The 142,998-nt window shown below is 39.0% G+C and overlaps 1 protein-coding gene and 1 long non-coding RNA gene across 14 annotated transcripts; one reads left to right on the forward strand and one right to left on the reverse strand.

Annotated features, from left to right (window-relative positions):
• Positions 1–10,099: 10,099 nt before the first annotated feature.
• LOC309655035 lies at positions 10,100–22,972 on the reverse strand. The gene is made up of 2 exons (XR_014260567.1): positions 22,901–22,972; positions 10,100–20,656 (listed from the first exon to the last, which is right to left on the reverse strand). It is a non-coding gene; the product is annotated as an uncharacterized lncRNA (long non-coding RNA).
• Positions 22,936–115,966, forward strand: ARMC3 (armadillo repeat containing 3). 13 transcript variants are annotated; one of them, XM_082449692.1, is made up of 19 exons: positions 22,936–23,182; positions 26,163–26,212; positions 34,529–34,646; positions 41,415–41,540; positions 52,343–52,411; positions 52,657–52,832; positions 55,206–55,400; positions 57,634–57,817; positions 63,478–63,630; positions 63,732–63,837; positions 86,912–87,161; positions 91,195–91,331; positions 92,158–92,326; positions 94,732–94,832; positions 95,528–95,629; positions 96,033–96,149; positions 109,404–109,604; positions 111,432–111,594; positions 115,262–115,966. In XM_082449692.1, exons 2-19 carry the CDS (start codon positions 26,165–26,167, stop codon positions 115,469–115,471), a joined length of 2,625 nt encoding a protein of 874 aa, XP_082305818.1. In that variant the 5' UTR covers positions 22,936–23,182; positions 26,163–26,164; the 3' UTR covers positions 115,472–115,966. The 13 variants fall into 13 exon arrangements, with proteins under 13 accessions (XP_082305818.1, XP_082305820.1, XP_082305810.1 ...); XM_082449694.1 differs by having other exon boundaries at positions 96,042–96,149; XM_082449684.1 differs by having other exon boundaries at positions 22,937–23,182; positions 96,054–96,149.
• The last annotated feature ends 27,032 nt before the right edge of the window (positions 115,967–142,998 follow it).

A 142,998-nucleotide genomic window follows, 5' to 3' on the forward strand; every position in this document is an offset into this window, starting at 1 on the left:
TGCCATCTCTCACTGGGAAGAGAGGCCAAACTGTTTCTCCCAGCATCCAGGAGCCAGAGCCCCTTTTCCATTCTTTCAGAGCCAGGCCACAGCTGGGCAGAGGAAAACCCATCCACACCCAAGCAAGGTCTGGGTTGGCAGATTTCTGCAAGCCACCCAAAAGCGGCTGGAGATGACACTCCTTATCTAGCAGGATTACCAACCTTCCCCCCAAACAGGCGATGTAAAGGGATCGTAGGCAGTAAAATCCCGACCAGCAGTGTAGTGGTACTGTGCTGCTCAAGGATGCTTACAGGAACATTCAGTGATGACATTTTTATTTTAAATTTTTACACAGGCTGCTTTTACCTCCATCCCAGTTTAGTGTGGTTTAATCTGGGAAGTGAGGCATGGCAATGTTAGGAAGGGGCCGTTTCTGTTCCTGATCACCTGGTAGGTCACTGTCTGAGACAACCTTGGTTTCTCTTAATGATCCCTCCCTCCTGAGGGTCGCAAGGGACACCCCTGTGGAATGAGAAAGTATTCCATCATACTGGTGATATGATGATCGGTCTGGGTGTAGAATTTCCTGGGTGCAAACTGATCTATTTTAATTTTATGAACCTCCGTAGTTGTCTTTTTTTATAAAGTGGTTTCCCAAAATGTACAGGATAAAACTCAAAATGCTTTGCATAAACTCTTTGGGCATAAGGTCTCTTCCTATATCCCAGCATCGTCTCCTGTCCCTTCTCATGGGCTGTCAGCTCATGTCATGATAACTTTCTTGCAGTGGGCAAAAGATATTTTGTTCATGTTATTTCCTCTCTCTGAAATAATATCCACCCCATTGTCTATCTGGCTAAAATGTAACCAATTCTAGAAATTCAGCTCCTTGGAGCCTGCCTGCACCTTCTTCCTTCTCTCCTGGACCTGGCGGTGTCCTGCCCTATTGCTTTTCTCTGATCCTTTTTATATCTAATCACTGAGACTGAGAACTATGAGTTATTGATGGAGTTTATATAAAAGACTAAGATTTTGTGGCCACTAATGAACTCTTCTTGTAAATACGGTACACCTATTTCTAAACCTGTTCATATCATTCAGACGAATTGAAGTCGAAAACATCTGTGAAATAACAATACTTTTAAAATATAATAACTTACTAAAATAAATCACTAGTACAAATATCCCAATTGCTGTATTCTTTAGTACATATTCCTGAAAAAGGGGGCCTTATAGTTAGTTCATGAAATATATGATGGGCCAAAATCTCAACAGAGGAGTGAGGTAGAAATTTAAGTAATCAAATACAGTTTTTCAATAGATTCTTCTTAGCAATCTCAAAATTTTGCTTCTGAAACTAGTAGTCTAATTAAGAACTAACATTCTAGGGAACTCCCTGGCAGTCCAGTGGTTAGGACTTGGTGCTTTCACTGCCATGGCCCGGGTTCAATCCCTGGTTGGGGAACTAAGATCCCACAAGCCTCAAGGTGTGGCCAAAAAACCAAAAAAACAAAGAAAAAAAGAACAAAAATCCTAACATTCTAGTTCCACAGATGGAGTATGGGTAAAACACCAATAAGTTTCCCATCTCCTGAGACACAGCGGGGAAAAACAAGAATGGTCTTTGATAAGGTAGGGCATTCATTCAGCATTAGAGTTTCTTACCACTTCTGATGGTAAGAGGGTAAGTGTCCACTGTCACTTAAGAGGGGGGATAGATTTGTTTCTGAAATGCCTAAGTTTCTAAGCAGCTAGATTCTTCTCCACTGGTTAGAGCAGGAGAACACTGGCATTGGTAGTCTCAACAGTAGTGGAATGGGCTGGCTGCGCATCCTGTCACCTCAGATTGTTCCTATAGGTAGGGACCATGAACTCTGGATACACCCATGGTTCTGTCAAGCCTAACAGGGCATCCTGGATGTGGGTTGCTCAGACATGTTACCTGTTATTCTTTTCTTTCTTTCTTTTTGCTTTAATTTTCCACTTAAAAATTATCATTAAATGGGTAATATAATCACGTTACACAAAAGGTATCAAATGTTATACCATGAAGAATAAGTCTCCTTCCCACCCTTGCTTTCTAGCCATCCAGTTCTCCCCCCAGATTCGAAAACTGTTCTCCCCTGCTTGTGTGTCTTCTAGAGTATTTTCACCACAAATGGTAGCATAATATTCACACTGGAATGCACCCTGCTTTTTTACTTGATATCTTTTTGAGATTATTTCAAATCAATACATATATTTCATTCTTTTTAAAAACTGTATATTATTCCATCAGTAAATGAATTTCATTCCCTAGCAATTGCAAATGCTAGGATGAATATTCTCTCTTTCAGCTTTTATGAGGTATAATTGACAAATAAAATTATAATATAACATTAAAAGTGTACAATGTGATGATTTGATATATGTATGTATTACAAAAGGATTCCCACTGAGTTAACTAACACATCCATCACTTCTCATATTTACCTTTTTCTTTTTCTTTTGGTGAGAATGCTCAAGTTCTACTCTCTTAGCAGATTTCAATTGTACAATACAGTGTTATCAACTATAGTTGCCATGTTATACATTAGATCCTCAGACTTATTCATCTTATAGCTGTAAGTCTGTACTTTTTATCAACCTATCCCTATTTCCCCCACCTCCCAGCCCCTGGCAACCACTTTTCTACTGTCTATGAGTTTGACTTTTCAAAAATTATTCCACATATAAGTGACCATACAGTGTTTGTCTTTCTCTGTGTAGCTTATTTCACTTAGCATAATGCCCTCCAGGCTCATTCATGATGTGGCAAATGGAAGGATTTCCTTCTTTTTTTTTTTTTGGCCATGCCACAGGGCTTGTGGGAATCTTAGTTCCCCGACCAGGGATTGAACCTGGGCCCCAGCAGTGAAAGTGCTGACTCCTAACCACTGGACCGCCAGGGAATTCCCTCCTTTTTTTAAGGTTGAATAATTTTCCATTGTATAGATACCAAATCTTCTTTACCCATTTATCCATCGATGGATGCTTAGGTTGTTTCCATATATTGGCTATTATGAATAATGCTGCAATGAACATGGGAGTGCAGATAGCTCTTTGAGATAATGATTGCATTTCCTTTGCATATATACCCAGGAGTGGGATTGCTAGATTATACGTTAGTTCTATTTTAAATTTCTTGAGGAACCTCCATACTGTTTTCCACAGTAGCTGTACTGGTTTACATTCCCATCAAGTGTCCAAAGGCTCCCATTTCTCCACATCCTCACCGGCATTTGTTAGCTCTTACTTTATTGATAATAGGCATCCAAACAGGTGTGAGGTGATATCTCATTGTGGTTTAGATTTGCATTTCCCTGATTTTTAATGATTTTGAGCACCTTTTCATGTACGTACTAACCATTTGTATGTCTTCTTTGGAAAAATGTCTATTCAGGTATTTTGCTCATTTTTAAATTGAGGTGTTTTTTTTGCTATTGGGTTGTATGAACTCCTTAAATATTTTGAATATTAACCCCTTAATGTATATGTGGTTTACCAATATTTTCTCCCATTCCATAGGTTGTCTTTTCATTCGTTGATGGTTTCCTTTGTTGTACAGAAGCTTTCTGGTTTGATATAGTCTCACTTGTTTATTTTTGCTTTCGTTGCCTTTGCTTTTGGTGCCAAATCCAAAGAATTATTGCCAAGACCAACATCAAGGAGCTTATCACCTAGGTTTTCTTCTGGGAGTTTCAGGTCATACATTCAAGTCTTTAGTCCATTTTGACTCAATTTTTGTGTATGGTGTATGGTATATCCAGTTTTCCTAACACCATTTATTGAAGAGACTATTCTTTCCTCATTGTATATTTTGCCACCTTTGTCAGAAATTAATTGACCATATATGCATGTGTTTATTTTTGGACTCTCCATTCTGTTTCATTGACCTATTTCTCTGTTTTTATGCCAATACCATACTGGTTTGATTACTCTAACTTTGTAATATAGCTTGAAATCAGGAAGTGTGACACCTTTAGCTTTGTTCTTTTTTCTCAAGGTTGCTTTGGCTATTTGGGGCCTTTTGTGGTTCCATAAGAATTTTAGAATTACTTTTTTCTATTTATGTAGAAAACACCACTGGAATTTTGATTGGGTTTGCACTGAATCTGCTTTGAGCAGTGTGGACATTTTAACAATACTAATTTTTCCAATTCATGAAATGTCTTTCCATTTATTTGTGTCTTCTTCAATTTCTTTCATTTGTGGTTTATAGTTTTCAGGGTACAGAGCTTTCACCTCCTTGGTTAAATTTATTCCTAAGTATTTAATTCTTTTTGATGCTATAGTAAATGGAATTTTTCTTAATTTCTCTTTCTAATTGTTCATTGTTAGTGTGTAGAAACACAACTGATTTTTGTATATTGATTTTGTATCCTGCAACTTTACTGAATTTATTGTTCTAACAGTTTTTTTAGTGGAATCTTTAGAGTTTTCTACATATAATATCACATCATCTGCAAATAGAGACAGTTTTACTTTTTCCTTTCTGCTTTGGATATCTTTTATTTCTTTTTTCTTCTTTTTCTTTTATTTCTTTTTTAAAAAATTCCTAATTGCTCTGTCTACTAATGCACAACAATGCTCTATAAAGTAGCTTTGGCCATCAAATAGTTTTCTCAATAGTCATAATACTGGCAAATCCACATTCATAATTAAATATATACCTAAATATTTGCATCAGTTACATACCTTCCCCAAACACTAGAAGCTTTACTTGAGTCATAGGGCAAAACTGTCATCTAGTGTTTTTAAGGCCAAAGAAATATATGGCAGCTGATTATTTTAGCAGATATGCATCATTTCCTTGACTTTGGCCCTTAATATGAGTTTTATCTTGATTGACACCAACTGGAGAACCATCTTAGAACCTTCAAATCATAAACTGCAGTACTCAGAACTAGTGGATAATAGAACTTCCCATCTGAGCTGCTATTGTCCACTCTGGTGAATCAACTGAAAAAATTTTTTCTGTAGTTAGACGATAGAAATTGCAAATATTTCTAATAACCAAAACTGTAATATTCTTTAACAAAATTCTTTTGAATAAAGATATAGCATACTACCTTTCTATTTGAATTAGTTTTCAGGTGCTGTAATTAGTATTGCCAAGCTTAGATTGATAGTTTTTGACTTGGATTATGTTCATTAAGATGCTCAAAAATGTGATGAACATAATCCAAAATTGCAAGGTTCACGTGAAATATAATGTGTATGGTGAACATTAATAGGTTCAAAGAAAAAAGACACTAGTGTTTAATTACTGTTAGAATTTAATGCTAAATAGTAAGACCAGTAGAGTAACAATGGTTTATGCTTACTTTCTCAAGTAGTATCCTGCGACTGCAATGAAAACAAACTGCTTAGTAAGTGGAATATACATAGAACTACATTTTCTGCAGAGGTAGTAATGTGTTTATAAGAGATAGAGACTAAATTTGAAGTGAAGAACTCATCTTATTTTGAATAGAGGAAAACAAAATCTCTCTATTTTGGTATTGTTTTCTTTTTGGATTTTATTTGAATATATTGTCTAATTTAATATGAAAAATTAAATTAGATTAATGTGATAGAGAAAATTATTTGTATTTAAGAGTTTGTTTTGTTATTTAGTTTTTGTGTGAACTTGGTCTGTCTTCCATTAAATAAAGATTTCAGAATATTTTATCTCTCTTTAATTTTTCAATTCTTACGAAGGGGTCATATTTAAAATAAGCCCTACACCCTGAAATCAACTGCTCAGAGGATTATTATTATTATTGTTTTTAACATCTTTATTGGAATATAATTGCTTTACAATGGTGTGTTAGTTTCTGCTGTATCACAAAGCGAATCAGCTATATGAATACATATATCCCCATATCTCCTCCCTCTTGCATCTCCCTCCCACCCTCTCTATCCCACACCTCTAAGTGGTCACAAAGCACCGAGCTGATCTCCCTGTGCTGTGAGGCTGCTTCCCACTAGCTATCTATTTTACATTTGGTAGTGTATATATGCCCATGCCAGTCTCTCACTTCGTCCCAGCTTACCCTTCCCCCTCCCCATGTCCTCAAGTCCATTCTCTATGTCTGCATCTTTATTCCTGTCCTGCCCCTAGGTTCTCCAGAACCTTTTTTTAAAATTTAGATTCCATATATATGTGTTAGCATACAGTATTTGTTTTTCTCTTTGACTTACTTCATTCTGTATGACTGACTCTAGGTCCAACCACCTAAATACAAATAACTCAGTTTCATTTCTTTTTATGGCTGAGTAATGTTCCATTGTATATATGTGCCACGTCTTCTTTATCCATTCATCTGTCGATGGACACTTAGGTTGTTTCCATGTTCCGGCTATTGTAAACAGAGCTGCAATGAACATTGTGGTACATGACTCTTTTTGAATTATGGTTTTCTCAGGATATATGCCCAGTAGTGGGATTGCTGGGTCGTATGGTAGTTCTATCTTTAGTTTTTTAAGGAACCTCCATACTGTTCTCCATAGTGGCTGTATCAATTTACATTCCCACCAACAGTGCAAGAGGGTTCCCTTTTCTCCACACCCTCTCCAGCATTTATTGTTTGTAGATTTTTTGATGATGGCCATTCTGACCAGTGTGAGGTGATACCTCATTGTAGTTTTGATTTGCATTTCTCTAATGATTAATGATGTTGAGCATTCTTTCATGTGTTTGCTGGCAATCTGTATATTTTCTTTGGAGAAAAGTCTATTTAGGTCTTCTGTCCATTTTTAGATTGGATTGTGTTTTTTTTTGATATTGAGCTGCATGAGCTGCTTGTAAATTTTGGAGATTAATCCTTTGTCAGTTGCTTCATTTGAAAATATTTTCTCCCATTCTGAGGGTTGTCTTTTCGTCTTGTTTATGGTTTCCTTTGCTGTGCAAAAGCTTTGAAGTTTCATTAGGTCCCATTTGTTTATTTTTGTTTTTATTTCCATTTCTCTAGGAGGTGGATCAAAAAGGATCTTGCTGTGATTTATGTCATAGAGTGTTCTGCCTATGCTTTCCTCTAAGAGTTTTATAGTGTCTGGCCTTACATTTAGGTCTTTAATCCATTTTGAGTTTATTTGTGTGTATGGTGTTAGGGAGTGTTCTAATTTCATTCTTTTACATGTAGCTGTCCAGTTTTCCCAGGGCCAGTTTTTGAAGAGGCTGTCTTTTCTCTATTGTATATTCTTCCCTCCTTTATCAAAAAGAAGGTGACCATATGTGCCTGGGTTTATCTCTGGGCTTTCTATCCTGTTCCATTGATCTATATTTCAATTTTGGGGCCAGTACCATACTGTCTTGATTAATGTAGCTTTGTAGTATAGTTTGAAGGAGCGTGATTCCTCCAGCTCTGTTTTTCTTTCTCAAGATTGCTTTGGCTATTCGGGGTCTTTTCTGTTTCCATACAAATTGTGAAATTTTTTGTTCTAGTTCTGTGAAAAATGTCATTGGTAGTTTGATAGGGATTGCATTGAATCTGTAGATTGCTTTGGGTAGTACAGTCATTTTCACAGTGTTGATTCTTCCAATCCAGGAACATGGTATATCTCTCCATCTGTTTGTATCATCTTTAATTTCTTTCAGCAGTGTCTTATAGTTTTCTGCATACAGGTCTTTTGTCTCCTTAGGTGGGTTTATTCCTAGGTATTTTATTCTTTTTGTTGTAATGGTAAATGGGAGTGTTTTCTTAATTTCTCTTTCAGATTTTTCATCATTAGTGTATAGGAATGCAAGAGATTTCTATGCCTTAATTTTGTATCCTGCTACTTTACCAAATTCATTGATTAGCTCTAGTAGTTTTCTGGTAGCATCTTTAGGATTCTCTATGTATAGTATCATGTCATCTGCAAACAGTGACAGTTTTACTTCTTCTTTTCCGATTTGGATTCCTTTTATTTCGTTTTCTTCTCTGATTGCTGTGGCTGAAACTTCCAAAACTATGTTGAATAATAGTGGTGAGAGTGGGCAGCCTTGTCTTGTTCCTGATCTTACTGGAAATGGTTTCAGTTTTTCACCATTGAGAACGATGTTGATTGTGGGTTTGTAATATATTATGTTGAGGTAAGTTCCCTCTATGCCTACCTTCTGGAGGGTTTTTACCATAAATTGGTGTTGAATTTCGCCAAAAGCTTTTTCTGCATCTATTGAGATGATCATATGGTTTTTCTCCTTCAGTTTGTTAATATGGTGTATCACATTGGTTGATTTGCATATATTGAAGAATACTTGCATTCCTGGGATAAACCCCACTTGATCATGGTGTATGATCCTTTTAATGTGCTGTTGGATTCTGTTTGCTAGTATTTTGTTGAGGATTTTTGCATCTATGTTCATCAGTGATATTGGCCTGTAGTTTTCTTTCTTTGTGACATCTTTGTCTTGTTTTGGTATCAGGGTGATGGTGGCCTCATAGAATGAGTTTGGGAGTGTTCCTCCCTTTGCTATATTTTGGAAGAGTTTGAGAAGGATAGGTGTTAGCTCTTCTCTAAATGTTTGATAGAATTTGCCTGTGACGCCATCTGGTCCTGGGCTTTTGTTGGAAGATTTTTAATCACAGTTTCAATTTCAGTGCTTGTGATTGGTCTGTTTATATTTTCTATTTCTTCCTGGTTCAGTCTCAGAAGGTTGTGCTTTTCTAAGAATTTGTCCATTTCTTCCAGGTTGTCCATTTTATTGGCATATAATTGCTTGTAGTAATCTCTCCTGATCCTTTGTATTTCTGCAGTGTCAGTTGTTACTTCTTTTTCATTCTAATTTTATTGATATTAGTCCTCTCTCTCTTTTTCTTGATGAGTCTGGCTAATGGTTTATCAATTTTGTTTATCTTCTCAAAGAACCTGCTTTTAGTTTTATTGCTCTGTTATTGTTTTCTTTGTTTCTATTTCATTTATTTCTGCTCTGATCTTTATGATTTCTTTCCTTCTGCTAACTTTGGGTTTTGTTTGTTCGTCTTTCTGAGTTCCTTTAGGGGTAAGGTTAGATTGTTTATTTGAGATGTTTCTTGTTTCTTGAGGTAGGATTGTATTGCTATAAACTTCCCTCTTAGAACTGCTTTTGCTGCATCCCATAGGTTTTGGGTCATCATGTTTTCATTGTCATTTGTTTCTAGGTATTTTTTGATTTCCTCTTTGATTTCTTCAGTGATCTCTTGGTTATTTAGTAGTGTATTGTTTAGCCTCCATGTGTTTGTATTTTTTACAGATTTTTTTCCCATAATTGATATCTAGTCTCAGAGTGTTGTGGATGGAAAAGATACTTGATATGATTTCAATATTCTTAAATTTACCAAGGCTTGATTTGTGACCCAAGATATGATCTATCCTGGAGAACGTTCCATGAGCACTTGAGAAGAAAGTGTATTCTGTTGTTTCTGGATGGAATGTCCTATAAATATCAGTTAAGTCCATCTTGTTTAATGTGTCATTTAAAGCTTCTGTTTTCTTATTTATTTTCATTTTGTATGATCTGTCCATTGGTAAAAGTGGGGTGTTAAAGTCCCCTACTACTATTTTGTTATTGTTGATTTCCCCTTTTATGGCTGTTAGCATTTGCCTTATGTATTGAGGTGCTCCTATGTTGGGTGCATAAATATTTACAATTATTATATCTTCTTCTTGGATTGATCCCTTTATCATTATGTAATATCCTTCTTTGTCTCTTGTGATAGTCTTTATTTTAAAGTCTATTCTGTCTGATATGAGAATTGCTACTACAGCTTTCTTTTGATTTCCATTTGCATGGAATATCTTATTCCATCCCCTCACTTTCAGTCTGTATGTGTCCCTAGGTCTGAAGTGGGTCTCTTGTAGGCAGCATATATACGGGTCTTGTTTTTGTATCCATTCAGCCAGTCTATATCTTTTGGTTGAAGCATTTACTGCATTTACATTTAAGGTAATTATCGATATGTACATTCCTATTACCATTTTCTTAATTGTTTTGGGTTTGTTATTGTATGTCTTTTCCTTCTCTTGTGTTTTCTGCCTAGAGAAGTTCCTTTAGCATGTGTTATAAAGCTGGTTTGGTGGTGCTGAATTCTCTTAGCTTTTGCTTGTCTGTAAAGGTTTTAATTTATCTGTCGAATCTGAATGAGATCCTTGCTGAGTAGAGTAAACTTGGTTGTAGGTTTTCCCCTTTCATCATTTTAAATATGTCCTGCCACACTCTTCTGGCTTGCAGAGTTTCTGCTGAAAGATCAGCTGTTAACCTTATGGGGATACCCTTGTATATTATTTGTTGCTTTTCTCTTGCTGCTTTTAATATTTTTTCTTTGTATTTAATTTTTGATAGTTTGATTAATATGTGTCTTGGCATGTTTCTCCTTGGATTTATCCTTTATGGGACTCTCTGCACTTCCTGGACTTGATTGACTATTTCCTTTCCCATATTAGGGAAGTTTTCAACTATAATCTCTTCAAATATTTTCTCAGTCCCTTTCTTTTCCACTTCTTCTTCTGGGACCCCTATAATTTGAATGTTGGTGCGTTTAATGTTATCCCAGAGGTCTCTGAGACTGTCTTCAATTCTTTTCATTCTTTTTTCTTTATTCTGCTCTGCAGTAGTTATTTCCACTATTTTATCTTCCAGGTCACTTATCTTTTCTTCTGCCTCAGTTATTCTGCTACTGATTCCTTCTAGAGAATTTTTAATTTCATTTATCGTGTTGTTCATCATTTTTTGTTTGCTCTTTAGTTCTTCTAGGACCTTGTTAAAGGTTTCTTGTATTTTCTCCATTCTATTTCCAAGATTTTGGATCACCTTTACTATCATTACTCTGAATTCTTTTTCAGGTAGACTGCCTATTTCCTCTTCATTTGTTTGGTCTGGTGGGTTTTTACCTAGCTCCTTCATCTGCTATGTATTTCTCTGTCTTCTCATTTTGCTTAACTTACTGTGTGTGGGGTCTCCTTTTCACAGGCTGTGGGTTTGTAGTTCCCGTTGTTTTTGGTGTCTGCCCCCAGTGGCTAAGGTTGGTTCAGTGGGTTGTGTAGGCTTCCTGCTGGAGGGGACTGGTGTCTGTGTTCTGATGGATGAGGCTGGATCTTGTCTTTCTGGTGGGCAGGACCACATCCGGTGGTGTGTTTTGGGTTGCCTGTGAACTTATTATGATTTTAGGCAGCCTCTCTGCTAATGGGTGGGGTTGTGTTCCTTTCTTGCTACTTGTTTGGCAAGGGGTGTCTAGCACTGGAGGTTGCTGGTCGTTGAGTGGAGCTGGGTCTTAGTGTTGAGATGGGGATCTCTGGGAGAGCTCTCACCGATTGTTATTACAAGGGGCTGGGAGGTCTCTGGTGGACCAATGTCCTGAACTCAGCTCTCCCACCTCAGAGGCTCAGGCCTGACACGTGGCCAGAGCACCAAGACTCTGTCGGCCACGCGGCTCAGAAGAAAAGGGAGAAAGGAACAAAAAAAGAAAGAAAGAAAAGATAAATTAAAAAATTAAAGTTATTAAAATAAAATTTTTTTTTAATTATTAAAAAAAAAAAAGTAGAGAGCAACGAAACCAATAAAAAAATCCACCAATGATAACAGCTAAAAACTATACTAAAAAAAACGGACAGACGGAACCCTGGGACAAATGGTAAAAGCAAACCTATACAGACAAAGAAGCATACACATACACACTCACAAAAAGAGAAAAAGGAAAAATGAAATATATGTATATATATATTTAAAAAAAGGAAGAGAGAAACCAAATCAATAAAGAAATCTACCAATGATAATCAGCTCTAAATACTAAACTAAGGTAAACATATAAATCAGAATCTAGTCAGTCACATATAGCAAACCCCAAGTAAATCTACAGTTGCTCCCAAAGTCCACTGCCTCAATTTTGGGATGATTCGTTGTCTATTCAGGTATTCCACAGGTGCAGGGTACATCAGGTTGATTGTGGAGATTTAATCTGCTGCTCCTGAGGCTGGTTGGAGAGATTTCCCTTTCTCTTCTTTGTTCGCACACCTCCTGGGGTTCAGCTTTGGATTTGGCCCCGCCTCTGCGTGTAGGTCACCCTCTGGCATCTGTCCTTCACCCAGACGGGAGGGGGTTAAAGGAGCGGCTGAATAGGGAGCTCTGGCTCACTCAGGCCAGGGGGAGGGAGGGGCACGGAGTGCAGGGCGAGCCTGCAGCAGCAGAGGCCAGCGTGACATTGCAACAGCCTGAGGCGCACCGTGTGTTCTCCCGGGGAAGTTGTCTCTGGATCACGCGGGCTGCACAGGCTCCTAGGAGGGGAGGTGTGGATAGTGACCTGTGCTTGCACACAGGCTTCTTGGTGGCTGCAGCGGCAGCCTTAGTGTTTCACGTCTGTCTCTGGTGTCCGCACTGATAGCCGCAGCTCGCGCCCATCTCTGGAGCTGGTTTAGGCGTTGCTCTGAATCCCCTCTCCTCACGCACCCTGAAACAATGGTCTCTTGCCTGTTAGGCAGTTCCAGACTTTTTCCCGGATTCCCTCCCGGCTAGCTGTGGCGCACTAGCCCCTTCAGGCTGTGTTCACGCAGCCAACCCCAGTCCTCTCCCTGGGATCCAACCTCCAAAGCCGGAGCCTCAGCTCCCAGCCCCCGCCTGCCCCGGCGGGTGAGCAGACAAGCCTCTCGGGCTGGTGAGTGCTGGTCGGCACCGATCCTCTGTGTGGGAATCTCTCCGTTTTGCCCTCTGCACCCGTTGCTGTGCTCTCCTCCGTGGCTCCAAAGCTTCCCCCCCCCGCCCACCCCCCGTCCCCTCCAATGAAGGGGCTTCCTAGTGTGTGAAAACTTTTCCTCCTTCACAGCTCCCTCCCCAAGGTGCAGGTCCTGTCCCTATTCTTTTGTCTCTGTTTTTCCTTTTTTCTTTTGCCCTACCCAGGTACGTGGGGAGTTTCTTGCCTTTTGGGAAGTCTGAGGTCTTCTGCCAGCATTCAGTAGGTGTTCTGTAGGAGTTGTTCCACATGCAGAGGTATTTTTGATGTATTTGTGGAGAGGAAGGTGATCTCCATGTCTTACTCCTCTGCCATCTTGAAGGTCCTCCTCCAGAGGATTATTAACTCCTTCAAGGTGCCCTGAAGTTTGAGGTCTAGTCAAAATTAAAGATACACTTTAGGTGACTGACCTCTTGTGATTTAAAATTTTCATCAATTTACATAATTTCACGTATTAATATCATAGATTATACTCTACTTGAAGCTAAAAATTGTTTCTTTAAATATTTAATAATTAAGATTTTTTACTGGTAGATATATCTATCCATTATAAGTTTAAAAATACAAACAGTGGGGATCTTTCCCCTCTACTTATTCAAATAATAACTACAGTGGATTATTATGCACCTTCTTTTGCTTATTTTTTTCTGTTGTACAAGCACTTGGATCAAACTTTAATAATTTTAAGTATTTCCATTTATTTATTTATTTATTTATTTTATAAATTTATTTATTTTATTTTTGGCTGTGTTGGGTCTTCGTTCCTGCATGCGGGCCTTTTCTAGTTGCAGCGAGCGGGGCTACTCTTTGTTGTGGTGCACAGGCTTCTCATTGCGGTGGCTTCTCTTGTTGCGGAGCAAGGGCTCTAGAGCACAGGCTCAGTAGTTGTGGTGCATGGGCTTAGTTGCTCTGCAACCTGTGGGACCTTCCCGGAACAGGGATCAAACCCGTGTCCCCTGCATTGGCAGGTGGATTCTTAACCACCACGCCACCAGGGAAGTCCTCCATTTATTTTTTAAACTTGTTTTACTTGGCATTTCTTAAAATAAGTGATGGAAAATATAACAACTTTGAAATGAAAGTCTGATGATTCTGCCCAAAATTAAACACAAAACTCCAATAGTCTGTGGAAATTAAACTTACTATACCTGAAATGATGCTGCTTTGGAACCAGATCCATGCAGGGTGGCCCACCCTTTCGAATAAGGAGGGCCTTCCAAATTCAGGCTCAAGAACCCTCCTTGGGTCAAGGTTATAGTCACCAACTGTCATTGGAAAAGCATGAGCTCAGACCTCCTTTTCTAGCACTAATCATGTATCAGTCGTGATCCAGCTAAAATCTCTGGCCCAATTTGGTTAAGAAAGCCAAGGAGGGATCAGACCCAGCAGCCTGGCCTCAACAGTACCAGGTGCTATTGTATTACCTTACAACTCACCACAACAGGCCAAGACAAGAGCTCAGAGAACCCTCTCCTACTAATGCACTGGTTTTCTTGGGAAGTCCTCAAACCACATTATATTCAATATAGTTTATTCTGGTGAGTCTGATCTGGGTTGTATTTTAGATCAACCCACTTATTCTCAGTTCAAGGGATCCTTCCTTAAACAGACACAACTGTTCAACTTCTTTTTAAAAACAAGCTAAATGCCAGAAGCCAACTCGGGGAATGTCTTCATGTGCAGGGGTTACTCTGACAGCAGTTCCTACTCTGTATCCACAAGCATAGGTTACACATTCTGTGTAGAGGGCTGATCAGTGGTGGGGAAGTCATTCTGGGGCATCCTTCACAAAATGAGATGTTTATCTCAAATGGATAAGTTGTCTCAGACTTTCTGTAAGTGGGATGCATCCTATTTTTTCTCTTAAACCTCTAACCTGTAACAAACAGGAAGATTATCTCCATAGTGCAAATTATAGAAACTTGAGTTCAGAGTCCAAGAATGTAAAACCTAGACTAAGAACTAAATGACTACTACATATGGAACCAGTCCACTAAGTTAAGCTGATTTTAAAGGCCTGGAGTCAAGTACATGATGAGTAATGTTTACTTTGTAACTCTATCTTTCAGGCTTTTCAATGATCTTTTTTATGGTGTGGTTGTCTTTAGTGTGAGGGGATCTTATTTTTAGCAGTGGGAGCTTAGTCGTATTACCCTTTTGAATGGCCAGCAGGGCTCCCCACTGTTTCATGACCATTTGCAGAACAGTGTCAGTCTCTGGGGCCCTTCATTTTTTTCTCCCCTGGTACAACAAGACAAATGCACTGAAATTGTGCCAAGATTTCGCTTCAACCCTAGCATGAGATAAAGAGGATTTACAGGCAAAGAAATCCCTTGAACAGCAGCCAAAAAAGCAGATAACTTTTAAATAACACAATGTGGTGGAAGAAACTGCCTTGTGGCAGTCTACAGTAGAGGAAAATAGCAACTATTTACAGTACATGTTGGCAAACTATCTGTTTAAGCTCTAGAAAAGGTGAAGGGTTACCATACTGTTTATGGGTTTCCTTACATCGCTAACACTGAATTGAATGTTACAAACAGAAGTCTTACATTTTTATTGTTTATCTTTAACCAAGTTCAATTGATTTACAACAATCAACCATCTGACTAATTCAATTTGAATGGAAATGAATTCAAAGAATACATTAAAAGAAACATATTATGATAAATTACCTAATCTTATACAGAGGTACCCCCTTCACTTTAAGCGAATTTAGATTTATAAAGTAGATAAATAATATATAATTGCTTTCTTTTACTGAAGGGCTCTTTTCTTTTTTTACATAAAATGATTCACCCTCAGATTTCTCTAAATAGTGAACTCTCAATGTTCTTAAAGTATAATTAGATTGCAAAAATTCTTTTCAAAAACATATTTTCTGGAACATATCTATTGAATCAAATGAAGTTTGTTATGCTAAGACTCTCAAGTCGTTAACATGGGAGAGTTGATGGTGTTGTGAGGTTTAATTGTTTCCAAAACCACAGTACTTGTGGGTGGAGCATGACAGTGATAATACCTAAAGGCACTGATTTTTGTTGTTGTTGTTGTTTTTGTTTTTTTGTTTTGGCCATGCAGCTTAGTTTCCCCGACCAGGGATCAAACCTACCCTGGCAGTGAAAGCCCAAGTCCTAATTCTCAAGGCAGTATACATTATTATATTTCCTGTGATCTTTCCAATCTTGGACCATGTTCATTAACACACTCAAAATATTAGTTCATACTTTTTTTTTAATTAATTTATTTTTTATTTTTGGCTGTGTTGGGTCTTCGTTGCTCCACGCGGGCTTTCTCTAGTTGCGGTGAGTGGGGGCTTCTCTTGTTGTGGAGCACGGGCTCTAAGCACATGAGCTTCAGTAGTTGTGGCACTCGGGCTCAGTAGTTGTGGCTCACAGGCTCTAGAGTGCAGGCTCAGTAGTTGTGGCACAAGGGCTTAGTTGCTCCGCGGCACGTGGGATCTTCCCAGACCAGGGCTCGAACCCGTGTCCCCTGCATTGGCAGGCGGATTCTTAACCACTGTGCCACCAGGGAAGTCCTAGTTCATACATTTTTTTTTTAATTTTTATTTATTTATTTATTTATTTATGGCTGTGTTGGATCTTCGTTTCTGTGCGAGGGCTTTCTCTAATTGTGACAAGCGGGGGCCACTCTTCATTGCTTCATCACGGTGCGCGGGCCTCTCACCATCGCGGCCTCTCCTGTTGTGGAGCACAGGCTCCAGACGCGCAGGCTCAGCAATTGTGGCTCCCGGGACCATTTGCTCTGCGGCATGTGGGATCTTCCCAGACCAGGGCTCGAACCCATGTCCCCTGCATTGGCAGGCGGATTCTTAACCACTGCGCCACCAGGGAAGTCCTAGTTCATACATTTTTTAAGCCAACAAACCAACCTTCCGATTTTCAAAGTAAGAATTATCTATACCCACACTTACAGCCAAAATTTCAATTCTTCTTTTGGCTCAGAAACTCTTGAGAAAATTTTTCATTGGTCATCCTCTTTGGTATGAACTGGCAGAGTGTTTTTTTAATCTTAATTTTTGCATAAAGCTGTAAACAGGTATGACTACAGTGGCTTGGATTCACCATTTTGAGACTATCATTTAATGTAGAATATGGATCTGTGGAAAATCTTTACACTAACATTTCTCTGTAATTAAAACATTGAGTTCTTTCACTGATAGGATTTTGGGAACAAACTATAGATGTAAACCCTTTAACCTACAATTAAACCATCAATACATACATTTAAGCAGTATTCCTAATACATCTTATTTGTTTCAAAATATTCTTTAAATATCTTACCTTAAGGTCTTTGCTTTGGTGCCTCTTTGCAGAATAAATAATGTCTTTTTTGAAGCATTACTCTTCAGGTTATGTAACTAGATCTATTAACTTGTCACACTTCATAATGTCTGTGGATTCATCAATCATTTGATTTAATTATCTTCTAGATTAGTGTTATCTTTATGGCACCTCACATGCCATAAATGCATCTACTTATGGTGCTATTCAAAAATGACATGTTTTCCTTGCCTGTGCCTTGCTGGTCCCAAACATAGACAATTTTCACAGAGGCTGTTAAACTGAACAATTCTGCAATTGTGCGTGTGTGACTTGGCTTTAGCTATGAAATTGAGCTTAATTTCGTAAAGGTATAACTATTTTCATAAAAGAATTTCATTTTTTATTTTGAGCTTGCAGATGCTTTAAGAAGTTTAAATCTTTCTCTCTTCAAGGTCTAAGCTGTGTGGAGTGGAGCTGGCCTGATTAGTTAGGCACTATTGCTTCACTTGATAACTTTTCCATGACAGCAACAACCAAAAAACAGGCTGAGGAGGAAAAGAATTAATGAAGAATGTAAATGCTAACTGGAGAAAATCCTCATTATTCTGCATGAAAGAGACTTAAACTTCCTGATTCCTTGGCTTTCTTGTTTGGCCACTTCTGCAGTATTTTTCCCAAATTTTATTGAGATATAATTGACATAAGACATTGTATAAGTTTAAAGTGTACACTATGATGATTTGATACATGTAGGTATTATAAAATGATTACCACAATAAGGTTAGTTGATATATCCTTCACCTCATATAATTAACATTTTGTTGTTGTTGTTGTTATGATGAGACTACTAAAACTCCATTCTTATAGCAACTTTCAAGTATACAATACAGTATTGTTAACTATAATCACCATGCTATACTTTACATCCCTGGAACTTATTCATCTTATAATTGAAAGTTTATACCTTTTGATCAACATCTTCCCATTTTCCCAGACCCCTCAGCCCCTGGCAACATCATTCTATTCTGTTTCTATGAGTTCGATGCTTTTAGGTTCCTCATATAAAATGAGATTATATTGTATTTGTCTTTCTCTGTCTGATTTATTTCACTGAGCATAATGCCCTCAAAGTCCATCCATGTTGGCATAAATGGCAGGAGTCCCTACTTTTTTATGGCCGAATAATCTTCTATTGTACATAGATACACATTTTCTTTATCCATTCATCTGTCAGTGGACACAAGTTGTTTTCACTTCATAGTTATTGTGAATTATGCTCTGCAGTATTGTTTTGAAAGTCATCTCTGATATATCAGCCTAGAACCTGTTTCTCCAGCCTTTGCAACAATGCTATAAATCTCTAATTCCCTGCTAACTAGAATAGATTTGTTGTCTGCAATGGGACTTCAAATGACACAGTAATTGAAATGAGAAGTGATTATTCATCTTAGAAGCTCAAAGATGTAAATCTGGGACTGGCTATTTGACCTGATTGAATTTGAAAACTGAAGATTTGCTTACTTTGAGAGGATGGCTTATTGGGAGTCACTTGTGGTCTCCTAAAAAGAAGTACCTATTGAAGAGTTCTGACAGAATAAGTGACTACTGCCATAGCACAGTGTGGTGGACAGAAGGGCTACAAGGGATGTGGGGAGGGTGAATTACTTCTAATTATATTTAGTTGTTCTGAGACAGGAAATGACAGTTTTAAGATCCCAGTAGAAGCCATGGCTAGAGAACCAGAGAGTGCCTATGACTGCCACACAATGATATTTTATCTGTTATAACCATAGTCTGGATCTGTAGATATCTGGTTTATAATGTGTGCTGAATTCAGAGCTTCACCAGGCTTCTGAGAAGGCCTAGAAGGAATGACCAACCCAGTAGCAATGAGCAACGCTAGTGTTTAGATTATGGTCTCTAAATTTCATTATCCACTGTAATGAACCAGGTCCAAAAATATTTCCAAATTATATATATGATAAATGACCTGTATCCAGAATGTATAGCAAATTCTTGCAACTCAGTAATAAGACAAACAGCCCAATTAAAAGTAGGAAAAATATTTGAACAGATGCTTCACAAAAGAAGATGCAGAAATGGTTAACAAGCACAGAGAATCAGCTCATCATGATTAGTCATGAAGGAAATGCAAATTAAAACCAGAAGGAGATAGCACTACATACCCAATAGGAAGACTAAAATTAAAAGGCCTGACAATATCAAGTGTTGTAGGGCATATAAAGCAAATGGATGTCTGACTCATTGCTGATGGGAATGCAAATATAGTATAGTTCCTTTGGAAAACAGTTTGGCAAGTTCTCATAACATCAAACATACACATGGCATAAGATCCAGAAATTACACTCTTGGGTATTTTCCCAAGGAAGGAGAAACATATGTTCACACAAAAACCTGTGTATAACTGTTTAGAGCAGATTTATTTATAACAGTCCAAAACTGCAAAGAACCCAAATGTCCATCAACCAGTGAATGGATGCTGTACATCCATGGAGTGCAACACTACTCAGCAATAGAGAGAAACAAGCTATTGACACATGCAGCACCATGGACAAATCTCGAAAGTATTTGCAAAGTTTAAGAAGTCAGACTGAAAAGGTAGTGTATTGTGTGGTTCCATATATAAGATGTTCATAAAAATGCAAAATTAAAGGGAGAAAAAACGGATCAGTTGTTCCCATGGAAGTGGGATGGAGAGAGAGATCTGACTTCAAAGGGGCATGAAGGAAATTGAGATGATGGAAATGTTCTATATCTTAATTGTGGTAGTGGTCACACAACTGTAAACATTTGCCAAAACTCATCCAACTGTATAAATAGGCTCTCAAAAAAATAGACATGTGCAGTAAAGACTAAGTCTGTGGGGAAAAACAGAATCAAAACAGCAGTTTTAATTATTTCATGAAAACCCTTTACAATTTGTTATAACACTGTATTTTCAGGATGGGCTGGTATGATGTATTGGCTCAGAACATGACTGACAGTCAAGCTGACCTCAGCTCAACTCCTGGCTCTGCCATTTATCGATAGAGTGACCTTATGTCAATTACTTCATTTGTATCTTACAGGGTTATGGTGGGGGTTTAATGCTGCATTCTAACCACTTCATAATTGCCTGGCTCATAATAAGTATTCAATAAATATGAGTTATTTGAAGAATATTTAGAAACAGCCAAGGTGGGGAGACACACACATTAACAAATGAATTACAATATCATGTGAAAATAGCAGAAATAGAGCAGGTATAAGGTACAAAATGAGAAATGTTTATTATGTTTGGAGAATTAAGACTTTCTGGAGGAAATCATGACTAAAATAAATTTTGAAAGACAGACAGGTTTCAGGTTGATTAGGAGAGTTAAGGGCATAAAATGTCATGGTGTCCTTGAAGAATTATGAGCAGTTTGCTATTTTTTTTTTTGAGTGATTAGAGAAGTTATTGCAGTAGGGAGGAGTCAGCCAGAACAAGGTCTTGAATGCAAATTTAGGAATCTTATTGCATCTCATCATGTATGTGGTGGAGTGACTGGGGACCAGCGAGGAGAGAGACAAATTACAAAGATTACCTGGGTCATCCTGGAGAAGATGGACTGAAGCCAGGAGAAAGTCAGAGGATGGGAGACGTGTCAGAAGGCTTGTCTGATGAAATCAAGCAAAGGATGGTGACACTCTGTACCCAAGCTATGGGAATGGAAAAGTGAGAATAAATTCAAGAGAATCCAAATAACTGCATATGAGGGAGAATAAGTCTAGAATGACTGTCAGACTTCATGCTTGGGTATCTAGGTGGGTGGTGGTACCCCTTGATAAATAGAAAAATGTTTATATTGGGAAAATAATGAGTTTAGGTGGTAAACACCTGTGGACATCCAGGTGGAGCTTTCCGTAAAAAGAAGGATACATGATATAAAATACAGGTAACCAACAAGGACCTACTGCACAGGGAATTATACTCAATATTTTGTAATAACCTATAAGGGAAAAGAATCTGAAAAAGAATACATATATGTATGTGTGTATGTATATATATATATATGTGATTCTCTTTGCTGTACACCTGAAACTAACACAACATTGTAAATCAACTATACTTCAATTTAAAAAAAAGAGGCTATATGAGCCTATAGCACAGTACTGGAGTCTGGTGGGGAGCTATGTATATGGCATTTGAAGTCACAAAAATAAGTAAAATCACCCTGAAAAAGCTATAATATAACAAGAGAACCAGGGACAGATCCTTGGGAAATATCAACATTTAAGGCTGTACAGAAAGGACCTTAAATAATGCTTATGAAACTAGGAGGATCAAGGAAACCCAGGAAGGTGTTTCAAGTATGAGGTATCATCAAGAGTGTTATTTGCAGCAGTGATGTCAAAAAAGATGAAGTCTGAGTAACAGACAACGGATTTGGGTAGTTGTAGTGGTAGGACCAAACCAGATCACTATGGTTTGAAGAGTGAATGTAGGTTAAAAATGTGGAAGTATCAAATGCAAGCTACTTTGGGGGAAATTCATGGTCAAGAAGAGAAAGAGAAAAACAGAATGACAGCTAGAAGGAGCTACAGGTTCAAAGGAGGCTTTTTGTTTTTTGTTTTTTGTTTTTTGTATGAGGCAAATGAGAGACTTCACAGTATTCATATACTGAAGGGAAGAGAGAGAGAGAGAGAGGCTAAAGATACAGGAGTGTATTATTCAAGGTCCAATCAGGAGACGGAAATCACATGTTATTTGACCATACAAAATCTAATATAAAGAACTGTTAAATATGTATAAAGTTGTTTATCAGGTAATTGAAAAGGTAAGAAGAGGACATAAAGGGATAGGAAAGAAGCAATGGTAAGAAGCATCTAACACTCTTAGGACTGGGAGGCCAACGGAGACAGGTAGCAGATGGAGTTCAAAAAGCCTGAGGGGAATTCAGGAGAGGGAGAGATTTTTTGCTAAGATCAATCAAAGAGTATTTTATGAAGATGGCATTTGAGCTGGGCTTCATTATGCAGAAATGAAAGAATATTCCAGGAGTTGTGCAAGTTGCCCATGACCTCGCAAATGGTAGATGCTTAATAAATATTTGTTGAATAGATGAAATGATGAAGGAACAGAGTGAGCACAAATCTAAAGGAGAAAAGCATGGAAAAATTTGGGGGAACAGTAAGTTTGGCTGGGGCTTGTGTTTGGGACAGGGGTGGGCTGCACAGATAGAACGGGGGTGGGGGGCAGATGGCTTTGAAGAACAGGCTAACGAGCTTAGACTTTATTTTAGGAAGCCGCTCAAGTCTGAGTAGGGGAGTGACATGACTAGAGCAATAATTTCCGGAAGGTTGATCTGTGGTACCAAGAAAGCACTGGAAAGAGAAACCGAAACCATCACTTAGAAGGCAAAAAATGATGACCTGGATTGGGGTGACAGTAAAGATTTAAGAGAGGGAATAGACAGGGGACAAAAAGTAGAGGGCGGATTGATTTAAGTGCTGATTGGAGTTGGGGGTGGAGGGCGAAGAAGGGAAACTGAAGTTCCAGGCTATTGGGAGGAATGGCAGAAAGAGGAAACAGCTGTAAGAGGAGGTTCTGAAGGGACATGATACGTTCTGTGGGGACAGACTGGACACCCTCGTGCATGGAAAGTCAGCAATGCAGGTCGGCAGCTCGGCGGAGTCCGGGCAGCAGGTGGCGATTTGGAAGGCACCTCACAGAAACTCTGGCCGAGGCCTGTCGCTGGAAGAACGCATCCGCACCCGCACCTCAGAGTATGTGAAACCATAGCCCGTCCTCTGGCCAGCTGCTGAGGCGGCCCTGTCTCCCGATTTACACTTGTCACTAGGGCTGGCCCTCAACAACTGGAAGGAGAGGATTCCCAGTGTCTATCCTGCCCCAAAGCCCGGGACTCAGGAACAGAGGGCGCACACAGCTCCTCAGGTACCTACCTCTACTCGCGAAGGGGAAAGGGGCGCCTCGGGAAGCCGAGCGCGCGCTTCCACGGCCGAGGCGCACGCGGGCGCGGATTGCGCAGGCGCGGCCCGCTGTCGCCTAGCAACCAGGCACAACAGTGGACTAGAGACGCGAGCTGGCTGCAGCCGGTGCAGCTGGCCAGGTCTGAGAAGCCGCTGCCCGGCGGGATCTCCCTGCAGGTAAAGGCGGGAGGGCGGCTGCACCGCTACCCCTGCGGTTTGAAGAGAGGCCCAGGGTAGAGGCCCCAGCAAACTTTGGGGAAGGAGATAGTGCCCCGCGTGTGGGGGGCATCTGGGGCAACTGAGGGAACACCTTCTAAGGACCTCTGGGTCCCTGCCTTACGCCCGCAGTGTTAGACTGTGGTTCCCGTGGATTTCATAAACGTGCCGGCCGCCTCCTATCTAACAAATAGGTGACAAAACTGAGGCCCAGAGTGAGGATCTGAGGGTCTAAGATTCCATTACTTGACTCTGAGCAACTCAAAAAGTGGGTCCCCAATTGCTCTAGCCCTTCTCCTCAAAATAAATCTCGTTAGAAAATGTTTAAGATCGCATAGGCTGAAAATTCACAAAAAAGATCAATAAATTCGTGAAAAAATGTGACTCCTTTCCAGTAACCAAGAAGATGCATATTCAAAGCAGATTTGTTTTCATGTCCAATGCCGTGAAGTTCATACCTTTTCACCCAGTTATTTTACTACTAGGGATTTCTCCTAAAGAAACAGTTGCAGATGTAGATGAAAATTCTATTGTCTAAGGATGTTCATTTGCAACCTTGTCCATAATTCCAGAAAACTGGAAACAAATGCTCAACAACCGGGGACTGGCTAGATGGTGGATTTTAAAATATTATTTTAAATGACATGCTGATCCACTAATGATGATTGAAGCAATAAATGGAGAATGAGATTTCATGAACTTGTCCATTAGTTTAAGAATTTAGTAAGAAAATGGTCCCAGGAAGGGAAGTTGAGAATAGCAGATAGAAATCCAGGTAAGATGGTAAAATCGCTATAGAAAATACACAAAACATGAGCTATATCCAAATAGTGCTGATCTCCCTAAACTTATTTCTGAGTGATTTTTTAAAAATTCCATATTCCCTTCCTTGTTTTCCAAATTCTCTGTAATGAAATGTTATACCTTTATAAGTGAACAGTAGACACAGAATCATACACTTAAAAATGGTTAAAATGGTAAATTTTATGTGATGTATATTTTAGCACAATAAAAAAAATCAATGGGCAGGTGGTAAAACAGTCAAGGAAAACAAGTTTAGTTTGCTTCAAAAAGTCAAAGAGATTTATTTTCTTAATTTGACGTCTCTGTAGCTTTAAAGGGAAATGAGTCTTTAAAGAATAAAATAAGGTAATTTAGTTGTATCAACGTTGATTTTAAGTGAAATGTTTAACTTACAAATTTAAAAAAAGCCTTAGGGTCATCTCTGGGGTTCACTGCCCCTGGACTATGTCAGCTGTGTATTTTCTCCCCTATTAAACTGTTATATCCAATATGGTAATAAAAAAAACAAACGAAATGCTTCCTACTTCACCATATTGCCGAGGACCAGTTCCATCTCTGTAATCCTGTATGTTTAGGCTATTCCAGCCTCTGTATTTTTCAGTATGCAACTACTCAAAACCACTATCCTGAAATGGGAAAAATAAGTTCCTGAGTGAAAATCAGATGACTTCAAGTAACTTTCTACGGGTGTAATTTACTTGCTTCTTGAATGTTATTCATAAGGAATTCTTTTGTAAAGCAAAGGCTGCTATATCTTGGAATTGGTTATAAAGAGCTGTGAAATCTCTTTTTCCTAGAGAAATCATAGGTCAGATTTTCATCTGTCCAGAATAGTCTGTGTGTCTGCCTGAAACATTATAGGCACAAAGTCTAGGATCTCTGTGCTTTTCAAGTATCTGTGAAAGAAAGATATTTGGGATCTGAAAAAAAGCATTTGGTCTAAAATATGAAAAGAAAATTCAAAAATTAATATTAAGTGTTTTATTAATATTAAAATTACATTTGAAAACAATTTTCTTATTTTGCAAGAATTTCCAGGTGTACAAACTGATGAGTCATTTCAAATGCAAAATTTCAAATCTTTTTTATGATGAAAATTATATTTAACAGGGGATGTGGGTGTATTTTAATGTTTTAACATATTAGGTATAGCATGAGGTAGTGCACAGCATAAGCTTGCCCAGGCCCTCAAGGATCTTGAAATTTATGTGACTTGAAGTTAGGGACCTGGAATAGATGTCTTTCAGAAGTCACTATGAGTTTCTATGAACATGTGGCTTTTTAACTTATGTGATCAATTCTTGGAGTTGCTTTTGTCCCTTGGCAAGCCATCTGAACTAACCCTGACATTGTAGATTCTCTCCAAAGATTTCCCACTTCCCAAAATTTTCTTGAGACTATAGTAATTTCCTTGAGACTAGAATATACCATCTGAGATTGCCCTAATACCAAGCATAACCCCACAAACTCTCATTGGAGAAAACATGAAAGATTTCTAGGGTTATTTTAACAGTCACCACCAGCATCTTGGAAAGTTCTCTGTACCCAGGTGGAGTTAGTAACCCCAATTTCCCTAGAATACATCTTTTGAGATTCTCAATTACTTTTTTATTGAGCTATGGAATACATTAGAGAAAACATTTTTTTATCTGGGAAAATGACACATATGTTCACTTGGTCTTGGTAGATCTTGGATATCATTCAGAAAACAATTACCCCCAGGAACAACAGAGTTAATGATTTTTATAAATGTCAAATGCCCAGTATGTACCAGACACTGTTCTAGGTGCTTGGGGTAGATCAGTGCAAGAAAGCAGACAAAAATCCCTCCCTTTGTGGCAGAACATTCCTGCAGATCTCAAAAGTAATTTAGATTTGGTCTCCCAAGACCTACACAAGTGAGCTATAATCATGGCAAACCATTACCTGTTAGTAAGTAAAATTTATGTCATTAATGTATTCTCCTTCTTTCCAAACTGGAAGCCAGGACTAATGCCCAACAATCTTATCAATAAGTTCCTTTAAAATTGTGACGTTTGGGATGTAGGTAACATATTTGTATACGTGCAATAATTTCTACATGTATTGCCTAGTTTCTTTTTAGGTAAAATTTAGAGGACGAAGTACATCTCCTCCTAGGAATGCAGGTAACTGAGAGATTTGTACATATACAATGTACAAATGACATTTTAACCATTTGTGGCATCTTTTTCCAGAATGGGTAAAAAGATAAAGAAGGAACCAGAGCCCCCTCCCAAGGATGTGGTAAGTTTCTGATTTGAATACTAGCAGCATGTTAACAACCAGTTTTAAAAATAAACTGTTGAAACAGTTTGGCATGTACCACTATATACATGAGTGCACGGTGGCAGAAGTCCAAAGTCTGACTAATGATAAGATTAGTCAGAGAAATCTAACATTATGTAAACAAACATTTACAACATTGTCATTACCTGATTAGCACAATTAGAGAGTAATTATTAGCTTTTCCAGTATGTGGATGGCATGTTTATAAGCCTAGTTAATGAACAAATAGTTTTGGTTTGTTCTTTCAAATACTTTAAATTTACATTTGCCAGTCTCTCATTAATGTTAATTATCCAAATGAATTTTAAAAAATGACTGGAAGTTATGCTATAGCTATTAAGTATGTATGTGAGGTTGTCTTAAGATGACTATTTGGATATTGGAAGTCCTGTATTTTCCAATTCTATGGAGAGAAAAATCTGTGTTCATTACCTTTTTCTCTTTCCAGTGCTTGAATAATGCATTCCCCACAACACAAAACCTTGTCTCTCCCTTTTAAAAGCAGGGTTCAACAATGTCCAATAGGTTGGTCATTTGGGACAAGGTGATCTTAGAAGTTGTAAAATAATTTAAAGTGATCATGGTAAATAAGCATGGATCATACAGAAAATTATTTCCATAGCGGTAGTGATTATAGAAGTAAACAATTAGAAGTAACAAAAATGTTTTATAATAAAAACTTAGTTAAATAAATTATTCCATTTTGATAAAATGATGTCACTGAATATTTGATAGCATGGGAATATGATCACAATATATGAATTAAAAAGCTATGATATAAAGAGAAAAGAAATTGAGTTATTTGTAGTGAGGTGGATGGACCTAGAGTCTGTCATACAGAGTGAGGTAAGTCAGAAAGAGAATAACAAATACCGTATGCTAATGCATATATATGGAATCTAAAAAAATGGCACTGATGAACCTGGTGGCAGGGCAGGAATAAAGACGCAGACGTAGAGAACGGACTTGAGGACATAGGGGGGAAGGGGAAGCTGGGACGAAGTGAGAGAGTAGCACTGACATATATACACTACCAGATGTAAAATAGATAGCTAGTGGGAAGCTGCTGCATAGCACAGGGAGATCAGCTCGGTGCTTTGTGACCACTTAGAGGGGTGGGATAGGGAGGGAGGGAGGGCGACGCAAGAGGGAGGAGATATGGGAATATATGTATACATATAGCTGATTCACCTTTTTGTACAGCAGAAACTAACACAACATTGTAAAGCAATTATCCTCCAATAAAGATGTAAAAAAAGAAAAAGAACCCATCTGAAAAAAATGGAAACTCACCAATTTTTGGTTTCTGCTATGCTTACTGGGATACTGAGTTAATCAGTTTATAAGAAACTACTATTCTTGAATTGTAGTTGTTCTACAGAAAGTGGAGATACAGAACCTATTCTAATTACAAAAAAAAAAAGCTATGATAAAAAATTAAAGCAGGGTTTTATTGTCTCTCTTTAAAGTTTATGAACTACTGATTATGTTAAAAATAGAAAATGTCCTCAATTTTCAATTTAAAAACATATTTTGAAACAGACATTTGGTGTGGTTGTCTTCAAATAAAATGTGAATGAGAAAAAATTGTGTATAGTCAAAAGACTCGCAGGATTTTACTGTTTGAAAGAATCTGAGGTTAGTGCAGGAATCTTCCCGACAACACTGGAACACTGTGGTTACAAATATGACCTTTGTCCCAGCTCTGCGTCTCATAAACTGTTATTTTGGTGAAGTTGCCAAATTTGGCCAAGTTATTTCAGCTTTTTTTTTTTAATCTCTTAAATGAGAATTGTCATGTCCAAGTCATTTTGGTTGTTCTATCGATTACAATGAGAGTACATGAAGTTCACAGTGCCTAGCACGTAGAAAACACTCAGTAAATAAGACCTGTTGTCTTGCGAATCCTTTAGATTCTGCTACACACACACACACACACACACACACACACACACACACACACACATCCCTATATAACTCCTGTATGATCCTTCAATGCAGCTGGAAACAGAGGCTACAGAAGACCTGTCTGTCCAGGTCTAGGAAAGCTTTGCAGAGAAGGTCACTGTGGTCTCCTGATACAGTTCATCAGTCTGGCTGCTCTCCTTTGGACATACCCCTAAAATGTTCTAAATTCTCTTAATTTTTCATTGCATCTTATTTGCATTACCCTTCTTTTTGCTGCAGAATAGCATTATTGACATCCTATTACTACCAGAAAGTGGAGTCATGCACACAGTACTTGACGACAAACACTTTCTGATTAAAATTAGAATCAAGGAACTATTAAACAATAGATACATTTGTCTAATACACGCTCCATAATTTTATAATGTCTTGCTGGTGTTGTCCTCTGCACTCCAGTCCTTGAGGAGCACAATCAAGGACTGGGAAACAATTCCGATCCTCAAGTTAACAAAAATCTAGCTTTTGATTCCTTGGGTCACAGCAGTCTTGAGGGCAGCCAAAGGCATGTGTAACAGTGACCGTTGCTCTCTGACAATCCCCAGGATCCTTCCAACCTTCCCCTACTCTGATTTTATGTTAATAAAGCTCATAGAGTAGTATTAAAGTATCTAACTGCTCTTCTGTCTTATAAATTCTAATGCTTCAAAACACTATAGCACAGTTTAAACTATCTGAACTTGGAATTTGTTCCGAGGTATACCTCTTCAAAGTCTGTGAAAGGTTTGTTGTACACATTAGAAATAAAAACCAGATTTAAAAGAGGGATATATAGCTGCTTGAGAAAATAACCTTTTCTGTGTCAAGTCATGGCAATTTGCCATATATATCTCCTAAAACATTGTTTCCAAAGATTTTTATTTTTATTAGTCTTTCATCTACTGGTTAAAATGGGTAACGGGGACAGAAAAAAAGAGTGTTTGGTGATAAGGTTAAAACAAAATGCTCCCTTTGCTCTTGTCGGTATTCTCACTGTCAGAGCATACACTGACATGTGCGTTTATGGTTCACTGCTCTCCGCTTCTTCTCACAAAGGAGAACACCAGCTAAGAAGATGCCTGAACGGGGGGAAGATATGGCTTGAATAACCAACACAACTATATTATGCTTTCCCCAATCATTTCCAAGTCTGGCTGAAAGGTTGTTTGTGATGCTTTAACAAAAGGCAGACTTCTTCTGTGGACTGATTGCACGAAAGAATTATTAACAGAAACAACGTTCGTAGGCAATGGTTGGTATAAGGCATGAAATTCGGTTACTGAGTATGGGCTCCAGGGTTATACTGTCAGAGTCTGAATCCTCACCTCATCACCCACCATCTGTGACCTGGGGCAAATCTCCTAACCTCGGTATTCCCCAATGAGGATGTAATCATGTCCACTGCATACCCTCTCACAGCAGTGGGGCAAGGTTAGAGAAGTAAAAGATGCTTAGAACAGTGCCAGGCATTAGATAAGAACTTAGTAAATGTAATTATTAATGATGTAGTTGAGGGTGCTGTCCATCATTGTACAAAACTGTTGAAGTTTGTGTGAACTGTCCAAGGAGGCAGGGGTATCAGCTGTGAGAGCCCATCCGGCCACTGAAGTTCCCAGAGGCCTAGAGCACAGGCATCACGATTCATGGTCAGGTCTTCGAGTTTAAGAGCACAGAAATTTTATTCTCTTATGTTTCAGAGGCAGTTGAACTTTAGTGGGTAAATCCACAGTATTTAAACTCACAAGAGGCTATGATTTGGCCTTGGAATCTTACTGGTTAAGTATCAAGTCAACTGAACATTTATGTTAATGGATCAACGCCTTCCTGTTAGGTGCATACAGGGAACCAAGCATGGTGGGTGTTGAACCAGAGGAACGGGCAATAGTGGAAACTGCTCCCTCACCTGGACAACCAAACCCAGTTCCCTGGACGAGTGGGATGTCCCCAGGGTCTTGTTTTTCTGGACCCTTTTCATCAGCCTCAGAACTCAACCTCTAACTCTGTCATAGACTGCCAAAACTGCCATAGACTTTTTTTCTAGGAATGAAGCCTCTTAGGGACTTTATTTTCCTATCTTTCTCCCTCATCACAGATATATGTATAAATAACATACATATACAAAACTGTATAAATAAATATTGGCTTGCTCACCTTGCTCTAAAGATTTGCTATTTTGATTCAGGTTGTAAAGCAAATGAAAGGCCATTTTAGCGGTTTTCATTTTAACCTTTACCCTTTTGCAGATTTTAAGTGATGTCTACAGAGTCTGTAATAAAAGTTCATGCTCGAGTGGTGCAGTCTACTTCCTTCTGTTTATCTGTCTCCCTTTTCCTGTGCAATTGGCTCCTCGTGATCGGAGACCACTGACTTGGTAATAAACACATTCCAACAGAAATCAAAAAAGCCTTTTATTTGCACTTACCGGCAGCATAAAAATCACTCAACTCTCATGATTTATCTCTTTTCACTGAGTTCAGCTTTATAATTGTATGTTCTTTTAGACTTGTGCTGTCTAATACAGTAGCTACTGGCCACATGTGGTTATTTACATTTAAAATAACTAAAATTGTATTAATTAAAATCAACAATAAAAAATAAAATGAAAAATTCAGTTCCTCAGTCTCATCAGTTACACTTCAAGTGCTCAGGAGCCACGTGGGGCTTGTGCCTGCCATATTGGACAATGCAGGATCAGAACATTTCATCGTTGCAGTTCTGTTGGGCAGCCTTATCCTAAATAGTCTTATTTCCTTAACAGAGGTAGAAAAGCATCTCTACACGTATATGGCTTCTCTAATTGACTGGGTTTAAAACTCAAAGCTTAGCCAAAATGCTTCCCCTTTCCTTCATTCTCTTTGTAAATAATTTTGGTTCATCGTTTATTCAGTACAGAGCACGAAATTATAATTTCACAACCAGCTTGTTGGTGACTGACTATGAGTTCTTCATGGGAAAGCAAATGGAATCTGTAATTACAGCACAGGATTATATATTTAGTCATGTGGCATTCTTTTATAGCTATCATTTTATTCTCGGCGCCCTTTTTAATGAAAAATTACTATAATGCCGCAGGCTCTGTAGGAGAAACACATGTCATGCCAAGTTTCTCCACTGTCTGCCAAACACTGGTATTTCTCCTCCTTTGACAGCTCTTACAGTGGTAACTCTCACGGTCTCAAACTTCCTCTTAAGCTTCTTGTACCCCCATCACCTTTTTCTTAAGGATGACCAGAAGATATGGCAAAATACCGAAGCATTTTCTGAACCACTGAAGGAGCATTAAAAGATACTTAAATGTATTTCCACCTACCCTGCTCCTTTGAGAATTGTAGCCATTCTGTGGAGATCACGACAAATCTATGCTTCAACATAGTTTACTCATTCACGTGCTCGTAAAATCAGCTTTAAAAATACTGAAATATCAGAGGTCTCTGAAGTGGAAGTTCTAAAATGGAAGGAAAGGTAACCAGCCAGGATGCTAGGGAAACTGACTTAAGTGGAAAAGGTGATCTAAGGCTTTGATTCTCAAGGGTTTGGTGGTGGGTCGGGGGCCTTACGAGGGTAGGATGGTGACTGTGGACTCTCTCCCTGTAGAATGCACACCAAAAGTTCTGCACACAATTTCAGAGAGACAAGCTGTCCCTGGAGCCCACTGATGGGCTCAGATTTGGAATCTTCTTTTCTGGCATCAACAGACAGTACAACAGTTAAGGCACTTCAAGGCCACATGTATAAAAAAAGAAGTCTCCAGAGGCACTTTAATATATTCCTTTATAGACATTATAAGGATTCCTTTATAGACATTATTGAGGATTTCCATATATTGGGTGTTGTTCTAGGTAGTGAAGATAGAGAAATAACATAATCTTTTGTCTGAAGAAAGTCATTCATTTACTGGACAAATACTGAGTACATACCATATGCAAGTATTCCTTTACATCCTGGGCATATAGATCAGGCCTCAAGGCAATTTACATTCTAGTGGGGCAAACAGTCAATTAACAAATAATGTAATTCAGGTAATGATAAGATCAATGAAATTTTACCTGAGTTTTGTTGAAAAAATCTAGAATTTTAATTCCAAATCATTATTAACTTTTTTTTCTTATTATGTCATTACTTCAGAAATCCCTTCTTAAGAATTACACTGTGATTCAGACCATCATTATCATCCAGTTTAAATATCAATTTATCAATTTATTGATCCACCACTACTGTGTTTATATTTTGTCCTCCCCAATCTTGGCTGAAGTATTTGCCAAGTAATTTGTTTACGTGTACAGTTGGTATACTTGTTGAGTTTGTGAATGCCTGAACATGTCTTTTTCACGTATGAATGATAACTTAGCAAGGTATAAATTTCTAGAGTCACAATCCTTTCCTCTGAACTTTGTTGATTATCCTCAATAGAGGGCTGGTGAAGGGAAGGTCTAGGTCACTTGCTGAGGCCTCATCTTTCCTTATTTTTCAGTAATATTTCTGCTTCCTATTTCATATTTTCTATTCAGTCAAACTCCTTATTTTACGCACCATAAATGCAGCATTCATTCCCATTTTAAACCTTCCTGGTGTCATTTTCCCCATTTGAATATCCTTCCTCCTTATCTCAGCCTACCCCATTGTATCCATTCTTCAAATCGCACCTATAATTCTACCACCACCGCGGACTTTTCTCCATTTATCCCAGTTCAAATTAACTCCCCCTTCCGCATCACAACATTTATCGTCTCTGTCATATGTTTTTGTACTTCACAGAATCCTAGAATTTTATATCTGGAAGAGATCTGAGAGATATAATCCAACTCCCTAATTTTTCAGATTGAAAAAGACGTGGTTAGTGAGCTAGTGATGACTCCAAGTGCTCTGGCATTCTGGGGCTACCCCTTAATGCCTATCTAAGATGTTTCTCAAGCCTCAATCACCGGGTACTTTTAGAAGTTCTTCCTTCAAATTTCTCTGGATTTCCAGGCCCTTATGCTCTCCTGGTCAGTGTTGCAGACAGCATCCTAGCCATTGCTCTAGGCTCTGCTAGAGGCCATTTTTTCCCACTGGTTCATGTCACTGGAACCCGTAAGTGCCGCAAGCCTGGTGCATATGGCAGACTTTTACTGAAGATTTGTCTCCCAAAAAGAATCTAAGAGGCTTGAGGCTTTGATAACTCTTTCAGCTTCTACTACAGAGCTAGACATGCACAAACAACAGCTTCAATTTGGATGTTAGATAATGCTGTCCTAAAATCCAACAGCCATTTTCCCTCCAAGAGGTATTTTTATCCCAGCCACGTCCTTTCGGGTCATTGCTTACTGCCATCTTCTCTGTTTTCACTCTTTTAACCTCACACAATTATATCTCCTTATTCAGAATAATCTATCTCTCCATCCTCTACCCAAAACTGAACATCAATTTTTGCTATATCTCAAAACACATTAAGATGTGCATTTAGAAAGGGCCAACACAAAGAACCAGGTAAAGCTTTGAAATTCAAATTTTTTTCCTTTAACATAAGCAGAATGGTCCTCCATGGTCTCTGGAAATGGAAGAAAAATAGTGTAATAATTGGTTTTCTCCTTGACCAAACAAAACCCAGGGGGGTCATGCATTTGTTATTGTTCATTTCAACTCCACATGAATTCTCAAGATCTCACGGCAAGATACAGGACTTCTTAGAGTCCTATACTTTTTCTTTATACTATATTACCTTTTCCCCTGTTCCAGATTTTATCCAGTTTCATATTTTGTGATATGCTGTTATCTTTTGCTTTTTAGTTGTTTCACATATGTAATGCCTGCTTTTCAAGAAAGGGTGTAGTGGTTAGAAAGCAAGTAATGATCACTGAGACTGTCAGGGCATCTAATACATACAGGTTCTCAAGGATTCTTGTGTATTGACTAAGAATTATACTAATATATGTTATTTAATGAGCATCTATTATGTGCCGGACAATGTGCTAAATAAGTGCTTTACATACATGATCTCTAATCCGCTCCTTAATCCTTTGCAATAGGTATTATTATACCCGTTATTCAGAGAAGGAAACTGAAATTCTAACAGCGTAAGTAACTAGTTTGGTTCCCCATGGCTAAAATGAGAGACTACACCTGCCGGATTCCAAAATACTTTGCTCTTCCCTCCATACTCCAGGAATTCCAAAGCCGCCAATGTTGACAACCATGATGGTTTTTAAATAAAAAATTTACAATGCACTTTGTGGGCAGTGACCACATCCTTTTTGTAAGATTATGTTCTCTTTAAGTTTCAAGACACCACTCATGTTTTATGTGCTTTTAAAGCTCGCATGTGGCTCTGATATTTTTCTCTTTGAATTTCAGTTTGATCCATTAACAATTGAAAGCAAAAAAGCAGCAACCGTGGTGTTAATGCTTAATTCTCCAGAAGAAGAAATTTTGGCTAAAGCATGTGAGGCCATTTATAGATTTGCTTTAAAAGGTTTGGATATTTTTCAGTTTATCTTTCTAGTTCATTAGTTTCTTAAAAATATTTGCTACATAATGGGCACTTTTCTCCCCAGTCTTTAACTTACTTCCTGTCTGATGAGTTCTTTCAGACAATCAGAATATCATTTAATGCATCACCTGAAAGTCATATATCTCCCTATGTGCCTAACCTAGTCTTAAGGAGCAATTTAGTCAGTCGGTAGAATAGTCATTTTGAAGGCTTTATTGCAGTTTAAAAAACTGTAAATGTCACAGGAGCTGAAAGAGCTCCTAAGGATCAAAGCTGGAATAATTTGAGCAACAAAATAAACAAAGTATTAGATTTATAGCCCTATAATTTATATTAAAGAAGAAAATAAATATCCATAAGTCTATACAGACAAATAAACGATTGAATAAGTAAATAAATGGGAGAGAAAAGACCAATCTCCAATGCAGAAGAATCCTAATTTATGCAGATACTCTGCCCTTGAGGAGGTGGGATGCAACTTCCTATTCTTTAGGGGCTGTGCATAGTGACATCTTTCCAAAGAGTGCAAGATGGACACAGGGGGAAAAGAGTAAGTTTGTAGCAGAGAAACCTGACAAACACTACCTCTGCCAGGTGATCAAAATCAACATCAACAGAGATAAGTCATTTGATAATAAGTGCCCTTGACATGACATAATGAAAATGGCACTTCTATGTTATTTTCCCCCAAACCTATAGCCCCAGTCTAAATATGATTTTTTTTAAAAATAAAACAAATTCCAATTCAGGGACATCCTCCAATTACCTAACCAGTACTCTCAAAACTGTCATAGCTATCAAAAACAAGGAAAGTCTGAGAAACTCTCATAGCCAACAGAAGCTAAGGACACACAATGACTAAATGTCATGGGGGACCTGGATAGGATGCTGGAACAGAAAAAGAAAAACTAACAGTAAGGAAATCTGAATAAACTGTGGAATTTCATTAGTAATAACATATCATTACTGGTTCATTAATTGCATCAAATGTCCTTACTAATGTAAAATGTAAAATGACAGGGAAACTGGGTGTGGGACACATGGGAAATATCTGTATTATCTTTGAAATTTTTCTGTAAAACTAAAACTGTTGTAAAATATAAAGTTTACTAAAATGTTGTAAATGTTACAAATTATATTCTATTGAAAGACTTGTTCATAGAGGATTTACAAACATAAGAGACAGTTACATTTTAGTTCATTCCAAGTGGTGATAAAATTAGACTTTTATTATACTATGTAACATTGAAATTGGAAATATTTGAAGAGTTTAGTGTAGCTTGGTATTTTTAACAAAACCTTCTTAAACTAAAATGGGAGCAATTTGATTTTAAAGAAATGGTACTTTAAAACATTGTTTGGGGGACTTACATGAGAGAACAACAAATCATTCAATTAGCAAATGGTAAACTACTCACCTAGCTAGTCATCATCATCACCTCACTCTAGTCATCACTGGGAATTCTGATAAAAACCAGAGTGGTTCTGGAAGGTATGGTTCATGAGTAGATTGTGTAGACTACTGGGTCAAATTTCAGGGAGACATTGGATCATGCTTCTATAGCACAGAGCCATCGCATGTCATCTCTTTTTATATTGTAAGTTCGATGTTCAGTACTAGCAGTATTTTCTGAAATATTTTCTTAAGTTAAATGATGGGACTTTGCCTTCTTGCCAAGATGAAGTAAGGAGCCAGATTTACCCTCCTTACCAGAACAAGTAAGAAAACAGAAAAATATACGAAGTAAGAGTTGGCAACACACTGAATATCAGGCCATGAAGGACAGCGACCACTGAGAAACAGGAAACAAAGGAAATTGGCCCTCTGATTGCCCCAGCCTATCGATTTCAGAGAGTTTCCAGGCCATAGCCCAGGAAGGGGTAACCTGTGCAGAGCCTGGTGGACTCTCTGAGTTGAGACGATAGACCTGAAAATCCAGGAAGATGAAGGCAGCAAGTTTTCAGGACAGAGTAACAGAGAGGAAAGAGTTGCACAGAGAGAGAACTCAGGAGTTCTGTAAAGGGTCCCACTCAAGTGTTCAGCTTGATCCACATGTATATGTGTGGGGACTACTTGAAGTCAGACAAAGCACCCAACAGGCTTAGAGGTAACAGTGCCTAGCGCTCACACAGGGTCAGAAGTAGTGCCTGTTCGCATCAGCCAGACTGCAAAACCTCAAGATTCATGGAGAACTGTGCAAGTACACAGAAGGGTCTTGCCTCAATAGTGAGAAATAATTAGGCCTAGACTGAGCCCTGTTCTAGTACTATCAAATAAATATTTTAAAAGCAAACCCGAAAGGATCAAACTTTCTCCAGATAACTGTGTCCCAGAACAAATTTCAAGGTAACAACAATATCCATTGCCCAACTAGGTAAAATTCACTATGTCTGGCACCCAGTTAAAAAATTACCAAGTGTGACAAAAAGCAGGAAAATACAATGCATAATGAGGATATAAATCAATTTGTAAATCAAAACTGACCCAATGTATGTGTAACTTGAGTCTCTGAATAAAGGAGTGAGGAACAGAATAAGTATTTGAAAAAATAATTGTTAAAATTTCCCCCAATTTGATGAAAACTCTAAGCCCCCAGATACAGGAAGCTTAAAGAAACTGAAGCACAATGAATATGAAGAAAACTACACCAAGGCACATTATAATCAAATTTCTTGAAAAGACTGATAAAGAGAAAATCTTAAAAGCATCCAGAGGAAAAAAATGTTACATTCAGAGGAACAAAAATAAGGATGACAACAGATTTATTATCACAAATGATGCAAGCAAGAAGTCAGTGGAGCAATATCTTTAAACTGAATCAGTTTTCTGTGCACCTGAAACTAACACAACATTGTAAATCAACTATATTACAGTAAAAGTTAAAAAAATTAAAAAAGTACCGGAAAAAAAAATAAAACTTTCAACCTAGATTTCTACACCCTTCAAAAATATCTTTCGAAAACATAAGTGAAATAAAGTCTTTTTCAAACATTCAAAAACTGAAATAGTTCATTGCAAGCAGAACCACACAACTAATTATATTAACTAGGTCTTTCAGGCAGAAAGAAAATGGCACCAGATGGAAATATGGATCTACACAAAAGAATAAATATAGAACACTAGAAATGGTAACATATAAGGTTTTTTTTGCTTAATATTTAAATCACTTAAAAGGAAAATTGGTTATTTTAAACAAAACTAATAATCATATATTGTGCAGTCTGAAACATATGTAAAAGTAAGATATATGACAACAGAACCAAGGTAGAAAGGTGAAAAATGGAAGTATACTATTATAAGTGTGCTGTATGTGAAGTAGTATACTACCACTTGAAAGAAGACTGTGCTAGGACATATACTACAGATCCTAATGCAACCACAAAAATAACAAAGCAATGATATCAAATAAGCCAACAAAGGAACAAAATGGAATCATAAAAAATTCAATTCATACAAAGAAGGCAGAAATGAAGAAAAGAAAAACAACAATGAAACACATAAGAAATAAGTAACAAGATGGTATATTTAAACCTAACCATATCAATAATCAAATTAAATGTAAATGGTCTGAATACATCAATTAACAGGGAGAGAGTGTTTTATTAGAAAAAAAGCAAGACCAAACTGCATGATGCCTTCAAGAAATGCACGCAGAATATGATGACACAAATAACTTGAAAGTAAAAGGATGAAAAAGGATATCCTATGCTAGCACTAATCAAAAGAAAGCTGAAGTAGCTATATTAATATCACAAAAATAGACCAAAAAAAGAGTGGTACCAGAGATAAAGATGGCCATTTTATAATAATAATAAAGGGGTCAATTAATGAAGATGCTACGAAAAATCCTAAACAATTAATGTACTTAATATCAGACTTTCAGATTACATGAAGCTAGAAATGCAAGGAGAAATAGACATCTACAATTATAGCTGAGGATTTTGATATTCTTCTCTCAATAAACGAAAGAACCAGTAGACAGTAAATCTGTAAGGATATAGAAGATTTGAACAGCAATATAAATTAATTTAACCTAATTTATATTTATAGAACACTCCAAGAACAGCAGAGTATACATTCTTTTCAAGTGCATACAGTACATTTATCAAAATGGATTATATTCTGGGCCATAAAACAAGCCTTAATAAATTTAAAAGAATTCCAGTCATACAAAATATATGCTATTCCATATTAGAATTAAATTAAAAATCAATAACACAAAGAACTCTGGACAATCACTAAATAGTCAGAAAGCAAATAACACACTTCTAAATAACCTGTGAGTAGGAGCTTCCCTGGTGGCGCAGTGGTTGAGAATCAGCCTGCCAATGCAGGGGACATGGGTTCGATCCCTGGTCCAGGAAGATCCCACATGCTGTGGAGCAACTAAGCCTGTGCGCCACAACTACTGAGCCTGCATGCCGCAACTATTGAAGCCCGCATGCCTAGAGCCCATGCTCCACAACAAGAGAAGCCACCGCAATGAGAAGCCCGCGCACTGCAATGAAGAGTAAACCCCGCTCACCCCAGCTAGAGAAAGCCCGCGTGCAGCAACGAAGACCCAACACAGCCAAAAATAAATAAATTACATAAATAAATTTTAAAAAATAATAATAAATAAATAACCTGTGAGTGAAAGTAGAAATCAGAAGGAAAATCCAAATTAAAAATGAGAACACAGCATATAAAAATTTGCAGGGGGACTTCCCTGGTGGTCCAGTGGTTGAGACAATGCTCTTCCAATGCAGGGGGTGCAGGTTCGATCCCTGCTCAGGGAACTAAGATCCCACATGCCACATGGTGTGGCAAAAACAAAAACAAAAACAGAACAAAAAAAAATTTGTAGGATGCTACTAAAAGAGTATTTAGAGAGAAATTTATTGCACCAAGTGCCTGTTAGAAAACACGAACGTCTCTCAAATCAATGACCTGAGCTTCCACTTTAAGAATATAGAAAAACAAGAGCTAATTAAACCCAGGCATTAGCAATAAGGATATAATATATACCTGAGCAAAAATCAATGAAACAGAAAACAGAAAAACAGTGGACAAAAGCAGTGAAATGAAAATGTCTAGCCAGGTTGATAAATAAAAAGAGAGAAGACAAATTATTGATATGAGGAATGAGAGCATCACTACAGCTCCTATAGATATTAAAAGGATAATCTAAATGTTATGAACAATTTAATGCCAATAAATTCTACAACTTAGATAAATTGGGCAAATTCATTTTAAGACACAAACTCTCAAAGCTCATTAAAGAAAAATAGATAGCCTGAATAGCCCCTTATCTATTACAGAAATGGAAATCTGTAATTTAAAAATCTCACAAAGAAAACTTTAGGTCCAGATGTTTTCACTGCTGAACTCTGCCATACACTTATGGAAGAAATAATACCAGTTATACACAAACTCTTTTAGAAAATTGAAAAAGATGGAATATTTCTCTATTGATTCTATGAAGCCACCATTTATTTAAGTATCCTAAAATTTATCGTTAAATTAAAATTTATTTGGGACTTCCCTGGCAGTCCAGTGGTTAAGACTCCGTTCTTCCAATGTAGGGGGCGAGGGTTCCATCCCTGATCAGGGAACTAAGATCCCACATGCTGCGTGGCACAGCAAAAAAAAAAAAATTTATTTGACAGAATATTTTCGTCTAAGAAATTCACTTTGAGAACCCCAATAAAATGGAAATATTATGGAAGGTTCGAGAAGGACGTTTGTAATAGTCAACAATGCATATTTCAACATATTCTTATCAAGTGACAGATTTAACCATTTAGATACAGGGCAGTTCCACAGGCTATAGGAAGGTACAGTCTGTGTTTAGAGAACTGAGTTATCAGAATGAACCTATAACTTCAAGTATAAAATATTTTAATTTTATGAGAAAACTGAGGCAAAATAGCTTAAAAGACTTTATTTTACTCAAATTAATTCTGAAAATGAAATATGCATTTTCATAGCTGGTGAAATTGAAAAGCTGAAATTAATCAGGACCTAAATATTATTCCAGACTTTGAAGAATGATATCCCACTTATTGGGGTAGGGGTAAACTGCTCTTACAGTTAGGCCAGGTGCTGGCCTTCACTGACCTTCTGGTTCTGGGGCTTCTTGCCACAGTTAAGGAATCCCAGTAACCCCGGTGGCTCCGCTTTGCGTGTGTGCCTCCGTGCTGGCTGCAGGCAAACCCACGGGGTGAGAAACGAGCACCCTAAACTCCGCCACACTGGAATTCGAAGTGGGGACTCTGTGTGTTAATTTTTATAATTGATTATGCAAGTAAGTATTACTGAGTGCCCATTACATGCCTGGCGCTGTGTTAGGCACGAGGTTATGAGAGAATAGAACAGAAAGGGTATCTGTCTTCGTGGAAAGTTAAGTAACAGGGATGTAAGCGAACAATGCACGGAGATCGTTAAGTGGTATGAAGGAAATAAAGCAGGATAAAGAGATCAGAAAGACTGAGATGTAGCGATGGCATTAGGTAGGGTGGTCAGAAGAGACCCCTCAGGAGGGTCGGTGTGAGCTAAGAACCAAATGAAGAAGCCAGCTTTGTAAACATCCAGGGAAGGGAGAGCAGCAAGTCCAGGATACCTGAGCGCTAAGGTTTATTCTGAAAGAAATACGTGTGGAAACAGAGGAATGTGAAAGACAAATGGCAAATAAGAACTTGGAATGACACAAAGAAGAATTTTGATGAGATTGCTATCCATGTCTGATTTTATTTTACCTGTGATGTCAGGTGAAGAAAATAAAGCAACCCTCCTTGAACTTGGAGCTGTGGAACCGTTAACCAAGCTGCTCAACCACGAAGACAAAATTGTGAGAAGAAACGCTACTATGATATTTGGAATTCTGGCTTCTAATAGTAAGTATCCGCTTTTAAAACTAATCAAATAATCTCACATGATGCATTATACTTTTAAATTTATCCTTAAGGGACTCACTTTAATTTTATTTAAGCTGACTTTAATGTTAACAAAAAAGTTAAATAAGTGTAATGTGCAACAAATGTATGATTTCATATTTTAAGTGATATTTTTAAATATAAAAATATGTGCACATATATCCATGGAAAAACTCTCAGAGTTGGTGATGTAGTATGTTCCAGTCTTACAAGTTAGGAGAACAATCATTGTCTCTTAAAATTAAAATAGTTTTTTTCTTGAGTTAGGATAATGTAATTTGAATGTCTGCCTGTACAGGTTACACTTCATGTGTATTTCACTGTAACTGAAGCCCAGAGCAAAAAGTTTTGATACACTTATTTTTTGAAGCTGCAAGCTATATTTTGCCAAAAAAAAATTTAGATACGTATTTACTCCTTAAATCAGACCTATTACTTGCTTTAATATTTTCACATATTTAATATGGTGGAATAACTATTACTTTAAATATGCTGTCACTTCTATTAGAATATCACTTTGACTAAAATCATGCAATACAGGCAGTCCCTGACTAGTGAACAGGACGTGTTTTCTGTTTGTAAGTCATTTTCATGTTATGGTGGTAGATTTTCGAGTTGGCCAACAAAAGCCTTGTTATTTATAATAAAAAATGACTTTCTTGGTGGAGACTGAATTCTGTCATGAAACTCGGGCTGATAGGAATAAACATGTCTCTATCATGGCACGTGGCTAAAATCATCCTACCTTCTCCTTTTTACCATTGTCTCAGCAAGCACACAAGCACAGATTCCTCCTCCAGCTTCCTGCACTGTCCCAGCTCACATACCCTGGACCCTCTGTGATGCAGTGGGGGCCCCTCATTCCATGGTGTCCAGCAGGGACTGTGGCCTTGGTGTCTTCAGAGACAGTTATGAGTGGAGGAAGGGGGAAGGGAGGGGAAGGAGAGCCTTCTCTGGCATCTGTGCCATCACAACCTCAGCTGCGGAGACCACGTGAACAGCACCTGCAGTGTTACGGGGTTGGCGGGGGCACTCTGCAGTTAGTGGAAGGGCTTCTGGTGGAAACTCCAGGACTAGCAGTGGCTGTGCTGCAAGGTGGGGGCTCTGGGAGTATCTCCGGGAATGACAGCAGGATGAGGACAGTCAGCGGACAGTGGATATTCCACCAATGTAGATTACAATAACACTAGTCACCACTTACAAAGTACTTACAATGTGCCAGGCACTGTCGTACATAGTATTTATATATTAAATCGCTTAATGAGGTTGGTGCTATTATTTCCTTTACATATGAGGTGACTGAGGCACAGAGAAGTTAAAGTAGTAATCATTTGTATTGTGGGGCCTTCATAAATCTGTCTCTGGGGTTGTCTGCAGACTAATTCTGCCATATTGAATGTGCCATATAGAATTATGTATAACCAAAACAGGGAAAATATTTAAATTTCTTCCGTTTTATTCTGCGTACATACCACAGAGTTTGAAAACCGAAGGTGCTTAGTAACACCCCACGTGCAACTCCTTATTTTATTTATTTTAAATTATTTATTTATTTATGTATTTATGTATTTATTTATTTTTGGCTGCGTTGGGTCTTGGTTGCTGCACGCAGGCTTTCTCTAGTTGTGGCGAGCGGGGGCTACTCTTTGTTGTGGTGCGCGTGCTTCTCATTGTGGTGGCTTCTCTTCTTGCAGAGCACAGGCTCTAGGCGCACAGGCTTCAGTAGTTGTGGCATGCAGGCTCAGTAGTTGTGGCTCGCAGGCTCTAGAGCGCAGGCTCAGTAGTTGTGGCGCACGGGCTTATTTGCTCCACAGCATGTGGGATCTTCCCAGACCAGGGCTCGAACCGGGTCCCCAGCATGGGCAGGTGGATTCTTAACCACTGCACCACCAGGGAAGTCCAACTCCTTATTTTAAACATAAGAAAGATCCCTTGAAGGATTGGATTCCTTGCCCAAAGTCATGCAGGTGGCTAGTAGCAGAACTGAGATGAGAGCTAAATTACAACTTTACTCTCTGACTCATAGTTCAGTAGACCTTCTATTCACTAAATCTTTTACAATCCTTAACATTAGTGTCCATGCTAAGTCAGATTCTCCTTCTAAATGATTTAGAAAGGAGAGTTATAATTTCCTGTTTACATTTATATTTTCAATTTAATATCCAGGTCTCTATGATTTTTTTCCCTTTTTTACGTTCTTAATTTCTATTATTCATTTTATTTTGTATTTTCATCTTCTAATATATACGAGTTTATCATCTGTGAAACCCTACAATTAGTTTGCAAATTTTTCTGAGTAGGTTTTTAAGTTGAATTTCATGAGTTTCTAAAGGAATCTGTGGCCCCCAAATGTTAAGAATACTGTTACATTTGGGTGCTAAATGAGATGGCTCCCTTAGACCTGTCAAACCACAATCTGTAAGCTGGCTGGCTGGGCTATAACCAGCGCTAGAACCAGTGCAGTCTGCAACTGCAAATCTTAACCATGGAAAGAGCTTTGCGGTCTCCACTGAGTGCTTGGGTCTCAAGTATACTGCATGAACTTATCAAACTTCTTTTGATTCTGTGAAGTGGGTGAAAAAAAATCAAACCATTATTGGGATTAACTTACCTGACTTTCTATTTGAACTATCTGATGACATGGATAAAACACATGGCGTCCTCAACTGCTTGTGGAGCTCCTTTTTTGGTAAGAGAGCCAACACAATAGCTAGTGCTTCACTTTTCATACATGTCCAAGGAAACTTGGAATAAAAAATGAGCAACAAGTCATTTGACCTAAATGCAAAGTCATGTTTCCAGACTAATATGTAAATAAATGTACCCCTGAAGCTGCATGGTTAAATCATCATCTTTGGGCAGTCTTAAAATAACTGATGCTTCTTCAGAAATTTGTATTTTCATATGGTTTTCCACCACTATGCTCACAATGGATGAACCAACAGGATGTTCCAACATTCCAGGTGCTAAAGGATTGCTATGAGAACCATCTTTCCCTTTTGCAGTTGCAAATAAATTCTTTTTTTCTTTTTTTGCTAGAGTGATTGAGCTATGTGCTTGTGCTATGCCTGGGTCATTCAAGATAGGAATTTAAATTACTTTGTTAAACCTTTTTATCAAACGGGAGCTGCTATCTTCTTTCACCTTCCAGTTTGTATTTAGTTCAATGAGGCCATATCACAGAGACTCATTTAACGAAAAGAGAGAGTTCAGCTAAAGAGAGAGTTCATTAGGATCCTCGTGAGGAGAAGTAGCCTTGGAAGCCCAGATGTTACATTACTTAAGGCAGCGGTCCCCAACCTTTTTGGCACCAGGGACCAGTTTCGTGGAAGACAATTTTTCCACGACCGGGGTCGGGGGGAGGGCAGGGGATGGTTTTGGGATGATTCAAGAGCATTACGTTTATTGTGTACTTTATTTCTATTATTATTACGTTGTAATATATAATTAAATAATTATACAACTCACCATAATGCTGTCAGGAGGCAGAGCTCAGGTGGTAATGCGAATGATGGAGAGCGGCTGTAAATACAGATGAAGCTTTGCTCGCCCCCCACTCACCTCCTGCTGTGCAGCCCGGTTCCTAACAGGCCACGGATCGGTACCATTCTGTGGCCCGGGGGTTGGAGACGCCTGACTTAAGGCAATATGAAGAGTTTGCCATCTTAGGAAAAGGTTGATGTAAAAAGAGTATACAAGATCAAGAGTAAATTAGGTGGTCAATATTATGCAACAAAAAAATTGTGAATAAGAATTAATCCAAGAGCATGGGATATCTTTCCATTTCTTTTTTTAAAAATTTATTTACTTTATTTTATTTATTTTTGGGGGTCATCGTTGCTGCACGCAGGCTTTCTCTCTAGTTGCAGCGAGCAGGGGCTACTCTTTGCTGTGGTGCACAGGCTTTTCTCGTTGCAGTGGCTTCTCTTGTTGTGGAGCACAGGCTCTAGGAGCATGGGCTTCAGTAGTTGTGGCATGCAGGCTCAATAGTTGTGGCACACGGGCTTAGCTGCTCCATGGCATGTGGGATCTTTCCGGAGCAAGGATTGAACCCGTGTCCCCTGCATTGGCAGGAGGATTCTTAACCACTGAGCCACCAGGGAAGTCCCTCCATTTCTTTGAATCATCTTCGGTTTCTTTTATTAATGTTTTATAGTTCTCAGCATATAAGTCTTTCACCTCCTTGGTCAAGTTTATTCCTAAGTACTTTATTTTTTGGATTCGATTTTAAAATGGATTGTTTTTTTTTTACATTCTCTTTCTGATATTTCATTGTTCGTGTAAACAAATGCAACCAATTTCTGTATGTTAATCTTGTATCCTGCTACCTTGCTGAATTCACTTATCGCTTAGTTCTAGTAGTTTTTTGTGTGGAGTCTTAGAGATTATCATACTAAGGGAAGTAATTCAGAAAGAGAAACACAAACATCATATGACTCCACTTACATGTGGAATCTAAAATATGACACAAATGAACTTATCTACGAAAGAGAAACAGACTCCCAGACATAGAGAACAGACTTGTGGTTGCCAAGGGGGAAGGGGGTGGGAGAGGGACGGGTTGAGAGTTTCGGATTAGCAGACGCAGACTATTATGTATAGAATGGCTAAACAACAAGGTCCTACTGTATAGCACAGGGAACTGTATTCAATATCTTGTAATAAACCATAATGGAAAAAAATACGTATATATATGTGTAACTGAATCACTTTGCTGTGCAGCAGAAATTAACATAACATTGTAAGTCAACTATACTTCAATAAAATAATGTTTTTAAGAAAAGGATGCAGTTAAAACAGATGGCAAGGGAACTACAATCCTGCAGCCTGTGGAACAAAAACCACATTCTCAGAAAGATAGACAAGATGAAAAGGCAGAGGGCTATGTACCAGATGAAGGAACAAGATAAAACCCCAGAAAAACAACTAAATGAAGTGGAGATAGTCAACCTTCCAGAAAAAGAATTCAGAATAATGATAGTGAAGATGATCCAGGACCTCGGAAAAAGAATGGAGGCAAAGATCGAGAAGATGCAAGAAATGTTTAACAAAGACCTAGAAGAATTAAAGAACAAACAAACAGAGATGAACAATACAATAACTGAAATGAAAACTACACTAGAAGGAATCAATAGCAGAATAACTGAGGCAGAAGAACGGACAAGTGACCTGGAAGACAGAATGGTGGAATTCACTGCTGCGGAACAGAATAAAGAAAAAAGAATGAAAAGAAATGAAGACAGCCTAAGAGACCTCTGGGACAACGTTAAATGCAACAACATTTGCATTGTAGGGGTCCCAGAAGGAGAAGAGAAAGAGAAAGGACCAGAGAAAATATTTGAAGACATTATAGTCGAAAATTTCCCTAACATGGGAAAGGAAATAGCCACCCAAGTCCAGGAAGTGCAGCGAGTCCCATACAGGATAAACCCAAGGAGAAACATGCCAAGACACATAGTAATCAAATTGGCAAAAATTAAAGACAAAGAAAGATTATTGAAAGCAGCAAGGGAAAAATGACAAATAACATACAAGGGAACTCCCATAAGGTTAACAACTGATTTCTCAGCAGAAACTCTACAAGCCAGAAGGGAGTGGCATGATATACTTAAAGTGATGAAAGGGAAGAACCTACAACCAAGATTACTCTACCCGGCAAGGATCTCATTCAGATTCGATGGAGAAATCAAAAGGCTTACAGACAAGCAAAAGCTAAGAGAATTCAGCACCACCAAACCAGCTCTACAACAAATGCTAAAGGAACTTCTCTAAGTGGGAAACACAAGAGAAGAAAAGGACCTACAAAAACAAACCCAAAACGATTACGAAAATGGTAATAGGAACATACATATCGATAATTACCTTAAACGTGAATGGATTAAATGCTCCAACCGAAAGACACAGGCTTGCTGAATGGATACAAAAACAAGACCCATATATATGCTGTCTACAAGAGACCCATTTCAGACCTAGGGACACATACAGATTGAAAGTGGGGGGATGGAAAAGATATTCCATGCAAATGGAAATCAAAAGAAAGCTGGAGTAGCCATACTCATATCAGATAAAATAGACTTTAAAATAAAGAATGTTACAAGAGACAAGGAAGGACACTACATAATGATCAAGGGATCAATCCAAGGAGAAGATATAACAATTATAAATATATATGCACCCAACATAGGAGCACCTCAATACATAAGGCAACTGCTAACAGCTATAAAAGAGGAGATCGACAGTAACACAGTAATACTGGAGGACTTCAACACCTCACTTACACCAATGGACAGATAATCCAAAATGAAAATAAATAAGGAAACAGAAGCTTTAAATGACACAATAGACCAGATAGATTTAATGATATTTATAGGACATTTCATCCAAAAACAGCAGATTACACTTTCTTCTCAAGTGTGCACAGAACATTCTCCAGGATAGATCACATCTTGGGTCACAAATCAAGCCTCAGTAAATTTAAGAAAATTGAAATCATATCAAGCATCTTTTCTGACCACAACGCTATGAGATTAGAAATGAATTACAGGGAAAAAAACGTAAAAAACACAAACACATAGAGGCTAAACAATACGTTACTAAATAACCAAGAGATCACTGAAGAAATCAAAGAGGAAATCAAAAAATACCTAGAGACAAATGACAATGAAAACACGACGATCCAAAACCTATGGGATGCAGCAAAAGCAGTTCTAACAGGGAAGTTTATAGGTATACAAGCCTACCTCAAGAAACAAAAAAAAATCTCTAATAAACAATCTAACCTTACACCTGAAGGAACTAGAGAAAGAAGAACAAACAAAACCCAAAGTTACCAGAAAGAAAGAAATCATAAAGATCAGAGCAGAGAAATAAATGAAATAGAAACAAAGAAAACAATAGCAAAGATCAATAAAACCAAAAGCTGGTTCTTTGAGAAGATAAACAAAATTGATAAACCATTAGCCAGACTCATCAAGAAAAAGAGAGAGAGGACTCAAATCAATAAAATTAGAAATGAAAAAGGAGAAGTTACAACAGACACCGCAGAAATACAAAGCATCCTAAGAGACTACTACAAGCAACTCTATGGCAATAAAATGGACACCCTGGAAGAAATGGACAAATTCTTAGAAAGGTATAACCTTCCAAGAGTGAACCAGGAAGAAATAGAAAATATGAACAGACCAATCACAAGTAATGAAAATGAAACTGTGATTAAAAATCTTCCAACAAACGAAAGTCCAGGACTAGATGGCTTAACAGGTGAATTCTATCAAACATTTAGAGAAGAGCTAGCATCCATCCTTCTCAAACTCTTCCAAAAAATTGCAGAGGAAGGAACACTCCCAAACTCATTCTATGAGGCCACCAGCACCCTGATACCAAAACCAGACAAAGATACTACAAAAAAAGAAAATTACAGATAAAAAATCTTAAAAAGACCCCGAATAGCCAAAGAAGTCTTGAGGGAAAAAAACGGAGCTGGAGGAATCAGACTCCCTGACTTCAGACTATACTACAAAGCTACAGTAATCAAGACATTATGGTACTGGCACAAAAACAGAAATATAGATCAATGGAACAAGATAGAAAGCCCAGAGATAAACCCACGCACCTATGGTCAACTAATCTACAACAAAGGAGGCAAGGATATACAATGGAGAAAAGACAGTCTCTTCAGTAAGTGGTGCTGGGAAAACTGGACAGCTACATGTAAAAGAATGAAATTAGAACACTCCCTAACACCATACACAAAAATAAACTCAAAATGGATTTGAGACCTAAATGTAAGACTGGACACTATAAAACTCTTAGAGGAAAACATAGGAAGAACACTCTTTGACATAAATCACAGCAAGATCTTTTTTGATCCACCTCCTACAGTAATGGAAATAAAAACAAAAATAAACAAATGGGACCTAATGAAACTTCAAAGCTTTTGCACAGCAAAGGAAACCATAAACAAGACGAAAAGACACCCCTCAGAATGGGAGAAAATATTTGCAAATGAATCAACGGACAAAGGATTAATCTCCAAAATATATAAACAGCTCATGCAGCTCAATATTAAAGAAACAAACAACCCAATCCAAAAATGGGCAGAAGACCTAAATAGACATTTCTCCAAAGAAGACATACACACGGCCAAGAAGCACATGAAAAGCTCCTCAACATCACTAATTATTAGAGAAATGCAAATCAAAACTACAATGAGGTATCACCTCACACCAGTTAGAATGGGCATCATCAGAAAATCTACAAACAACAAATGCTGGAGAGGGTGTGGAGAAAAGGGAACCCTCTTGCACTGTTGGCGGGAATGTAAATTGATGCAGCCACTATGGAGAACAGTATGGAGGTTCCTTAAAAAACTAAAAATAGAATTACCATATGATCCAGCAATCCCACTACTGGGCATATACCCAGAGAAAACCATAATTCAAAATGACACATGCACCCCAATGTTCATTGCAGCACTACTTACAATAGCCAGGTCATGGAAGCAACCTAAATGCCCATCAACAGACGAATGGATAAAGAAGATGTGGTACATATACACAATGGAATATTACTCAGCCATAAAAAGGAATGAAATTGGGTCATTTGTTGAAATGTGGATGGATCTAAACACTGTCATACAGATTGAAGTTAAGTCAGAAAGAGATAAACAAATATCATATATTAATGCATATATGTGGAACCTAGAAAAATGATACAGAGGAACCTGTTTGCAGGGCAGAATTTGAGACACAGATGTGGAGAACAAACGTATGGACACCAAGCGGGAAAGTGGTGGGTGGGTGGGGGTGGTGGTGTGATGAATTGGGCGATTGGGACTGAGATGTATACACTGATGTGTATAAAATTGATGACTTCAAAAAAAAACAACAGATGTCATGAAGATACTCTGGGAAGGAAGGTGCTGGCAGTTCTGAAACAAGCTAGAATTGTAGGTGTCACACTGCTTGCCTAGAACGTGTTCATGTGGCCCAACCACAGGTCCAAGTTGCCATATCTGAGAGGGTTCTCTGCTGAGAAAGAAGGGGACAGAGATCAATATTATATTTAAAGTGACAGAAGTAGCAGCTTATCCATCATTTCTGCTGATTTAACCTCAAGAACAGAAGGATTATTTGAACAATCTGGTGTCAAATAGTTGAATAACAAATTAATCAGCTATGCCACCAATTTACAAGAACTGCCATTGAATCTGAATGATCCATTGAGCCTTCAGAAAGTGGTGTAGTGGACAAACCTACTAGATATGTTGTTGAACAGACCTGGCCTAAATTCATATGTAGAAGTGAATTTCGTGGCCCAGAGAATCCTCTGATGAAAACGTTTAACTTGTTTGGGCACACCAAGGGGTGGTGGCACATATAGATGCAGCAAGGGGGCCTCTCCCTGTGGGAGCAGATGCTTCCTGCAAAGAAACACAAGGAGCAGAGAGTACACAGGGCCTGAATCTTCCTGACCTCATGGTCAGCGTTGTAGCAGAAAGTCTGAAGCAGATGGAAGATTATTTTGTATACTAAATGGAGAATGTACTTGGAGATCTAAAAGCCCAGAAATGCTTTTCTTCAAGCATGTAAAAATAGGGAACTTTGGTACAGCCTTCCAAAAAATCATTGCAGGCAACACAGACTGGACTCATAAGAGTGAGAAGAGAATGACAGCATGCTTTTCCAGAGGGGGCACCTCTGCCTAGTTTACCAGGACACTTGGAAGGATCTGACTATTATGCCATGGCTATTACTTCTTGACCTGTGGAGGTAATGTGTTTTTCAGAGGAGTTTCGACTGTAAAATGAAGTCCTACACTTCCCCAAAACTCAATTATTCTTTTGTGCTGAAAGCCTATCCATGTGCACATATAGCTAGCTGTAAGTTCGCTAGCCCTCTTTGAGCCATTCTGAACAGAACAGAAAGAAAGAAGCTTTGACAGGTTGAGGAACAGCCATATCCCTGAATCCCACAGGAAAAGGTGTCCAAGAAAAGGCAAACGTATCCAGCGGTTAATTCCTGAGACCATCTGCTTCAGCTGCTGCAAAGTGAATTTTTCCAAACTTCTGGTAAGACTAATTTTGGCTTACAGAAGAGATAATCGACCAAGAAGAGAAACTGCAAAACTGAAGTAGCAGCTATGCCTTATTTCTCAGAAAAAGGGGGTTAAGGATGGCAAGAAAGAAGTAGGGGCATAATTGTCTAGCTTTAATTAGGCTCCTATAAATAATACAAAAGTGAACTTTAAAAAATTAATATACTTATCTTTAAGCATTTTTGGCATTTCTGATAAGCAAATGGAACATATACAAGATGTATTTATGGGAAAAGGCTGAGGATAATTCTTATTTGCATTTTATACTAGTTTTATTAAAATCTAAATTTAAAAATATCCTCCCAACAAAACAAAACGAAACAAAAAAAAGAATTACTGTTATATCATAAGCAAGTGTAGGGCACAGTAACTCAACTTTACTGATGGTGTTCTAGGCACTTTCGTGCATTTATGGTTATCTTTTCTAGTGTTTTGGAAGGTCGTACAGCTGAGCAATCAAGGAACATGGGCTAGAGTCTGTCTGGGGTCAGACAGACCTAGGTGTGAAACCCGTCCCCACCTCTTACTTGCTGTGTGATTGTGAACCTCAATTTCCTTATCTGTAAAATTAGGTAATCATAGAACCTATCTCATAAGGAACTATTCCACAGACATTGCCATTATTATTATAATTAATAAACATTAATATTCTGTTTCTTCTTTTGTAGATGATGTCAAAAAATTGTTAAGGGAGTTAGATGTCATGAATTCTGTGATTGCTCAGCTGGCCGCAGAAGGTAACTCTGCATCCTCCATCTATCAATATTTCAAAAATGGGGAATGGTTTATCTTTCACATCTGATTAAAGTACCGATTGAAAATAGTTTTTGAAACACCAATTTTGTATTGTCATTAAACTCTCTCAAACCAAGATGGGCTCCAACCAAGGTAAGATCTGTGGAGCTTTGGTTTTCACAGCGTGCTTTAACGTAATGGTTGAATAAGCCTTTACATACTTGTGTTATTTGTTTTTGATACACAGAGGAAGTAGTTATCCATGAGTTTGCTAGTCTTTGCCTAGCAAACATGTCTGCAGAGTATACCAGCAAAGTGCAAATATTTGAACAAGGTGGATTAGAGCCTCTCATCAGACTGCTAAGCAGCCCAGACCCAGACGTGAAGAAGAATTCTATCGAGTGCATTTACAACTTGGTCCAGGTGAGATTAATTTCTAACAATGAGTTTTGACAAAAGCTGGTTACAGAATTTATTTTCCCATTAAAAAAAGGACAAGGCTTCAAAAAAAGGTCCAGTTTTAATTAATCACTCCTTCTCAGTACTATTTAGTAGTTATCATTCAGAGGAAAAAAAAATTGAAGTTTAGAGTTGATACCTTTCAGTTTTCACGTTTTGTAAGTAATTGTTCCCCATAAAAGGGCATTTAAAAAAATAGAATGGCTTGCAAATTAAGGCAGGATTATACTAGGTAAGTACTATTTCTTCCAAAACAGGAAATCTAATATTAGTGTTGAACTAGTTTTGACCTAGGCAGTTACCTGTTGATCTAATCTTGGTGATCCAATTGGTTGTATCATCTGCCTTATGCAATGTACCAAGATTTTGGATTCGGCTTCTTTGTTGGTGAAAAGTTGAGTTTTGCTGAACAGAACTCATCATTCACAGTTGCAAGATGCTACCTCACTGTGCTGCTTTCCTTCATAATGGAAGAAACACCCTACCCGCCCTTGCCCACAACCTGTCCTGTCCTCTGGCCCCTCCCCTCCAATCCCCAACCCAGCACACACACCCTCACACCCCCAGCAGGTCAGCTTGCTACCACTTTGGACAGCCTTCTCTGCTTCTTTTCCTGCTCAGGTTCCTGAACAATTCCCACACACGTTTGGTAAGCTTTAGATCAACTGGAAGTACAAGACACCATTTTAAGTAGCCGTCAAGAGAATGTGAAAGAAGAGATATGGAAGCAAAGGTGAAGGAGGGTTCATTGAGAAGCGAAGTATCTAGACAAAATATATAGAAAAAGAGGACAAAGGCACTCATGCCAAAAGGCACCCAAAGCATGCAACCCTGGCCCTGGAATGTCCTTGCCAAGTAGCTGGGCCCCCACTGGTGTTACCTTTACTCTTCCTGAAGAGCAAGTGCAGCCATATCCCTTCTCTGGTGACTTTACTTCATCCTATAGGCCTAAATAATCCTGCAAACGTGTTTGTGTGTTTTATGCCAAGACTCCTCATTAAGTCTATTTCTCTATATTTTTTATCAAGTGGAAATGAAAAGACTTACCTCCACTATTCTTCATAACAGAAGGACTAGTTAATAACAGTGTATTCATTTCCTAAGGCTGCTGTAACAAAGTACCACAAACTGGCTAAAACAACAGGAACCTATTCCCTCACGGTTCTGGAGGCTGGACTTCTGACATCAAGGTGTCATCAGGGCCGTGCTCCGTCTGGGACTCGGGGTAGAACCCTCCCTTACCTCTTCCCAGCTTCTGGTGGTGGCTGTGAATCCTTGGCGGTCCCTGGTTTGCAGCCTCATCACTGCAATCTCTCCCTCTGTCGGCTCTCTCGCCTCCTGTTATAAAGACACCAATCTTATACGGACACCACTAATTACCCACCCTACTCCCCCATGACCTTAGCTTAACTAATTACATCTGCAACGACCCCATTTCCAAATAAGGTCACATTTTGAGGTACTGAGGACTAGGACTTCAACATATTTTGGGGGTGGGGGGTTACAATTCAACCCATAGCAAGCAGCAACCTACAGTTTTTATGTCTGAAGGAAGCTGACTACGAGAGGCCAGTTGAAGGACAGACAGAGGGAAGATAAGCTGGAAGTGGGGCCTTTTCTGTATTTAATTCTATTTTAAGTTTACCCTGTTTTGATTTAAAATGTCATGATTTAGTAGTCAGAGTTTGGGGGCTTTTCATGACTTTTTTGCTTTGTTTTCTCTGTCGCTCACCCCAACGACCCTCCCTCCACCACTCACCCAGGATTACAGGCACACCATGCAGAGCGACTTGTCTGGACTCTAATGACCCCTTGATCTTGTAAACGTCTTAAATTAAGGTCATGTGTCAGAACTTAACCTGATGTAAATTTGCATGCACAGGTCCTGCCAACAGCACTGCATGCAGATTAGCATTATATAAACCATCCATTTGAATGACGATAATAAGGAATTGATACCATCATTTCATTTTATCTACTATTTGAAACAGGGTATAGCGTGTGAAAAGAATTTCATTACGCATAGATTTTATTGTGATGCTGTTTGTAGTAAGAGGAATTTGCTGTATAATAAAGAAACAGTAGCTGCTGAGAAGTCATAGATCATGCCTATTTCCTACTATTGACAAGGTCTGTATAGTTAAAATGAATATTTTGGTGTTGTCAATCCAGGGTTTGCTTATATTTGTTTGTGAGTTATTTTGGAAGCAAATCCAGAATAAAAGATGGGAACATTATAACTTATAATGTTCTTTGTTAGAAAATAGAATCTCTCCATTCTTGAGACTGTATTTTGCTTTAAAAATTACTTATTTGAACATTTATATTTCCTGGCAGGATTTTCAGTGCCGAGCGACACTTCAAGAACTAAATGCAATCCCTCCTATATTAGATCTCTTGAAGTCAGAATATCCAATTATTCAGTTGTTGGCGCTCAAAACCTTAGGTGTTATTACAAATGATAAGGAGTGCCGGGCAATGCTAAGAGACAGTCAAGGAGTGGACCACCTTATTAAGATCCTAGAAACTAAGGTACCTGTAACATTCATTCAACTCTCTATGAGGAGATGTATCTCTCCTAAGTGTTGTTATAAAATACAAATTATAGAATATTTTTTTAAATGAAATTTTATTATACTTAAGTATGATGCTAAGTAGAATGGACTAATTTGCTTATTGCTACATAGTTTACCAGCACAATTAAATCAGACTAATGGTAAAGGGCATTCTAAAATAATTTAATTTTTTAAAATCTTCTAATTTAGAAGATTTAAGATTTTTAAGTTTTTGTTTGTGATCTTATGTTTTCTTGAAACACCTAGAATTAGTCTTTTAACCTTTGTCTGCCCCAGTTTTCTCTAGGGTAAAGCAAGAAGAGTCATTTACCACACATGATGGAGGGTAACCTGCTTTACTCAGTCTACTGATTTAAATATTAATTTCACCTAAAAAATGCCTTCACAGAAACATCTAGAATAATGTTTGACTAAATATCTGGATACTGTGGCCTAGCCAAGTTAAAACATAAATATTAACCATCACAAGTCCATCGCTAGTCAATCTGGCATCCGTACACAGCTCCTAAATCATTAATCTCCAAATAAAGACAAAAACAAGATCATACTTCCACTTAACATGGTCCAGCTGTCCTGTGTACAACCAAAAACACACTGTCCCCTTCCCCATAGGAGGATGCAAAGTCCTTGGATGATGTTTACTCTTCTCCTTGACATCCCATAAAGATGTAAAATTAATCGTACTTAAATACCATATTGTAAAGGCAGTACATCTCATGTTGCCTGAGGGGATAAGAGAGAGAAGAAAAGGATATTTCATACGCACACGCACACACACACACACACACACACACACACACACATTCATAACAAAATAAGGAAGCAATACTCATGACAATTATAGTCCTCTTTTCTGTAACTGATCACATGGTTGTAGTTGGTATTTATAACTAACTACCTTCTTCCGATACCCATTCCATATTCCCCTTGCCCTCAGCAAGCACCTCAGCTCATCTTGATTCTTTACTTGATATGGTGACCCAAACCTTCATTCCTCAAGAGCCTGGACCATTAGTAGTGGTACCCAGATTGGGTCATTATAGTTTTCCATCAACCTTAATCACAGGGTATGGTATTACTAAGAGATGCCATAAGGGACCCCCTGTATTCCAGGCATAGTCTTCCTCACCTCTGTTGTGGAGTAGCAGTCCAATTTCCCTTGGATAGGTGGGATCAATCACCCTAATCAGCACATTAACTCTCTTCTTTGCCTGTTGATTCAGAGCCATGAGGCTACCAAAGAGGCCAGGTGGCAGTCTTAGCTTTTAGTTCTGTGGACTCATTGTTGTGTCTCCGGGTGGAAGTATCCCTCCCTTTGGATCTAAGATTTCTAGATCAGCAGAGCATAAGGTTACAGGTACAGGAAACAAAATTTTTGCTACTGAATTGCCATGGGTAATAGTGAGTGGTGCCACTCCCATATCCACTCCTTGGTTCCTGGGAGTAACAGCAACGTATATTGGATGCTGTTCCAGAGAATATATAGCCCTGCAAGTTATTGCCACTTAGCTAGCACTGTCACTGTGTCTTCCATAGGCCATTCTATCAAGCCAGCTGCTTCAGGATGGTAGGGAGCATGGGAAGGCCAGTGATTTCTGTGACCATCTGCCCACTGCTGCATTTCTTTTGCTGTGAAGTGAGTTTCTTGATCAGAACCACTGCTGTGTAGAATACCATGGCAGTGGAGCATCCTTGCTGTGATTTCTACCTTAAATTTCTAACTGTTCAGAAAAGGCTTCAGTTTTCCACTGCTATGGGGATTCTGGAGATTCCTCAGGCAAGAAAGCCACACACTCACAATACTTCCCTCTACCAATTGGAGATTTTAAGGAATATACTTTCCTTTAGCTTCTGTCTGCTTTTTCAAAAAATATTTTCTTTAGATTTTAAACTTGTTGTCGGTGGAAGGCTGTTTGAGCAACATCACTTGGATACCATTACTGGAAGTTTCCAGCAACTATTTTTTATCTGTAAAACATTTTGGAATAGGGGAAATGAGAAGAGATGGGACTAATGGTCAGGGAGAGAGATGTCACGTTAATAGACAGAACTGTTTCCTTGGGCCTCTGTCACAACAAAATTAATTACATTATGTTCTGACTGACCTGAGTCCCTCTTGTAATAAAATTTGGAAAGTATGGATTGCTTTTATTACAATTTTCTAAAGTTGTGTTTGCTTTTATTATTAGGAATTGAGTGACCTTCATATAGAAGCGCTTTCCGTGTTAGCCAATTGCCTTGAAGATATGGATACCATGGTGATGATTCAGCAGACAGGGGATCTTAAGAAGCTCCTATCATTTGCAGAAAACTCTACAATTCCTGATATTCAAAAGAATGCAGCAAGAGCAATTACTAAAGCTGCTTATGATCGTATGTCTCATTTTGTATAAACTCAGCATACCTATTTCCTCCTGTAGTCTTGATTTCAATTAGTACTAACAAACGCTAGAGCATTTGTCTGCTTTTAGATGGTCATTTGAGGATAGTGCTATACTTACTATTTAAGATCAAAATTCATCTCAATGCTAATAAGTAAAAGTAGAGATTGCTTTGTCAAGGATTTAATAAACTCATAAACAGTTCATTCCTAAATTAAGTTTTAAGCTTTTATTTCTCCTGATTTTGAAATTTTACAGAATGTATGCATTCTTTGTGATCCCGAAAACGTCATTTCAATAAATCCACATTTGGAATGATATCTATACAGTAATTTTGAGTTGCAGCTGGAGTCTAGCTATTCCATGTTGTATAGCTGTGAAAAATAATATGCTCATACTATACACAAAATACAATTTTCATTTCACTGGCAAGCTATGTTGACATAAATCTGTAAAATATGAGAGATTAATTACATCATGAGCACTGAAGATAAAATTATAGTTTCAATTTATGTATATTTGGAGTATTTTATTTAATAAAAGATGTGATTTTATTTTCCCCCTTCCACATCACCCCTCTTATAAATGATGACAGCTTTGACTAGTTTAAGTGATTTATATTCTAAACATATATACTCACATCTGTATATATGTCTATGTGTATATTATGGGAAACATTTCCTTTTCAACCCATACTGGCTTTCTTCAAAGTTTTAATGCAGTATGCCAAATTTCACCTCCCAGTACAAAGTCAGTAGAGAGGGGCCTCATGACTTACATCATACAGGCCAAATCTAAAGACAGCCTGTAAAATTAATTTTGGCAAAATTGCTTAATTCAGAATTCTCCCAAAAGGAACTTAGGCCTTGTCATTACCTGATCAGTTCTGTTCTCCATCTATCTCAGGCCTTCTTAGTTATTTGAGACCAGATGAGAGGGCAATGGAAAGGCATGAGCAATGTCAAAACTAAAATTTTTACGTATCTCAACTTCTCTTTGGGTTTCGGCCCCTCTTGTGATACCAGTTTCGTGAGTTTATTACCCGTCACACGATACAGTAGTGAAAAGAGCACGGGGTGGAGAGCTCTTGCACTCTAGTTCTACTACTAATTACGCTACTGGCACTGCAGTGACCTAGGGGTGTGTCTGTGAGTGAGCTACAGCCTATCTGGATCTGTTTATGAATTCATTTATTAATGTTTATTAACCCCCCAGTTTGTATCAACAAACCCAGGGCAGGCAAGTAAGCAGGCAGTCGCGATGCCGTGTTAAACGTGCCTGATGATGGGGGAACAGGAGCCCCCAGGAGGGTCCACCTAACGTAGACTCGGGTCAGACAAGCCTTCCTGGAACAGGTGATCTACAGGCTCGGACCTAGAGGAGATGAGGGAAACTGGCTGGGCAAAGAAGGTCCTGGTGGGTTGGGGAGGTTCAGCAGTGCTCTGAGGAGAAGGGACAGTGTGTAATGGCCAGAGAGGGACAGAGCGTGGTGAGTTCCAGAGCTGAAAGTTTTCAGAATGGCCAGTGAATAGAGTGCAGCAGAAAACTGAGAGTCAAGGCTGGAGAAGTAATGAGGCGCCACATGCTAATGGGCATCACGAGCCAAGTTTAAGGGCTTTGGACTTTATTTTCATGGCAACAAAGCACCCCTCAAGTGACTTAGAGAGGGGAGGGAACCCTACAGATTTTCACTTTTTAGAGAAAGAGCACTCTTGCTGCAAAGTGGAGAAGAGATTAGACATGCGCAGGACCAGATGCAGGAAGACCGGGAAGGAGACTGCTGCGGTGATCTAGGTGAGAGGAGGAGGGGTCCTGAAACAGAGCCGAGGTGGTCGGGATGGACTCGGAGGCGTTTGCAAGGAGATCCAGCAGCACGGTGCTTGAGGGTCCATATGGGTTTGTTGAATGACTTTGTGGGTTGAGGGAAGAAGAAGATGATGCCAAGGACAAGGCCTTCTGGCTTGGACAGCTGGACGTAGAATGGTGCCACTCACAGAAATGGGGAACTCAAGAAGAGCGGGTTTTGATTGAAGGAAAGGAGATGAGTTCTGTTCTTTTTTGAAAAATTGTAAAATACACATAGTATAAAATTCACCGACTTCACCATTTCTAAGCGTACAGTTCAGTGGTATTAAATACATTCATGTTGTTGTGCTACCATCACCACCATCCAGCTGCAGGCCTCTTCGTCTCGCAAGCCTAACCCTCTGTACCCATGAATAAATAACTCCCCCGTTCTCCCTCCCTGCAGTCCTTGGAAACCACCATTCTTTCTGTCTCTGTGAGTTTGACTACAAGTACTTATATAAGTGGAATCATACAATATTTGTCCTTTTGTGATTGGCTTATTTCACTCAGCATAATGTCCTCAAGGTTCATTCATGTTGTAGCATGTGTCAGGATGTCCTTCCTTTTTAACTCTGAAAAATATGCCATTGTATGATTATATCACATTTGTTGATCCTTTCATCCGCTAATAGACACCTGGATTGCTTCCACCTTTTGGGTACAGTGAATAATGCTGCTATGAACATAGATGTACAAATATCTCTTTGAGCCCCCGCTTCCAATTCTTTAGGGTATATACCCAGAACTGGAATTGCTGAGTCATACAGTAATTCTACGTTTACTATTTTGAGGAACTGCCATACTGTTTTCCATAGCAGCTACACCATTTTACATTCCCATTAACAGGGCACAAGGGTTCCAATTTCTCCACATTCTTGCCAACACTTGGTATATTCTGTCTTTTTTTCTTTTTTTAATAGTAGCCATCCTAATGGGTGTGAAGTGGTATCTCTTTGTGTTTTGATTTGCATTTCCTTCATGTTTAGTGATGTTGAGCATCTTTTTCATGTGCTAAATGGCCATTTAAAAAATCTTCTTTGGAGAAATGCCTATTCAAATCCTTTGCCCATTTTTAAACTGGGTTTAAAGTTTTTTTGTTATTGAATTGTAGGAGTTTTTATATTTTCTAGATATTAACTCCTTATCTGATATCTGACTTGCAAATATTTTCTCCCATTCTGTGGGTTGCCTTTTAACTCTATTGATTGTGTCTTTTGATGCATAGACATTTTAAACTTTGATGTAGTCCAGTTTATATTTTCTTAACTCCATTCATAAGTAGGTTTTTACAAATGTTGCTCCTTATACTGTTCCGTATTCATTTATAATATTCTCTTTTTACTTTCCATCATCATAAAAAATTTTTTTGTAGGCTAGGGTTAGGGTTAGCATTGTCATTGCATGTCAAAAACACAGTTGAAACAAAAACACATAATATACACTCTTTAAGTTTTGTTTGCTGAGTAAAGTTTTAATATGCACCCCTAAATCTGTATGCCTTTGACCTGGCACCAAGAGGAGGAAGGTGTTAACTACCATGTTGCCATGAGGTTTATGAACTGGCATTAACATCTCAGCAGGAGCACAGGTGGCCCACTAGCAACTTCTGAGAATGGGTAAAGAAAAGCATCATTACATACAGATTTATTTTCATATACAAAACCTCATGCTTTTAAATTTAGTGATACTGAACAAATGTTATTTTTAAAGGACATTATTCTATTAGTAGCATAATTACCTTGCCATCTTTATTTTCTGTGTAATTAACACGTAAATACTTCTCAGTGTAGCAATTCAATGAGGGTACTTGGTTAATATGTTAATTCATCTTTTAAATCCATTATAGCCACGCTGCAGTCAGCACTTTTGAGGTTTGGTGAACACAGCTGGATTTTGAGAACACTCCCAGCAGGGTTGAGAAACTAATTGCCCACAGTATTTAAATTATTTTTTTTTAATTATTCCAATAATTGTTTATACACTGTTTTTTTATTGTAACCATCACATACTCCAAAGTTAGTCTTTTCAAATTAATTCTTTTGGTCGATTTTCTTGATAGAATCCACTCAGAGTGTTCTGTTTAGGAAAGCTGATTGAGCATCATCTCGGAAGTCTTAATTATAAATCTGAGCATTTTAAGTCAGAGATTCTGGAAAAGTTTGAGATCTTGTTTATTCAGGGAAAACTAATAAGGACTACATATATTTTAAAACATTTTAGGGGCCATATACTTGAGATTTAAGTATTAATCACAGCTTTTTAATGAAACAGTTATGGCCTGACTGAATTCCAGTTTTAAATGAAAGGAGCAGGGATTAAAATGATAGGATTACAGGACATGGTTCATGATTGGTTTAAGACGAATGAACAGAAGTGTTAGTGACTTAGCTTGTGCCAGTGATGGCCAGATTGCTCAGGCATACATCTGTGTATCAGAGGAACAAAGGCCAAAACAGTATTTGCAAAGGTGGTGACATCTGACCGTGATACCGCTTCTGTGAAAAAGGTAATTTTTAAAAATCATTGTTGAAAGAAGACAAAAATCAATAAAAGTGGAAACCTAGTTGCTATAATTTCTGAAGATATCTCTGGGAAAAAAGTTAATTAAAATATGTACAAGTAGTGAATTATTTCCACATGTCGATGTAATCTAAGGTAGTATCAGCAGTTTTTGCAGAGATCTTTATCCTAACAAAATATTCTTCTCTTGTATATCAACATCCTAAGAGCACATATCACACATTCTTCCATTTTAATCATTTACATTGACTTTATAAAGGTTAATTAACAAGAACCAAACCTATGACAAAATTTTCTTAAGAACTGTAAATAAATTAGCAAGGAATTATTTGTAAGCTGTTTCTTTTCCAACTTGTCTCTGGTTCTATTATAGCATTAAAACTGAGTTTGGTTTAATATATATTTTTTCTAGTACATGCTTTTAATAAATAGTAATTTATTTAGAATTAACTGTAGAACACAAAACAAAAATTGTTTAATGTTCTAATTTAATTCAATGCAGTATTTGCTTTTGTATAGTTATGAGATTGTCATTTATTAAACAATCAAACTAAATAGAGGAACATCAGAAACAAAAAGAACATAAAAATACTTTGGTTTTGGTTTTAATTTCGTGTTTTATAGTGGGGTTAACATCATGGTATGTACTTAGAGTCATAACTTTGTTTTCAAACAGAGCTGTGCTATGTTTATGTTATTTTATGTTTATGGCAACTTAGCAATTAAGTAATTATTATAATTTTTGCTATGTCAGCATGTATTGTAACAAGATAAAAGATGATCATAAATTCCTTAAGACTTGGGATCATATCAATACTTTATTACTCATTTTGACTTTCTCCTCCTCTCCGCTCTGCTCTTGAGCATCCAGCTCACAGGTTTGTGCGTCTTAGGCATTCTTCAAATATAGGGCTTTGTATTTAAAATAAACATGTTTTTGTATTCAGTGAGAAGACAGCGCGTGTGAACACAGCACCATGACAGGCACATGATTGATGTTAAATAAGTTCTTGCTAAGTCTGAAGCTTGCCTCTTTCTTATTATAGAATTTTCTTTGCCATAGTATTGATATCATATGAGGGAATATGAAAAAAATGCAATGCCCATAATTCACTTTGCATAATCACTGTGTTCTAAAGGATAAATAGGTATATATTTTAGACTGTGACTAAAGCTAACAAATAGTTTGAATTCCTATCATATTTTGGATGGGGAAGTCTTTATACTTGCACAGTTTTTGCAGCAAAATTCTGATTTTTTTTTTCCCCTTTTGGTTTATGAAAGCTGAAAATAGAAAACTTTTTCACGAACAAGAAGTTGAAAAATGCCTTGTAACCCTTTTGGGTTCTGAAAACGATGGAACTAAAATTGCCGCTTCCCAAGCTATTTCGGCAATGTGTGAGAATTCGGGCAGCAAAGAATTTTTCAATAATCAGGGTAAGCAAATTGGAAAAGGCCACTTTGAACATTTTTAGGTTGCCATATTCTAGTTCACATGGATGTCTGTAAAGTCACATTTTATCTTTCTTTTTCTGTAGGGATCCCACAGTTAATTCAGTTACTAAAAAGTGACAATGAAGAGGTAAGGGAAGCTTCGGCCCTTGCCCTGGCGAATCTGACCACTTGTAATCCCGCTAATGCAAAGTAAGTACAAAAAGACTCATTCAACAGGGACTTGTTTATGGGATATTTAACAGTCCAAGATGTGCTCACTGTAATCTCCTGGCTTTCAAGGCAGTTTACATATTCTTTCAGATGCTTCTATGTTGAGTTATTTATTCCTCAGGAACCCTTATGAAAATAAGAGTCAGCAGATAAGCCTGTTTTCCAAAGACATTACAAAATCTCGAGGGTTTCTGGGCTTGCTGGGAAAATGTGCAGGCCATTTGATGCAGGTAACAGGCTAACTCTTGTAGAAGGTTCCAGAACAAAGAAAACTGGCTAATGCTGGAAATATTAAAGACATTCTACAAATATTGGTAAATCAAGAAAAAAATTTTAAAGAACCAATTTTAAAAGGATATAAACATTAGATAAATCGAGAAACATTTTAAAAGTTCATTGAAAACAACATATATGGGTAAATACTTATGGAGAAGGGTTGAAAAGGAATGTCCTCCGTATTCCAAACACTGTGGCATGTGATTTATATTCATTTAAAATTTTAATTGTCTAGATACTCCATCTACTAATGAGGAAACTGAAGCTCTGCAAGTTTCCCTAATTTTCCTGGGTACACATATTCATTCAACTAGATGAGCTGGAAATTAAAGCCAGATCTCTTAGACCCCAAAGCCTTGCTATTTCCTCTACAGAAGATACGGTTGCCTTATGAAACAGTAAGAATTTTTAGAAGGCAACTTTCATAAATAAAATGATTATTGCCATTTGCGATAACATGGATGGGCCCTGAAGATATTATACTGAGTGAAGTAAGTCAGATGGAGAAAGACAAATATTCTATGATTTCACTCTTATGTGGAATATAAAAAACAAACCAACAAAATAAATGAACAAGCCCAACCAAACAAAAGCAAATGCATAGATACAAAGAACAGAGTAGTGATTACCAGAGGGGAAGGGGCGGGGCGGGGCGGGGGGGAGTGGGAAATGGGTAAAGGGGATCAACTGTATGGTAACGGATGGAAACTAAATTTTTGGTGGTGAGCACACCATAGTGTATACAGAAGTAGAAATATAATGTACATATGAACTTATATAATGTTACAGGCCAATGTAACCTCAATAAAAAATAAATCTAAATAAATAAAGAAGAGTAAAAAAATTCTATTTACCTTCCCTAAATATGGTATGAGTATTAGTCAGGGTTCTCTAGAGAAACAAAACCAATAGGAGATATATTTGTAAGATTTATTATAGGGATGGGCTCATGAGCTTATGAAGGCTGAGAAGTCCCACAATCTGCTGTCTGTGGCGTGGAGAACAAGGTTGTAAAGGTCAGTCCCAGTGTGAGAACCAGGAGCACTGATGTCCAAGGAAAGGAGAAGATGGCTGTCCCATCTCAAGCAGAGAGCAAATTCACCCTTCCTCCTCTGTTCTGTACAGTTCCTCAATGGATTAGATGATGCCCACCCACGTTGATAAGAGGGATCTTTATTCAGTCTACGGATTCAAACGCTGACCTCTTCCAGAAACACCCTCACAGACACACTCAGAAATAATGTTTCACCATTATTGACTGGGCATCCCTTAGCCCAGTCAAGGTGACACATAAAATTAACCATCTCAGTACGTTAGTTTTTAACACCCATTTATTATTGTTTTGTGGCACTGTGGCTAAAATGACCCCTTTCTTACTTGAAATAAATCCTCCTCCATCCCCATCATATAGTTCATCTGTCTCTTACCCTTTCTTTCTTTTTCTATACTCCCACACAAATATTTTATAAGACCTTAATGGAATGACTAAAAATCTAACAATGTCCAATAGAAACGTAGCTGAAATGCATAAGCATCAAAACAAAATTATGTTCCTTTAATAGCTACAATCTTTGACATGATAATTTCCTAAATTCAGGGCCATCATCATCTGTATGAAAGCACACACATTTCTAGAATATTGGGTCATAGTAAGTAGCAATTTGAAAACAACATATTCAGTGATTTTTCCAGTGTAGTCATGCCAGTGCAAAAATCTTATGACACAAAAACACTTCTATCTCCAGTGCATTTAGATTTATATATTATCTAACATACTCTAAAAGGCCTCCAGTGTATATAGCTCTCTTGATTTGATGAGAGTTTGCCGGTTTACATCGTTTTATATAAAATCATAGAAAATTAGGATGGTAAGTAGTTCTAAAAGAAGCTGCCTTCAGATCTTCTCTCTCAATTATCTATTTATGAGATTTTTGTCTTCTGCCAATATAGTTCCATTTTGTCAACACAGGGAGGTCAATTAGGACTAAATGCTGCCTGACTTTTCCTCTATGACAATCAACCTTATTTTTGTAATTTTAATTTATTTTTTATAAATTTTAATTGCTGTTATTTCTTTAACCTATTATGTATCGTACATTGTGATTTCTTTTTTCCAACTTATGTTTGGTGAGGGAAATGGGACATGAATGAAAGTGTTTTATGGATTTTTTTTGAGGTCTATATAGCTTTCACTTTGGACTTTTTGAGCTAAAAGATACTGAAAATTAATGGTTTTGAGGAGGAAATAGAGTCAGGTTTGACCTGTTTGTGCCAAATGCTGAAAACTGGGGTTGAAAAAGATTTTATAGTCAATCAAAAGGAATGAACACAAACAAGCCCCATTGTCGATCCTTCTAGGGTGGTACTTACTGAAGCTAACGACAGCAGAAGAGACAACAAAGATGACTGGTTATTTGTAGTAAAAAAATGTTTCCTACTCAGATCATTTTTAAAAAATTATCTTAAACTCGGCATTGGTGCGTGTTTCCAGCATCGATTTTTAGAAGCAGTCCATTTCATCAGCTTTCCTAGCAAAGTGCCAGCTATAGGAGCAAGGCTGAGTCCCTGCCTCTGCTGCTGGGTGGCTGGAGCTGGGGGTTAGAAATAGTTAGAAAGTTGCTTTTCCACCACACCTAAGTAGTAAGAGAAGAAGGCAAAAACCCAGAGCTATTGTCTTCCAGGTGCATTTGGTAGCTGTTTGGATACCTGATAATTGCTAGCCTTTTTTTTTTTTTTTAATGCAGTTAAGCCCTGAGAATTCTAATTTTCTTTGTTAAAATGTAACCCCTTCCCCTATACTTCTATCTCAAGTGCCTAAAACGGATTTCTAATTCTTACACTCAGGGTACCTTCTGGAGCTGGAGACTCATTTCATGAACTGAGTAATAACTGGCATGTTATGACAACATATAATGCTGGTATAATTTCCTTTATGTAACTGAGTTTTGCTTGGAAAGTTGTGGGTAAATCAGAATTTTCTGAAGTAAAGAAAAAAATCAACCAGAGGAAAGAGGAACATACTTTGCTGTGACTCTTTTTGCAAAACTGGCAAATGCTTTTTTAAGTCAAAGTATTTTTATAATCTAAAAACATAATTTCATAATATACATAAAATAATTTATAATCTAAAATACCTGGATTCAGATTTGCGCTCTTGCAAGAGAAAACAACCCAAATGTAATAAAATAGTACAATGATGAGAAATTTGGTAGCAATGATAAATAAATAACCAGGCCATCCATACCCCTTTGTGGAAGATTTTCAACTTGAATTATAAGTATCTCTTTAAGTGGTACCAAAAGATCTTGCCTAATTGTTATTTTCTGTGAATGAGGCTTCCTAGATAAAGTCTTCTAGATACTTGAAAATTTACTTCTATAATCAACAAAGCTTTTAAAAATTTGTAATGAGTTTGAATCAAAACTTTGCGGGGGTGGGGTATGGTTATCATTTTGAGTAAGTGGCTATCGTACGCTCCACGGTGCTGTCGTCAGGGTCCCTTAGGGAAAGTGGGTGCTTGCCTCCTCTCTGAGTATAGCCTCCAGGTGGGGTGCCTTTGGGGTTGGTGCATTTTATTGACTCCTACTGGCAGGCTGGCAGTGTTAATATTCACTGCTGTCTGTAGATCTGATTGGCAGGCACAACCCTGCCAAGGTTCTCTTCAGATCCCTTCCTTTCAGTCAGTGAAAAGCTTGGATACCAGGTAACCAAGCTTTATCAAAGTTTACATAAAAGCAATAAGGGAGGACCTGAGGCCACTGCTCTAAGGGGTGTTTTGGTCTTCACAGGCCATTTCTTTCTTCCTTTCTTTTTTTTCTGATAGTTCTCAAGTGTGTTCTGGATATGTGAAGTCTCCAGGTATTGAGTTATGGATAAGTGAAATTGTAGTTTAAAAAAATAGTTTAACAAACACAAATCCCTTTACTTACAAACAAGCCAATGTCAGAGAGTAAAATGATGAAGCATAAAATAGATAATAAAGTTTGTTCTGAAAGTACATTCACCTCCCAGAAGTGTTTTGCTTTAGGCCTTTTGTATGACCATCCTCTCTGCATGGAATGTTCTTCTACTCCAGGATGCCCACCGCTCAGTCCCTCACCCCCTCAGGTCTGCCCAAATGTCCCCTCAAGGAGGCCTATGGTGACCACAGTGGTTACAACTGTACCACCCACACACATACTCCATCCTCCTTTCCTACTGCCCTTTTCTCATAACTCTTATCATTTTCGTACATACCATACAGTTCACTCATTATGTTCTCTGACCAGCACCCAACACCTTTGTCTGTTTAATTCACTGACACACACCAAGCATCTAGAATAGTGACCATCCCATAGCAGGCTTTCCGGGGGAAATACAACCAAAACGAAAAGGACAGTGGAAAATAGAAGGTCTATCGGACAATGCCCATAACTTAAAAGAGAAAGTGATCATCTGTATTGTGTTGTTTGTTTTCACATAATTTGGATCACAAAGTGGAGAGCAATTTAGCTCTAAGAGTCTTCTAGCAATACTTTTCGTTCTTTATTATCTGCAGAAAAAGGTCACTCAATGTGGACAAAAGGCAATGAATAAGAATAAAAATAACTATTTGAGGGTATAGGAAAAGAGGACAAGAATAGCCAGATTCACTTATTTAAAGTGACAGGGGGAAAACAAGTAATATCATTTTTAAGTGAATAAGTAAAAAGTGAGGTTAAAACAACCCCCATAGAAAGAAATAGATAAAAAAGGAAACCAAGAAGCAATAATGAATTTTATATAAAAATGTAATCCACTTAGTTAATTTGGACACCATTATGTTTTTTGGTTCACTGTTAATCTTTCTGACAATTCTCAATTTATAATACTTTTTGGAAAGGAGAAAGTTGTTCGCTTTTGAAAGAAGAAGTACTATTTCAGCTAAATTTCATGTTATATTTACATTGTACTCTTTTATCCAAGTAGTCATATCAAAGTTTTATATTATTTATGCAAGTACTGAGAGAATTTATTCTTGGTTCACATTTTCTGAGGGGCAGAGTCTACATATTATAAGAATATTTTTAACTATTAATTTATAACATCACTGCCATCTGTTGGATCTGATCAGAATTAGAGTTTTTAAGTTATTCCAAGAATGAAAAGAGTTCAATGCTTTCCATTTCCCAATGCCAACACTAAATAAATTTTGGCTATTGGTAAACAATGAAAAGATTAGAAAATAATACGATTGTTGACTAGATATTTTTCAAAACATACAATTATTTTAATAAATAAAACACAATGAATAAAATTAAATTATAAAAAGTAATAACTACAATTGACATGTATACACTACTGTATATAAAATAGATAACTAATGAGAACCTACTGTATAGCACAGGGAACTCTACTCAATGCTTTGTGGTGACCTAAATGGGAAGGAAATCCAAAAAAGAGTGTATATACATATACATATAACTGATTCACTTTGCTGAACAGCAGAAACTAACACAACATTGTAAAGCAACTATACGCCAATAAAAATTAATAAAAAAGAAGAAGAAGTGGTATATATACATAATGGAATACTATTCAGTCATAAAAAAGAATGAAATTTTGCCATTTGCAGCAACGTGGATGGACTTGGAGGGCATTATGCTAAATGAAATAAGTCAGACAGAGAAAGACAAATACTGTATGATATCACTCATATGTGGAATCTAAAAAATACAACAGGCTAGTGAATAAAACAAAAAAGAAGCAGAGTCAAGCAGACTGAGGGAGGAACCAAGATGGCGGAGTAGAAGGACGTGCTCTCACTCCCGCTTGTGAGAACACCAGAGTCACAACTAGCTGCTGGACAATCATCAACAGGAAGACACTGGAACTCACCACAAAATATATCCCACATCCAAAGACAAAGGAGAAGCCACAATGAAACGGTAGGAGGGGCGCAATCACAGTAAAATCAACTCCCATAACTGCTGGATGAGTAACTCACAGACTGGAGAACACTTATATCACAAAAGTCCACCCACTGGAGTGAAGGTTCTGAGCCCCAGGTCAGGCTTCCCAACCTGGGGGTCTGGCAACGGGAGGAGGAATTCCTAGAGAATCAGAATTTGAAGCCTAGTGGGATTTGATTGCAGGACTTCGACAGGACTGGGGGAAACAGAGACTCCACCCTTGGAGGGCACACACAAAGTAGTGTGCGCATCAGGACCCAGGGGAAGGGGCAGTGACCCCAAGGAAGACTGAATCAGACCTACCTGCTAGTGTTGGAGGGTCTCCTGCAGAGGTGGGGGGTGGCTGTGGCTCACTGTGGGGACAAGGACATGGGCAGCAGAAGTTCTGGGAAATACTCCTTGGCGTGAGCCCTCCCAGAGCCTGTCATTAGCCCCACCAAAGAGCCCAGGTAGGCTCCAGTGTTGGGTTGCCTCAGGCCAAACAACCAACAGGGAGGGAACCCAGCCCCACCCATCAGCAGACAACCGGATTATAGTTTTACTGAGCTCTTCCCACCAGAGCAACAGTCAGCTCTACCTACCACCAGTCCCTCCCATCAGGAAACTTACACAGGCCTCTTAGATAGCCTCATCCACCACAGGGCAGACGGCAGAAGCAAGAAGAACTACAGTCCTGCAGCCTGTGGAACAAAAACCACATTCACAGAAAGATAGACAAGATGAAAAGGCACAGAGTTATGTACCAGATGAAGGAACAAGATAAAACCCCAGAAAAACAACTAATGAAGTGGAGATAGGCAACCTTCCAGAAAAAGAATTCAGAATAATAATAGTGAAGATGATCCAGGACCTCGGAAAAAGAATGCAGGCAAAGATCGAGAAGATGCAAGAAATGTTTAACAAAGACCTAGAAGAATTAAAGAACAAACAAACAGAGATGAACAATACAATAACTGAAATGAAAACTACACTAGAAGGAATCAATAGCAGAATAACTGAGGCAGAAGAACGGATAAGTGACCTGGAAGACAGAATGCTGGAATTCACTACTGCAGAAGAGAATAAAGAAAAAAGAATGATAAGAAATGAAGACAGCCTAAGAGACCTCTGGGACAACGTTAAATGCAACAACATTCACATTGTAGGGGTCCCAGAAGGAGAAGAGAAAGAGAAAGGACCAGAGAAAATATTTGAAGACATTATAGTCGAAAATTTCCCTAACATGGGAAAGGAAATAGCCACCCAAGTCCAGGAAGCGCAGCGAGTCCCATACAGGATAAATCCAAGGAGAAACACGCCGAGACACATAGTAATCAAATTGGCAAAAATTAAAGACAAAGAAAAATTATTGAAAGCAGAAAGGGAAAAATGACAAATAACATACAAGGGAACTCCCATAAGGTTAACAGCTGATTTCTCAGCAGAAGCTCTACAAGCCAGAAGGGAGTGGCATGATATACTTAAAGTGATGAAAGGGAAGAACCTACAACCAAGATTACTCTACCCGGCAAGTATCTCATTGAGATTCAATGGAGAAATCAAAAGCTTTACAGACAAGCAAAAGCTAAGAGAATTCAGCACCACCAAACCAGCTCTACAACAAATGCTAAAGGAAGGAACTTCGCTAAGTGGGAAACAAAAGAGAAGAAAAGGACCAACAAAAAAAACCCAAAACGATTACGAAAATGGTAATAGAAACATACATATTGATAATTACCTTAAACGTGAATGGATTAAATGCTCCAACCAAAAGACACAGGCTCGCTGAATGGATACAAAAACAAGACCCATATATATGCTGTCTACAAGAGACCCACTTCAGACCTAGGGACACATACAGACTGAAAGTGAGGGGATGGAAAAAGATATTCCATGCAAATGGAAATCAAAAGAAAGCTGGAGTAGCCATACTCATATCAGATAAAATAGACTTTAAAATAAAGAATGTTACAAGAGACAAGGAAGGACACTACATAATGATCAAGGGATCAATCCAAGGAGAAGATATAACAATTATAAATATATATGCACCCAACATAGGAGCACCTCAATACATAAGGCAACTGCTAACAGCTATAAAAGAGGAAATCGATAGTAACACAGTAATACTGGAGGACTTCAACACCTCACTTACACCAATGGACAGATCATCCAAAATGAAAATAAATAAGGAAATAGAAGCTTTAAATGACACAATAGACCAGATAGATTTAATGATATTTATAGGACATTCCATCCCAAAACAGCAGATTACACTTTCTTCTCAAGTGCGCACGGAACATTCTCCAGGATAGATCACATCTTGGGTCACAAATCAAGCCTTGGTAGATTTAAGAAAACTGAAATCATATCAAGCAACTTTTCTGACCACAACGCTATGAGATTAGAAATGAATAACAGGGAAAAAAACGTAAAAAACACAAACACATGGAGGCTAAACAATACGTTACTATTATATAACCAAGAGATCACTGAAGAAATCAAAGACAAAATCCAAAAATACCTAGAGACAAATGACAATGAAAACACGATGACCCAAACCCTATGGGATGCAGCAAAAGCAGTTCTAAGAGGGAACTATATAGCTATACAAGCCTACCTCAAGAAACAAGAAAAATCTCAAATAAACAATCTAACCTTACACCTGAAGGAACTAGAGAAAGAAGAACAAACAAAGCCCAAAGTTGGCAGAAGGAAAGAAATCATAAAGATCAGAGCAGAAATAAATGAAATAGAAACAAAGAACACAATAGCAAAGATCAATAAAACTAAAAGCTGGTTCTTTGAGAAGATAAACAAAATTGATAAACTATTAGCCAGACTCATCAAGAAAAAGAGGGAGAGGACTCAAATCAATAAAATTAGAAATGAAAAAGGAGAAGTTACAACAGACACTGCAGAAATACAAAGCATCCTAAGAGACTACTACAAGCAACTTTATGGCAATAAAATGGACACCCTGGAAGAAATGGACAAATTCTTAGAAAGGTATAACCTTCCAAGAGTGAACCAGGAAGAAATAGAAAATATGAACAGACCAATCACAAGTAATGAAATTGAAACTGTGATTAAAAATCTTCAACAAACAAAAGTCCAGGACCAGATGGCTTCACAGGTGAATTCTATCAAACATTTAGAGAAGAGCTAACACCCATCCTTCTCAAACTCCTCCAAAAAATTTCAGAGGAAGGAACACTCCCAAACTCATTCTATGAGGCCACCATCATCCTGATACCAAAACCAGACAAAGATACTACAAAAAAAGAAAATTACAGACCAATATCACTGATGAATATAGATGCAAAAATCCTCAACAAAATACTAGCAAACAGAATCCAACAACACATTAAAAGGATCACACACCATGACCAAGTGGGATTTATCCCAGGGATGCAAGCATTCTTCAATATACGCAAATCAATCAATGTGATACACCATATTAACAAACTGAAGAATAAAAACCATATGATCATCTCAATAGATGCAGAAAAAGCTTTTGACAAAATTCAACACCCATTTATGATAAAAAACTCTCCAGAAAGTGGGCATAGGGGGAACCTACCTCAACATAATAAAGGCCATATACGACAAACCCACAGCAAATATCATTCTCAATGGTGAAAAATGAAAGCATTTCCTCTAAGATCAGGAGCAAGACAAGGATGTCCACTCTCACCACTATTATTCAACATAGTTTTGGAAGTCCTAGCCATGGCAATCAGAGAAGAAAAGGAAATAAAAGGAATACAAATTGGAAAAGAAGAAGTAAAACTGTCACTGTTGGCAGATGACATGATACTATACATAGAGAATCCTAAAAATGCCACCCGAAAACTACTAGACCTAATCAATGAACTTGGTAAAGCTGCAGGATACAAAATTAATGCACAGAAATCTCTTGCATTCCTATACACAAATGATGAAAAATCTGAAAGAGAAATTAAGGAAACACTCCCATTTACCATTGCAAGAAAAAGAATAAAATACTTAGGAATAAACCTACCTAGGGAGACAAACGACCTGTATGCAGAAAACTATAAGACACTGATGAAAGAAATTAAAGATGATACCAACAGATGGAGAGATATACCATGTTCTTGGATTGGAAGAATCAATATTGTGAAAAGGACTATACTACCCAAAGCAATCTACATATTTAATGCAATCCCTATCAAATTACCAATGGCCTTTTTTACGGAACTAGAACAAAAAATCTTAAAACTTGTACGGAGACACAAAAGACCCCGAATAGCCAAAGCAGTCTTGAGGCAAAAAAACGGAGCTGGAGGAATCAGACTCCCTGACTTCAGACTACACTACAAAGCTACAGTAATCAAGACATTATGGTACTGGCATAAAAACAGAAACACAGATCAATGGAACAAGATAGAAAGCCCAGAGATAAACCCACGCACCTATGGTTCAACTAATCTATGACAAAGGAGGCAAGGATATACAATGGAGAAAAGACAGTCTCTTCAATAAGTGGTGCTGACAAAACTGGACAGCTACATGTAAAAGAATGAAATTAGAACACTCCCTAACACCATACACAAAAATAAACTCAAAATGGATTTGAGACCTAAATGTAAGACTGGACACTATAAAACTCTTAGAGGAAAACATAGGAAGAACACTCTTTGACATAAATCACAGCAAGATCTTTTTTGATCCACCTCCTACAGTAATGGAAATAAAAACAAAAATAAACAAATGGGACCTAATGAAACTTCAAAGCTTTTGCACAGCAAAGGAAACCATAAACAAGACGAAAAGACACCCCTCAGAATGAGAGAAAATATTTGCAAATGAATCAACGGACAAAGGATTAATCTCCAAAATATATAAACAGCTCATGCAGCTCAATATTAAAGAAACAAACAACCCAATCCAAAAATGGGCAGAAGACCTAAATAGACATTTCTCCAAAGAAGATATACACATAGCCAAGAAGCACATGAAAAGCTGCTCAACATCACTAATTATTAGAGAAATGCAAATCAAAACTACAATGAGGTATCACCTCACACCAGTTAGAATGGGCATCATCAGAAAATCTACAAACAACAAATGCTGGAGAGGGTGTGGAGAAAAGGGAACCCTCTTGCACTGTTGGCGGGAATGTAAATTGATACAGCCACTATGGAGAACAGTATGGAGGTTCCTTAAAAAACTAAAAATAGAATTACCATATGACCTAGCAATCCCACTACTGGGCATATACCCAGAGAAAACCATAATTCAAAAAGACACATGCACCCCTATGTTCATTGCAGCACTATTTACAATAGCCAGGTCATGGAAGCAACCTAAATGCCCATCAACAGACGAATGGATAAAGAAGATGTGGCACATGTATACAATGGAATATTTCTCAGCCATAAAAAGGAATGAAATTGAGTCATTCGTTGAGACGTGGATGGATCTAGAGACTGTCATACAGAGTGAAGTAAGTCAGAAAGAGATAAACAAATATCATATATTAACGCATGTATGTGGAACCTAGAAAAATGGTACAGATGAACCGGTTTGCAGGGCAGAAGTTGAGACACAGATGTAGAGAACAAACATATGGACACCAAGGGGGTAAAACCGCGGGGGGGTGGGGATGGTGGTGTGCTGAATTGGGCAATTGGGATTGACAAGTATACACTGATGTGTATGAAATTGATGACTAATAAGAACCTGCTGTATAAAAAAAATTAAATAAAATTTAAAAATTTTTATAAATACCAAAAAAATTAAAAAGAAAAAAGAAGCAGATTCACAGATAAAAAGAACAAACTAGTGGTTACCACTTGTGGGCGTGGGCAATACAGGGGTGGGGAAAAAAGGGTTATCATGGGTTTATATGAAGTCACATGAGTGAAACTTTTGGAAATTGTAAAGCACTGTAAAATTTTTAAAATCTTTCATTCAATAAAAAATTATTTACAATACAAATATTTCAAGACCTATAGAGAAGTAAGTCAAAACTGTGATTTTGATATAGAAAGTAATCAGGTCTCTGTTGTCTACACATAGATCATACTAACTCACTCTGATTCTTCATACTTACTTCATGTTCTCTCCATAAAGAACTGGGCGATTTCCTTAAATCTGTTGTTATCTCCTCTTTCTTATTTTTTTACTTTTTGTTTTTAATACCCCTTCTTGACTTCCCACAACAGCAGTGACTCAAGGAAGTTTTAAATGGCAGCACATACAGTGGTTACTTAAAAAAAATTTTTTTTTGATTGATTGCTGGGCCACCGCTTGCTTCCACAATACCAGAGACAAAGAACTCTTCCCTAGGGACCATCCTGCTATCATGTAACCTACAGTAAGGACCACAATAAAGGAAATGAGGGAGATGAGTAAGGAGTACGCCCCAAGGGGACTCCAGAAAGAGACAGAATGCCCCCAAATTATATGGATGTGCATTTTGAGTGCTTTGGGAACTTTTCAGCGTCCTCATTCTACATGGATGACGTGTCATTTTGTATTATCAGTATTAATATTTCTCTTCACTAACATAGAAATAAAGTATTGACCGAATAATTTTAATACCTAGTAGAATTATTCATGGGGTACTATGCCTAAGAAAGCCATGTAATGTGTAGAGAAAATTTTTGAAAGATATTCCACATACAGAACTTCAAGAAAAGACAGCACTTCATTTATTCACAGTGACCCAACTCCCTATCCATTCAGTATTGTTAGGGAAGGGTCTGACCTTGAGTGATTTCTTGGAATGTTAAATCTCTCTAGTGTGCATACAAAGCACTTTTCAAAGCTTTTTTAAATTCCCACCCCATTAAATAGAGTTAGTGGAAGTTAGTATACATGTATATTTATTTTTACAAATATTTTAATTTCTTTTATTCTGTAGACTTAAGTATAGACTAGTGCTATTCCTTAAAATTGCCTATATTTTCTTGTGTACTTGAGGCTGTAGTGCAGTGAATGATGATGGTCATTTTGAAGGAGGGAAAAAACCACCTCTCAAAGCTGGCAAAACATCACAAGATTCACTTCCGCATCTCCGTTCCTCTACAGGAAGAGATGGGATACGTACCTCCCAGATGGCTAGAGATGTGTACCATCATCCTTTGAGAATAAACTTTAACATCCGTTCTAGATCATACTTCTTGGCCAATATGCACAGATTCACTTAGAGTAAGTGATCTTGTCACTTACAGTACTTTTTTTTTATCAAAGAAACATTGACCATAGAAATAATCCACTGTGATTTACAACATTAAAATGCAGTCTCGGGAAAAATGCAAACTCATGTTACAGACGTGATGTATGGGTTGGACTTGATAATGCTAAAGTTCCGCGGTTATTGTCTTTGTTAGGGTTTTTCACAGGGAAAATGTTTTCAGAGTTCCATATTCCTTCTAACAGTGGAGGAACTGTGTCTTCATACTGACCCCTAGTGGCAGTTTAGGAAGAAGTTGGGGGAGGGGCAAAAAAAGGTGAAGGTTTGCTCTGTATTTTAGTGAAAACGCACACTAATTTAATTTGAAATACTCTTCAATATGTCTAAAATAATATTTTAAAACATTACTGAAAGATTGTGATCTGGAAAGCATTCCATTGTGGTGCTTTCAAAGAGATAGTATTCTACTGCTAACTGTGTGTTAATAGATGCTTGTCTTCGTCTCTTTTTAAGGTGAAGTCATTTCAGAATATTTTGACACATTAATTGTCCTGGTGACTGAATATTGGCTGTGCTATATAACCATATAGGATAAATATAATACACTTAACCGACATAAATTAATCTTGTTGTTAGGTACTTACTCTAGAATTGAATTTTTGCTCTTGACTTTATATAATAGAAAAGATTATTTTGTTTTAAAATTCTGACATCTTACTTTGTTGTCAGATGCTACCTCCTTTGAATTAGAATGCTCACAATATGAGAATCCTGCAAGAAAACTTGAGTTAGCTTCCTTTTAGAAAGTTCAGTTTTGTAGTAAGGATGTTTCAAACTTTTGTATTCAGGATGATACCTCAAAGAACTTTATTTAAAGTGTTCTTCACTATTTTAAAAGCCTTCTGAGTTAATAGATAAAATAGATGGGAAGCATCTTCGTGATAAACTTAAGTATTATTCTTGCCTTATTTCCATCCAAGTTTACTGAGTGGATACTTTCCATTTCTACCCCCCTTAGTGCCTAGATTCCTCCTTTGCTGTGTGTTGATAGACGCCTCTGATTTGAAGGAATATATAGAATGAAAAGCTGGATTTTGCAATAAAAACAAGTTGATTCCATACCCCCATTCTGTGTCAGTTGATGCCTAGTCGACCTTCACAAACAGTTTGAATTTTGTTAGTTACAAGTTTTGTGAGGCTAGGTGAATCCCATGAAATGTTCATTTAGAAACTTATCTATGCTGCTTTTATTACCTAGAGAGCAGAGACTAACATTTGCATAACCTTATTTTAAATCTGCTGCTACATCCTTCAGGTTTAATTTCCACTGTTACTGATTTTAAGAGGAAATTATCAAACAGTTTGGATACCTTTATATTGTGTGATTTTTCTCCTAAAATTTGAAGCAGTGCTTAAAACCTACATAAATTCCATTTTTACTCATCTTTGACTTTTCAATATTAATCCTTTTCCTTGATTTTTCTTCCCTCTGAAAATGGCCTTTATTACTCATCTGTTGCCTAAACAAAGAGACTTGGGTGGGATGCTTGAGGAAACTGCTTCTGCTCTAGCCCTACAGGGGTTGGAGATTTGACTGTCTAGCTGAAAAGTTGTCTGAAAATGAAAATTTCATACACACATGCAAATTTGGATATAGGATCCTATTTTCCCATGATCCAAGAAATGGAGACAGGATATAGGAAAATCTCTGCCCCTGTGGCTCACTGAGTATGCGTGGATGATGATGATGATGATGATGTTGATAGTGATGGTGAAGATGATGATGATAGTGATGATGATGATGATGATACCTGGCCTGTGTGGCCAGGCGTTGGGCTAAGTACTCCAAATGGAATTTATCACTAAATCCTTGAAGCAGTCCTGTGAGGTAGGGAATATTATCATCACATCCATTCTGCAGATGAGGAAATATAGGCACCGTCTTTGCTCAAGTTCACAGAGGTGGGATGGACACTTCACACCGAGGCAGTCAGCTATGTATATCCAGGGGGAGCTCGTGACTTTTCTCTCTCTCTGCCTCCTGCTCACTATCTCTGCAACTTTGAACTTCTCTATATCTTCCAACCAAATGTTTCCCTTTGCCTTCCTGGTCTTTTTGGATTCTTCCAGACTGCAGGCACCTTTGGAGAATTGAATTTCCATCCCCTCCTTTCCTTCCTTCCTCCTTTCTTCCAGGTTCCTTTCCCTGTTTTCCCTTCTCTTCCTCCTCTTCCTCCTCCTCCTCCTTAGTCTCTTTATAAGAGAATGAGAAAGAGGAAAAAATGTATCCAATGGTTAGTAAGAATTTCCCACTATGCTATACATCAAAATGGTCTCCCTTATTTCTCATTCCCTGAGGAATGATGAAGTGAACCAAATAGATTCTGGTTCTTTTTTTTCTAGAAAATACAGTACTTTTTAAAGCTTAAGAGACTGATAATTGTAAAAAAGATAGTGAACTAAAAGTCAGATCATCATGGTTTTAATTCTGTGCCTGTTGACTGACTTGCTTCCTGAGCAAGTCTTACTCTCACTAAATATTATCTTTCTTAACTCTAAAAAAAGTGAATCTGGATTATCTATTATATTTTGTGTGTCTAAGTGATTACCCTTGATCCAGGATCACAGGGAGCCTGGAACATACCTTCCACTAGGAACTAGATGGGATCACTCCTTACCACTTTTGTCATTTTATCCCAGAGGCTAAGGAAGTTATTATCTGTGAATTTCGGTTTCTTTTGTAACCGTTTCACAGTTACTCGGGTGTTCTTTATGTGCCAGGTACTGCTCTAGGCTGTAGGGATCATGACAATGCTTCCATGAAACTGCTTTCATGAAGTCTACAGTTTGGACAGGGAGACAGACAACACACGAGTAATTTTAAGGTAATTTCAGAAGTGATAACAGTATAGATGAAATAAAACAGCACGAAGTCATAGAGAGGGGCATGCATGACACCAGTGTTGTGAAAGGGGTCACAGGAATGACACAGCTGGTCAATGACCGTCTCTCTGACGCTCTCTCTGACATTAGAGCTGATGAGACGAGGGTAGTCCTGGCAAGGGGCAGGGGGTTTTATGTGCCGTCACACTAGAGATTTCAGCGTCCTTATTTTTTTTAGTTAAGAAAATCAACAACGTGGTATTTCTAATTACTTTGGGATTGTGGCCCTTGTCATATCCAGTTATGTAAATAGACTGCTTTCCAGGCTAAACAGAAACATTTGGTAACTGCAGAAGCCATTTATTATGAATGTTCTAACACCTTGACCATTATTCCTATTTTATCAGAAGACAAGTCAGCCATGTAAAATGAAGACAGTTGTTCTTTCCTGATGGCAGCTAGTTAATTATTGGCAGGCATTCCAGCTTTTTGAAACAGAAGGTGGCATGTAGGGAAGTGAAGTATCGTGACTGAACAGATAGGTCAGTAAGGATTCCATGTCACTTGTAAGAAAATTACATTCGATTTCCCTGCACCTTGATTGACTGCCTCGTAATTGGTAACAAAAACCCGCATGCTCTCTGTGGAGGTGCTGGGTTGGCGTGTGCTCATCTCTTTGCAACTAGCAGTTTTCTCTTGAAAAATCATGATGCCACAGCAACTGTAGCATAAAAGCATGTTCTGGAAGTTCCCAAATCACACCTGCTAGGACACATCGATATGATGGAAACAATTTGGTTCCACATACTTTTAAGTTTTTTTTTTTGCATTTTTTTCTTATTTTGCTATAGGATGCAAAACTTCCCACATCTGTTTCTATGTCTGGGTTTCACTTTAATAATAGAGTTACTTTACACTCTTCATTTTAAGCTTTTTGCCTGCAGTTAATTGTGATTCTCTGCCTTACTATGGATAAGCATCTTTAAATAATACTTTTTTCAAAGGAGACAATACTCTTGGATACTTTTGTCAATCCTGGGGTTCAGCCAGAGTTGGGGGGCACATATATTAGTCTTCTGCAACTGTGGGGCTGCTGCGGGGTGATGGTTCTTTGGGACTCAGAAACTGATCAATTTAACAAACACCCTCGACTTCTCGGGTCATTACCTTTGAAAAACTGTCTGGGATGAGAGTCAGGAATCCTGTTCACAGCATTCCAGATCCGGCTGTGATAACCAGGAGATCTGCTTATCATAACGGCCAGCACCCCACCCCCCTCGCACCTGTATAGACTCGCCGGGAGCCTGCAATTAAACTCGCCAACACTGAGTCACTGCTGCATATGCACCTCCCTTCACCACTTGCAGCGTGTCTGCCACCAATATGTCTTCCTTGGTGTGACAAACCTCACGGAGACATATGAAAAGCCGTGCTGGTAGGAATGGTTGTAATCACTGTTAACAAACAAGGTTCTGATTGCCAATATTACCATCTGTTCCAGCGGGTTCCACATACCCCCTGTATATGGGCTCTGTTAAACAGATTTTCTGTGTGGCCCAAGGTCACCCTTGATTCATGTAACCAGCCTTTGCAGATGAGTTAAATGTGAGTCTCCAAACAGCAGCAAGGATCAAAATCTGAGAGGTACCAAATCGTGTCATCTGATGACACAACCCAAACAAACTGTGTTTGCAGAGAAAGAATATCCACATCCCTTGATACATGAGAGGGACAGATCCCAAAGGCATTGTCTAAAGTGCAAGATTTCATCTATTAAACTTCATATAAAAATGACTTCATGGGGGGACTTCCTTGGTGGCACAGTGGTTAAGAATCCACCTGCCAATGCAGGGGACACGGGTTCAAGCCCTGGTCCGGGAAGATCCCACATGCCACAGAGCAACTAAGCCCGTGCACCACAACTACTGAAGCCTGCGCTCTAGAGCCCGCGAGCCACAACTACTGAAGCCTGCGCACCTACAGCCCGTGCTCTGCAACAAGAGTAGCCACCGCAATGAGAAGCCCACGCACCGCAATGAAGAGTAACCCCTGTTCGCTGCAACTAGAGAAAGCCCGCGCGCAGCAACGAAGACCCAACACAGCCAAATAAATAAATAAATAAAACAGTAATAAAAAAAAATGACTTCACTATATATATAATCAGAGAAGCCTAGGCGTGAGAAGGAAATAAACTGCTTTTAAGAACAACTATAAGTGATACAAGCGGAGATCCCCATATTGTTGGATCCCACCCCTTCTTGCAAACTTCACACTGAGCTAAGTACTTTTCCCTCTCCGCTTCTGGATGCCAGCAGAGGTTTTCATCACTCCCCTTGAGTTGATTCAAGTCAATTAAAATATATCGATCTTCTCAGCACTGGGGATATAAAAAGACTCACATGCTGCCTAAGAAGTAGGCACCAGGCGTAGACGTGGCAGAGGAGGGGGTGATTAATAAGGAGGGGCAGTGATGGACGTGGATAACTTCACCGAGGAAGCGGTGAGTGAGCTGGTTTTGCAGGGCGAGCTAGGGGTCCTCAGGTAGAGGTTCGGGAGGGATTTGGGGACAAAGGGAGCATGAAATAGCATTGTATTTTCAGGGAAGCATAAATAGACGCTATTTGTGCAATTGAGTTTTTCCTTAGAGCTCTTAGTGCCCATGCTGTAACTGTGGGGCTTGGGGACTTAATATGAAAAACTATGTGCTGAATTCCTTTCCGTAACAGGTGCCATAAAATAATATTTCGAGATTGTGACTCTTCTCTGACTGTGAACACTTGTGCCAAAACCTCATTTTTTAAAACAAAAGGAAATGTATAGTATACGTTTAGCAAACGAATGCTCTGAGGACATGTGAAAAAGAGACCTAACCTAGTTTTGGGGGTCAAGAAATGCTTCCTTGAGGAAGAGACATTTGTGCCAAACTTGGCAAGATGAATGGGAATTATCCGGGGGAAGGGACGTCCGGGAGTGAGACCAGAGTGTGGGCACACCCCGAGGTGAGACGGAGTCTGGCGTATGGCAGGTTGCCAGAAAGGCCTAGGACACGACAACAGGATGAGGTGGCGGGGTGCATGGGCTGGTGAGGGAGGTGGGGTCAGCTCATGCTTGGCCTCAGAGGCCACGTGAGAAATTTGGGGCTTTATCCTGAGCAATGGCAAACCGTGGAAGTTTTTTTTTTTTTTTTTTTAATTTTATTTATTTATATATTTATTTTTGGCTGTGTTGGGTCTTCGTTTCTGTGCGAAGGCTTTCTCTAGTTGCGGCGAGCGGGGGCCACTCTTCATCGCGGTGCGCGGGCCTCTCACTATCGCGGCCTCTCTTGTTGCGGAGCACAGGCTCCAGACGCGCAGGCTCAGCAGCTGTGGCTCACGGGCTTAGTTGCTCCACGGCATGTGGGATCTTCCCAGACCAGGGCTCGAACCCGTGTCCCCTGCATCAGCAGGCAGATTCTTAACCACTGCGCCACCAGGGAAGCCCCGTGGAAGTTTTAAGTAGGGGAGAAATAAGATTATTTTTTATTTTTTTTTTAAGATTATTTTTAAAAAATCACTTAAGCTATAAGATGGAGAAAGGATTGGAGGGGATGAGGGGAGACCTGTTAGGAGAGTACTTATATCAATCCACAAGATATAGGATGTTGAATTGGATTCAGTGGGAGAGATGGAGATGGAGAAAAGGAAGCGATCTGAGAAATATGGAGGAGAGAAATAGTCTGGACTTGGTAATAGACTGGATACACATGACATGTCGAACTTCACTTCTATTTACATATGTCAAATGACATAAACAGATGTTTTTATACATTCCCATATTTGGTTTGTAGTTTGGTTAATTTCTGTTTCAATTTACATTTTAAACTCTTAATTGATTAAACTCCTAATTGATTAAACTCCAGCCGGATGGAGACTAATGATAGTAAATATCAGAAAATAGTTTCAGATTGTTGTGATGATATATGGCCCTGTAATTCTGGATTTTGTAACAAAGCAGTTTGACTTCTGTCCTATTCATTTGGATAATGCTCTACCATCTAGGAGACTAAAATGTGTCTTAAAAATAGGACAGGCTTCAGCTTGTGTATATGTTAGACTTGGGGAAAAATAAGACAGAGTGTCTTGCGTTTGAAAGCACAAAATTAATGCAATTCTTTTTTTTAAAAAAAGTACAAATTCTGCACTCTATTTCTATGACTGAAATTAGTTTTTTTTTAAAGTAAGACTAAGCTTGATTTTCATATCATAAGTTAATCTCAATTATGCTTTTTGCACTTAGAGCTGCACGTAGCAAATTATGGGCAGATATGTACATATAATATACGTTGCTCTCCCAGCTGTGCCTGTATGATTTGTCTTTCGGTGCTGGCAGTTATGTTCAATTTAGTAAAAGCTATATTCCACTGTGTACTAGAATCTTTGGTTTTTTTAAACAGCTAGGTTTTTATGTACTTCCCTTTACTGCCTCCATAAAAAGCAAAGAAAAAGCAGAAGGTAGAGTATAAATGAACCAGGGCCAGACATGCCTTCGTACAGGAGAAAGGGAGAAGCAAAATCCAAGCAGAAAGGCTGAGAGCAGAGACATACCTGATGAAAATCCCTGAGTCTCCATGACCCAGGTTTGTTTGTTTGTTTTTACATAAACTAGAGAAACTAAAACGATGGAGTATGATCCTACATACTTACTTAAAATTTCCCTAAACTCCCTGATACACACACAAAAGATAAAACCTTTCAGAATTTACTAGTATGCATTTACCTAAAGCATTTCTGGCTTCTATCATGGATGCTGTTGAAGTGCCTCCATTGTGTGCTCTTTCTTTACTCTCCAAGATGTGTTAAAAAATGAACACTGTCAAAGATAAAAACCACTAAGTGACAAAGGAATCGTGCATTTTAGCCAAGGTGTGTTTATAATGATTAAAAAAAACACAGAGTATTTGGTTTAAGGAACTGATTATATCAAGTGCATGAAAAATAATTCAAAGGAAACAATTTTTTTTGAGAAGGTTTAAGCTTATGTTAATTAATTAGAATATATGCATAATTTAAAATTCTTCCTGGCATTTTTTTTTAAATTCAGTGTTGAGTATGAGAAGTTCCTGGTGAACTAATATATTAGAGCCTCCAAATTTTCCCTTATTCATAAAATCAAATGAGCACCGTGTCAGTTAATAATAGGAGAGAGACGTAAATGTGAGATTATCTTAAGAGTGTTTATTTTATCCTCTAGGAAAGGAAATTAAATGCTGTTCCTCAGGCTGCCATAGTGAGATGCAGGGCCTTCCTCTCAATATTTTTCTTGGGCTTCCTCCCAAATTTTGGTCACATGTCATCTAACCAAATTTTAGTTTTAAGGGACGCCATCCCAGAGAAAGACTAGGAGATGCCACAGAGGGTTAAATAGACACCAGGAACTGGAGGAGGGGAAACACGGAACTGAGTGCTGACTTTAACTTGGTATCAATCAGTAGGGTGTGTTTTCTGGATGGGTGTATATAAACCGGGGGTAGGAGGTGCGTTCATGGTCAACACCAAGGAGCCCTTCATTCTCCAGAGATGTTGCCTCTAGTCATTCCGTTCCTGCCCGGTGGCTGCGGTTAAGTCTCCTTCAGAGCTGGTTTGTGCCTGATTCACAGCTTCCTTTCACCTAAAGCTAGCAGTCTCCTTATTGAGGTTGTGTTTGTATTCTGCTCTCTGATGAATAATTGTGATACCTTCTGTTCTTGACACTGTCAGTTCTCCTTCACAACCAGCAAATTCAAGTGACAGAACCAAACTGAACTCATCAGAATACAGTGATGGGCTAAACTACATAGCCTCACTTCTTTTTTTCAATGTTGGTTATTACTGTGATCCTAAATTTTTTTTAAAGTGGCAAATATAAACTGGAAAAAGATGTTCGTATTATTGAAGTCTCAAGTGTATTTTTATTGTCTTGATTAACTCTATTTCTATGATGATTTAAATGGATTTTTAACATAATTTGGGGTTTTCCTTTAAAACCAGGATGCTCTATATATCCTACTGCTTGAAACATCTCTTATTTGAAGCAATTCCAAACATTAAAGAACATAATTAAATCAACTTGCACTCTTTAAAATGATCTCTTTTTTTAATTTTTACTATTTTATGAGCTTTTTGAGTGATTACAAAGCAAGGACTATAGAAAGTATAGTGTTTTTAAAAGGAGGTTTAGGACTTCTAATTGTGGGAAAACGTTTTTATACTAGAAATAGGAAATTTAACAACTGAATATGCCTACATTACTAAAATTATTCTTGTCAATATCATGACTTTGATCTTGATGTTTAATTTGTAAAAGCAACATCCACCCCCAAAATGATTTGCTGCCTTCAAACGTGTTAACATCTGCCTACAGTTAACAGCCTCACTTACAAAAAGGGAAGATGAGCTGGAGAATTTTAAATTCCCATGCTCACTCATTCCTCCCATTTAAACCTTTGTTTTCTTACTGGTTAGGAATATTTTAATAGACTTTCTTTGAACAGAATTTCCTGGTCTTATAAGTATCACTGAGTTAAAAAATGAATAGCTGCAGTAGGGTGTCTAAGAAGCAGTCATGCATTTTCGTATAACCCAAAGCTGCAGATGTAGGGAAAGGATTATTTAAATTCATTCATAACCCCCGAGACTCCATTTAAATCCCCAGAGCCTCAATTCCAGGTTCATCGCCCAGGTAAATTAATTTCTTTCTGAAATTGTCTTTAGGCACTCGTTTGTTTTATAAGCTTAGTTGTATGTTCCAAAGATCATTTCTTGAAGAGGGGTGAACGGCATTCATTTCTCCTTCATTGACCCAGCGCTGCTGCCGAAGGTGATGGTATCGATGCGTTAATCAATGCCCTGTCCAGCAAACGAGATGGAGCCATAGCCAACGCCGCCACAGTGCTGACGAACATGGCCATGCAGGAGCCCCTGCGTCTGAACATCCAGAGCCACGACGTCATGCACGCCCTGCTCAGCCCACTGCACTCTGCCAACACTGTCGTGCAGAGCAAAGCCGCTCTCACCGTTGCTGCAACCGCGTGTGATGTCGAGGCCCGGAGAGAGGTGAGCATTTGCATCACTTTCCTTTTCTCTTTCTTCTGGTCCGTACCTACTGGTGCATTAATTTGAAACATTTTCAAGTATTTGAACCTACCCATCATTTAAGTCCCTCAAAATTGGTGCAACACGTTGGAAAACAAATTAGCATCACCCAGCAAAGAAGGTGAGCGTACCCTATAATGTGGCAATTCTAGGTATATACCTAAGACACTCTCTTGTCTCTGTGCACCAGGAAGCATTGTTTATAACATCTCAACAGCTGGAAACAAACCAACTGTCCAGTTGTTAAGAGAATGGATACATAAATTTGTGGTATATTCATAAAATAGAATCTTGCATCAGTGAAAATGGATGAACTGTAGCTACAGACATCAACAGAGAAGAATCTCAACCAGCATAATGCTGAGCAAAGTCAAGTTCAGAAGAAAACAGATGTGTGAATTCTATTTATATAACGTTCAAAAATATGCAAAGCAAAGCAATATGTTGTTTAAGCACATACATATAAAACTATAAAGAAAAGTGAGAGAATGATTGACCCCAAATTTAAGAAATTGGTTGCCTCTTGGGGGATCAAGGGGGTCGATGTGTTTGAAGAGGAGCACACAGGGGTTCAAGGTCATTGAAATGCACCATTTCTTAAGCTGAGTGGGGGACACTCAGGTGTGCCTTTTACTATGATGCTTGAAATTATAAATATGGGTTACTCACACTCTTCCGTTTCTCTTGTATTTCAAAAATTTAAAACATGGAATTGTATTTTTTACAAGTCCACCATATAAAAGTGTGTTTGGCCCATTTCATAAAGACTTGATATAAACCTACAAACGTACCTTTTTCTCTTGCTTTTTTCCTGTTTGCTTGTCGCGTGGCACTCATTCAAACAGCCTAGGACTGTTCCTCTCTCCCCAGTAAAAATAACAATATGGAGCATTTATTATGCACAGCCAGTGTGCTAAGCACTTAACATGCATTTAAGCCTCACATGAAATAGGTATGTTTGTCACTACTTCGAAAAGATACGTGCACCTCAATGTACATAGCAGCATTAGTCACAATAGCCAAGATATGGAAGCAACCTAAATGCCCATTGATGGATGAATGGATAAAGCAGATGTGGTATTTATACACAATGGAATATTACTCAGCCAGAAACAGAATGAAATTCTGCCATTTGCAACAATGTGGTTGAACCTAGAGGTTATTATGCTCAGTGAAATAAGTCAGACACAGAAAGACAAATACTGTTATCATTTACATGTGGAATTTTAAAAATAAAACAAACGAATGAATATAACAAAGCAAACAGACTCACAGGTATAGAGAACAAACCAGTGGTTACCAGGGAGAGGGAAGAAGGGAGGGGCAAGATAGGGACAGGGGAGTAAGAGGTGCAAACTACTAGGCATAAAATAAATAAGCAACAAAGACATATTGCACAGCACAGGGAAATATAGCCATTATTTTGTAATAACTTTAAAGGGAGTATAATCTATAAAAATATTGAATCACTATGTTGTACACCTGAAACTAATATAATAAACCAACTATATGTAATCTATGTAGCATGTAAACCAACTATACTTCAATTTTAAAAAAAGAAATAGGTACATTTGCAATCCCCATTTTATAGAGGAGGAAAATGAGGCTTAAAGAAATAATGTGCTGAAAGCAGAGTTGATGGGTCGGGAAATCAGGGACGGCGAACACACCTTTCTGAGTCCAGAGCCCCTGTCCTCACACTGTGCTGTCTGCTCAGACAACTAACAAATCTCTTCTGTCTCTTAGATATTTTTTCTACCCCCTTCTTTGTTCCTGTTGACTCAGTTCATTTGTATTCATCCATTAAGGTAGTAAGATAATCACCAAATATTTTTTTTACCAGCTACCACGTGCCAGGTGCTGCAGTAGGCAGCGGCAACACAGTGATAACAACACTGTGTTAGTTGGTCATTCCTCCATGCGGCTCACTGAGCAGTCCATCCGTTTCCTGGAATACTGCGACTGACTCTACAGCCCTCCCTACCCCTGTCACCTCCTATTCCCCAAACTGCCTCCAGACTGATCTTTCAAATGTATGACCCTCATCACATCATTGCAAGTCCCCAGGCGTGTGCCACTGCCCCATGGGAACAGCTAAGCTGCTTAGTGTGCTACGCAGGGGCTCGCAATGATCCACCCCTACCTGCCTAAACCTGAACTCGCTTCCCAGGTGTAACTCTACACTCCAGAAATACCATACGATTTGAATTCTAAAATTCTCTTATTTACACCTCCTTGATTTCTCTGCTTGGAAAGCTGGTCTCACCTTTGTTCACCTGATAAATGCCTGTCTCTCCTTCAACACCCAGCTCAGCCATCCTGTCCTCCATGACGGCTTTCTTTAGTCTTCAAACGTGGACTCAAACGTCCTGCTCTGGGCTCACACCACCCCCTATGCATGCTTCCCTTGAGCTCTGTTTTGCATTAGTTTTTGTATGAAAGACCATAAGCTCCCTGAGGCTTTAGGGAAGGGAACTGAGGTTTTCCTTCCCTGAGTCCATGTCATTGATCTATACCTGGCACACAGTATATGCTTAATAAACAGTTGTTGAATGAATGAGTGAGTGAATGAATGGAGGAATGAGTGGAGAAATTAAAAAATGAATTAGATATTTGCCGAAAGAACACGTGGAGTCAGATTGCTATCTTATACTCAGATATAAAGATGTTCAGAAATTTGGCTTGCTAAGCATCAGATGCTTCAAGTAACCTTTTCCAAGCTTGCCCAGGTCACGTGTGCTAATGTGTAATCCCCGTTAGAGTCCCTGTGTTTGAGCAGAACATGATTGGAAGTGGATCGTATCTCACAAGGGCTCCTGTCTTCAGATACTACACAGAGAGACCTGTAGAATATTCTTTTTTGTCCTCCGGGCTCAGATAATACAGCATTACATTTCAAACAGTGAGACAAGAGCTCTGTCGAATCTTCTTTTTTTTTTTTTCCCTGATTGGAACAATTTTATACGTGTGATTTCTTTTAATAGTGTAATTAATGTAGTTCTCCCCGATTCTCTTCTTGTTCTTTTTCTTCTCTTTTTCACTCCTTGAAGCAGTATGAGTGATAACAAAATGGATCTCCTTCTGGTGAATTGCTTCAGCGTTGCTTCGTCCACACTGCTGACGTCATGGCACTGTCCAGTGACACGGGTGGCACTAGCCTGCATTGGTTACTCCTGCCTAGCTTTGGAGACTGTGTCCATTTCCTGTTGCTGCTGAAATAAATGACCACAACTTAGTGCCTTAAAGCAATACAAATCTATTACCTCACGGTTTGGGAGGTCAGAAGTCTGAAAATGGGTCTTATGGGTTAAAGTCAGGCTACCAACAGAGCTGTGATCCCTCTGGAGACTTGAGGGGGAAATCTGTTTCCGGGCCCTTTCTAGCTTTCACCGTCCACCTGCATTCCTTGGCTGTGGGCCCTTCCTCGGTCTTCAAAGCAGATTACTGCAACCTCTGTTTCTACAAGTCTCCTTTCTCTGCTCCTCACACTCTTATCTCCCTCTTGTAAGGACCCCTGTAATGAAGTCGGGCCAACCTGATACCAGGACCATCTCCCTATCCCCAGATCCTTAACCACATCTACCAAATCCCTCCCAGGGACAAGGGCCTCTCTGGGGGCCCGTGATTCTGTCCTCCACAGGCCAGATGGACACGCAGTGGTGAGCAGCAGAGTGAATGAACGTGGGGCATCCCGCTTGTAGAGGGGAGAGGACAGGCTCTTTGCCCTGCACCCACCCCATGTAAACTCACAGTGACCTCCCTCAGTTACTTTACTGCGGCCTCTTCTTGACTTTGAACAGAACATCACGCTCCTGTCTGTAAGGTTTCTGCAATTGATTCCCCCTGAATTTAATAAATCTAACCATGGACACATCCTAAAATGTTTTTACATAATCAAAACCCTTTCAACAATCAAAAAATGAGATTTTTTTTTAAAGCATGAATGTTTATGTTCTGTACTCTTAATGTGTAAAATTTTGGCTTCCATTTCTAGCTGAGACATTCAGGTGGGCTGGAGCCGCTGGTAGAGCTCCTGCGTTCCAAGGACGACGAGGTCCGACGGCACGCCAGCTGGGCCGTAATGGTCTGTGCCAGTGATGAGCCCACGGCCGCTGAGTTGTGCAGGCTCGGGTGAGTGGAGCGGTCTTGAGAGTCTGGCTCAGATGAAGGACACACAGTCTTCAGGCCGAGGAAGGTCGAGCAGAGTCTCCACGCCCACTCTCAGGCCGCGGGGCGTTCAGACGCTCTGCGGGTCGCAGTCCCTCCGAAGGGACCGCCTGCAGAAGCGTGATCCTCCCCGCTCCTCCCCCGAGAGATCTCCCCCGCCACCGCCACACAATCATCTTCCATGTTTCCTTTTCCACTTTTTCATCCTGATAAACGCTTCTCTTTCACTTTCCTCTGCTTTGCTAAACACAATCCTATTTGTCGCTCAACTATCAAGGTTAAATTAAAACGGGCAAGCCATGACTGCCATCTCTGTTTTCTCCCCCACAAACCGTTCCACCACAATGACGCCTTTAACCAACCTCACCACATCGGTTCCCTTACCAACAGCCTATGAGTCAGCTGCCTTGAGCAACTCAGCCAAGAGGGTTTCAAGATTCCACAGACAGATTTACCCTGTTTCTAACCATTTTTGTTCTTTGTATATGTCACCTGGTTAGCTGAAAAGATTGGAGTCCGATACTAATTTTGCTTTAAATGAAGAACTTTTTCTTCCTAAAGTGTCCTTTTCAACTGTTTGATCATGAGTTTCTACATGGCATGTATGTTCTCAAAAAGGGCTGATTTGTCTTCATAATTCTGTCAGGATTAGTTTACCTAAAAGGGTGGGATGGTTTTAACCTTTCCATCTCAATTCTTCATTCAGGATCTTAGTGAGGTGTATGAATGGGAACTTACTGTTGGATTGCTTATATAAGGCAAATAATGTCTTTTTTGCTTTTATTGACAGGGCTTTAGATATCCTTGAAGAAATTAATCTATCAGTAAGTCGAAAAAACAAATTCAGTGAGGCAGCTCATAACAAATTGCTCAACCACCACCTGTCTCTGAAATACAGCCAGACTGGCTATTTGTCATCAAGTAACATAATTACTGATGGAGTCTATGATTATGGTCGGGTAAGTGGCAGCACTAATTTGTATTTTAGTATGTGTGATCAGTTCTTCTTGCATCGTGATGCCATTACGTTGCAATTTTATAACTGCCTAACATAATTTATATTTTTATAGGCAGAAACTTGGGAATCAGAACTTCATCCTTAAACTTTGTCTGGCTATAAGATTTTGCATCTGTGTACAGTTTTAACTAGAATCTGATGACCTGAACTTAAATTAGTTTGCTGTTGCTAGTCTCAAGTTTCAGAGAAGATATAAAGCAATCGGCTTTTATATTACTTCTAGGGCTCAGTGTTAATGATAATGATAATGTCAATAATAGAAGTATAAGTTTTTATTCTATTAATTATAATCTAATTGAAATTAACCAAATTGTAATACTGAATTTTAAAATGTAATGTAGAAGAATATTATTTTACTTAGCTGCGTTTGTGATTACGATTTTAAAACAACTTACAGTGTAATTCAGTGTTAATGTTAAGAGAAATGGGAAGCTAAACATTAGAGTCTTGAGGGCTTTTTGACATTACTGTCTAAGTCAGCATGTTCTACTTCTTCTGGAAACCAAAAGCAATAAGGAGAATGGGGAAATTTTTTTAAAAACCTACAAATCCCATTTTAGGCAGAAGTAGGAAATTGGTATGATCTGCAGACTTCAAAAATATTTAAAAGTCCCTGGGATCAGGCAGAAGTTACACAGGAGGAAGAATGAAAAGGGAAAAAAAGCACAGAGAGGGACAAGAGTGGTAGCAGATCTCAGAAAGCACCATCAAAAGTCTATACTTCCCGAGGGGGTGGAGAACTCAGACATACAAAAGCTATATGCTTGGTTCGCAAGGGGGTAGGTGGGCAGGACCCCAGGAACTGGGGTGAGCAGGGCTGGCAGCAGAAACCCTCTTGGACGAATCTGGTTCAAAGAAGCAGAGGCGACAGGGCCATAAAAGAATCACAGCTAAGCCGTATTTGCAGGAAACACTGTATCGTGGTAACAGAATTAGAGACATGTTGAATAACCAAAACCGCCAGCCTAAAACTTTTTCTCTTCCTTCTGCTTCTGCCAGCCACTGCCACCACCATACCCTCCATAACAGATACACACAAACCACCGAGAAATTACTGCTCTCGTTCAATGATGAGTAATTTTAAAAGAACAGGTGCCACATTATTAGCACAAAGACGCTTTAAGAAAAATGAGGAAAAGAGCAGAAAAACCACCAAAGAGCACTTACCAGAGCACTTATCTGTTGCCAAGGAACAGATAAAACTGTGACAAAATGTATTTGTTCATGAGTTTTTTTAAAAAAAACGTAATGAGACAATTTCCTTATGGAGAACTCTCTGATTCACTCTAAATATTTTCTAATATTTCAGGCTTTAAATGTGTCAGTGAACAAAAGAGACAAAGATCTCTACTCCCATGGTACCAGTGAGAGGAAACAGACAATAAACAATAAATCTCACCAATACATTCTATCACGTGATTGAAATGATAAGCACTGCAGTGGGTGGGGAGGAGAGCAGAGAAGGATAAAGGGGCTGAGGACACTGGAGTTGATGTGGTCAGGTAACCCCACTGAAAGGGTAATATCTGAGCAAAAAATTTGAAGGAGGTGAAGGACTTCTTAGCCTTGGGGATAGTGGAGAAGGAGCTTTCTAGATGGAGGAAAGAGCTAGTGCAGAAACCGTGAGTAAATGTGGTTGGCACACTCAAGGAACAGCAAAGTCGGTTTAGCTAGAACTGAGTCAACCAGGGGCGGAATAACAGACCAAATCAGAGCAGGTAAGAGCAAGCAGCTCATGGAAGTCTTCTAGACCACTGGAAGGATTTGGGCCTTTATTCTAAATGAAGGGGGAAAACATGTCAGGGTTCTGGGCAGAAGAATGACACGCTCTGTCGTACTTTAAAAGAACCATGAAAAGTATCTTGGTTGAGAGAAGGATCTATTACTTGATTGGAAAAAGAGCTCACAGGGTGATCTGGTCTAACCCTCTTCACCAGGCTGATAAAATTGCTAGTATAGGGCTTTGTCTAGCTTGTTGGTAGTTATCCTCACAACATTTTTAGTGATCTGTTTAGTAATTAGTTACTCCTACAAACGATAAGCTCTTCCTTATGTATATGGATAGATTTTCAAACTCAAATACTTCCAGGGGCCAAGCTGATAATTATGGTATGAAACAGTTGAGTATCAAGTTACAGAGACTGGGGGGGGTGGGGGGAGGGGGAATTGGAGGGTGTATCTTGCCCAAAGGCAAAACATCCACAAGCTTCAGTTTCCTATTTTTAAGTGTGTGTGTGTGTGTGAAATTAGATACCTCAAACAGTTAAGAACCTATTCTATCAGTATTCATTAAAAAAATATATAATGCATGCAGATATTACTTTTCAATTCTTAAATTATCTACAGATAAATCCTGGCACCAAACTTTTGCCTTTGAAGGATCTCTGCTTACAAGAACCAAGTGACCAACGTGCTATACTCTTAGTTAACAGTAAATCTTCTGATGCGTGAGTCTTTGCGGGGAGGAGGAATGAAGGGAAGCAAATAATTTTTTTGTTTGTCCATCATCATGTGAATACATAAACGTTCCCAGTATGGTATCTTTTCATACTTCCTGTATCTAGCACCACCATGAAAGTAAACACTGGTCCATAAACTCATAGCCTGACATAGTAAAGAACACAGAATAGTCACCACTGTGGTTTTTCCTTCGACTCTATGTTACCAGTCAATTCCATGGGTATTTCTGCAATCAGGGCTTATTACCCTTCCGGTAACATGAAGTAACTGAAGAAAGTATAAACAGATAGGAGCAAACCAAGATGAATTATGTTTACAAATCTCCAGAACTAAATCCAGGAATACCACTGCTGTCCAATATTTTTAATAAAATAAGGAGAAAATAGTAGAGCTAAAAATGAAAGCTTCAACAGCCATTAAAATGGTCTTGTATTCCTATATATCTATATAATACATTTTATGTGACACATTTTATAAAACTATTTCCAGTTCTAGCTCATGAAAAGCTTTATAATATTCATTTTATCTTATCTTAACCTCTTTTTGCTTTTAAAATAATGTGTCACTGTTAAAAGTCAGCTCTAAATATGATTTTTCAGAAAAAAAATCTATTTTGTAGGACAAAGTCAATATTGACAAATTATTTTAATTTGTACATAATTTCAAATATGTAAACTTTTAGTTCTCCACCTCCATCTACGGAAGATAAGTCATCAGACGTTGGTTATGGACGAAGTATTTCTTCTTCATCTTCTTTAAGAAGAGCAAGTAAAGAAAAGACCAAGTAAGAAAATGATGTTTTGTCTACACTCAAATAATTCTCTCCCTTAATTTGGGAGTAAAAAAGAAATTTAGATTTTAGGTTTTGGCAACTTAAATTTTATTCTTCTCACAGTCACACAATTTCAGGATGAAAGCCAGGAAACCTGGTTTGACATTCTGTCTTCTGTGAACCCAGAGTGAGATCTTGAGCCCCTGCCCCTGACTAGTGCACTGTCCATGATCAGGCTTCGTGTCCTTATCTGTAGATGGAATAATGCCTGGTGCCCTGCTTCTTCTCGGTGGCTGGAATCAAAACATATAATGGAAGTGAAAATGCCTTATAAATTATAAAATGCCTTGCAAATGTAGTGCATTGTTATTTTCTGTATGATTGAAATTGGTTGTGGTTTTTTTCAAATGACAAGAGAAAACAGTTATCATTTTAGTGCTGGATTTGCATCTCCCACCGAAGAGAAATCAGAATCTACTTCGGGACGCAATACTGCTCTTAGCAAAAGTGCCACTAAAGAGAAAGGATCCAGGTAGAAACTTCCTTACTGTATTCTTCTCCTAACTGTAATCCCGTCAAGTTTTAATTACCCACAGAGTTGGTGAAAGGGAGGGGTGGCTTTTAACTAGGAAGCTCTTCTTATGGAATCAGAAGTAGGACTAAACAGGACTCATGAAGTATAATTAAAATTACCTTTATTTGTGTCTCTTGTTGTCTCTTTAAAACTTACCCAGAGGGAATTTCTTCTCCTGCCTCTGGGTGAGAACTCAGGGTACTTTGCTCACTGTAAAGTCCTACAGTCACTTTAATTCAGAGACAACGGAAACAGCAGTCTCCAGTCAGCCCTTTAAAAGTCCAGCCATGTGCAGGAATCAACTTAAAATGAACTGTTCTGCCCTCCCCTGGTGGCTGCCTCTGCAGCTGAAGAGCAGCACTGGCCGGAGTGTGAGCCTTCCCTCTTCGCTGCCTCTGGCTTCCACGTCCCCTCCCCATCTTGCTCACGGAAACCCCTGGCCCTTCAGGAAGCAATGAGAAGAGGAAAGGGAAACAGGACCACATTCTGAATTTGGCTGGAACCATTATAATGTCGTTCCACGCTTTTTAGCCTGGCATATTTTAAAACACTATCTACATGTTTACATATTTTTAAACATATTCTTTCTCTTGTGAGCACTTTCCTGGATTCTTCAAAAAACCACTCAGACCTCCTGCTCCGCTCCATGACCCGTCAATTATTGTTGACTTAAGCCCTTGAAAAACACTGGGGTGCTGGAGGCTATTTGGCACACATGTATACAATTGAGCATCTACCTTCTAAACCGAGACTGTCTCCTAAGGTCTCCTAAGGAGTGGTCTGCCCTCCTCCACAGACCTCAGAGCTGTGTATTTTCTATTTCTGACTTTATTTTCTCCTGTCAGTCTCTGTTGCTCACTGTTCTGATCTCTGCTTCTGATCAGCCCTCATCCTTTCTGCCCTCCTGCCCCTCCTCACCTCTTCCCTTCCCTTTCTCTCCTCACTTGGCTTCTCTCGTTTCTCCTCCTCTGGACTGAGAGTGCCTTGAGGACAAGAACACGTTCTGACTCGAATAGTTTCTCTTTTCATCCCCAGCATTTAGCACAGTGCTTGGCTGGCATACATAAGGCATTTGTGTTTATTCAAGAGAATAGAAATCTCAACTTTTTGTAGGAAAAGGTTATTTTCAACAAGATCCACACTTATAAACTGTGTCTCTTGAGCAAATAGGTTACCTTCTCTTTGGCTGAGTTCACTTATCAGTAAAATGCAAAACAAAACAAAACTGTAGTCTGTTCCTCACAGTGTCTTGAGAAGATTAAATAAGTTAATGAATGAAAAGGGCTTAGAGCAGGGCCTGGCCCAGAGTAAACATTCAACAAATGTTAGTACTACTGGACGAAACAGTTGCAGGGAGCCCAAACCCACTCCAGCCTTGCAGGGATGCAGAAGAATCCCCAGAATCCAGCGCACGACAGGAGCTGGGAGTAAAGTAGATAAACCATTAGTCTGCTTGCCTCTCTCCCTCTCTCTTTTTCTCTCTCCACCTGCACAGTGTCTGTTTACAATTGCTTTGTTACCTTCCTTGACTTTCTTTTGGTTATCCCCTCACCCATAACTGTAGCTTGTATGTGACTTTGACTTGCCATGGGACCAAATCTGGCCCCAATTCCAAGGCAGTCTTTCAGTTCTAAAGCCCAACAATAATCAAGTACAATCTGCGTCTCTTGTGCATATTTGTGGAGACCATCTTATCTTCACATGCTTGACAGGACATTTGGCTGGCTCGGAGGCAGGTGTCTCCCTGTGGTCTCCTCAACTCCTCAGCTTCCTGGGGAAGAATCCACCTGGCTTATTTAAGTGATCAGTGTGGCCAGGTTCTTTCCCCTTCTTAGCCCGTGGTCCACTGGGGGATAGATTGGTCATAATCTCGTTTTCCTGTTGTTTATCTTTTGGTCAACCTTTCTTGTGACTGTTAAAACTTTGGACCCCTGAACATAGAGTAAAATATTTTAACTCTACTCATCTGAAAATGTCACGGAGAATGTTTAATGTTGACAAAAAAAAGTACTGAGCAATACTGACAAAGAATAATGAGACATCTAGAACCACAAAATGGCTGAATTTTTGAAAGGGAGAGGAGAGATGGGAGACAAGTCAGTCAACTGTGTGTGAGGTACCAGGCAAGGAAAGTGAAAGTACGGACTTCTGTCTTTTTCCTGATGAATATTATTACCATATACCATGTAAATTAAAATCATTGAGCAAGAGGCTCTCATTAGGTGACCAGCCACCATCTTATCTCTGTTTTTGAAGGTTTTAATTGCACTTTCTTTTATGGCACAGCACTCAAAGGAGAGGTGATTAATTTATATTTTGTTTATCCAGACACCTTCTTGATACTTCCCTAGGCTTCACAGAAACCAACATGTCTAATGCTCTCTAAAGCTTTTCCTTGTAAAGACCATTCTCCTTACAATAAACATTTACTATACCCATTCGTGAAAGGAATTACAAGTTCTATCTATACCATCTTTTTTATTCAGACTAGTTTTCATAAATATTTAAGTTGATTGCACATGAGTTTATTACACACACTTAAAAGTGTGTTTTTCTGTCCCCAAATAGGAGGACATGAAATACATATCCTTCCAGTCTGTTCATCTTTGGAGACTTTTAGATCTTTACAACATATACTTTAACATTTCTGCTACTTAGGTCATCTTGATAGCATCACAATGACTTCCTAAAACATTTTTGTTTTTAAAATGATTTTCCTCAGAAAACTGGACAGCCACATGCATAAGAATGAAACTAGACCACTATCTTATACCATAAACAAAAATTAACTCAAAATGTGAGACCTGAAGCCATAAAACTCCTAGAAGAAAACTTAGATGATAAGCTGTTTACTTCAGTCTTGGCAATCAATTTTTGGATCTGACTCCAAAAGCAAAGACAACAAAAGCAAAAAAAAAAATAACTGGGACTACATCAAACTAAAAAGCTTCTGCACAGCAAAGGAAACCACCAACAAAATGAAAAGACAACCTACTGAATGGGAGAAAATATTTGCAAATCATATATCCAATAAAAGGTTAATATCCAAAATATAAGAATTCATAAAACTCAGTAACAAAACAAAGCAATCTGATTTTTAAAGGGCAGAGGATCTGAATAAACATTTTTTCAAAAAAAGACATGCAGATGGCTAACAGGCACATAAAAAGATGCTCAACATCACTAATCATCAGGGAAATGCAAATCAATACCACAGTGAGATATCACCTCACACCTGGTAGATTGGCTATCAGGAAGACAAGAGATAGCAAGTGTTGGCCAGCATGTGGAGAAAAGAGAACCCTCGTGCACTGTTGATGGGAATGTAAATTGGTGCAGGCTTTATGCAAAACAGTATGGAGGGTCCTCAAAAAATTAAAAATTAAAATGATCCAGCAATTCCCCCTCTGGGTATTTATCTGATGAAAATGAAAGCACTAATTTGAAAATTTTCTACACCCCCACGTTCACTGCAGCATTATTTAACACAGCCAAGATATGGAAACAACCTAAGTGTCCATCAGTGGATGACTGGATAAAGAAGAAGTGGTATATGTATACGATAGAATACCACCAGCCATAAAAAAGAATGAAATCTTGCCATCTGAGATAACATGGATGAACCTTGAAGGAATTATGCTAAGCGAAGTATCAGACAGAGAAAGACAAATACTGTACAATTTCACTTATATGTGGAATCTAAAAAACAAAACAAATGAACAAACAAAACAAAAATCATAGATAAAGAGAAGAGAATGGTGGTTGCCAGAGGGAAGGGGGGTTGAGTGGGAGAAATGGGTGAAGGGGGTCAAGAGGTCAAACTTCCAGTTATAAAATAAAGTCATGGGAATGTAATGTACAGCATGGTGACTATAGTCAATAATATAGAACATATTTAAATGTTGCCAAGAGAGTGAATCCTAAAAGTTCACTTTGTATGGTGACGGATGGTAACTAGACTTACTCTGGTGATCATTTCACAATGTATAGAAATATTGAATCATTGTGTTGTACACCTGAAACCAATATAATGTTACATGTTAATTATACCTCAATTTAAAAATTTAATTAAAATTTAAAAAATAAAAGAATTTCTCTCAAACCCTCTTTTTACCCATACCTTACCTTTTTTTTTTTCCCCTTCCCTTAAATCTTGACTTCAAAAGTCTTCCAAAAACACATATTGTCTCTTGGTCACATTTAAATACCTTCTGACCTTCTTTTCTTGAATTTATTCATTCATTCAACAAATATTTACTGAGCACTTAGATGCCAGGAATTATTCTAGTATTGGAAGTATAGCAGTGAACAAATACCTCTGTCCTAATAGAACGTACATCCTAGTGGAACAAACAAAATAAACTACAGACACACACACACATCACACACACACACACACACGATGTACCTTCCTAAGACCAGAATAAATCATATCTCCACTTTGTACAATACTCCCTTCTCATCCTTTTGGAATAGGTTGGGTAGAACAGGACACCTAACTGGAATAGATTTTGTTCAATGTTGAACTGCTTGAGTTTCTAATTTTTATTCCTTGTGGAATTTATTGAATGCTACATGGTATTGTGATTATTTTTCACATACCAAAATCTTCTCACCTAAATTGAAACCACAAGGGAGCCAGATTCATGACTTACATCTCTCCCACCAGCTCTGCTCTATAATTTATATATTCAAATAGTTGGCACTTCCCTGGTGGTGCAGTGGTTAAGAATCCGCCTGCCAATGCAGGGGACACGGGTTTGAGCCCTGGTCCGGGAAGATCCCACATGCCATGAAGCAACTAAGCCCGTGTGCCACAACTACTGAGCCTGCACTCCAGAGCCTGCAAGCCACAACTACTGAAGCCCGCGGGCCTAGAGCCCATGCTCCACAACAAAGAGAAGCCACCACAATGAGAAGCCTGTGCACCGCAACGAAGAGTAGCCCCTGCTCACCACAACTAGAGAAAGCCCGTGCACGGCAACAAAGAACCAATGTAGCCATAAATAAATAAATAAATAAATAAATAAATAAATTTATTTTAAAAAATAGTTGAAGGGATCAGAAGGAGCAAGTGATTAAACTTTGATGATGTCAATACACAGTTTTGAGCCAATTATCTCTCTCTACTTGCCTATCTACCTACTCATCCACCTGTGAACACAGAAAATATCCTTATTGTTTTGGGTTCTCACAGTAAATCTCTGTTGTCTGAGGTAGTTTTGCTAAAGTTTCTGCAAGAAACCTAGAATTTCTTATATCTTTACTCATAAGTTGATGTTCTTTCTGGAGATTAATTTTACAGGAGTTAATTTTGTAATTTCCAAACTCTTGTTTCCATGTTTATCTAGAAATGAAATTCATTTAAGTACTGAAGCCCTTATTTACACCACTTGGCAGCCTTCATGGGAAAGAAGTCCAAGTGAAATACTTCTATTTATAGCAGCAGGAAATTACAATTCAGGGGTTCCCATAAATTATCTCTTTTTAATCACTCAGTCAGATTTCCCTCTCTGATGCGCTTAGCCCAGGATACCGGACGTCATCTTCTCACACCAAATGATTCTTCTCACTTCAGGCAGCATGCTCAGGGAGAACTACACCTGCTTTGTTTCATAGGTGGCTCTGAGTAATCACAGGGTCGAGATCTCCAATCTTACAAAGCTACCCTGTAATTTTAGAAAACAGGTAAACCTATTTATGCTTTCTTGCCATTCTAATTGACCTTCCCAGCATTAGTTCCTAATTTATTAACATCTGACTATGCATGTTAAGATGTTCAGTTTATTTATCTTACAAAAAAGGAAAAGGGTTAAGATGATATAGCTGGAAAATAGTAATTTTTGCTTGGAGATTTTATCACGATATATGGTTAGTGCATTTAATGCATGATTAGACTCTTTCCTTGGCTGTAGTAAATAGAATATTGGATTAGAAAATATAAAACTTTTTTTTTTTAGTATTTGTTATGATTATAGAGTTTTGTGTAATTCTCCAATAGCAGCTGATTGGATTATTTTTGTATTTTTTTCTCTAAATTAAAGGGAAAACTCAAATGGACTTTAGTTGATCCTCCTCCCACACCATGCTTCAAATAATACTTAAAGATAATTCCCACCCCTAATTTACTGCTAGTGGAACAGAATGCTCCATACTTGTAAATACATAATTTGGGAGATTTACCTGCCTACACTAGCCTAGTCCCATTTTGGGGCTTTCAAATATATAATCACGGCTAAGATTTATTATAGCAAAAGATACAATGCAAGATCAGCAGGCAAAAGATACACATAAGCAAAGGCGAAAGAAGTCACACACAGGCTTCCTAGTCCTCCCTCTCTCTCTGCTAGCATAGCATAGAATGCTTCTCATAAGAGATTGCTCCACCCAAGAAAGCCCACCTGAGTCATGGGATCCAGACTTCATAAAGGTGTAAATTCCAATTACCTATAGGGAAACACCAATTTGAATGACAGTAGATTTCTCTCAGACCAGAAGGAAATGGCACACCATTTTTCAAGTGCTAAAAGAATCAACCATGTGTTCTCTATCTGATGCATCTATCCTTCAGCAATAAAGAGGGAGAAATAGACATTCCCAGATGAGGGAAAACAATTTATTGCTAGCTAGCCTACCCTTACAGATTGGCTAGCTAAAGGAAGTTCTTCCAACGAAAAGAAAATAATGAAAGAATCTGGAAGGATCGGGAAGAAAGAAGGAAGAGCTGAAATATGGGTATATACAATAGACTATTTCCTCGTGAGCTTTATACATCATATTTGATGATTGAAACAAAAATTATAAAAACATCTGATACTCAAGACGATGGTATTTAAAAGTGGAGACGGTAAAGAGACCTCCATGGGTGTGAGGTTTCCATATTTCTCTCAAAGTGGTAAAACGTGGATACCAGCAGACTGTGATAAGCAATATATGTATATTATAATACCTACAGTATTACACTCAAAAGCAATGTAAATAAATCAAGATGGATAAATAAGAAATGTTCAAGTAACCCACAGGAAGGCAAGGAAAGAAAAACGAAGGAAAAGAACCAATCAAAAGGCAGAGATTGGCAGAGTGGATTAAAAATTTATGATTCAACTATATGCTGTTTAAAGAAACTCAAATGTATCAATATAGGTGGGTTGAAAATGAAAGGATGGAGGAAGATACCATGTAAACATTAACTTTTTAAAAAGCAGGAATGGCTTTTTAAATATGTACTAAGGTAGACTTCAGAGCAAAGAAAAACTCTAGAGACAAAGAGGGACATTACATATGATAAAATGAATCAATCCATGAAGAAGACATAATGATCCAATGTATATGCACCAAACAACAGAGCCTCAAAATACATGAGGCAAAAACTGATAGAGCAGAAAGGAGAAATAGAAAAATCCAAAATTATAGTTGAGGACTTCAACATGCCCCTCTGAGCAACTGATAGAACTACTTGACCTAAAATCAGCAAGGATATAAAAGAGTTGAACAACACCAGAAATAAATAGGATTTAATTGACATATTATGGAACATTCCATCACCAGCAACAGAATACACATTTTTTCAGCTGCATTTGGAACATTTACAATACCCTGGGTCATAAAACAAGGCTCAGCAAATTTAAAATAATTGAAATCATACAGATTATGTTCTCTGACCATAATAGAATCAAACTAGAAATTAATGACAGAAAGACAAGAAGAAAATCTTTAAGCATATGGAAATTGAATGATACACTTCTAAATAATCTCTGGGACAAAAGGAAGCCTCAAAGGACTTAAAATATACAAAGAACTGAATGAAAATGAAAATACAACTTTCAAAATTTGTGGGATGCAGCCAAAGCAATGCTGAGAGGGAGATTTATTTTACTAAAATGTATTAGATAGAGAGGTCATAAATCAATAATCTAACCTCAAGAATCTAGAAAAAGAAACCTAATACAATTAGAAGGAAGAAAATAATAAAAACAGAAATCAATGAAATTTAAAACAGAAAAATAGCAGAGAAAGTCAATGAAATCAAAAGCTGGTTCTTTAAAAATGTCAATAACTATGTCAATAGTACTATGAGAACTTTAATTCAGCACCTTAGATGAAATGGACCAATTCATCAAAAACTGCAAACTATCAAAACTCACCAAAGATGAAACAGATGCCCAAATCATCATTTAACTATTAAAGAAGGTGATTTCATAAAACCCTTCAAAAGAGAAATCTCCTGACCCAGATGATTTCATTAGTGAATTCTGCCAAACATTTCAAGAATTAACACCAACTCTAAACAATCTTTTCCAGAAAATAGAAAAGAGAATGTTTCCCAACTCATGTTATGATACCAGCATTATCCTAATGTCAATACCAGACAAGGACATTATAAGAAAAGAAAATTACAGCTCAAAATCCATCATGAACATAGATGAAAAAAAACCTTTCTGAAATATTAGCACATCAAAGCAATATATAAAGAGAATAATTCATCTCAGAGGAGTTTATCCCAGGAATGCAAGGCTGGTTCAATATTTGAAAATCAATCAATGTAATCCATATTAACAGTATAAAGAAGAAAAAGCATATAATCATATTAATTGATGCAGAAAATCAGTTGACAAAATTCAACATCTATTCATGATAAAAAATAAAACTGTCAGCAAAATAGAAATATAAGGGAACTTCCTCAACCTGATAAAAGGCATCCACAAAAATGACACCATACTTAATGGTGAAAGACTGGATGCTTTCCTGCAAAGATCATGAACAAGACAAGTGAGGAGAGAAAAACTGTTCCTATTTGCAGACAACATGATTGTCTAAATAGAAAATCCTTAAGGAATCCACTTAAAAAAAAACAAAACTCCTAGAACTAATAGGTGAGTTTAGCAACATGTCAGGATATAAGTTCAACACAGAAAAATCAATTATATTTTTATATACCAGCAATGAAAAACTAAAAACCAAAAATTTTTAATACCATTTTAATATTAATAGGGCTGAAAAATGAAATATGAAATTAAAGTGAAAGAGAAAATGAAACAAAACATGTATAGAACTTATATATTGAGAACTGTAAAACACAAAGGAAATCAAAGAATCACTAAATATGTGAAGAGATATACCATGTTCATGTGTTGGAAAACTCAACATAGTGAAAATGTCAGTTTTCCCTGAGTTGATCTAAATTTGATACAATTCTATCGAAATTCCAGCAGCATTTTTGGTAGATAGAGATATGCTAATTCTAAAGCTTTTATGGAAAGGTAAATAAATTATAATAGTGAAAAATCATTTTGAAAAAGAATAAAATTGAATCATTCTACCTGATTTTATGACTTACTGTAAAGCTACAGTAACCAAAATACTTTGGTATTGATGAAGGGATAGACCAGGACATGAATGAACAAAATAGAGTCCAATAATAGATGACAGAAGCCTGGTCAATGGATTTTTTAATTGAAAATATTATGATATAATTGTAAATTTACATGCTATTGTAAGAAATAACATAGAGTGAGCCCATATACCCTTAACCCAGTTTCCCCCAATGATAACATTTTCAAAACTATAGTACAATATCACAACCAGGATAATGATGAACACAATCCAATGATTTTATTCAGGTTCCCCCAGTTTTACTCCTACGTGTGTGTGTTTGTGTGTGTATTAACTTCTATACAATTTTCTCACATGGGTAGGTTCATGTTAAGATAATCAATAGTTCTATCACAAGGATCATTCATGTCTAACTGCTCAGCACCATTTGTTGAAAAGTCTATACTTCTTCCATTGAATTGCTTTTGCACCTTTGTCAAAAATAGTTGAGCATATTTGTGTGGGTCTGGGTCTTCTGTTCTGTTACATTAATTTGTGTGTCTGTCCCTCCACCAGTATCATTCCATCTGGATTACTGTAGCTACACAGTAAGATTTGATATCAAGCAAAGTGATTCTTCCCACTTTATTCTTCTTCGTCAAGTTTGATTTCGCTATTCTAGCACCTGTGCCTTTCCATATAAATCTTAGAATAAGATATTCTATTCTACAAAAAAACTTTGCTTGGATTTTGATAGGAATTACATTAAACCTAGAGATCATTTGGGGAGAATTACATCTTTAATATGTTGCATCTTTAAATCTATGGACACAGGATGTCTCATCATGTATTTACACATTCTTTGATTGCTTTTGACAGCACTTTTTAATATTCAGCACACAAATCCTGCACATGTTTTTTAGAAGTTTATACCTAAGGATTTAATTTTCTTGGCATAATTGTAAGTGCTCCAAATTTTTTTTGGTTTTTAATTTTGGTTTCCACCTGTTCATTGTAACTATATAGAAACATAATTGATTTTGTATGTTGTTCTTATATCTTCAGATCTTGATGAACTCAATGCTTAGTTCTGGGAGTTTTTTCAGTAGATTCCTTGGGATTTTCTACATAGGCAATCATGTCATCTGCTTTGTCTTTGGTTTCCAATAGTTTGATTTCAACGTGTCTGGAGTGCATTTCTTTGGGTGTACCTTATTGACATTCATTGAAATTCTTTTTTATTTTTTTAATAAATAAATAAATATTTATTTATTTATTTATTTATGGCTGTGTTGGGTCTTCGTTGCTGCACATTGGCTTTCTCTAGTTGCAGTGAGCGGGGGCTAGTCTTCGTTGTAGTGCATGGGCTTCTCATTGCGGTGGCTTCTGTTGTTGCGTAGCATGGGCTCTAGGCGTGCGGGCTTCAGTAGTTGTGGCACACAGGCTCAGTAGTCGTGGCTCAAGGGCTCTAGCGCGCAGGCTCAGTAGTTGTGGTGCACGGGCTTAGTTGCTCCGCAGCATGTGGGATCTTCCCAGACCAGGGCTCGAATCTGTGTCCCCTGCATTAGCAGGCAGATTCTTAACCACTGTGCCACCAGGGAAGTCCCTGAAATTCTTGACTATGTAGATTTATGTCTTTAACCAAATTGAGGAAACCATTTCGGCCCTAATTTACTCAATTTTTTTTTCTGTGCTTCATTCTTTCTCCTCTTCTTCTGAGTCTACGATGACACCAATATTAGCTCTTTTTTATTGCACCACAAGTCCCTGAGACTCTGTCAGTTGCTTTTTCAATCTTTTGTTGTCCAGATTGGATCATTTTTATTGATTTATCTTCAAGTTCACAGATTGTTTCTTCTGTTATCTCCATTCTGCTATTAAACCTATTCAGGGAATTGTGTTTTTTAAGTTTTGGTTATTGTATTTTTCAGCTGCAAATTCTATTTTTTTATCTTCTATTTCTTTCTAAGACTTTGTAACTCCCTAGTCATTTCAAGAGTGTTTGACCTACTTGTTGGAACAATTAACAGCTGAGTCATCTTAGCATTGATGTGTTTTGATTGTCTTTTCCCATATGAGGTGAGATTTTCCTGGTTCTTCATATGTTGAGTAATTATATAGATTGTGATATTATGTTATGAGTCCTTCAGTTCTTATTTATGGGTCTTACACATATTCTAAGAAGAATGTTTCTTTTGTGTGTGTGTTTTAGCAGTCAATTGGCCCAGCTGCTTTCAGTCTTCAAATTTCAACCAGTGTTTTGTGGGTTGTCATTCCACCATTAGTCCCATTTTCAAAGGCTTTGCGGTGCTATTTGGATCAGCCCTGCATGTGTGCCAAATAGTGTCCAGTATGAGACTTGGGCGGTAGTTTATACCATAGTTCCATCTTCAAAATCTACGTATGTGCCGTTCAGGATCAGAACTATGCACACACAGCTTGGAAGTAAGCCTAGGAATATATAAACAATTTTATAGGGTTGCTTTCCTGAGCTCCTCCCTCTCCATGATCTCCCTTGTCTTTTTTGGTTCCTTGGAGCTTCCCTTTTGGTCCTCAAGCCAAAAAAACCTTTATTTACCCTGCGCTGCTACACTCTTGCCATGACTGTATCCATGTCCACAGCCAAACAGCAGGAGGACTGAGCAAGTATAAGGCAGTTTTAGACTCTTAGGGACCTTAATGTCACCACTGCCACCACTGTCACAAGCTTCCTTAGAAGATGGGGCACAAGATAATGGATAAAAATAAGAAAAACAATCAAAAAAAGGGCTTTCCTCCACTGTCTCTCTTTCCTGTTTCTCAATCGGGCTTCTCCTTGGGCTCCCTCTGTGCTGATGCCCGCTTCCAGACTTGGGGCTATGTTTAGTTCAGCTTGGAGAATAGTGGAGGAAAATTAAAATATAAGCTCACCGTCAGTTCCGTAGTCATTCAAATGTCAGTCTTCTCTGATCTTCCTGCTATGAATTATTTTTCCGAGTTTTCAAATAGCTATTGCATGCACCCTGTCCAGGTTTTATGACTGTATTCAGTAGGAGACACAGGGTGAAGTGTGCTTACTCCCTGTTACCTGGAATGAGAACCCCTGTCATTGTTTTGTTCCACTCATGAGAGAATTAGTAAGATATTAATACTGGTTCAAAGATCATTTGAGAATATATGCATTTATATCCAATTTTATTACGGAATGTTAGAAAAAGATTTTAACCTTTGGGAGTATCTTTTTCCACTGAAAAGAAATAATGTGCATCTCTACTAAACAAAAATCTACATGTTAACTAGTAACTTCTCTAAGTCTGGAAATTTTCATTAAGAGTATCTTTTAGTTAAACAGTATCTTTACTGTTTACTAAGTACATTCTATTTTCCCTAAGTACAGAACTAAATACGTTTCCCTAGATAAACTTTGCATGAGTCTTTGCTCCTGCATGACATGGAAATTCCATGCCATCCTTATTTTGTTTTTGTCTTTTTCCATGTTTTGGATAATTGTTCTTAAAAGTGGGATCCAAATTCTTCTTGCAGAAGGTCTCAACTGAAGCAAGAGATGATATGAGACTGGCATAGACTCTCTGAGGAGGCAACCTATTTTTTCCCAATTCCATAAATATTTATTACATATCTACAATGTACCAAATATCTTGATAAGCAATGGTACAGAAAAGCAATGATTTTCATAATATGTATCAGTCATGTAGTAATCTCCTGAAAAATAATTTCTCTGGCAAAATATACAGACTATAAAACTCTATCACTGTCATGGAAAATTTGAAAACTCTGTATGGTATGGTTGCTGAGGTATATATAAAATACTGTATTTCTGCGATGCTCTTTAGAGCAACTCAGAGCACAGTTAGTGCTTATTCACTCTGTGATTTTGATTGCTATTGTTTACTCTCTAAGGAAAGGCAGAGGAAAAAAAGAAGAGGAAAAAGTGAAGGAGGAGGAAGAGGTTGCAGTAGCACCAAAACTGCCTGGAGAAGGAAGCCCTGATAAAGAATGGCTCCCTCCCTCTGATCCTGACTTCTGTGTTTATGTGTATGAAGTGACCAGATCCATACTTCCCATCACCAGTATAAAGGAACAGATTGAGGTTCTTGCAAAGTAAGCGTCTATATATACATACACATTTTCAATTTCTGAAAAATGTTTTTGATGTTACTGATTTGCACTTTTTAGCCAATTTTCAAACAACTACACCATAATAAAACCGAACTTGTATAGCACCCTGCCTCTGACTCTGAAGCAGAAACACAATGAATTGGAAATAAATCCTCCATTTCTATTTTAGATCATATTTTTGCCAAGAATCAGAGCTAGGAGCTGGAAATTACTTAAAGAAAAATGCCTAGGTCATTTTCTCCAGCTAAACCAGGAAAAGCATCTTTCAGGGTGATCCTAAAGAAGTTATGCATGAAGGAATCCTATTTTGAATTATTTGTAAACTCACAAGTTGTTTTCTAATACAAATAGCCATCCCTTATTTTTATGTTATATGTCTGATATTTTGTGTTTCACGGTGCTCCAAAGTGGGATTGTGGGTATTCTAAGAGATGGTTCGGCACTCTGTATAAGCCAGTGAGGTAGCCTCCTAAATGAGAGCATTTAATCTGATTCCGCTAAGAGAAGGCTGAGAACCTGACTTTATGACTGACAGGAAATCACTAGAAATGGAGGCTCGCCTTCATGACTGACACCAGCCAGTTGTGAGCTCCTGGCTTGTGCAACAGCTGCAATCTCCGTGGGAGCTTGTATCTTCTCCAAATAGAAGTGAATTGCAGGCACCAAACCTGGATGTGACAACTGCAAGAAACACAGCCGCCAGATCACTGACTTCTTGTCAGGCGACTCTGGAAGAGAGCGTTTTTGGCTACCGAAGTTTTCCTTGGTGTCCTTGAGAAATGATGACTCAAGCAGAACTCTGACTTAGCTCATTTCAACACTTGTCAAATTTCCTCATGCTTTGTTCCTATCAGAAATAGTTTTCATCATTCCCAAATAATTGTTTTTTTAACCTGAACCCACACCAAGAGAGCGATACAGAGATGTGTCCCCATGCCTTTGGCTCCTAGCGGCTGTTACAGGACACCTGGCTGGCACTGAGGGTCAGTTTTCTGCCTAATCCTTTCTCTTGGTTTTCACCATTGTTCTTCTTCACTTGGTTCCACGTACAGCAAGAGGAAATTCTTTCTTTACAATGGGCAATCCTGCCTTTACTCCATGATGTAGCAGCCTCAGTTGACAGAGGATTTTTGCAGGTGTGCTTACTGACATCTTCAGTGAGAGCCTAATCTTAGGAGAAACTCACAGGCAAAGTACACCCCCGTACCTCACCTCCTCGCCTAACTGTTAGTAATTTTTCCCTTTTTGCCTCTTCCTCTCTCCTCTAACTTCAGTGTTATGTAAATGCCATGTCTTTCTCTAAATTTAAAAATAAAGATAAAATTTAAAAGAAAAAGATGATAAAAACTTGAAAAGATTTGTGAACCTCAGGGTTCACAATGGTCCTATATGTTTGTCTTTGTCTCTGAGTTTAAATTCCTTAAAAGAAGGACCACATGTCAGGACAATGCCTTGGATTTCAGATTCAAACATTTGAAAATACTTTCCAGGAGTAAGATAACATTTAAAAACTGTGTTGATACAAATGTAGTGTGATATTGATTTGTATCTTGCTATAAATATTGGGAAAATTAGCATTCATTTCTTTCCTCCTGCTGAATGAAATTGTTGGAATTTCAGTTTATGTAAGATAGTTTAAATATAGTAAGCATAATGTTAACTTATAGTAAATACATTTTTTAAAGTAAAGCAAACAAAAATCAGAGGGAAAGTATCTTTTACAAGTATAATTACACAGATATTTATACTCAAAGCATCCAAAGTGAGATATTAAACTTGACTGATTCAATCTCACTGTAATTGACACAGGTATGTGGCAGAAAAAATGGGCGGTAAAATTCCAAAAGAAAAACTACATGATTTCAGCTGGGAACTTCATATAAGTGAACTAAAGTTTCAACTTAAGTCCAATGTTGTACCAATTGGACTGATCAAAAAAGGAATCTTCTACCATCGAGCTTTGCTTTTCAAGGTATTTAAGATGTTTTGCTCATTTCCCACTACGTAAAAATGTTTTGTCTTTATCATTGTGGAGTGAGCCAGTTGCTAACAATTAACTGGATGATATTAATCCTATCATTTAGATGTACTTATATTTGGCATGTATATGTATGTGTATATACATACACACACGTATATTCACCAGACTATTGGAAACATATTCATTCAACATTTATCACACACCTACTCTAAGCCAGGGCCTCTTCCAAGGTCTGGGAATATACGGTTACTAAAGTGAGAGTCTCTGCATTCAAGGGGGACCTAAGCCAGACTTGCGGGTTCTCAGGTGACGTCAGGGAAAGTTTCAAGGGAGGAAGTGATATGTGGCCTCAGAATTAGAGGCTACATAGGATTTCAGCAGGTAAAGAAGGAAGACAAGGGTGTTCTAAACAATACAAATATTTTATTTAAAATAACAGGTATGAGAGTCAGTGGTCCATTTGAGGGATGTAGTGTAGTTGGTCTGGATCCAGAAAAGCGGGGAGGGGTTGGATAAGGCTAAAGCACCAGACAGTAAAGCACCATGTGAGTTTGTACTTGATCTTAAAATCTGTAAGTAACCACTGAAAGTTAAGGGGAAAGTGATTTTGAAAGACCACTCAGGCAACAGAATGGGGAATGAACTAGAACGGGGAAAGACTGGAGACGGGAAGGCCAACTGGAAGGTCACCGGAGCAAGAAGTACAGGTGCCTGATACTAAAGCCATGGTGGAGGCTGTGAATGAGAGGTGAGTTTGGCGGGAGATGTAGGAGATAAAACTGAAAGGAGCTGTTGACTGCCTAGCGGTGGTGTGAGAGACTGCATGAGAAGAAGAAAATGATTTCCAGGATTTGGGCAGGGTAACTGGAAATGATGGCATCATTCACAGAGATGTGGACACTAGAGCAGGATCAGGTTTAAGGGAGGGGGTGATCTTTTTTTTTTCCTCCATTGTATCCAGTGTCTGGAGTATAACAGGAGCTGAGAAAATTGTTTCAGAGCCATAGACTTAAATGTATAAACTTCCTACCCTCTCCTGAATACCTATAAACCTCATTGCATCTTACCTCCAGTTCCAAGCCAATTCTATTTATAATCCAAATGCCAGTCTTTCCTATTTCCTTGGATTTCTTGCTCTATCAATTCTTCTCTCCCATCTTAAATCTCTTTCTCTCTACTAGCTGTTTTACCTTTAAAATCTAAACTTAAGTCCAAAACATTTAAAGAGAAAACGTAAATCTTTTCTCATTATATCTACAACTACTCCTATAAGCGCCTATCACCATGACCACCATCATTTTGAGCTTATGTGCCAGGCACTTAATAAATATAATTGTGAAGAGTCTCAAATATGCCAAACGTTGAAATTACTATCTTTGTTTTAAAGATAAGAAAACTGATACTTAGAGAAGGAATTTACCCAAGGACAACCAGAGATACAGCTGGAATTTGAACCCATGCCTATCTGAGCCAAAACCTACCATACTGCTTCTATCTGAAGATAATTCTCATTCTCGGTCAAAATTCTGAGTCATCTCAACTCCTAGTCACTCCTTGACCTCAGTTTCATACTCAACTCCCTGCAGTCTGGCCCTTGTTCCCTCCCAAGAAGGATCACAGTGATCTGTTTTCTGTCTTGCTTGATATGTCAAAGAATTTGTCACTGATCCTTCTCTTTCTTTAACACCACTTTTAGTAACTTCTGTCCTCTCTTGCCATTTCATCTCAGTCTCCTTTGGAGACCTCTTTTCCTCCACCCTTGTCTTAAGTGTTGGGGTCCTGACCCAGAACTCAAGTTCTGTCCCAGGCTCTTCTCTTTTCTCCCTTTACATACTTCATTTGGTGAGGTCATCCTCCTACATCACCTTAAATACGACTTACATGCCTCAGGTTTCCAGATCATTTCCTCTGTCCCACAAGCCGCTCCTGATTCCAGGTCTATCTGTCTGTTTACCCTGTAGCTAGCTGCCCTTCTGTGTCTTGTAGGCACTGCATTAGTCTTCTCAGGCCACTATAACCAAGTACCACAGATGGGGTGGCTTAAACAATAAACAGTTATTTCTCACAGTTCTGGAGGCTGAGAAGTCCAAGATCAAGGTGCCAGGAGATTCAGTGTCTGGTGAGGGCCCACTTCTAGGTCGGCAGTTGCCACTTTCGTACCGTATCCTTATATTTCAGAGTGCGGGGAGGGCCCTTCCTCCTCTTATAAGGGCACAATTCCCATCATGGGGGCTTCACCCTCATGACCGCCTCTTAAGGGACCCACCTTCAGAAAGAAAACAGGAATCTCAAGGGGAAACATTTCAGTTCATAACGTTACAGCAGACTGAATTCATTACCCTCACACCTCACCTGAGTCATGCAGTTAATCACCCAGGTCTTGCCTACCACTGAATCCTGAACACCAACACTCACTGGTAAAACGTGTTATCCTTCCATTCCTCCCAAAGCGTTCACTCCCCCTACATATACTCTTCATCTCCCCGTTTTCTTCCAGCTCCTTTCCTCCACGGCAGCCTAGATAAATCGTCCACAGACCGTATAACCTGCTCACTGATTTCCCTCGTCTTCGTGCCCCCATCCTTCCGCCCCTCCGCCTTGCCTGCCCACACTGGACCAATCCTACTGCCTGCCCTTCCCACAATGACACTCGGGCTGCAGAACGTGACAGTGGGATGTGCCACAGCCAATTCAGGGTCCAAGGTGGTGGGTGTACGTGCTGCCTGGCCATCTTTTCCAGCTCCTGGCCACAGGCTTCTCCTATTTTCCTCAGCATCTGTGCCCCACATCTGCCTTCTTTCCTAAGCCTTTTCATCTTCACCTCTTCCTATACGCAGATGACCTTGTTTCCCACTTCACAAAGAAAATAGACACTTCCAGATTCAACTCAGCTGAGGTTAAGAACTCAGACTCTGGGAATTCCCTGGCAGTCCAGTGGTTAGGACTTGGTGTGGTCACTGCTGGAGACCTGGGTTCAATCCCTGGTTGGGGATAACTAAGGTCCCACAAGCCAGCTCTCTTATCCACTATGATGTGGCTAGGAAGTTTCCAGATTATTTAAAAAGTGCTTTTAAAATCAGGACAAATTGAAGAGACAGCTTCTGAGGAACATAAGCAACCCCTGAGGACAGGGCATCAGGCAGCCCAAGAAGGATCAACCGCTCACAATTCTGCCCCTCCGGCTCCATAACACCTGTCTACACCACACAGAACAAATGGGCTAGAAACAGGTCCCCACCATTCCAATCCTGCCATTCAATCCCACTGCATATCACACCCAAGGAGCAGCCCAGGAGCGTGGAAAGATTGATAGATGCAGTAGAGCTGAAAGCCCAGGGAACAGCTTTTCTCCAATTACGTTATCAATCTTGTGCTGATACAATGCAGCGCAACTGCCTGAAAAATGTCCCTTCCCAGCAGGACCTACACAGAGATTCTGAGTCCACAGAATCTTGAGCAACAGGGGAACTTATCACATTTTACCAACTCCTATCACAACACTCCACATTTTTTCCAGCCTCCTTTCTAAGCACTTTGTTGTTGTTCTTCTGCAAGAGTGTATATTTCACCTTCGACCAAGGTGGGTCTTTCAACCAAGGCTTTTTCTCCGCCCCTCCCCCTCCTCACTCTTGGTTGATCTCGCGTTTTCTCCCCCCAGGCTCTGGCTGACAGAATTGGCATCGGCTGCTCTCTGGTTCGCGGGGAGTACGGCAGAGCCTGGAATGAAGTCAAGCTGATGAATGAATCCCGAAAGGGGGTGACTGGGGCTCTCCCTCCCCCGGAAACTTACATAGTTGACCTCATGTTCCATCCAGGGGCACTGATAAAGTTAAGAAGCCGAGAGGCAGATCTTTACAGATTTCTCTAAACTTCCAAATGAACACAAAAGGTGTTCAAACAAGAAATTCATTATATACCCTTTCTATGAAGTTCACCGGTAGATTTTATCAATATTTCTTTAAATAAAAATATTAGAAATGCTCTCCCTGTGTAGAAATGAGGTCACTAGGATTGGACTTCGTCGTGCTTCTGAGTTCAGGCTTTTGGCAAGCATTCAGTCTGATGAGATCAGATTACACTTGTGTAAAGCTTATTATTCTCGAAATTAATCCACCCCGCTGTTTCCTAAGGAGCATCTCCGCCCTTTGGGAATCATGTGTAAAAGCACCCAGCTACTGTTCCCAGGACAGTGTCCTATGACTGTCATTCTTCATGTTCCGGATGCTCCAGGAAGACTTGGTTAAATCAAGTCCATGGTTTTTTGTGTCTTCAGTCGCCTTGTCTCACTCCCATAAAGTAAGAATATTGATATTTTGAATATTTGTAGATCTATTTTAGTATCACAAATTCCTTTCTAAAATTTTTTGTTCATATTTTCCCAAATTTATCATTAAGAACACTGTTTAGTATACTTCACTGAACTAAAAATATTTCTAAAAACTATTTCCATACACTGCACTTGTCTATATTGACTTGGAAACATACCTTCAGTTAAAAACAATTCTGATTTGCTTTTTGCACGTTTCAATGCTGGGTCACAAAAATGTGACTTCAAATTTAATTGACTTAAAAGTTCTTTTCTGGAAAATTTTGAAATGTAAGTATAAAGTAAATCTTTGCTGAGGAATTGTGTTTTCAGTATTGAGCACAAAATGGGGAGCAAGCACCCATTTCAAATGGCAAGAGAAAATGAATCTCATGAAGTATACATTTTCCTAGCCAGGCTTTAAGTCTAAAGTTGACCCGTCTAATCATTTTGCTAGAAGGTTTCCAAAAGTGAGTTTGATTTTAGAAATTAAGGTGAAGATTATTCTGTATGAACCAATGTGTAATTTCAAAGAATGTGTAATTCTTTATTTCAAAATAAAGTCCCTTACATCAAATGGTGTGGTAATTATATTTATCACCCAGTTTCATGAAGAGAGCACAGATTATAGGATACATATCCATCTAAGCATTTCCAAGTCTCTCTTGATCCAGAAAGCATTCAAAGTGGATTACAAAGATATATAAGATGTAACAAGATAAAAATAAATGAAAAACAGGCATAAGTGTAGGAAAGAAAGTTTGACAAGGCCAGGAATAAGCTTAGAATTCAAAACGCAGTCCATGAAAATCCTGCGTATTTGTTAGAGGTAAGTGAAAATCTGACTCAAACTTTCTAGCAGCCAGTGCAGAGGGGAATGCTATCAGTTACATGATTGGTAACAGGGTCCACTAGATAAAAGCACAAAGCAGCTTCCCAAGAGGAACAAAGACCAGGGGAATTCTTCTTTGGGAGCTTCATACAGATGACAAATGTAATATAGAAAATAACATCTTTGAAAAACAACCTCCTGGCAAGTTCTGGAAATAGTTTTCATAGGCCAATGGCCAAAACGTCAAAATGGAATGAGGGAAAAGTTCCATGCAGAGCCACTAAGATGTTGTTCAGGTAGACACCACATTTTTTAGTCTGGTGCAGACCAAAGAGACATTTTTTTTTCATCTTAGAGATGATTTTTTGTATAGTGTCTCTCTCGCTTAGGTTCTAGGTAATAATTGCCCTCCACTTTTAGTAAGTACACATCAGATTGCACATGTATTATTTCCTTGTCAAAGAAGCAGCATTGTCAGTCATGGAAAATATTTTCTAGAAGCTCAAAATAATATGTCAAATCAAATGGATATTGACTTTTCGTTTTTATTGACATGAAGTTCTTTAAATAGTCACGTTTCTCAGCAAGATTTCCCCATACTATCCCTCTGCCAAAGGCAGTAATCTGGAGATAAGAGATAGGGAATTTCTGGGCTTCCCTGGTGGCGCAGTGGTTGAGAGTCTGCCTGCCAATGCAGGGGACACCGGTTCGAGCCCTGGTCTGGGAGGATCCCACGTGCCGCGGAGCAACTAGGCCCGTGAGCCACAACTACTGAGCCTGCGCGTCTGGAGCCTGTGCTCCGCAACGAGAGAGGCCGCGGTAGTGAGAGGCCCGCGCACCGCGATGAAGAGTGGCCCCCGCTCGCCGCAACTAGAGAAAGCCCTCGCACAGAAACGAAGACCCAACACAGCCAAAAATAAAAAATAAATAAATAAACTCCAATCTCTTTAAAAAAAAAGAGAGAGAGAGAGAGATAGGGGGTTTCAGGAGACAGTACATTTTCCCTTAGAACCATTCCCAGAAAGGCTATAAACCAGTTACTGGTGGGTTTTTTTGTTTTGTTTTGTTTTTTTAGCTCAGTTGAATAATAAGGGTAAGATAAACAGACAATATGAAAACTATCTGGAACATATCACCAGTTTGGGTATATTTTTAGAGCAATACAATAGTATCAAATCACTTATCTAGAGTTTAGTATTTAAAAGTACTATTCTTAATTTAAAATTACCTTATTATTATATAGATCACTAGCAAAAACTTTGCTTAGGCGTATGCTCTTAAAGCCAGAAACATCATTAGTTTAATAATAAAAGTAGACTTGACTTTAAAGGACAACTATCGAGTGTCAGGCATGAATATATTAATATAGTGAATTCAAGTAAGACCCTGTGGAACTCACACAGTACAAAAGACCTGTAGGATATGCCAATAAGCCACAAATCACAATTTGAAAAATAGAAAGCATTGTTGGAAAAGGTAAAGAAATTTTATTGTGGTGATTTTACTTATACATTTAATAAGCCTTTATTATTGACAAGCAATACAATAATAGTGGCAAAAAGCCCAGATTTGTGAGTCAGAGCTGAGATTAAGTTCTGCATCTACCTTTTTCTACTTACGTGATTTTGAGAAAATTACTCAACCTCTCTGTCCCTCAATTTACTCATCTGGAAAATGGAGATAAATGATAACAAATAGTTACATGTTGTTTACTATGTGTCAGAGGCTATATTCTACACCTTCATTTAATCCTTCCAGTAACCCTATGATGTATAGGTTTACCCATGTTTAGTAAGTGAGGCACAGAGAAGTTAAGTAACTTACCCCAAAGTCACTCAGCTAGTAACTGGCAAATCTTTAAATTTAAACCTAGTTTTTCTGTAGAGGTGATGCTCCTAATCTATATGCCTAATAAAGTTGCTACAAGGATGAAGTAAGACCGTGCATGTAAATGACAGGTGTGGGTGTACACGGAGGAGCGGGTTGTACATGCCTATATGTGAGTACGCATGTGTTTATAGCTTTCTTTTCTATTCTCACATAATGTTCTGTTCATACCTTGGCCTCTAGCATGTTTTGAGGGAATTCTTTATTCTTCATGTATCTGTCTCTTCTTTTAGATCAGAGGTTAGCAAATATTTTCCTTAAAGAGTCAGAGAGTAGGGACTTCCTTGGTGGTCCAGACTCCATGCTCCTAATGCAGGGGGCCCGGGTTCGATCCCTGGTCAGGGAACTAGATCCTGCATGCCGCAACTAAGAGCCCACATGCCACAACTAAGAGCCCACATGCCGCAACTAAGACCTGGCGCAGCCAAATAAATAAATAAATAAATAAATTTTTTTTAAAAATACTCTAAAAAACGAGTCAGATAGTAAATATTTTAGGCTTTGCAAGCCATACAGTCTCTACTGCGACCACTCAACTCCACTATTGCATCACAGAAGCAGCAGTAGATGCTGCTAGACAATAAACTTTATTTAATAAAACAGGTGTGGGCCAGATTTGGCTCACGGGCCAGCTTGCCAACCCTTGCTTTAGATGATGAGCACTTTGAGGGTATGGACATGGAGAGGGCTGTACTTAGCCTAGTCCCTGGGCACCTTGACTAAGCATCGAAGGGAGACTCTCACAAGGGCATTTTGTCTTCCTTGGTTTCTCTGGGTTCTAAGATCAATCTACTTGATATTAATCCAATGGATGCCAAAGCAGATGCATTATTTTTCACTAAGGATGAGGACAAATTTGACCTCTCTAAAAAAGAAAATTTTCCTATCTTCTGAAGCATGAATGGTCTGAGATTTCACCCCAGTTGTAAGCTAACTGCCACTGTTTCATGGTTGCTGGCGTAAGACACAAGATACCTGGGTCAGAGACAAAGGACTTTACTCCTCACTGCACAGCGAGCAGCATGAGACAGCATATTGCGTCAGGTCCCCTTGCTCCCAAGTCTCACGGGGGCAACGTGGACGGACCCAGATGGATGCCTGCAAGCATGATGGGTTGTGCTCCAGCAGAGGAACACGGAGCTCAGAGAGCCTAGCTTTTACAACACACAGGCAGGAAGCATCTGCCCTTTTCCCTGTATCTTCCTGGGCTGTTCACTAACATCCTTGAAGAGATAGTCTAGAGCAAAGGGCAGTCAGGAAGCCTTTGTTTATAAGACATGCAGAAAAGAGGGAGATCCATGGAGAATTATCTCCCAATAGCTTCATCAATTCTTACAGTATATGAGGCTTTATGGAATTTCTCATCTATAAAATAGAGATGATTGATATATTTTGACACAAAATTTATAAAATGTTGAAAGTATATATATAATTAATTATAATTATATAAGAAAGGTGACAGTAGATCAACTCAGTGATTCATGAGGCCAACTTTCATTCTCTGGCAGCACCAAAGGAGCATTAGTGAGAAAGTATGGTAGTTATCCTCAATATCATCCTACTAATATTTGGTCTACAAGTTCAAATCCAAATTCAGATTAAGCCTCACCTTCTTCCCTGAGCTTCCTCAAGATGCTTTTTGCTCTTCTGGTGACCTTCCATGACACTGCCTTTGGCACTCATCTCAACATTTTCCCACATGCTTACTGCCTGGCACTGCCCCTTTCCTCATGAACATGGATACCATGTAGTAGTGCAGACCATGCATGGTCTTTGGGGTCAGAGAGACTTGGGTGTGAGAATCCTGCTTCTGCTATTCTTAACGGTGAGATGTTGAGCAAATAGCTTGGTGTCCTTGTCTCTAAAATGGGCATGTAGCTATAATAATGACCTCATAAGGCTGCTCTGAGGAACAAATAAGATAGTGGTTGTATACGCTCAGTACAGCGCTAAAATAGTAAGCATCTGACAACTGTTAGCAATTATGCTTTGATCTCTCCCAGTGAGATGGAAAGCTATTTCAGGTCTGGCATCCACCTTACAGGCAGAGTGACCAGCACAGGGAAAGCCTGAACAATATTTGTTGACTGTCTTTGTGCCATAAACGAACTGACCTTAAAGACTACAATGGGATTCTTATTTTCATGTGGACCCTTTTAAAAGTAGTTGTGTGGTAAAGAAAATCATTCCCATCTCTGACTTCCTTTTGCCTTTCAGTGTAGAGGGTACAATGATGGCACAGCTACTTTTGAACTTGCTCTACAGGAAGTGAAAACACAGAAATGCTCAATGTCTTTGAAGCTCATAGTTGAAATCATTCCCCATTTTGCCTCTCTTTCTTTTGATTCCATAGTCTTTACTTTGAGAAGAACTTTGAAAAACCCAGATGAATCCATTTATATCTGTACTATCAAGTCATTTATCTGCTAAATCATTATCCTGCATACACAATTTTCTAATTGTGAAGTCATGCCCCCATCACCAACACCTTGCCTACGCCCAGGGTGTGACCTGTGTGTGGCCGCTTCATTGGAAAAGGACATAGTATTACTTCCATGGTTTGATGATTTCTTATTGATGCTTTGTCCAGCTTGTCTGTGATTTTGAAAGACTCATCTTGTATATTTACCTTTGAAGGTACTATCAGTTTGTATGGTTAAGACTACTTAGGTTCTTTTTAACTTGCTAACCACGCATAAGGCTCCCGACTGGCTCAGACCTTTCCACCAAGCAGAACCTGCACGTGGGGCAGGCCCTTGATTTACAAGCCCCCAGTAACAAGCATCTGCTTTAGGAATATATTTCAGTCACAGGAGTCTGGGTCTGATCTCATCAGGATCAGCTAAGAGCCATCCATTTCCTTTTCTAACTCGCAGGTATCAGCTCTCAAACCCTGCAGACAGTCCCACCCTGATTATCTTGAGAAAGTCCCAGTTTGTTTTACACAAGAACAGCTGGCACACAAATGGAATCAAGCACTTTAAAGTAGTCATTAATCATATTGATGAGAACAGCTGAAACAAACATTGTTCTCTGAGTACTTACATATCTGACATACAAATCGAGTGATAGCCCAATTAGTTTATTTATAGGTTCCTTTCTTTGAAAAGTCTGAGTTAGTGCCTTTCTTTTCTTGCCATAGTCTTTACTTTTAGAAAAACTTTGAAAAGCCAGATGAATGTATTTGTACCTGTATTATCAAGTCATGTATCTGCCAAATCACTGATAGTCATTATCCTGCATACAGAATTGTCTAGCTGTGTGATTTCATTAATTTGGCTTTCTAGAAAAAAATTTTAGTATCTTTTTATTAATACAAATCAAAGAGGTACAGACAGAAAGAAAGATAAATATGTTGGTCCCTTAGACTCACAGAATAGAAAGCTTGGCTTGTATCCTTTGTATGCAATTATTTACTTCTTTGAGAATTAGGATGAAAGGGATAAAATGAACTGCTGCATGAGATGGGGAGATTTTCCTTGTGCAGTTTTTATTTTCCCTAGCTAATAGGAGAATAAAAAAATAAATAAAAAGGAAGATAAGAATTGCTAGAAATGGACTTTAGTCCCCCACTCAGAAGTAATATTATTACTTTAAGGAATGGCACAAAATTTCACAACAGGAAAACCATCTCCATGCCCAGGATCCATGATTGCTGCATAAACGTTATTGGTGAGTTAAAAACATTTACAGGGTAACTCAAATGCTCCCTTCTGATGCATGTTCTTTATGAAATGAGTGCCCTGAGACTCAGGATTGCTGAGTCTAACACTGCTACACCATCAAATTCAGAGGATATGCTCACAAATATGAAATCCCACAGAAAGGAAATGAAGAAATGAGGAAGGTCATGGAAAATCTCTTAATACAGACCATCTGCTTCCTTTTAGGCTTAGTTTCAGGCTCACCATTGAGTCATTGGCACAGTCCCGAAGGCCTGGGCTGGGCAGGGGGATGGCGTCTGTCTGGGAACCTAGTCCAGAGCCTTAATGTAAGTCACTCCAGGAGAGAAGCCAAATCTCGCTTCGGCCTGTCACTGGTTGAACTTCAGAGCCCTTGGAGTCAGAGGTCTTGAAAAGTGGCTCCTCCAAGGACATGTCCTGTTATCATTTTTCATGTACAGCTGGCATCACTGTCAAAGACACCGTGTAGGAAGGATGCAAAAGCACACAGAGTTCAACTAGGAACTAGAAACTTCCACAGAGAAGGTCGGAGTCAATCTTTGGTGAGTACTCCAAAGTGTTCCTTCAGCTCACTTTTCACATTCATGGTTAAGTGTGGTTATTAAGACCTTAATCCAAGCAGAGATTTGCAAATAACTGTTCTTCAAAATTAAAAAAAAAAAAAAATTGGATCCAAACTTTTGTTTTAATGTGTGTTCATGTCTATAAAAAGCCAATTAAAAAATACATGAAATAAACTGTCTAGGAAATTTGAGACCCACGTTGTATTGAATGTCTTGGTTGCGAATGCCTTCAGCTTTAGAAAGTTTTCTTATTTCACCTTCATTGTTTGCTGATGGCAGGGCTGAGAACACACTACTCCAAAATATGGCAACTTGGAAAACTGAATATTTTTTGCTGAACGAATCTGAGAAACGGCAGGTGCAGGCGGGTCTCCCTGAACCGGGTCGAGAGACCCCCATGTGAGAGGCAACCTCCTTATATATACCAGGAGGAAAGGAACATCCTTATCTCCGAAGACCAAGGGGCTCTGAGGGGCATCTGAACAAACAGGCCTTGCTAACTTTTCCTCAATTTACTACAATTAACACATATCCTTTTGCCCCATCACGTTTTTTTCCACAACTTTCCACTCTTCATCAAACCTAGTATAAAAACCCTCAGGTTTTACCTGCCTTGGGATATTCATTTCCTTACGAAGGCTCCTGTGTCATGTAAATCTTAAATTAAATAAATGTGTAGGAAAGATTAAAAACTAACTATGCCACAAGTTCCATACTTTAGGCCAGGGGTTGACAACATTTATCGCAAATTTGAGAAAACAGGTACCCAACTATTAATTGGGGAGCGTCTCTTAGATTTCCCAAGGCATTAAAAGTTGAAAAAAATTCCTTGCAATTTTTCAATTTTGTATTAACGGATCTTTCATGTTGTTAGAAAGGTCTTGTAGACTATGGACGATTGTTTGCTGGCTTAATTGAAAATCTACCACTTTTTGTAAAATATCACTTATAGTAGTTTCCTCATAAGTTTCTTTAAAACATTCATAAGTAAAATAATAATTCATTTTATTATCTATCAAAAAATGGTTCTGTATATGTGTGTGTAAGACTCTAAGTTATTTCATAGCTGGCCAAAATTACAAGCTCAGATTCTGTTAAAAATCTTTAAAATTTTTATTGATCGATGTTTAATTCCGATATCAGGTGACTAATTTAGTCGATTATTTTTTTTTTGAATTTTTGAATTTTATTTCTATTTTTATACAGCAGGTTCTTATCAGTTATCCATTTTATACATATTAGTGTATATACATCAATCCCAATCTCCCAATTCATCCCACCATCACCTCCCCCACCACTTTCCCCCCTTGGTGTCCATACATTTGTTCTCTACATCTGTGTCTCTATTTCTGCCCTGCAAACCGGTTCATCTGTACCATTTTTCTAGGTTCCACATACATGCATTAATATACGATATTTGTTTTTCACTTTCTGACTTACTTCACTCTGTAGGACAGTCTCTAGGTCCATCCACGTCTCCACAAATGACCCAATTTCATTTGTTTTTATGGCTGAGTAATATTCCATTGTATATATGTACCACTTCTTCTTTATCCATTCGTCTGTCAATGGGTATTTAGGTTGCTTCCATGTTCTGGCTACTGTAAATAGTGCTGCAATGAACATTGGGGTGCATGTGTCTTCTTGAATTATGGTTTTCTCTGGGTATATGCCCAGTAGTGGGATTGCTGGGTCATATGGTAATTCTATTTTTAGTTTTTTAAGGAACCTCCATACTGTTCTCCATAGTGGCTGTATCAATTTACATTCCCACCAACAGTGCAAGAGGGTTCCCTTTTCTCCACACCCTCTCCAGCATTTGTTGTTTGTAGATTTTCTGATGATGCCCCTTCTAATTGGTGTGAGGTGATACCTCATTGTAGTTTTGATTTGCATTTCTCTAATAATAATTTCTCTAATAATGCTGAGCAGCTTTTCATGTGCTTCTTGGCCATCTGTATGTCTTCTTGGAGAAATGTCTATTTAGGTCTTCGGCCCATTTTTTTTTAAATTATTTATTTATTTATTTATGGCTGTATTGGGTCTTCGTTTCTGTGCAAGGGCTTTCTCTAGTTGTGGCAAGTGGGGGCCACTCTTCATCGCGGTGTGCGGGCTTCTCACTATCGTGGCCTCTCTTGTTGCGGAGCACAGGCTCCAGATGCGCATGTTCAGTAGTTGTGGCTCACGGGCCTAGTTGCTCCGCGGCATGTGGGATCTTCCCAGACCAGGGCTCGAACCCGTGTCCCCTGCATTGGCAGGCAGATTCTCAACCACTGCGCCACCAGGGAAGCCCCTTCTGCCCATTTTTGGGTTGCTTGTTTTTTAATATTGAGCTGCATGAGCTGTTCATATATTTTGGATATCAATCCTTTGTACGTTGATTCAACTGCAAATATTTTCTCCCATTCTGAGGCTTGTCTTTTCGTCTTGTTTGTAGTTTCCTTTGCTGTGCAAAAGCTTTTAAGTTTCATTCGGTCCCTTTTTGTTTGTTTGTTTTTATTTCCATTACTCTAGGAGGCGGACCAAAAAAGATCTTGCTGTGATTTATGTCAAAGAGTGTTCTGCCTAGGTTTTCCTCTAAGAGTTTTATAATGTCCGGTCTTAAATTTAGGTCTCTAATCCTTTTTGAATTTATTTTTGTGTATGGTGTTAGGGAGTGTTCTAATTTCATTCTTTTACATGTAGCTGTCCAGTTTTCCCAGCACCACTTATTGAAGAGACTGTCTTTTCTCCATTGTATATCCTTGCCTCCTTTGTCATAGATTAGTTGACCTTAGATGCGCGGGTTTATCTCTGGGCTTTCTATCCTGTTCCATTGATCTATATTTCTGTTTTTGTGCCAGTACCATATTGTCTGGATTATTGTAGCTTTGTAGTATAGTCTGAAGTCAGGGAGTCTGATTCCTCCAGCTCCGTTTTTTTCCCTCAAGACTGCTTTGGCTATTCAGGGTCTTTTGTGTCTCCATACAAATTTTAAGATTTTTTGTTCTAGCTCTGTAAAAAATGCCATTGGTAATTTCATAGGGATTGCACTGAATCTGTAGATTGCTTTGGGTAGTATAGTCATTTTCACAGTATTGATTCTTCCAATCCAAGAACATGGTATATCTCTCCATCTGTGGTTATCATCTTTAATTTCTTTCATCAGTGTCTTATAGTTTTCTGCATACAGGTCTTTTGTCTCCCTAGGGAGGTTTATTCCTAGATATTTTATTCTTTTTGTTGCAATGGTAAACAGGAGTGTTTCCCTAATTTCTCTTTCAGATTTTTCATCATTAGTGTATAGGAATGCAAGAGATTTCTGTGCATTAATTTTGTATCCTGCAACTTTACCAAATTCATTGATTAGCTCTAGTAGTTTTCTGGTGGCATCTTTAGGATTCTCTATGTATAGTATCATGTCATCTGCAAACAGTGACAGTTTTACTTCTTCTTTTCCAATTTGTATTCCTTTTATTTCTTTTTCTTCTCTGATTGCTGTGGCTAGGACTTCCAAAACGATGTTGAATAACAGTGGTGACAGTTGACATCCTTGTCTTGCTCCTTATCTTAGAGGAAATGCTTTCAGTTTTCACCATTGAGAATGATGTTTGCTGTGGGTTTGTCACATATGGTCTTTATTATGTTGAGGTAGGTTCCCTCTATGCCCACTTTCTAGAGAGTTTTTATCATAAATGGATGTTGAATTTTGTCAAAAGCTTTTTCTGCATCTATTGAGATGATCATATGGTTTTTATTCTTCAGTTTGTTAATATGATGTATCACATTGATTGATTTGCATATATTGAAGAATCCTTGCATCCCTCGGATAATTCCCACTTGATCATGGTGCACGATGCTTTTAATGTGTTGTTGGATTCTGTTTGCTAGATTTAGTTGAGGATTTTTGCATCTATATTCATCAGTGAAATTGGTCTGTAATTTTCTTTTTTTGTAGTATCTTTGTCTGGTTTTGGTATCAGGGTGATGGGGGCCTCATAGAATGAGTTTGGGAGTGTTCCTGCCTCTGCAATTTTTTGGAAGAGTTTGAGAAGGATGGGTGTTAGCTCTTCTCTAAATGTTTGATAGAATTCACCTGTTAAGCCATCTGGTCCTGGACTTTTGTTTGTTGGAAGATTTTTAATCACAGTTTCAATTTCATTACTTGTGATTGGTCTGTTCATATTTTCTATTTCTTCCTGGTTCAGTCTGGAAGGTTATACCTTTCTAAGAATTTGTCCATTTCTTCCAGGTTGTCCATTTTATTGGCATAGAGTTGCTTGTAGTAGTCTCTTAGGATGCTTTGTATATCTGTGGTGTCAGTTGTAACTTCTCCATTTCTAATTTTATTGATTTGAGTCCTCTCCTTCTTTTTCTTGATGAGTCTGACTAATGGTTTATCAATTTTATTTATCTTCTCAAAGAACCAGCTTTTAGTTTTATTGATCTTTGCTATTGTGTTCTTTGTTTCTGTTTTATTTATTTCTGCTCTGATCTTTATGATTTCTTTCCTTCTGCTAACTTTGGGTTTTGTTTGTTCTTCCTTCTCAAGTTCCTTTAGGTGTAAGGTTAGATTGTTTATTTGAGATATTTCTTGTTTCTTGAGGTAGGCTTGTAGAGCTATAAACTTCCCTCTTAGAACTGCTTTTGCTGCATCCCATAGGTTTTGGATCGTCATGTTTTCATTGTCATTTGTCTCTAGGTATTTTTGGATTTCCTCTTTGATTTCTTCAGTGATCTCTTAGTTATATAGTAACGTATTGTTTAGCCTCCATGTGTTTGTGTTTTTTACGTTATTTTCCCTGTAATTGATTTCTAATCTCATAGCGTTGTCAGAAAAGATGCTTGATATGATTTCAATTTTCTTAAATTTACTGAGGCTTGATTTGTGACCCAAGATGTGATCTATCCTGGAGAATGTTCCGTGCGCACTTGAGAAGAAAGTGTAATCTGCTGTTTTTGGATGGATGTCCTATAAATATCAATTAAATCTCTCTGGTCTATTGTGTCATTTAAAGCTTCTGTTTCCTTATTAATTTTCTATTTGTATGATCTGTCCATTGGTGTGAGGGGTTAAAGTCCCCCACTATTATTGTGTTACTGTCGATTTCCTCTTTTATAGCTGTTAGCAGTTGCCTTATGTATTGAGGTGCTCCTATGTTGGGTGCATATATATTTATAATTGTTATATCTTCTTCTTAGGTTGATCCCTTGATCATTATGTAGTGTCCTTCCTTGTCTCCTGTAACAGTCTTTATTTTAAAGTCTATTTTTTTCTGATATGAGTATTGCTACTCCAGCTTTCTTTTGATTTCCATTTGCATGGAATATCTTTTTCCATCCCCTCACTTTCAGTCTGTATGTGTCCCTAGGTCTGAAGTAGGTCTCTTGTAGACAGCATATATACGGGTCTTGTTTGTGTATCCATTCAGCAAGCCTCTGTCTTTTGGTTGGCGCATTTAATCCATGTACGTTTAAGGTAATTATCGATATGTATGTTCCTATTACCATTTTCTTAATTGTTTTGGGTTTGCTTTTGTAGGTCTTTTTCTTCTCTTGTGTTTCCCACTTAGAGAAGTTCCTGTAGCATTGTTGTAGAGCTGGTTTGGTGGCGCTGAATTCTCTTAGCTTTTGCTTGTCTGTAAAGCTTTTGATTTCTCCGTCGAATCTGAATGAGATCCTTGACGGGTAATCTTGGTTGTAGGTTCTTCCTTTTCATCACTTTAAATATACCATACCACTCCCTTCCGGCTTGTAGAGCTTCTGCTGAGAAATCAGCTGTTAACCTTATGGAAGTTCCCTTGTATGTTATTTGTCGTTTTTCCCTTGCTGCTTTCAATAATTTTTCTTTGTCTTTAATTTTTGCCATTTTGATTACTATGTGTCTCGGCATGTTTCTCCTTGGGTTTATCCTGTATGGGACTCGCTGCGCTTCCTGGACTTGGGTGGCTATTTCCTTTCCCATGTTAGGGAAGTTTTCGACTATAATCTCTTCAAGTATTTTCTCGGGTCCTTTCTCTCTCTCTTCTCCTTCTGGGTCCCCTATAATGTGAATGTTGTTGCGTTTAATGTTGTCCCAGAGGTCTCTTAGGCTGTCTTCATTTCTTTTCTTTCGTTTTTCTTTATTCTGTTCCGCAGCAGTGAATTCCACCATTCTGTCTTCCAGGTCACTTATCCGTTCTTCTGCCTCAGTTATTCTGCTATTGATTCCTTCTAGTGTAGTTTTCATTTCAGTTATTGTATTGTTCATCTCTGTTTGTTTGTTCTTTAATTCTTCTAGGTCTTTGTTAAACATTTCTTGCATCTTCTTGATCTTTGCCTCCATTCTTTTTCCGAGGTCCTGGATCATCTTCACTATCATTATTCTGAATTCTTTTTCTGGAAGGTTGCCTATCTCCACTTCATTTAGTTGTTTTTCTGGGGTTTTATCTTGTTCCTTCTTCTGGTACATAGCCCTCTGCCTTTTCATCTTGTCTATCTTTCTGTGAATGTGGTTTTTTATTCCACAGGCTGCAGGATTGTAGTTCTTCTTGCTTCTGCTGTCTGCCCTCTGGTGGATAAGGCTATCTAAGAGGCTTGTGCAAGTCTCCTGATGGGAGGGACTGGTGGTGGGTAGAGCTGGATGTTGCTCTGGTGGGCAGAGCTCAGTAAAACTTTAACCCACTTGTCTGCTGATGGGTGGGGCTGGGTTCTCTCCCTGTTGGTCGTTTGGCCTGAGGTGACCCAACAGTGGAGCCTACCCGCGCTCTTTGGTGGGGCTAATGGCAGACTCTGGGAACACTCTCGCCAAGGAGTACTTCCCAGAACTTCTGCTGCCAGTGTCCTTGTCCCCACAGTGAGCCACAGCCACCCCCCGCCTCTGCAGGAGACCCTCCAACACTAGCAGGTAGGTCTGGTTCAGTCTCCTATGGGGTCACTGCTCCTTCCCCTGGGTCCCGATGCGCACACTACTTTGTATGTGCCCTCCAGGAGTGGAGTCTCTGTTTCCCCCAGTCCTATCAAAGTCCTGCAATCAAATCCTGCTAGACTTCAAAGTCTGATTCTCTAGGAATTTCTCCTCCTGTTGCCGGACCCCAGGTTGGGAAGCCTGACGTGGGGCTCAGAACCTTCACTCCAGTGGGTGGACTTCTGTGGTATAAGCGTTCTCCAGTTTGTGAGTCACCCACCCAGCAGTTATGGGATTTGATTTTATTGTGATTGCACCCCTCCTATCATCTCATTGTGACTTCTCCTTTGTCTTTGGATGTGGGGTATCTTTTTTGGTGTGTTCCAGTGTCTTCCTTTTGATGATTGTTCAGCAGTTAGTTGTGATTCTGGTGCTGTCACAAGATGGAGTGAGAGCACGTCCTTCTACTCTGCCATCTTGAACCAATCTCCTAGTCGATTATTTTTTGACTCTTGAGAAGAAACTTCTTAACAAATTCATCACATTTGCTATAAATGTCTCTAATGTTTGTTTGTTTGTTTTTTTAACAAAACAGAAATCTTCTCTGTTTTATTCTGGGGTAAATTGCAATTGTCATTCACAGTAAAGTTTAAAATATTTTTCTTCCAGTCTTTTCTTTTCTATTCTGATCATAGTATTAGTTTTGCCATCTCCACTCAATTCTGCATCAGTAGTCTGCTTTTGTTTTAAATTTTAAAAATTTGTCCATACTTATTTTTGTACTAAAATATAATTTCATTATATTAGAATTAAAATATTAGCAAGTATTTCAATGTAATTATCAATTAAGATTTACATAGTTGTCACAGTAACTGGAGGTGTCAGAATAAAGTATTCCAAGAAACACACACACACAAAAATAAATTTAAAATAAAGTAAATAAGTAAATAAATAAATGTGCATGTCTTTCCTTTGTTAATCTGAATTTTGTCAGTCCAATTTATAGGGTCCCTGCCAGAAAACCTAGGAAGGTAGTGTAAAAACACTTTTTCCTCCCTTGCACTGAACTGGGCTGACTTAAGTGGGTTTGCCCACCTTCTTGTCTTTATAGATTCATGCCATTGGGATATTTAATCACTAAAATCCTTAGACGTTGAAAATATTTAGATGACGGGCTTCCATTGGGCACCAGTATTCATTGGTATGCTATTTTTATTCTTGCGATTTGGGAATATGGTTTCCACAGGGAGTCATATTTGTACCTTACCTTCTCAAGCAACAGAATCCCTCACTCCCCAGTCTCCTAATTACGGATGTAAATTGTTAGCACATTATAATTAGCATAATGCCTGGAAAGGTATTCCATTATAATTATTTTTTAAGACTTCTACACACAGATGTAAGCAAAATTTGAAATGACCACTTGCAGACACCACGGTGGGAGACATTGTGTGTCGTGGTCATAACTGAAGGCCATCACCGAACACCCAGGTTTGTATCCTGGCCCTGCTACTCACTGACTGAGTGGTCTCAGGCAAGTGACTCCCTGGCCCCCAGTTTCTTTGCCTGGAAAATGGCAATGACAATGGCTCCCTTCTCACTGGGTTGCAGAGAGAATTAAGTGGATGAATAAACGTAAAGCAGTTAAAAGAGTGCCTGGCACAGAGGAAGCACCCAATAAACGTTTACCCTCCTCGGCTCATTCGTGCCATGCCCTGGGACCCAGATTTTCAGACATAAACAACATAAAGGGGAATGTGTGGACAGAAACAATTCACAGCCTCCTTTCATTCAGTGAGGGCTGCCCTGGATATAACGAGAACAGTCCATCAAACCACCTCCCAGACCGGAAATCCTCCTTTCTCCCCTCAAGGAGGCTTGTAAGGGTGAGTTGGGGTGGGGACAGGTATGCCCTCTTGCTTTTGCATCTAAAAACGAGACTAGCAAAACCTGCTCAAATGGTTTCTGACAGCCCCAGGAGTATGATAAAAGGTGTCTTTTTTCTTAAAAGAAAAATCACTTTTAATCACTCAGGGTCAGGAGCTGGGACTCTCTGTTGTCAAACACCTGGAGACTCTGGCTTCCTTTTTTCCCCCCTGCAGAATAAGGACAGGAGAGGGTGAGAACCTCGACAGAACCCTTGAAGCTCGAGGGCAAGGGGGGTTGGCCAGAAAGTCCAGTGTTTCCTAATCTCTAGGGTTCCAGACAACAGCCGGGCTTCCCAGGAATTCAGCCCTGCAAAAGGGGGCGTGTCCTCACATTTGTACTTAAGATTCCCAGGTGTACCCCTGGCAAACCCTGTGGTGGGCAAAGCTGGTTTTCTTCCACTCTTTTCTCCTAGCCCCCCAGCCCTCACCCCTCATCAGAGCCTGCCCATCAATTCCAAAGTCTTCTTTCTAGAAGAATGAACTCCTCAGCCAGGCTGTAAAAGACGTCTTCTAGCGAATCTGCATTTTAAAAGCATAAAAAACTTGAAGCTAAATGAATGACTCTTTAATTGTGGAATTTCAAGTATTGGTGAATACATACAAAATGTATCATTTTGTTTTTAAGAGATATGCTCTCAGGACTTCCTGGTGGCGCAGTGGTTAAGAATCTGCCTGTCATTGCTGGGGACACGGGTTTGAGCCCTGGTCCAGGAAGATCTCACATGCCGCGGGGCAACTAAGCCCGTGCACCACAACCACTGAGCCTGCACCCTAGAGCCGACTAGCCACAACTACTGAGCCTGTGAGCCACAACTACTGAAGCCCACGCTCCACAACAAGAGAAGCCACCGCAATGAGAAGCCCATGCACCGCAACGAAGAGTAGACCCTGCTCATCGCAACTAGAGAAAGCCCGCGCGCAGCAAGGAAGACCCAACACAGCCAAAAATCAATAAATAAATTTATTTTTTTAAAAAGTGATATGCGCTCATTCTAGACAGTATGGAAACTATTGCAAAGAAGAAAGCATTTTTTTAATCAACCAGAGTATTTGTGCTTTGATATATTTCTTTCCAGTCTATGCAGATTTTGTTCCTACCCCCCCAACATAGAACACACTTATTTAGGAAGGATATTGGGGAGCAGGGCGGGGACAAGAGAGATCCCCCCAGCAGCAGGCAGTGTGGCATCCAGAAGTCCCGCTAGGATCCGCAGCTCCCTGACCTGGATGCAGCCGCTGTCCCTCCCCCTACTCAAGGGAGCGCTGAGCAGAAAGAAGCAAAGTGGGGAGAAAAGAACTTGAAAGTGGGGCTTCCCTGGTGGCGCAGTGGTTGAGAATCTGACTGCTAATGCAGGGGACACGGGTTCGAGCCCTGGTCTGGGAAGATCCCACATGCCGCGGAGCAACTGGGCCCGTGAACCACAACTACTGAGCCTGCGCGTCTGGAGCCTGTGCCCTGCAATGGGAGGGGCCGCGATAGTGAGAGGCCCGTGCACCGCGATGAAGAGCAGCCCCCACACCGCGATGAAGAGTGGCCCCCGCTTGCCGCAACTAGAGAAAGCCCTTGCACGAAACGAAGACCCAACGCAGCCATAAATAAATAAATAAAGTAGCTATTAATTTAAAAAAAAAAAAAAAAGAACTTGAAAGTGTTACATTTCCTAAGTCCTCTTCCTGTGCTTTCAGTCACTGGCCCCTTCTCAAAGGCCTTGGCTTTATGGAATAGCAGCCACAACCTGTGACAAGCTGGGTGATAAATAGGATATTGATGGGCAATTACCTGACACCAAATAGCTCTATAAATCAATGTGCTAGAAGCTGGTACCCCAGTCAAGGGCAGCTCTCAGCGAAGGCGGGCCCCGCAGCCCTGCGAGGTGAGGCTGGGGAGCAGAGGTGGCCTTCTGAGCACCTTGCGGAGGATGGGAGATTTGCTTGGTGCGGAGCAGACGGCCCCATCCCTGGATGCTGCAGTGTCAGTGTGTGGGGAGTCAAGGGCAGGGTCCAGCCCTAATGGGGCTGCACTCCTGCCTTGGTGCCTTCCTGCAATTACCAGCTCCATCATACCTCCTGACCTCCTCCAGGATGGGGAGCTTTTAAAATAATTACTGTTTTAGGATTCTGAGAGTAATACCTTCTCATTGCAGAGAACTTTTAAAATGTGGACAAATACATAAAGAAGCAACTGTCAGCCACAGTCCCACAACCAGAGGTAACTAATCACTCTTAGCAGGTTGTCCCCTTATAGGCTTTTTAAAAAATGATGTACCTGTCATCCTCGATGCTAAGAAGTGGTACATTTTCATCCTCTGCCCCCCTCCGCCAAGGACACCCACTCAAGGACAAAGCCTCTCCCCCGACCTGGAGCCAATGCAGCTTTTCCTTGCTCCAAAAGCAGGGAGCTCAATTTCAGGCGGCCACTTTCTTGCTAAAAGAGGGCCCAGAAGCTTCTAGCTTCTACCCTGATGCCTAAGAGGCTAAATCCTCCCTACTCAGTCTTATTCAGGTACGACAGGATGTGTCATCCCAGCCACAGAATATCCCCCCGACAGGAAATATATATTCCCACAAACAAAAACCAAACAGCTTGGAAATCTGGTCTTAAAGGTATACATTTTAGAAGCTCCAAGCAGAACTGTTTACAGAAGAGAATGTCGCCAGAGAAAACCTAGACAGACCTGTCTCCAGTGAACCTCCTTCCGGGTACGAAAAGAAGACAGAACAAAGGCCTGATTCCCTCGCTCCCATGGGAACCATGTTTAGAAATAATAAATGAAGTAAGATTGTATGATTTAATAAAGTCCCCTAGTACAGTTATTTTGCAGATAATCACTGAAGTTTTTTTAAATTCCTTTACAACAATATTTTAAACACATGAAAAGCAGGAATTGCCCCAGATGAACATTCCTTGAGAAGCCCACATCTTCCAGCCAGTCTATGTTAGACCAATACAGAGCACAGATATTTTGACTTGCTGTGGGGCAAGAGCTCATTTCTCATAAGGTTCCTTCCCAATTACAGCCGAGATGGAATTTACCCCTTGCGTTGATAGTCACGCAAGCATGTCTTAATGAAAAACACACCTTCTCGGGCCCTCTAACAAAATCAGTCCCTCAGCAGGAGAGTGAGAGCTTGTCTCCAATCCTGCATGGAAATGCACATTTGCATGCTAATTACCCAAAAAGCTCCTCCAATTCACTGAGGTGTTATAGAAATGCTAGGTCAGAATTCTAGAAGTCCCCACTTTGCCATCCACGTCCACGGAGAGGAACAGGAACTGAGGATGGTTTAGGTGGAAGCAACTGGGACACAGTTTATTTTTAGTCATTTAAAAAATCCACATTAGCTGAATTAATCATGTCCAGATTAAGCAGAGAACCCTCTCTTGGAGTTACTCTGATTGTGGATCAGAGCAAACAGCTTATTTTTTTCCCATCATTTACAGCTTAAGGAGGCCCTTTCACTCTGAGCCCGAATACAAGAAAATACAATTGTCAAAACTGGCAGACCGCTCCGCAGAACCACTTGATCACGGCTCCAAAAGCTCTGTTCAATGGCTAAAAATACGTTGTTTTCAAATTGGGTTATAATCGAAAAGAAATATTTTTCGATGGAATAAAATGAAGCTGCATCTCTGCAGCAAAGTCAATCTGTGAATACAATTTGGAAACTGCCTTCTTTCGAGGAAAACAAGGAAAAGATGGGGGACCTACTTTTACTCACGCATATAAATGAGAAGTAAAAGGCTCTTTGGTCTTCTTTTCTTCATCCTCTATATTTGCAGGTGTTGGGCAACATGTTTTCCTTTTTTTCCTTTTCAGAAAGATGCTGTTACTTTTGTTCTCCATTTTTCTGTTTTGCTTCCAGAAGGCTTTGCAACCCTGAGAATGCCAAAGGGAAATGGACATTTTTCATACTGTTTCTTAGACTTTGACCATTGGTGATTTATGTTCTGACTTCTTTCCATTTGTGCCAACCTTTCTTCTGTTCTAAATGCTCTTTCACCCACTTGTGAGTCCCATGATTCGGTGCCTCTCAGAGCAGTGTTCCCATATTAAACAGAAATTCCTGGAAGGCAGAGCCAGTGTGCCTGCCTTCTCATCCTTATTGAATCCCAAACCAGCCCGACCCAAGCCCCTGGGGCCAGAGGCCTGGATGGAGGGCACAGGAAATAACAGATACCTGCTTTACTGACCCCTAAGTTCAAAATCTTTCTCACGAAATTGTCTGCATTTTCAAATCTTGAATTAAAATAGTGGATTAAAGTCCAGGAAAACATATTCCCCTTTTTGAACTGTTTCATAGACAGTATCACTGAACTCCCAAAACCAAGGATCCTAAGTATACATGGGGATGGAGCAGTAACAAAGACAGCAGAGTTTAGAAGCATACAGTGTAGACAGTGTGATATGTGTCTATACTGTGATATTCACTTAGCACTTTCTGAACGCCAGTCAACAGTTCACAGGGTTATTCAAACTTTTTTCCCCTACAAAACGGTGGAACCGTGAGCAAGACAATAAATATTCTGACAGTTGTCTTTACATAGTAAACATTATGTAATGGCAGCTATTTTTCATAGAAGTGTAGGGTTTGGCCTGGTCTAGGGGGTTGAGTCAGATGTAGTTTCACCCCAAGTCATGTAATCCAAGATTCCAAGCCACCTGCAAATATGAATGCTCATCAAACTGGTGATCTGAGGATTGTGTCTCATTAACCAAAGAGGAACCTATCCTTCCACTAAACCCTTGTCCCCTCCTCCATCATTTAATTTATTTGTAAAACAACTATGGAGAACTTATTATTGGATAATTATATGAAAAATTCACCTTAAAAAAGACTACGCTGTCCTAGAAATTAGATTATTTCTTCCCACTGACAAAGATTCTTTCCTTGACCAAACTTGAGCCTAGTCTAGTTGTAGCAAAAGTCCTAAGTAAGTTTACCAAGAACCCCCCACCCTTGATTCATCTCCTCTTAAGTGATCCATTGACCCACTCAATCTGCTACTTAACTGTAACTCCCCAGCAGTCTTCACTGTATTGGGAGTTAAGCCCAATCTTTCTCTTCTATTGCAATTGTCCTGAATAAAGTCTTCCTTACCCCTTTAACAACTGTCAAAATAATTTTTTCCTAGCACCTCCCAAATACTCTTAGAGCACACCTTTATGAATTATCCATTGATATTTCAGTGTTTTTACTTTTTCAGAAAGAACTTTTACGTATTATCTTCCTCACTGCACATAAACCACCATTAAAGATGGAAATGACATCCATAATATGCTTAGAGTAATCAAAGGGTCCCAGAGCAAATGTGTGTTTCAGATCTACAGTTAATAAATCAAAGACTGTTGCCCTAATTAAGTTCAATAAGATTATAACAATAGAGTTTTAAGCTTGAAGAATTCCTAGAGACCACCTTGTTCAAACTTCTCATTTGACAGCAGAGAATAACTGAGGACCAGGGAAGCAAAGTGATTTGCCCAAAGTTTTTAATAAGTTCCTGGCAATGCTGATTTTGAATACAGGTCTCAGTAACGCTGTAATCAGAAACAGCATCTTCTTTTTGGTGGCCTCCACCAGAGCCTGTTTCCCTACACACCAAGCCCCTCCCCCAGGAGTCAGCACCATTCTGGGTGCTGTGAGGGTGTCTGCTACATCCTGAGCGAGGTGGTGAGACCTGGGACCAAGTGCAAGAGTGAGGCTCTCGTCTGAGCACTGCAGGGGACTGATTTCCTCACTGATGCGATAAAAGGGCTGGCACACACGCCTGCAGGTGCTTTCTGGTTTACCAAGCTCTGTCACCTTGGGATTCACGTGATGGTTACAGAGACCTGGGGGGCAGAACAGATGCTGCTCATCCCCATCCACACCTAAGAGAAGTAAGGCTCAGCGAGTTTGTCACCCGCCCTGTTTTCCATAACCACTGGGTGCCAGGAGCACAACAGCCCTTGACTCCAAACCATTTGTTCTTTCCTTTCTCCCATGTGGATACCACTCCAGGTGATTTCCAAGGTCTTCTAGAGCTAGAGACAGAAGATAGAGGAGGACGAGGGGTAGGGAAAAGAGGAGGAAAGAAAAGGGAATCGAATCTACGGCTTTGTGTGCGCACGTAACTCTCTACATCTCCTTACTAACACGATTTATGAGAAACCCTCCTTATTTCATCACTGGCACAGCTGAAAGAAAATAATTTATAGTGAACCTAGTTAGACTCACGGCACTGTGTCTACATTATATATTTCCCCAAGGAGTTCAAATAATCCGGAAATCATGGCAGACGACTGGCCTTGAGCAGTAACCACAGTGGCTGGCCTCCTCTACTGAGCAGAATATCATGGGGTGTGTCCTGGGGCCCAGCTCCTCTTCCTTGGTACCTTCATAGAAATTCTCCCACAGTCCAGCCAAATCAGAAACTGGCTGGTGTGAGGGAACTCTCTTAAGCCAGGGAGAGCGCAATTTCTCTCTGCCTGGAGTGTGTAAAACATGAACAACATAGCATACAGCAGCTCTTAAATCACTTATATTTCCCCTTCTTATGACGCCACTGCAAATTAGCTATTCCTTGCGTTTGTAATTAGAGGCTAGAACAGATGGGGAGGCCGCAGTTCAGGGAGAAAAATCTACAGGCGCGCAATGGCTGTGCAGGACCTCCTCCCTGCAATTCACCCAGTGCTGCCTCCGGTGAATCCCTTGCAGCCCCACCCCTGCCAGTCGGGGAGAGTCCTGCCTGCCAATGAGAGCACCTTCCCAGCTGCCCAGCGGGGGCCTCCAAAGCAGAAGCTGCATTTCTCACAAAGCCCTTCCCCTCTCAACTTGATTTGGAGCAAGTCCCAAGAACTCTATCCATCACACGTAAACCCGGGACGTTGGTTTGAAAGTCACAAAACTAAGCATTTTCGAACAAGAGCTGATCGTAAGTCAAGAAGCACTGGGGAAGGAAGTAGGGATCACTGCTCTTGTCTCCAATGTCTGGTTTTGCCTGGAAAACGAATTCTAAGGAAATAATGCAAACAGCTCCTGAGTGTCTTGTGTGGCTTCGTGTCTGCCACACAGGGGCGTCCTTAATAAATACTCGTGAAAGGATGCCAAGGCTGGGGAGATAAAATATATAGGAGCTGAAAGGTCCTTTTGTTGTGCAAGGCTCTTCCTGGAGAATCCAATCAGCCCAGGGATTCTTCCCCCATCCTGGGCTGAGACCTGGGCCCCGTGACCTACCCCAGAGCTGGGAGCCAGGCAGGGGCACACTATCCCAGGAAGGCTCCCACTCCCACTGCCCCCCGCTGGACTGGCCACCCCGTTTCTTTCCCAGGCTATCTCCTCTGCCCTGAGAGCTCGTCCAGCTGCAACCAAGAAATTGGAAAGCCTCAGAAAATGAAAGGTAAACTTTCCAAAAGCCTCAGCCCCTTTTTCAACCCCGCAGGAAGCAGTTTACGTCTGGGATATTGGATAGCAGTTTGGGCCCAGTTAACACATCTCTCCCACCACAAATCACCCAGCCGCATTCTCAGATGACACTGGCCAAATAAACTCTGGGATCATAAGGCACTGCTGCCTTTTGTTGAAATGTAAAACGAGGGAGGGGAAACTGGATATAGGACACTGGCTTGAGAATCAGAAACTGTTCCGAAATCCACTTGGAATCCCCTTCCTGTTCTCTCTGCCGTGAAAATGCAATTTTGGTTACACAGCATGTGGGTGATACCACTCTGCCCTCCATTACAATCGGTCCTGTCCAACTTAAGCCAGCCTGCGAAGAGTTGCTGACAGCCAACAGCTGAAGGAAGACGTTTTAACTGGTAGCGGTGAGCAAATGTTTGCACGCTGAAGTCTTGGATGGGTTATGGCATTTTAGGCTTGCTTTGCAAACTAAAACCCTCCATGTGTTACCATTTGGAGAAAACAGTATTATAAAGAAGGGAGTTCTAAGGAAGAATAAACTATGCTCAGGAATTGGTTTAAACTTTTTTTTTTTTTTTTAGTTTTTAAATTGAAATATAGTTGACGTATGGTTTAAACTTTTTATTGGCCGCCCCTGCGCCTTGTGGAATCTCAGTTCCCCGAGCAGGGATCGAACCTGAGCCCTCAGCAGTGAAAGCGCGGACCCTAACCACTGGACCGCCAGGGAGCTCCCTGACTTGAAAGTTCTTAAGAGCACTCTCCACAATACCCAGAGGAGCGAGGAGAAAACTTAAGGTTTGCCGCTGTGGTTTGATATTTCCTTGAGGGTGACCCAGCATCTTTAGGATCATCTTTTGGCATCTTTCAGGCTCAAGGTGGCAAATTTCTGCCCTGCATTGCCTCCCACCCCATTTCTCCCCAAGATGGCATCTGGATGGTCACAGGTCTGCAGAGCCACTGGGCCCTCTGAGGGGACCACTGCTGGGGAGCTGCTGGCATCTAGCTTCATTTTAAGGAGGGAGGGAATATTAGCACCATGGTCCCAGCTATTTGACTCTGGTCACAAATTCCACATGTTCTCTGGTTTCTCTGTTCTAACCTGTCTTCCATCAGCCCACTGACCTCTTCAGCTCCTTGCTGGGGCATGCAGTTAAGTTCCAGATTCCTGTCAAACACTTATGAAGACTGGGAGAGCCAGGAGCACCACGTGCCATGGCCACTGGCCCAGACACCTCCCTCTGCCAAAGCTGGATGATGGCTCCCTGGCATCCTGTATGACAGACTCCTTCATGCTATACCCAGGAAAATTGGCCACTGAGTCCTGATGTTCTCAGGTTTTCCAAAATCCACAGGATGTTCCTCACCTTTCCAAACCCTGATACTCAAGAACAAGGAGAAAATAAGAAGCTTGACATTGACCTCCCCATCTTACTTCTCTGACTCCCCACATTCAACCAATGGAGGGAACAGGCTGTTCTTTTACTGTCATACCTGCCTGCTTCCTTACTCCAGCCTCATGATGGGTGGGTGTATCAGTTAGCTATTGCTGTGTAACAAACAACTGTGTATCTTAGGGGCATCTAACTTGTGAGCATTTATTTAGCTCACATGTTTGTGGGCATGCTGGATGTTGGCTGATCTATGTGTCTCTCTCCTTCTCAGACCAGAGGGCCTGCCTGAGCCATGTTCTCAAGGAAATGGTTGAATCACAAGAGAGCAAGTGAAAACACACAGGTCTTCTTAAGACCTAGGTACAGAACTTGCGCCCTTTTACTTGCACCTTATTCTTTTGGCCAAGGCAAGTCATGTGGCTAAACACAAGGTCATAGGTTTGGGAAATACACTCTGTCCCTTTGGTGGGAGAAATTGCAAAGCCACAGGGCAAATGGAGTGAATAGAGAGAGGAGAAACGGTCTGGGAGCAATGATAGACTCTACCACGGTGCAGTAAGGGGGAGAAACTGGCTTGCTAACAATGGAATATAATTTGGGAATTCTTTCAAAAATATTAGATCCATTACATTCATCTGTACACTGGTGCCAAAAATACATGGTTACTTGACCTACTAGGTAGATTAATTTATCCTTGGGAAACATTTTTGCTTTTTCCTCATCTTGCTGCCAGGTTACAAGTGGGAGTCTTCACCAGCCTGCCAAGGTGCACAATTGTCTATGAAAAGTGGTCCACTCCCCCAGCACTGTCCATTACAAAGAGAAGACCGCTTCTCCACAGTGGTGTCCTCCTGGCCTCTGCCTCTTGTTGCCCACCCTTAGAGGATTTCCAGCCTCCAGACTGTGAAGGAGGCTGCTCATAAAGCTAGACTGTGCACCATTAACTTGTCCATTTAACGGACATGCAGTGATAAGTGCCCACCCCTTCCTCACACAGAGATCATGTATTCTAACCTCACCTCTATATGATAGAACACTAACAGGAGAAATACAGATCTTTTTCTGCCTAACCTGAGGATCCACAACATCTGTGTCTTTATCAGAGACTCTGGTATGGAAAGAAAACTGCAAGTGATAATACTTAGAATAGACATCATGATCTTCTAGAATTACATATTATACCAGGATGGGTGTTACCTCTGTCTCCAGAATTGCCTAATTATTTAAGATTAAACATACCAACATACAACAAATATTAAAGCCAAAATGAGCATATGATTTAATAGGGAATATACAGGGTGCCAGGAATCATTTAACATGGTGATAATACTAACATTTTGAATACTTACATTCCAGATACTATTCTAGGCATTTGTATACATTCCTCATTTAATCATCACTATAATTCTTTGAAGGTACTATTATTATCTCCCCTGTAGAAATGAAACCTGAGGCTGGAAATTTAGGTAACCTGCCCATTTCCAGGGTCACTTGGATAGACAACGGCGGGGCTATGATTCCAACCTGTATATGCAGAAATATGAGGTCAAAAGTCACTCACTTTCCCCTCTAGGTCTTAGCTCAGCCTTGAGATATCCTACTCTGGTTTTGTATAAATTCTTTAACTGCTGAGATTTAAGTTTACTATTTTTAGTGTCCGGAAGACACAATGTCTGGAATTCATAGTCTTTCCAGGAGGCTAGAACAATATACAAAAAATATTCACAGTGGTTCTCTTTTAGGTGATGGGATTTCAAGGGATTTTTGTTTTTTTCTTTTCTCTGTGCTTTTCTTTATTAAGTTTTCTATATCAAATAATATTACATTTACATTGAGTAGAAAATTGAAATTTTCTTCTCACGGATTTTTTAATATAAATATAACTGGCATGGAACTTTATATTAGTTTTAGGTGTACAACATGATGACTTGAGATATCTATATATCTATATATCTATATATATCAAAATGCTCACCACAATAAGTTTAGTTAACATCCATCACCTCACATAGTCACAAATTTTTTATTATTATTTAAAATTATTTCTAATTTTTAGATTACTTTGGAAACTAGTTATTTTTGGTAAAAATGTGTTATTTATACACATGAATGGGTTTATTACAGTTATTTTTTAATGAACCAATAAATAATTGAATTTCTCAGTTGTAATTTCTAGTACAGTAAATGGTGATTAATATAACCTACAGAAACAATTACTCTTTAAAATCTTCAGTAATTAGAGTGTAAAGGGGTTCTGAAGCCAAAACATTTGAGGAATGGTGATGGATACAGTACAACAGGATTTGAAGATGAAGGTTCTAAATTCAGATTCCAGTTCCATCACTGACTGACTTGGGTAGGCTCCAAAGTCAGACTGTCTGGGGTCATAATTTTGGCTCCACTGCCTGCTGGCAGTGTGACTCTGAGTGAGTCATTTTACCTTTGTAAATAGGAATGACTATAATACTCCTTCATCTGGTTGCTGTGAGGATTAAATGGCATTATCCTTCTTAAATGCTAACAACTGTTCCTACCACAGAGT

The sequence above is a fragment of the Balaenoptera physalus genome, assembly GCF_965194825.1.
Source record: "Balaenoptera physalus genome assembly, chromosome: 2".
Taxonomy (NCBI): domain Eukaryota; kingdom Metazoa; phylum Chordata; class Mammalia; order Artiodactyla; family Balaenopteridae; genus Balaenoptera; species Balaenoptera physalus.

Excerpts from the sequence above, each read along its gene's own strand:
- ARMC3 (XM_082449689.1), top strand. The coding sequence starts at position 34,439 with ATGTTCTCTTTAAGTTTCAAGACACCACTCATGTTTTATGTGCTTTTA. Across the intron at positions 63,838-86,911 it reads TGTAATCCCGCTAATGCAAA|CGCTGCTGCCGAAGGTGATG; the intron begins GTAAGTACAAAA and ends TCATTGACCCAG. Across the intron at positions 109,605-111,431 it reads CAGATTGAGGTTCTTGCAAA|GTATGTGGCAGAAAAAATGG; the intron begins GTAAGCGTCTAT and ends TAATTGACACAG.